This window comes from Dendrobates tinctorius, unplaced genomic scaffold (assembly GCF_039654945.1).
Source record: "Dendrobates tinctorius isolate UK_male_01 unplaced genomic scaffold, ASM3965494v1 ptg000183l, whole genome shotgun sequence".
Taxonomy (NCBI): domain Eukaryota; kingdom Metazoa; phylum Chordata; class Amphibia; order Anura; family Dendrobatidae; genus Dendrobates; species Dendrobates tinctorius.
The window spans coordinates 7,297,957-7,442,135 of record NW_027361850.1 but is presented as its reverse complement, the minus strand read 5'-3'; the positions used below and the strand labels follow the sequence as shown (position 1 = coordinate 7,442,135).

At 44.7% G+C, this 144,179-nt stretch overlaps 2 protein-coding genes across 9 annotated transcripts in view; both read left to right on the top strand.

Moving 5' to 3' along the window:
• LOC141055012 (oligodendrocyte transcription factor 3-like) overlaps nucleotides 1-560 on the top strand; it is a 633-nt gene extending 73 nt beyond the window's left edge. The window contains exon 1 of the mRNA XM_073551943.1: nucleotides 1-560. This exon is cut by the window's left edge and continues 73 nt beyond it. Within this exon, the coding sequence (XP_073408044.1) occupies nucleotides 1-560 (560 nt within the window).
• A 41,806-nt stretch (nucleotides 561-42,366) lies between these two features.
• Nucleotides 42,367-110,366, top strand: BSDC1 (BSD domain containing 1). Of its 8 annotated transcripts, none has more exons than XM_073551986.1 (12): nucleotides 42,367-42,530; nucleotides 46,016-46,076; nucleotides 50,470-50,586; nucleotides 51,675-51,842; nucleotides 55,403-55,457; nucleotides 71,113-71,228; nucleotides 74,337-74,405; nucleotides 84,345-84,488; nucleotides 95,264-95,345; nucleotides 95,861-96,289; nucleotides 98,719-98,816; nucleotides 108,888-110,366. In XM_073551986.1, the coding sequence occupies exons 1-12, from the start codon at nucleotides 42,382-42,384 to the stop codon at nucleotides 108,918-108,920; spliced, it is 1,521 nt and encodes a 506-aa protein (XP_073408087.1). In that variant the 5' UTR covers nucleotides 42,367-42,381; the 3' UTR covers nucleotides 108,921-110,366. The 8 variants fall into 8 exon arrangements, with proteins under 8 accessions (XP_073408087.1, XP_073408088.1, XP_073408086.1 ...); XM_073551987.1 differs by having other exon boundaries at nucleotides 84,342-84,488; nucleotides 95,864-96,289; XM_073551985.1 differs by having other exon boundaries at nucleotides 84,342-84,488.
• Nucleotides 110,367-144,179: the final 33,813 nt, after the last annotated feature.

The window sequence follows — 144,179 nt, the reverse complement described above, 5'->3', positions numbered from 1 at the left end:
CTGGGCAAATGTTCCCAAAACTGTGCCAAGGACAAAAAAGGCCATCTCGAGGAAAAATAAGATCCTGCAGAAGAGAAAGTGAAGAAGATCCGCGTGTGCTTCGCTTAAAGGTGAATAGTCGTGAACGTCAACGAATGCACGACCTAAACCAAGCAATGGATGGCTTGCGTGAAGTCATGCCATATTCTCAAGGACCATCAGTGCGTAAGCTCTCTAAGATTTCAACTCTGCTCCTTGCTCGCAACTACATCCTTATGTTATCCAACTCTCTGGAGGAGATGAAAAAACTCATGACTGATGTTTATTGTGCCCACCGTCTACCCAGCTGTGCAAGTTCTTTGCATCCCCAGCATGTGACTCCACTACCCCATGTCTTACAAACTTTGCCATCCTCAAATGTTAGCAGTTTCATGGGATTATTGACCCAAGATGTCCATCACAACCCTGTTCTTGCTTCTCACCAAATTTCAGGACTTTTCTGCTTTTGTGCCACGTGTCGGCAATTTCCACAACTGTTGAGAACTGCTTCTACTCTGCCAGCCTCAAGACCTGGAAAATAAGGACCCATTAAATATCTGTATGTATATAACAGAAGTCATATCAAGTATGGTGAACTCAATGTCATGTGTTTTTAATGCTGAAGACCATTCACATTACAATTATGATCTATCTTTTCATTTTGAATAGCTCGTTCTGCGAAATGTGAAAATATTCATCATGCTGATCTGTTCTGCTGTACAAAAGCTTGTTGTATATTTTTCATAGATTTAGTCATTTTAAACTACAGAGAAATACAATTTGTGAAGCCTCTATTTTGGTCTCCTCGGTATTTCTGGCCATCCACTTTTGAAGTGTAACTCTCATTTTAGGTGAACTTGCAGCAGAATGTCTGAGTCTACCTCTAGTACCTCTTACTCCTTCCGAATAGGAATTTATGAACAGCAACTGTCATCTCATATCTCAGTAATGAGAAAATCAGTCTGCACTGAAGTCAAGTTTTGAGAATGAATGATCAGCCAAGAAAGAAAAAGAAGCGGATTTCTCTGATGAAATATTTTTACTGTAATATATCTTTTTATACCATGTTGGCCAGTAGAAAAATATTAAAATGTGAAACTTACTCTTTTAACATCAATATCTCCTAAATTCTAGGCCGATTTTATTTAGGCTCTGATAATGCTAATCTGCTAATATTCTAGCAGTATGTAATAACCACTATAGACAGTAGTAGATAGAAAGATTGGAAATCCAATGGCGCAGTCTGATTAATACCACTTTTATTGCTGGTGTATTAAAACCAGGCTAAAACTGTGATAAATTACAAAAACAATGAAAAATAATAAAAAAAAATGTTAACATAGCTTAGACTAACACGTTTTTGGCCCTGTACCAGGACAATCCTTAGGTTTAATATATTTAACTAGTTAATGAATATACTGTCGGCCTTCTGGGATAATTCAGCCGAGGGGGGCATTTTCAGCACAAAAAAAGTGCTGAAAAACTTGGCTTATACACAAGTATATACGGTAGTTCTTCATAGTTTGATGAACTATTAAACCTGAAGAAGTTCCTGATATGGATCCGAAAACAGATTTCTTTAACCTTTGTTAACATTTTTATTGTTTTTGTAATTTACCATATTTTTTTCCTGGTTTTAACACACCAGTAATAAAAGTGGTTTTAATCAGAAGGCACCATTAGACTAACTATTTACTACCTTTGTCTACAGACTCAGGAAGTGATCCGCATAGGGGTTGAGAAGCAGTTACTATGCTTGGTTTCACTGTGCCCAGGTAAGTGTTTAAAGGGTATTCTCATCTCCAAGATCCTATCCCAATATGTAGTAGGTGTAATAATAATGGCAAATACTTCCAATTAGAAATGTAGTATAGTTCTTCTGATTCACTATGTCATATACCCCATGTGCAGGGCATTTCAGTAGCTTAGGTATCCATGGTTACGACCACTAGCAACTAATTGTCACTATGAGTGGTCATAGCCATAGATACCTAAGCTACTGCAATGCCCTGCACATGGGGTATGCGACATAGCAAATCAGAATAACTATACTTCTTTTCTAATTAGAGGTATTTGTTTATATTATTACACATATTATTTCCACAGCAAACACTATGGGGAATAAAGTATATTGTATTTTGGGTTTATGTGGTCACTATTAGATGTAGCTTAGTGCATACAGTTCTAAATGGTCACCACTAGAAAAAGCTCAACGCACATGGGTTTACACAGCCACCACTAGGGGAAATGCAGCTATCCATCAAAATATATAAATTATGTAACCCATACAGTGTAAACGCCATTGGAAAAAACCATGTAAGATAAATGTCAGAATTGCTGTTTTTCAATCTCACCTCCTGAAAAAATGTATTACTGTCGAGATAGCTATTTAGGAAGGGCTAAATTAACCCTTCACGGTTGAGCCAGTGATATCCAAATTATTCTAGTGTTGCTAGCAACTCAAATGACCACACGGAGACGGGGGTCTCTGTACGGGAGGATCGAGGCAGATCACTAAGCCCCTTTATTTTAGTCACATCTTTTATAATCTTTTGCTTAATTATGCAAGGTTCTCAAGTACCAATAGCATCATTTCACTTTATAAGCCAATAATATTGCAAGAAAACCGGAAACTACATATATGTCCGTATCCAAATAGAAAGTAGTATAATGGTATATTCTTCAGAGTTTTACAACCCCCACATCCCTTATCTTATACAGATGGGAACAGTCTGGTTTCATGACAGCCCATGCCAATTATAAAAATTTATCTTACAGCAACAAAAACGGAGAAACGAAACCTTACATTGAATGGATAAAACGAAACTTCAACTCTGATTTTAGTATTAACCCTTCACATTACAAATGATATATACCCCAAAATGGTACCAATAAAAATTACCGCTCACTATGCAAAAAGCAAGTCCTCATACATCTCCAGGCATAGGTCTCAGAAAATGGTGACAATTTATTTTAAAAAATAATTTCACAATTTAAAAAAAAAACCTGTAAAATAATAACTTGGGGGGTAAAACAGTGGCAGAATTGCGTGTTTTATTTTTTTTCTCATTTCACCCCACTTGGAATTTTTTTTATCCTGTTTTTTAACTACATTGCAGAGTAAGTACTGGTCTTTTACATATAGCAAAGTTACTGCTGTATATAAACTACAGATCACAAAAACAAGCCGTCATACAGCTATGTCGACAGAATGCTAAAACAATTTATAGCTTATGGAAGGGTATTAAAAAAATATATTGAAAGGACAGAAATCAACCCTTTCATGCCCGATGATTTATAAATACATAATCGCTTGTGTCCTTGCCTTTGGCGCTGAGTCCGCATCTTTCCCTGCAAATGACAGCTGATTTGAACAGCTGTCATTTGCATCTAACATCTGCAGGTGGAATCGCGATCCACCCGCGGCTGTTAACATGTTAAATGCCACTGTCAATCTTTGACAGTGGCATTTAACTAGCACAAACAGGAATTGTGTTATAGGACTCCCCCATCAGCGCCCCTATCACGTGATCGCGGGGCGCCGATGGATTGTTATGACAGGAAGAGGTCTGAGGAAGACCCCCATACCTGTCATTGTGAAGCTCTTATGAACGCCAACCCGTAGCCGGTGTTCATAGGAGATCAGAATTTATGCTACACGTTGTAGGGCTGCAGCTTCAAGTCTCCAAAGGGGACTATTGAAGCATGAAAAATCTCCCCCCAAAATTTTGAAAAATATTAAACAAACAGAAAAGTTCAAATAACCCCTCTTTTACCCCAAAATAAATAAAATAAAAAATACACATATTTGGAAACTCTGCATTCAGAAATGTACGATCTATTAAAATATAAAGTAAATTAATCCAATAGGTAAACGGCGTAACGATAAAAAAATGACAGAATTACGTTCTTTTGGCTTCTGCAACATTGCAATAAAATGCAATAACGAGTGATCAAAACATCGTACCTACCCCAAAATAGTATCAATAAAAACATCAGGTCGGCGTGCAAAAAATGCATCCTCACCCAGCCTCAGATCATGAAAAATGGAAACATATTTTTTCCATACAATCTTTGGATTTTTTTCACCACTTAAAAAAAATATTACATGTTTGGTAGCTGGGTACCATAGCATGTAACTCATAATGGTAGGTCAGTTTTTAGCATTTGGTGAAAATCTAATATATAAAGCTCAACGTGTGTGTATGTCCGTGATTGGCATCCGTACCGTCGTAGCTACAGCCACAAAATTTGGCACAGTCACACGTCTGGACCCCGAGAGCGTCATATGCTATGTTGTGAGGCAAAATTTTAACCTTGCGCATTCCAATTCACCAAACAATTTTGCCCCTACATAATGGGGAAAAAGTTAAAGGAAAAGTGTTGGAGGCAAATTGACAGCTGCCAGATGTGAACAAGGGGGACTTAAAGAATGAGAGCGATGGCGCCAAAGAGTATATACCGTACAGTTGCTAAGGTGGGGCCCTTACATGGGATACTCACCACACACGGGGATATGAACACACACACAAAATGCGCCACACACTACCACGTGCTTCAACACATATACCACCCTCAGCACACATTTCACCACACATACACCAACCTCGCCACATAAAAGTCGAAACACAAAAGTCGCCACTCAAAACTCGCCACGCTGTCCCAGAGCTGTTTAAGAGATGAAAAATGAGCTGTGATTGGTTGCTATCAGCAACAGTTTTCTTTGTAGACAGTTGTGGTAACTGAGGCCTATTATTCTTATCATTTCTATGGTGTTATCGTCCTTCTGTAAAGCTGGAAATAACACAATTTATTACCGTGCCAACACAGACCACCCTCTGACACAGACTGCAGGGGGAGCCCAGTATCACACAGGATAGGATTAGATACATGGCTCAGCAGTCAGGATCACACAGGATAGGATTAGATACATGGCTCAGCAGTCAGTATCACACAGGAGAGGATTAGACACATGGCTCAGCAGGCAGTATCACACAGGAGAGGATTAGACACATGGCTCAGCAGTCAGTATCACACAGGATAGGATTAGATACACAGCTGAGCAGACTGTATCACACAGGATAGGATTAGATACACAGCTCAGCAGTCAGTATCACAGGATAGGATTAGATACACAGCTCAGCAGTCAGTATCACACGGGATAGGATTAGATACACGGCTCAGCAGTCAGGATCACACAGGATAGGATTAAATACATAGCTCAGCAGACAGTATCACACAGAATAGGATTAGATACACGGCTCAGCAGACGGTATCACACAGGATAGGATTAGATACACAGCTCAGCAGTCAGTATCACACAGGATAGGATTAGATACACAGCTTAGCAGTCAGTATCACACAGGATAGGATTAGATACACAGCTTAGCAGTCAGTATCACACAGGATAGGATTAGATACACGGCTCAGCAGTCAGTATCACACAGGATAGGATTATATACACGGCTCAGCAGTCAGTATCACACAGGATAGGATTAGATACACAGCTCAGCAGTCAGTATCACACAGGAGAGGATTAGATACACGGTTCAGCAGTCAGTAACAGGATAGGATAAGATACACAGCTCAGCAGTCAGTATCACACAGGAGAGGATTAGATACATGGCTCAACAGACAGTATCACACAGGATAGGATTAGATACACGGCTCAGCAGTCAGTATCACACAGGATAGGATTAGATACATGGCTCAACAGACAGTATCACACAGGATAGGATTAGATACATGGCTCAGCAGTCAGTATCACACAGGATAGGATTAGATACACGGCTCAGCAGTCAGTATCACACAGGATAGGATTAGATACACGGCTCAGCAGTCAGTATCACACAGGAGAGGATTAGATACACGGTTCAGCAGTCAGTAACAGGATAGGATAAGATACACAGCTCAGCAGTCAGTATCACACAGAATAGGATTAGATACACAGCTCAGCAGTCAGTATCACATAGGAGAGGATTAGATACACGGCTCAGCAGTCAGTATCACACAGGTTAGGATTAGATGCACGGTTTTTATGTGCAATATAATCATTATAATTTGTTATAGCTAACCACAGTTGGTTACTATGCCCAGGCAACGCCGAGCTCTTCAGCTAGTGGTAAATAAAAATTTTTTTTAAAAATTGTGAAATTGCACTTTTTTTTTGCAATTTCAGAGCACTTGGCATTTTTTCCCATTTTTCAGTATATGGTAAAACCAATTGTGCCGTTCAAAAGTACAACTCGTCCAGCAAAAAAAGCAAGTCATTATATGGCCATATTGGTGAAGGAGTTAATGTTGCTTTGGGCGGGAAGGAGGTAAAGGATCAGATTGGCTGTATCACTCTCTTACATGACTGAGTAACTATTTGTAGTGGACACTAAGCCCACTGAATATTATAATACATGCATATGTCCTCGCCTGAAGACCCATTATAGGAGAAACGCGTCGGAAGGCATGCAGAGCTAGCATAGGGCATGTCATTTCTATGGTAAGCTGTGGTAGTTATCTGGGTGGGAGTTATCTGGGTGCAAGGGTCACATAGTGTCTCCCAGGCCACAATAGGGTGAGCTCTAGACTCTGCCCTCTAACCAGATGGGGACCCACAGAAAGATGTAGAGGTGCAAGGATTCCCCTTTCTTAGGTGAAACCAATGGGTGACACTGTTCCAGTGTTTTCTCTACATTTATATATCCTGTGGTCTCTTCGGTCTGATTACATATGGAATTTCATGACCACTGTCATATGAGGGATCTGTTTATTATTATTATTATTATTATTATTATTATGTATTTATATAGCACCATTTATTCCATGGCGCTTTACATGTGAAAAGGGGAAATATAGACAAGTATAATAAAAATGTGTGAGACAAGGGACACACAAGTAGATAAGGAGAGGGGGCCCTGCCCGCGAGGGCTCACAGTCTACAGGGATGGGTGAGGATAGGAGAGGGTAGAGCAGGTCTTGCTGTGGTTCAGTAGACCGAGGATCATTGCAGGCTGTAGGCTTGTCGGAACAGGTGGGTCTTCAGCTTCTTCTTGAAGGTTTCCGTTGATGGTGAGAGTCTGATGTGTTGCGGCAGGTAGTTCCAGAGTATGGGGGAAGCACGGGAGAAGTCTTGTATGCGGTTGTGGGAAGAAGAGATAAGGGGGGAGTAGAGAAGGAGATCTTGAGATGATCGAAGGTTGCGTGCGGGTAGGTACCTAGAGACCATGTCACAGATGTATGGGGGAGACAGGTTGTGGATGGCTTTGTATGTCACGGTTAGGGTTTTGAATTGTAGCCTCTGGGCAATAGGAAGCCAGTGAAGGGCCTGGCATAGGGGGAGGCTGGGGAATAGCGGGGAGACAGGTGGATTAGTCGGGCAGCAGAGTGTAGGATGGACTGGAGCGGAGCCAGAGTGCTAGAGAGGAGGCCAGAGAGTAGGAGGTTGCAGTAGTCGAGGCGGGAGATGATAAGAGCATGCACAAGTGTTTTTGTGGTTTTGTGGTTGAGGAATGAGCGGATCCGGGAAATATTTTTGAGTTTGAGGCGGCAGGAGGAAACGAGGGCTTGGATATGTGGTTTGAAAGAGAGCGCAGAGTCGAGGATCACCCCAAGGCACCGAGCGTGCGGGACTGGGGAAAGAGAGCAGCCGCTGACATTGATGGATAGGTCTGGTGGAGGGGTAGAGTGAGATGGGGGAAAGATGATGAATTCTGTTTTGTCCATGTTCAGTTTGAGAAAGCGAGCAGAAAAGAAGGCTGAGATAGCAGACAGACATTGTGGGATTTCAGTCAGTAAGGAGGCGAGTTTATATTGATTCTGGTTTTGAGGGATAACAACTTCTTTTTGTATTGCCTTTATATCCACCACTGTGGACTCATCGGAGTCTGTGCTTGATAATTTGGAACACTGTTTTTTTATTGTTATATGTGTTATTTTTTTGAGGGCTCATATTGATCTGTGTATAAACTGGACAAGTGCAATCAGATAAAAAAAAATATTGGATTGTGCTCTCACTAAAGTTATTCACTGAGCCAGTGCTCATTTGCATTTTTATTCCTCAGTTGGACTCTAGATGGGAAAAAAATCTCAGCATGCTGCGAGTGGCCGCTCATATCGGGCAAAACTCATCAATGCAACTCAATGGGTGCGATAAAGAAAACGGTCGGCACACAGACCAGCCATATGCTGTCCAGTTTTTACAGATACAGTACATTACCATTATGTAGCACAGAACACTGCAAACCGTCCTGTAAATGATAGAATAATAGTTGCAGAGAAAAAAATGCAAGTCATATGGATGTAATGTAAGAAAAATAGCATTGTACTCCCATGACACTCACCACCCTAGTTTTGGCTTATAAATACGGAGGTAAAAAAACAACCAAATACTCCATGTGTGCACGTCGCCTAAGGAGGACGTTAGACTTATGCTACATTAACACATTCATTTCCACTTTTCCATTTGTAAAACATCCCATTTTTCTCATATGTGTCCTCTGTTTTGCCTCCATTTTTTCTAATCTGTCTTTAAAAATTGAAAGAAGTATACTGCCTGAAGTTTTAGCAATAAATCTGTGAAAATGAGATGAAACACGGATGGAACGCTTAAGTAGAAAGTGTATCAGTCATTCTCCATCTGTGTCCTCCATATTGGACATAAGGATCCGGTTTTAAAGCAGATGTGTGTGTGGATCAATGAAACTACGCGTCCATACACTTGGAAAATGGGCAGCACATGGAGGTGAACAGATGGGTGAATGTACCCTAAGGCTCTGATTTTAAAGCTGGTACTGTAAAAAAAAAAAAATGGTAGCCCTCCCCCGGAAAAAGAATATAAGGGGCCTCAAGGGAACACAAACCCTAAATAAATAATTTGCCATGGTGGTTTTGATAGTTCCTTTTGGTTATGGCGTTCAGGCCAGGGTCATAAAGTCAGCTCAGTAAGCTGTGGAAGGCACGAGCAGGCTTATACTGGTTCTGACCAGTTTTTCTTGGCGCACTTTTTGTGGGTTCTGATTGGTTACTTCAGAAAAAAAGGGAAGATTTTATCTATAAAAGCTCTCTTTCTTGCAAGTTATGCTATTCATCAAATAGGAAGAAAGAAGATCCCACCCTCCCCCGAATATTTATTGGTAGAGTTGAGCGAAACGGGTCGAAAAATTTCAAAAGTCGCCGACTTTTGGCAAAGTCGGGTTTCATGAAACGAAACCCGACCCTAGGATGAGGTCGGCCACGAGGTCGGCGACTTACGCGCCAAAGTCGCGTTTCAAAAGTTTGTTTTGCGCTCTTTTTCAGCCAATCAGGAACCACGGACACTGTGGGCAACGTGATGACATAGGCAGGGGTCACCACCATCTTTCAGAAGGGCATGCAAGTGATTGGCTTGCTTTGGTGGGCGTCACAGGGGTTATAAAAGGGCGTGCACGCCGACCGCCATCTTACTTCTGCCGATTTTAGCATAGGGAGAGGTTGCTGCTGCTGATTCTGTAGGGAGAGCGTTAGGCAGGGAAGAAGAAAAAAAAACTGCTTCTGCTGCTAGCGATTTTGCCTGTACAACACACCAGTCACTGTGTGTGCAGTGCAAGGGGAGGCTATATTGTGGTGGATCAGCGGTGTTGGTTGTTAGGCTGCCTTCTAAGGCTTCCTGACAGCTGCATTGCTGTTTACCCACTGCTCTGCAAACTGCTTTTTTAAAAGCAATCCCAATTTTTTTTTTTGTCCTGCTGAGGTACTGAGCGTGCATTTTTTCACACCATACAGCGGTGTACGCTCCTCACACAGTACCGTGTAACGGCTGTTATCACAGCCACAGTGAAGCTATCTGTGTGTCACTCTGTGAGAATAAGTCGAGGACTTACAGACCTGCACCTACTAGTTTTGTCTAGCTTTCAAACAGTTAAATATATTTGCTGTTTGATATAGAGAGACAGCGTGTGTCAGTCCGTATACTTAAAAAACACGGAGCTTGACAATTTTACGTACACCGGACAGCCGTGTACGTGCACGCTCCTCTCAGTACCGTGTAACGGCTGTTATCACGGCCACAGTGAAGCTATCTGTGTGTCACTGTGGAAGGATAAGTGGAGGACTTGTTCCGTTCTTACAGACCTACACTCTAGGGAGATTCCTATTCTGCCCAATTCTACATACACCTTGTAGTTTGTGATACACTAGCCAATTTCTGCCTGTGACATAGCGCTCTGATATTCAGTCGGCCTCACACAATCCAAAAGTGTCCAGTGTCCACTAGTGTGTGCAGAAATTCAAAATCTCCCTTATCCTGTATTCACTTTTTTCACACCTGTGCCATCGAGCCTGTGACATAGCGCTGTGATATTCAGTGGGCCTCACACAATCCATAAGTGTCCAGTGTCCACAAGTGTGTGCAGAAATTCAAAATCTCTGTGATCCTGTAGTCACTTTTTTCACACGTGTGCCATCGAGCCTGTGACATAGCGCTCTGATATTCAGTGGGCCTCACACAATCCAAAAGTGTCCAGTGTCCACTAGTGTGTGCAGAAATTCAAAATCTCCCTTATCCTGTAGTCACTTTTTTCACACCTGTGCCATCGAGCCTGTGACATAGCGCTGTGATATTCAGTGGGCCTCACACAATCCAAAAGTGTCCAGTGTCCACTAGTGTGTGCAGAAATTCAAAATCTCTGTGATCCTGTAGTCACTTTTTTCACACCTGTGCCATCGAGCCTGTGACATAGCGCTCTGATATTCAGTGGGCCTCACACAATCCAAAAGTGTCCAGTGTCCACAAGTGTGTGCAGAAATTCAAAATCTCTGTGATCCTGTTGTCACTTTTTTCACATCTGTGCCATCGAGCCTGTGACATAGCGCTCTGATATTCAGTGGGCCTCACACAATCCAAAAGTGTCCAGTGTCCACTAGTGTGTGCAGAAATTCAAAATCTCCCTTATCCTGTAGTCACTTTTTTCACACCTGTGCCATCGAGCCTGTGACATAGCGCTCTGATATTCAGTGGGCCTCACACATTCCAAAATTGTCCAGTGTCCACTAGTGTGTGCAGAAATTCAAAATCTCCCTTATCCTGTAGTCACTTTTTTCACACCTGTGCCATCGAGCCTATGACATAGCGCTCTGATATTCAGTGGGCCTCACACAATCCAAAAGTGTCCAGTGTCCACTAGTGTGTGCAGAAATTCAAAATCTCCCTTATCCTGTAGTCACTTTTTTCACACCTGTGCCATCGAGCCTGTGACATAGCGCTCTGATATTCAGTGGGCCTCACACAATCCAAAAGTGTCCAGTGTCCACAAGTGTGTGCAGAAATTCAAAATCTCCCTTATCCTGTAGTCACTTTTTTCACACCTGTGCCATCGAGCCTGTGACATAGCGCTCTGATATTCAGTGGGCCTCACACAATCCAAAAGTGTCCAGTGTCCACTAGTGTGTGCAGAAATTCAAAATCTCCCTTATCCTGTAGTCACTTTTTTCACACCTGTGCCATCGAGCCTGTGACATAGCGCTCTGATATTCAGTGGGCCTCACACAATCCAAAAGTGTCCAGTGTCCACTAGTGTGTGCAGAAATTCAAAATCTCCCTTATCCTGTAGTCACTTTTTTCACACCTGTGCCATCGAGCCTGTGACATAGCGCTCTGATATTCAGTGGGCTTCACACAATCCAAAAGTGTCCAGTGTCCACTAGTGTGTGCAGAAATTCAAAATCTCCCTTATCCTGTAGTCACTTTTTTCACACCTGTGCCATCGAGCCTGTGACATAGCGCTGTGATATTCAGTAGGCCTCACACAATCCATAAGTGTCCAGTGTCCACAAGTGTGTGCAGAAATTCAAAATCTCCCCTGTCCTATAGACACCTTGTACCTTGTTTTACATTACTATATAGTTTGTTGGATTTTGTCTACATTTCTACAAAAAATGAGGAAGGCTGGTGGAAGAGGCCGTGGAATTGGGCGGGGGGTTGGCAGCTGGTAATGATGGTGTTGGTGGTGGATCTGATGGTAGTGGCAAGAGCAAAATAGGACCGAATGCAGGAGGTGTTGAGCCTGCGTCATCGTCTGGCTCCATAAGGCTTCGAAGGCTTAGTTTTCTAGGAGTTGGCAAACCGCTTTTAAAGCCAGAGCATCAGGAAAAAGTTTTGTCTTACATTGCTGACTCAGCCTCCAGCTCTATCGCCTCCTCTTCTGAAGTTGTAAAAAGTAAAAGCACTGAGTCATCATTGGAGGCTCATGTTCATGAACCACACCTTTCCTTGTGTCCTTCACCCCAACCAAGATTGAAGGATGACGCAGGCCATACTACTGATTACTCCATGGAGCTGTTTTCACATACCATGCCTGGATTATCAAGTGAAATGGTGAATTACCCAGGCCAAGATGAATCTGACATGGAGTGCACTGATGCACAGCCGCTGATAGATGATTCTGCTGGTACATTCACTCAGAGCACTACATTGTCCTCGCAGTGTACAGAGCCAGATTCTGACCCTGATGAGACTCAGGTGCCCCTTCCCGCATACCACCATACACGGTGACACAGAGGAAGGTGCACATGACATTGAAGAGGAGGTGATGGATGACCCAGTTGTTGACCCAGATTGGCATCCATTGGGGGAAGAGGGTGCTGCTTCCAATAGCTCAGATGAGGAGCATCCACAGCAGACATCGACATCGCAACAGCTGTTATCTGGCAGGCCCGGAGCACTCCAAAGACAGGTTCCAAAAATCAAAAGAGTTGCTGGACAGCTTGTCCAGAGGGTCAAAAGATCACAGCGTGCTAGGCCGCAAAATGTCTGCCAAAGTAGGAAGAGTGCAGTGTGGCACTTTTTTGAACAAAATCCTCATGATCAGGCCAAGGTTATCTGTAAGAAGTGCGCAAAGACCTTTAGCCGAGGGAAAAATCTGAAAAATTTGAATACCAGTTGCATGCTTAGACATTTAACCACCATGCACTTGCAAGCGTGGACACAACACCAAACCTCAAGTGCCACATGTGCAACTGATCACAAAGAAGGTAGTCAGCAACGCCAAATTGTTTCCCCCACTGTAAGCCCACCGGTTAGCACAGCAGCAAATGTTGAGGTGTCGTTGCAAGGCCACAGCAGTCAGGGAATCCCACTGTTATATCAACGAAAGACTGAATCTAGGCCATCAGAAAGAACACCAACTCCATCACCATCATCAACCCTCTCTCAGTCCGCCCTGTCCACCGCTACTTCCACCATATGCAGCTCTCAAGTCCAGCTCACCCTCCCAGACACTATGAGTAGGTCAAGAAAGTACTCAGTCTCTCATCCGCATACACTGGGTTTGAACGCCCACATTGCCAAACTAATCTCGTTTGAGATGATGCCCTATCGGTTGGTGGAAAGCGCAGCTTTCCGCGAACTCATGGCCTATGCAGTACCACGCTATGACCTACCCAGTCGCCACTTCTTCTCTCGCAAAGCCATCCCAGCCCTCCACCATCATGTAAAAGACCGCATTGTCCATGCACTCAAGCAGTCAGTGAGTGGAAAGGTGCACCTCACAACTGATGCATGGTCCAGTCGGCATGGCCAGGGCCGTTACGTGTCCATCACTGCGCACTGGGTTAATGTGGTGGATGCAGGGTCCACAGGGGACAGCGGTGGTGGGACAGTGCTGCCTAGCCCACGGTATAGGAAACAGTTGGCTGTAGGCGTTCGACCCTCCTCCTCCTCCAGAAGCGAAAGCTCGTCCACAGAGCGCAGTCGTACGAGCACTCCATCTGCAGCTGCCACTGTTGCACACGAGGTGTCCCCCTATCGAGCAGCTAGTGGAAAGCGTCAGCAGGCTGTGTTGCAGATGATGTGTTTGGGCGACAGACACACCGCCGAGGTGCTGGCCGAGTACTTGAAGCGACAAACTGAGTCATGGCTGGGCAGTGTACATCTTGAGGCAGGCAAGGTAGTTAGTGATAACGGCCGTAATTTTGTGGCAGCCATAGCCCTTTCAAAACTCAGCCACATACCTTGCTTGGCTCACACCCTGAACCTGGTGGTGCAGTGCTTCCTCAAAAATTATCCGGAGTTAACAGCCCTGCTCCAGAAGGTACGAAGATTGTGCGCGCACATCCGCCGGTCGCCTGTACACTCCGTTCGTATGCAGAAGCTGCAGCGATTGCTCCACCTTCCCAACCACCGCCTCATTATCGACATTGCAACAAGGTGGAACTCCACCCTGCACATGGTGGAGCGGCTGTGCGAGCAGAGGCAGGCCATAATGCATTTGTGGGAGGATACACGGCCAGGCACTTTGAGAGCAGACATGGAGTTGACAGGTGTGCAGTGGTCGAAGCTGAAAGACCTCTGTAAAGTCCTTCAGTGTTTTGAGGAATGCACACGGCTGGTAAGCGCAGACGACGCCATCCTAAGCATGAGCATCCCACTTATGCATCTGCTCATGCAAACTTTGACGCACCTTAAGGAGCAGGCGTCAGCAGCCAATGTTGATGAGGAGGAAGAGGAGGAGGGAATCCTTGATGACATTCAGCCATTGTCTGCTCAGGGACCTCTCCTGGACGAGGTGGAGGAAGAAGAGGAGGAGGAGGATGATGATGGGGATGATTACTTAGGGGAGGAGGATGCATCTCGTGGGGCAAGTGAAAATGTTGGCGTGGCAAGGTCTGGTACAGGGTTTGCGCGTGACTGGAGGGATGTGGATTTGCCAGAAAGTGCTCCTCCAACCAGCACTCGCAGTGCATCATTGACACCGGGAACATTGGCCCAGATGTCAGATTATGCCTTGCAGATCCTAAAAAGGGACCCCCGCATTGTCAAAATGATGAACGATGACGACTACTGGTTGGCCAGCATCCTGGATCCACGCTATAAAGGCAAATTACAAAACATCATGCCACAGGAGAACCTTGACCTAATATTGGCTAATAAACAAGCAACTCTGGTAAATCGGTTGCTTGAGGCATTCCCAGCACACAGCAGCGGTGATGGTTCTCACACGAGCCGTACGGGCCGGGGGCAACTTGGCAGAGGTGTTCATGGTGCACGCAGCAGAAGTGGCGTTGGAGACAGGGGTTTCATGACAATGTTGTGGACTGATTTTTCAAGTACCGCTCACACAACTGGTAATACTGCACCGATGGAAAGTGACAGGAGACAGCAGTTGTCAACTATGGTTACAAACTACTTTTCCTCCCATATCGATGTTCTCCCACACAGGTCATTCCCCTTTGACTATTGGGCCGCTAAACTGGACACCTGGCCTGAATTGGCACAATATGCCTTACAGGAGCTCGCTTGCCCAGCTGCAAGTGTGCTATCGGAAAGAGTCTTCAGTGCAGCTGGGTCAATCCTGACAGAAAAAAGGACCCGTCTGTCAACCCAAAATATGGATGATCTAACCTTCATTAAAATGAACCATGCATGGGTTTCCAAGGATTTTGTCCCACCTTCCCCTGATGACACATAGGGTGACAGAAAAATGGCTTGCTTTGGTCCACCTCTTCCTGGGACTTGACCTATTTCGCCTTTTGCATCAGCTGAATGTCCAACATCAACATATGCCACTTTCTAAAACTCCCTAACTGTGCTGCCTCCCCCCCCCATGGCCGGGGTCACCACCTAGCGCACGACACCGTGCGAGTGCCGTTGCCCTGGACAGGTGGGTAGGCTGACTCTTGGGCGCGGGCTCTGGCACAGGGTCCCTCATAGTGCAATCAAGTGTCTCTGACGGTGGTGGTGCACACCCGCCGTCAGACACACCGCCGTACTATGAGGGGCCCAGTGCCAGTACCGACGCCCACGAGTGGGCCCCCCTTGCTTGGGCAGGGCCCCAGCATTTGCAATCTTTACCTCTCCCTGCTCCTCCGCTGTGTAGTCTGGGCCGTCAAATCCATACTGTGCCTGACACCATCTGAGCCTGCCTCCTGATGTATAGACATATATTTTGAATGTGTACGCTATCCATACATGTTATCCGGGGATACGGTACCCTTTCTCATCTTTGTGCAATCCATACTGGGCCTAACACCGTCTGAGCCTGCCTCCTGATGTATAGACATATATTTTGAATGTGTACGCTATCCATACATGTTATCCGGGGATACGGTACCCTTTCTCACCTTTGTGCAATCACGTGCAATCCATACTGGGCCTAACACCATCTGAGCCTGCCTCCTGATGTATAGACATATATTTTGAATGTGTACGCTATCCATACATGTTATCTGGGGATACGGTACCCTTTCTCACCTTTGTGCAATCACGTGCAAGCCATACTGGGCCTAACACCGTCTGAGCCTGCCTCCTGATGTATAGACATATATTTTGAATGTGTACGCTATCCATACATGTTATCCGGGGATACGGTACCCTTTCTCACCTTTGTGCAATCACGTGCAAGCCATACTGGGCCTAACACCGTCTGAGCCTGCCTCCTGATGTATTGACATATATTTTGAATGTGTACGCTATCCATACATGTTATCCGGGGATACGGTACCCTTTCTCACCTTTGTGCAATCACGTGTAATCCATACTGGGCGTGAGAACGGCTGGCGAGCTGTTAAGCAAGCTACAGCACCTGTGGTTTGCACACGTAAGTTTTTCATTTTTTCAGGAATGACGGTTAGGCCTAATTCCGGAACTGCGGTTGACCTGCACTTACTGGGAAATCATCGTTCGCGGGTAATAATTGTAATCAGTGATCCCCATCACTAACGTTGTTCAGCGGGTTATCTGCACCTGTAAGCGACAAACGCTGGCCTTTTCAGTGTAGCGCACATGCAGCCACGGACATGTAAGGGCATGACACACCAGTTATTGGCCAATCTCATGTGCCAGAGCCTCACGTGTCCCTCTAGTAAGCCGGACTCGGACCGCGGGGCATGACGGAGTCTCGTTCGTTAACGGAATTAAGCTTGCAATGTGTGCATCTGTTCTGTAGCTGGCATGGTTGAGGTTTCCCAGGTGGAGTCGAATTTAACCGTAGGCTCCACTCCTGGTGGTGCCCTTCTGGACATTCCTTTAAGGTTCAGCTTTGCAACCATACTGCCCACGTAAAACAAACACTTTGCCTTCATGAACGCTGTTTGGAGGGTCATGACTCGTGGGAATAACGCCGCCCAATCAGTTAACCTGCTAGAGAGATCCTTCGTTGCTCCCAAGCATGACATCACACTCCCTAGGAGGAAGGTAATGCCACTGTGGCGACCGTACTCCTGGGGGCGACACAAGTGCACTGATGCCCAGCCACTGCTCGATGAATCTGCTGGTACATTGACCCAGACCACTACATTCCCCTCGCACGCTACACGGCCTGAATCTGACCCTGATGAAACTCAGGTTACCCTTCCCATATACAGTTCCATCTTACACGGTGACAAAGAGGAAGCTGCAGATGAAAGTGCAGGTTCGGCCCACCCGCCATCAGACACACCACCGTACTATCAGGGGCCCTGTGCCAGTGCCGTCGCCAACGAGTGGGCCCCCCCTGCTTGCTCAGGATCACAGCACTTGCAAGGTTGAAATACTGTGCAGTGAGATGGAAGATGGGGACGACAAGGAGTCCAGACTAGTACAGGGATTCCCTAGCGAGACTTATTTGATTGTTTTCAATGTTGGGACAGCAATTTTTGGGGAGCACTATACTCTGGAGAATGATAGATGGGGCCCACCATACACTGGAACATTCCAAAGGTGGACATCAGACACTGGAGCAGCATTTACAGGGCCCATTATACACTAGAGCATTAGAAATGGGGCCCATTATGTTTGGAGCATTATTTGGGCCCATAAGACAGTGGAGCATCATCCATGGGGACCAACATATACTGTAGCATTATGTGGAGCTCATCATATACTGTTTCAAACATTATATGGGACCAATGATTCTGTATGGAGAAATAGATGGGCCTCGTCATGAGATGTAAAAAGTGAAGTATTTTTCATTGTACTATACCGCTATTTCTCTGCCGTATCGGAGCATGATGAGTTGTGGTATGTGTTAAAGGGGCGCTCTTTCGCCCAGGGCACATGAAAACCTGGAGCCAGCCCTACCCCCCACAACTTTAATAATAATAAATAAATAAATAATAATCTTTATTTTTATATAGCGCTAACATATTCCGCAGCGCTTTACAGTTTACACACATTATCATCACTGTCCCCGATGAGGCTCACAATCTAAATTCCCTATCAGTATGTCTTTTGGATGTGGGAGGAAACCGGAGTACCCGGAGGAAACCCACGCAAACACGGGGAGAACATACAAACTCCTTGCAGATGTTGTCCTTGGTGGGATTCGAACCCAGGACCCCAGCGCTGCAAAGCTGCAGCGCTAACCACTGAGCCACCGTGCTGCCCAAAACTTTAGCCAAATAACCCCCATTTTTCAGTGCGTAACTTGTATTATGAAGTTAATTAAGGTTGACAAGCTTAAGTAAGAAGAATTGATGCTTTTGGCATTCAAATGGACACTGTAGGTGTGTTTCCTGTCCTCCTCTCACTGCCGACTTTTATTCCCCATTGACTTACATTGGGTTTCGTGTTTCGGGACGACCCCGACTTTTCCCTATAATCGGCCGATCTTGCTCGACCCGACTTTTGGAAAAGTCGGGTTTCACGAAACGAAACTCGACCCTAAAAAACCAAAAGTCGCTCAACTCTATTTATTGGTATTCATTGGTGTGATGTTTTATTTGAGGGAAAATCGCCCAGCTCTCTGGGTGGATTAGTTTAATGGCGGTTTATTTATTGATATTTTTATCTTTTAATTTATCAATTTATTATAAAAAGTCTATTTGGTTACCCTAAATAAACATCACGGCCATTTTCTTCCATTATTTTGGACTCTTGTGTTTTTATTCTAATATTGTATGGGTTTGCTGTTACCATGAGATTTCATAAACCTCGTTTGCGATGCTGGAACTGTTCTACACATCAAATTATTATTTGTCCAGAAAATCCACTGCCTTTACAGCCCTTATAAAGATTTTCTCACGCCCAATACAGTAGGAGTCTGTCTGTGATTCCTGCTGCCTGTGGTTAGAGCAAAGTTCATCACCACAGGTTCCCTTTAAAGGGGTCTATTTGTTTAAAGGGAACTTGTCAAGAGCAAAAACATTACTTATTTATCTACAGATGAATAGCACTGTAGTGCTGCCTTACTGAAAGCATGGCTACTGGGAGTTAATGAATATAATCCCGGAAGCCACTAGCTGTTACTTATAGAGGCAAGCATGGAAATGCAGCTGTAATAACAGTAACTGCTCCATGCACAGCTGTGAGACTGGGGGCAAGGGGCTGCCAGCAGAAGAAACATTCATTAAAGGGAATCTGTCAGGTCCCCCATGCCCTCCAACCCAGCAGCATTAACCCCTTTACTCCCAAGGGTGGTTTGCATGTTATTGACCGGGCCAATTTTTACAATTCTGACCACTGTCCCTTTATGAGGTTATAACTCTGGAACGCTTCAACGGATCTTGGCGATTCTGAGATTGTTTTTTCGTGACATATTGTACTTCATGATAGTGCTAATACCACTGCTGTGCTCTACAATTGGTGCGATCAATGCGATTGCACCAATCTGGGGGGTTTTCACAGGTCCCTGGCGTTGCCAGGCACCGGCCTAGGATCGAGTACATCGGTACTCGATCCTAGCCTGAGACTTCATTGGTCCAACCAATCTGAATGATTGAAACAATGAGAAAGGCTGCGATTGGCTGTTCAGAATTAAACAGCCAATCACAACGCTCGGGAGGCCGGGATGCCGACACCATCTTCCCATTGATGCTGCCAAAATGAGTGGCTCACATGCGGTAGATTTGCATGAGCTGGCGATGATGACGCCGCTCATGCAAATTATGTTATCACACCCACAGGGGCCAGATAACATGGAAAGAGGGCTGACATATCTGGGGAATTAACGTCCCATTGACTAGTCAAAGCCCTCGCTAGCATAGGAAAAGCGGTTATAAATGCTTTTATAAACCATTAGCTGAAGAGCCCGGCGCTGCCCGGGCATAGTAACTAACTACGGCTAGTTATAACAAATAATATTGATTATATCTATATAAAGCTGAGTGTAGAGCCCCGCCCACTCCGCATAGCCACATTCACTATAATATTCCACATCATCCCGTCAGCCAGAGCTACCGGACTACTACCCCTAATATCCCACGTCATCCCGTCAGCCAGAGCCACCAGACAACTACCACTAATATCCCACATCATCCCGTCAGCCAAAGCCACCGGACTACTTCCCCTAATATCCCACATCATCCCGTCAGCCAGAGACACTGGACTGCTACCCCTAATATCCCATATCGTCCCATCAGCCTGGGGTCAGAACCAGAGCACTGAGTGGAATGGTCCTAATTTCCATACCGGGGATCCCTTTAAGAGAGGCCTGGCTTCAGAGTCAAAGTGCTGAGTGGATTAGCCCTGACTTCCATACCAATGATCCTTTTAATAGAAGCCTGGGGTGAGAATCAGAGCGCTGAGGGATTTACCCTAACTTCCATGCAGGAGGTCCCTTTAAGAGAGCCTTGGGTCAGTACCAGAGCGCAGAGTGGATTTGCCCTAACTTCCATACCAATGATCCCTTTAAGAGACCCTGGGGTCAGAACCACAGAGCTGAGTGGAACGGTCCTAACTTCCATACCAGGGATCCCTTTAAGAGAGGCCTGGGGTCAAAACCAAAGCGCTGGATGGATTTGCTCTGACTTCCATACCAATGATCCCTTTAAGAGGGAAGCTGTGCCTATAGGATGGAGGATGTGTATATGGGCACGTGAGGGGGGATTCATTTCTGTCATGTGCTCTCTGCTTCTTTTTGGGGGGGCAGACAATGGCTGGGAGCTTATGTTCCCAGGGATGCTAGATTTCTCCCAACATGTCAGTGTCTGCTGAGGTGTTGTCAAGTGGGAAAACTTGCTCATAGCAACCAATCACAGCTCAGCTCCTTTTAACCAGCTCTGGTAAAATGAGAGATGCTTAGTGATTGGTTGCAAGGCAAACTGTTGCTCATAGCAACCAATCACAGCGCAGCTTCTTTTGAACAGCTCTGGTGAAATGAAAGATGCTTCGTGATTGGTTGGTGATACACACATACATACATTCAGTTTTATATATATAGATAACAAAACACAGGTATTACATACCTGGTAATGTGTTTTTTCATGAGACATGATAGCACCACGAGAGAGGGGATCCGCCCAATGAGGACAGGAAACCTTCAAGATAAAAGGGGCGGCTCCTCTCTCCGCATCAGTTGTTTTACAGAGCACGAGAGGAACTCCGCAGGTTAGTGTACATATAAATAATACATCCTTTACACTAAATTTCCGACACCCAAGGGAGTGTATATTGCTAATAATGCACCCAACTAATGATGTGATCAATAGGGAGGGAATATAAGGGTGCCGTCATGTCTCATGAAAAAACACATTACCAGGTATGTAATACCCGTGTTTTTCCATTCTATATGACGGCACCACGAGAGAGTTACAGAGATTTGTATTCTCTTGTAACACTCTTCTCCCAAATATGAGATCAGAGTTAGCAAATAGGTCTAACCTATAATGTCTGACAAAGGTAGACGGAGTGGACCAAGTGGCCGCTTTACTGAATTGGTAAATGGGAGCATCTGCTCTCTCCGTCCAGGAAGTCGTCACGGCCCTCGTGGAGTGGGCTTTTAGGCCTTCTGGAATAGCCCTGCCTGCACTGTTATCTGCTGGCATAATGACCTTTCTCACTCATCTAGCTATAGTCTAGAGGCTTTTAAGGCCCCTCCTTGCCCCTTTGGAATGAGACAAATAATGCCCCGTTTTCTCCAAGGTCTCGTTACCTCCAAATACTGCAGGAGACATCTCCTCATTGTAATATCCACACGTTATGAAGAATTCAAGGTATTAAACTTTAGATATGTTTTATTCTTCGTCCTCCAGCACACAGCATAACAGTTGCATTCCCATGCTACACAGAAGTGAAACTGAAACTTCCCTTCTCATCCCTCTTGTCTCCACCCCCCAAGTCCCATAAGTCTGGCTTGCTTAAAGAGACAGATCTAATTATTATACATTACATCATCCCCCTTTTTTTTTTTTCTATAAATAACCCATATTACTGATAAATGCAACAACATGAAAACGTCCAAAGAAATCATATGTCTGTTTTGTCTTATTTGTTCAATTCCAAAACCAGAGAAAACAAACAAAAAAACAAAAACAAAACAAAACTGTAATTACACTTCTTCAATAAGCCTCGATGGAGCTCTTCTCTCTCGTGTAGGATAACGTCTGGGCTCATTGAGAGGGTTCATTATTGATGGACCAGCTACCTCTTGTTGGTCCTCTCCACCATCGGATACCAAATCTTCCACCAAAGAGAGTTCATTGTCATCATTCTGCGGTATGACTTTAAAATATGAAGAATTTCGCGTTATGGAGTGTCCATCTCTTTCAGCTGTGATCATGCTGCCTTTCCTTTTAGTAACATAATATTTTGCAGGACCATATACAGGTGAGGTCTTGTTGGTTGGTCTTTGACGTACCACCACGACATCCCCTATTTCGATGGCACTTGACTGTGTCCTTCGCCTTCTGTCTGCATAACGTTTCATGGCTTGTTTGTTGGAGAAATCTGTGGATCTCACTGAGGAGTCTCTCGGTCGGGGATGGCTGGTCACATCAGGGAGACGTATACGCAGGGTTCTGCTGAACATTAAATGAGCTGGAGCAGCATTAGTAGTGGAGTGTGGCGTATTGCGGTAATTACGCATGAATTTGTATAATGACTGTTTCAGTGGGATGTGCTCCAGACTCGCTGCCTTGATACGTTTCCCCAGAGTGCGCATAAAACGTTCCACAATTCCATTGGCTTGCGGCCAGCAAGGTGTGATTTTCCTGTGATTGAATCCCAAGTATTCAGAAAATTGTGTAAACACATGTCCATTGAATGGAGGTCCATTGTCTGTTTTGACCACTCTTGGAATACCATATGCCGAGAAAATGTCGTCCAGCTCTGGTATAACATTATTAGCAGATGTTGAAGAGATAAATGAAATGACAGGGTATCGAGAATATTCATCAATTGTTACGAGAATGTATTGGCCATTTGGCAATGGTCCATATATATCGACTGCCACTTCCTCCCAGACAGCAGTGGGTAACGGAGAAATTTGTAATGGCTCTAAGGTTGATGATGGAGTGATTAATTGACAAGTAGAACAGCGTCTAATCTTTTCTTCCACCAAGTGATCCATATTTGGGAACCACACCTTTTCTCTGAGTAACTTCTTTGTGCCAACAATTCCTAAATGACCTTCATGTGCTATCTGTATGACTAAGTTACGCAAAGTCTTAGGTACAACTAGTTTGGTACCTCGAAGAATGAGGTGTTCTTCAGTGACTGATAATTCCTCACGTACGTTTGAGAATAGTTTTAACTCTTTCAGATCAATCTCAGAATCAGGAAATTTTTCCTTTTGAATTTCATGCCACCTTCGATTTTGGATGATTTGTATTAGGGCACAGAGTGTCTTGTCTTTTGTTGTTTCATTTATAAATTGATCAAGAGAAAGTGCTTTTGGCACGGCATGATCTGTAACAAAACGTAGATATTCTTCAATGGAGGAATGCACAGGTATACAGTGGGGAAAAAAAGTATTTAGTCAGTCAGCAATAGTGCAAGTTCCACCACTTAAAAAGATGAGAGGCGTCTGTAATTTACATCATAGGTAGACCTCAACTATGGGAGACAAACTGAGAAAAAAAAATCCAGAAAATCACATTGTCTGTTTTTTTTCATTTTATTTGCATATTATGGTGGAAAATAAGTATTTGGTCAGAAACAAGCAATCAAGATTTCTGGCTCTCACAGACCTGTAACTTCTTCTTTAAGAGTCTCCTCTTTCCTCCACTCATTACCTGTAGTAATGGCACCTGTTTAAACTTGTTATCAGTATAAAAAGACACCTGTGCACACCCTCAAACAGTCTGACTCCAAACTCCACTATGGTGAAGACCAAAGAGCTGTCAAAGGACACCAGAAACAAAATTGTAGCCCTGCACCAGGCTGGGAAGACTGAATCTGCAATAGCCAACCAGCTTGGAGTGAAGAAATCAACTGTGGGAGCAATAATTAGAAAATGGAAGACATACAAGACCACTGATAATCTCCCTCGATCTGGTGCTCCACGCAAAATCCCACCCCGTGGGGTCAGAATGATCACAAGAACGGTGAGCAAAAATCCCAGAACCATGCGGGGGGACCTAGTGAATGAACTGCAGAGAGCTGGGACCAATGTAACAAGGCCTACCATAAGTAACACACTACGCCACCATGGACTCAGATCCTGCAGTGCCAGACGTGTCCCACTGCTTAAGCCTGTACATGTCCGGGCCCGTCTGAAGTTTGCTAGAGAGCATTTGGATGATCCAGAGGAGTTTTGGGAGAATGTCCTATGGTCTGATGAAACCAAACTGGAACTGTTTGGTAGAAACACAACTTGTCGTGTTTGGAGGAAAAAGAATACTGAGTTGCATCCATCAAACACCATACCTACTGTAAAGCATGGTGGTGGAAACATCATGCTTTGGGGCTGTTTCTCTGCAAAGGGGCCAGGACGACTGATCCGGGTACATGAAAGAATGAATGGGGCCATGTATCGTGAGATTTTGAGTGCAAACCTCCTTCCATCAGCAACGGCATTGAAGATGAAACGTGGCTGGGTCTTTCAACATGACAATGATCCAAAGCACACCGCCAGGGCAACGAAGGAGTGGCTTCGTAAGAAGCATTTCAAGGTCCTGGAGTGGCCTAGCCAGTCTCCAGATCTCAACCCTATAGAAAACCTTTGGAGGGAGTTGAAAGTCCGTGTTGCCAAGCGAAAAGCCAAAAACATCACTGCTCTAGAGGAGATCTGCATGGAGGAATGGGCCAACATACCAACAACAGTGTGTGGCAACCTTGTGAAGACTTACAGAAAACGTTTGACCTCTGTCATTGCCAACAAAGGATATATCACAAAGTATTGAGATGAAATTTTGTTTCTGACCAAATACTTATTTTCCAACATAATATGCAAATAAAATGAAAAAAAAACAGACAATGTGATTTTCTGGATTTTTTTTTCTCAGTTTGTCTCCCATAGTTGAGGTCTACCTATGATGTAAATTACAGACGCCTCTCATCTTTTTAAGTGGTGGAACTTGCACTATTGCTGACTGACTAAATACTTTTTTTCCCCACTGTATCATCATTAGTAGGATGTCTTGAAAGATAATCAGCCGGATTGCTGTATTTTCCAGGTTTGTGAACAATGTTATAGTTGTAGTCCTGTAGACGTAGGCCCCATCGTTCAATTCGTGCAGGCATTTTAGCTCTGGGATTTCCAAAAATTGTAAGAAGTGCTTGATGATCTGTGACAATGGTGAAGGGAGCTCCATAGAGAAATAAGTGAAAGTGTTCACATCCCCAGACAACTGCCAAGCTTTCTTTTTCAGGTTGAGAATATTTTCTTTCAGTGTTTGTTAAACTCTTACTTGCATAAGAAATGATGTGAGGATTTTGATTGTTATCCTTGTACTGCGCTTGAATAGCACCCAGTCCCACGGGACTGGCGTCCACAATCAGTTCAGTTCGAAGAGCTGGATCAAAATAAGCCATAGTAGTTGTCGAGCAGAGTTCATTTTTAATTGTTTCAAAAGAGGTCTGACAGTCTTGGGACCATTGAAAAATACAACTTTGTTTTGTAAGTTCCCGTAGTGGATTGCTGATTGTTGAAAAATTCGGAATATATCTAGCACAGTAACTTGCCATTCCAAGGAAAGAACGCACTTCGCTGGCATCCTGTGGAATTGAGGCTGTTCTGATAGCTTCCACTTTCTTGGGGTCTGGTTGTACTCCTTTTGCCGAGAAGATGTGACCATAGAATTCTAATGAACCCTTGTCAAACTCGCACTTCTCTTTGTTTAAAGTGAGTCCAGCAGAAAGCAGACATTCGAAGATAGCATATAGAGCACGATTATGCTCAGCTTGAGTTTTACCAAAAACCAATATGTCATCACTGTAATTAAAGGCATTTGGGATGTGTTGAATGACACTCCTTATTGCATCCTGAAAAATTTCTGCTGCTGAGCAGACTCCAAAAGTCAATCTTTTGTATCTTCTGAGGCCCACATGGGTGGAAAATGTGGTCAAGTATCGGGACTCTGGACTCAGTTCTAATTGATGATATCCCTTATTGAGGTCGAGCTTTGAGAAGACGGTGGCTCCATTTAATAAATGAATGATGTCATCAATCGTAGGTGAGATATGTCTTTCCCTCTGGATAGCGGTGTTGGGCAGGCGCATGTCAACACACAGTCTCACTTGATCAGGAGTCTTTGGTTTTGGAACTACCATAAGTGGAGAGACCCACGGAGTGGGACCAGTAACAGTTTCAATAACGTCCTCATCCATGAGCAATTGGAGTTCCTTTTCTACCTTCTGTCTCAGGTGAAATGGAATACGCCTGTGAGGCTGGGCTACTGGACGAACATTGTCATCCACATGAAGGTGTACTTGAGAGTCCTTTAGTTTTCCCAAACCACTAAATAGGGAGGGAAAGCTGTTCACCATAGTTTGTACATCCATATCCGCAGGGTCAGTTATGGTATGAATAATCTGGATGAGCCCTAGCTCCAAGGCAGTGTGATAGCTGAGAAGACAGCCTCCCGATCCTTGTAATGTGTGGAAAGTGGTTTTCTGCCTGTTTTCTTTATATCTAATTTCAGCATCAAATTGTCCCATTATAGCTAGAGGTGTTTTAGATCCATAAGGAAAGATTTTAGTCTGCACTTGTTGTAAGACTGGCCTTGTTTTCAATTGTTCATATGTAGTGCCATCTATGATATCCACTGAAGCTCCTGTATCTATTGTAAAGGTAATGTCAGTGTTGAAGATTGAGAGTGTAACACAGGGAGACTGTACTGAACCAGTGACAGAGGTAGTGAACACATAGTTCTCAGTCGCAGACATTTCTTCTGTGTCCTGATTTATTACTTTTACATCTGCAGATTTTGTCATAGGCAGCGGAGGCTTGTAGTGCGCTGATTTGCAAACAGCTGCAAAATGATTCCCTTTTCCACATTTACTGCAGGTTTGTCCCATAGCTGGACATTTGTTCTGGTGGTGAGGGAAATCCTGTCCACATCTATAACATTTCTTCTGTTTCTGGGCTTGTTTGTCTGGTAAATTTTTCTGTTTGAGATTATGCACATGTAATTTATCCCCATTCTCCATTACAGTAGCCTGATGATCTGCTATTTCTATAGCACGGGCCATTTTGAGCAAATCATGTAGAGAGATATCCTGCTGCAGAGCCTTACGCCTTAGGTTATTAGACGAGCAGGTGACAATTATTTGAGTTAGGATTTCATCATCTACATCTGTAAAGGCACATCCATGTGCTAACTCTTTTAGCCGTGTGACATAAGTGTCTATGGACTCTTCTGGAAGCTGCTTGGCAATCCTGAATTTATATCTTTCATATCTGATGTTCTGTTTGGGGTTGAAGTAGTCAGTGAGAGCTTTAGTGCAGTTGCTGTATGTGTCTGTTTCTGCTGCAGGTAACGTACTGTATATGTCATAGACTCCTGTGCCTGCACAATGCAGGAGCAAAGCTCTTTCTTTTCTCCTCCTTTATGTCCATGGCTTCTAGGAAATTCTCAAATCTGTTTAGCCATTTTCTCCAGTTATGGGAGAGATTAATGACATCAGTCATATCAAATTGTGGGAATGTGTGCAAGTAGTCAGCCATGATAGAGTCTCTCAGTGGTGCTGGCGTGTGAAGCGGTAAAATAGAGTCCGTACTCACAGCAGTAGGTGATTATATCCCATCCTCGTCGCCAGTTGTAATATCCACACGTTATGAAGAATTCAAGGTATTAAACTTTAGATATGTTTTATTCTTCGTCCTCCAGCACACAGCATAACAGTTGCATTCCCATGCTACACAGAAGTGAAACTGAAACTTCCCTTCTCATCCCTCTTGTCTCCACCCCCCAAGTCCCATAAGTCTGGCTTGCTTAAAGAGACAGATCTAATTATTATACATTACACTCATATCTAGGCCATGAAGCCTCTCCTCCTTCTGGTCGTTAGGGTCAGGACAAAAGAGATGCTAAGGTTATCTCCTGAGCCCTATGGAATTTTGATATCACCTTGAGAAGGTATGCTGGATCTAATTTTTAACACAACTCTATCATCTATGGCCTGAGTGTAGGGAGGGTCTTGTTGATAATGCGAGTAAAGGGCCCGTTACACAAAGCGATATCGCTAGCAATATTGCTGTAATGTCACTGGTTTTGTGACGTAGAAGCGATATTGCTAGCGATATCGCTATGTGTGATACCTCCGACCGGCTCCCCCGCTGATTATCGCTGATCGCGCGAGAATGTCCTGGACCATTTCTCGTCGGGTGCTTCCTGCTGTGCTTCCTGTGGCACCGACGAACGACGTGTGGACGCGGGCGGGAGGACGTCAGGATCGCCTTGTCTGACAGGTAGGTAGCGACCCCCGACCGCTGCTATGTCGCTGGTGAGATTTGCCTGTTTGGCAGCTCACTAGCGACCACTTAGCAATGCACCAGCGATCCATATCGTTGTCAGGATCGCTGGTGCATCGCTAAGTGTAACGGTACCCTAACTCCTCAACCTACTGGCCGACGTGAGCGCCTTTAATAAGGCTGTTTAATGTTAGAATCCCTATCTAATGTTGTGTTTTTAAATGGTTCCCATGGACTCTGTCATAGATGACAGGACTAAATTTAGATCCCAAGGAGGAGGAGTAGAGGATGGACAAAGTCAGCTCTAGTACAGGCCTGGATAAACCTGGCCACCCACCTATTGTTTGTCAGGTCGCAGCTGAATAAGGCTGCCAGGGCTGAGACGTGTACTTTGAGGGTACTGACAGCTAACCCCAATCCTAAACCTTTCTGCAGAAAATTCCAGTATTGCCATTATCGGAACTCTCCTTTACCGTATTAGGTCTGAGGTAGATAAGAATTTTCACATATCCTCCTACAAAAATTTTTTGTAGTCACTGGTTTTCAGCTACTGAGTAAGGTGGATATTAACACTACTGAGAATCCCTTTTCCTCTAGTAGTGACCTTTTAAATTTCAGGCTGTCAACTGCAGCCCAGATCTCTGAGGGACGCTGTGTTAGCGGGTCCTAGACCTCTGTCACTGACATTACTCTCAGCCAATAGAACCATGGCCTTATCGGCCAAAAAAAGGGCTATCAAAATCGCTCTGGCTCTGTCCTCCCTAATCTTCCTCAGAACCGCTGGTATGAGGCATATTGGAGGGAAGGCATACAGGAGACCTGATGTCCACTCTATCCTGAAGGCGTCTACTGCCAATGGTCTGTCTGCTGGACTTAGGGAGCAGAATTTCTGAACCTTCCTGTTGGCTTTTTTGAGGCAGAGAGATCTATACTGGGATTTTCCCACATGTGTCTTTTTGGTACTATTTTCCTTGCCTCAAGTGGTTCCTGCTCAGACAGTCTGCCTTCGGGTTGTCTATACCTCGGATTTGCAGGGCCGATAATGAGAGGGACTGGTGTTCTGCCAAAGTCATGATCCGGCCTCAAGCTGTTTAGCGGAGGTCCTTTGACAAGAGCAGTCACGTTCAGTCTGAAAGGGCCGGTGATTATCTGCCTCAAGGACTGAGAACGGGTGTCTCCCTGGTGGTTTACCCATGCAACCACTGCTTGGCTGTCCTGATAGGACTCTCACGTGGTGTCCACTTTAAGTGTGGTAACAATTCCTATGACGTTTTTTAGATTGTTAGAAGTTCTTAATCGTTCGAGGATAGATTCTTTTCCTCCTAGGCCCAGGGATTCTGGAGCCATAATGTGTCTAGGTGGGCTCCCCACCGCCAAGGACTAGTGTCCGTTGTGACCACCTTGGAGGCAGTGTCTGTGTGTGTGTGCCGGGTACTCCCCTTGGAGAGGACTATCTGTAACCACCACCTGAGTGACTGGAGTACAGAGTCTGGAAGGGTGCGCTTTTGCTCTAACCTTCCCTGCAGCACACACCTTTACAGTTCCTTTTTGTGGAACTGGGCCCATTTCACTGTTGGTATGCAGGAGGTGAGGGACCCCAGCATGGTCCTCCCCAGAGCTATCTCTGGCTTTTTTATCTCCCTTGTCTTCCTCTGGGAAGTGATGCTCCTGCTCCACTGAGTTCATGGTTAACCTCAAAAATTTCTAGATCATTGCTGGTTCCAGTTTGGATTTTTTTTTTTTTTTAGGTCCAGCTGCCATCCTAACATCTATAGTGTTTTCATCACTATTCTGACTTGATCTTGACAGTGAGATTTCTTCCCTATTATCAAGAAGTTGTAACGATAGGGTATCATCAGAGCATCTTTCCTTCTGAGGTGCGCTGTGATTTCTGCGATTAGCCTTGTGAAAACTTGAGGGCTATCACTACTGCACAGGGCAGGGCCCTGTATTGGAAGTGACACTACTGAGACCCATCCGGACTGTCACTCTGAGACGTATATGGCTTTATTGCCGGATCTGGTGATAGGTGTTCATGAGATCTCGGAACTGTTATATAACATTCGAGGAAGCAGGAATTCTACTGATGGCCTTATCATCTCCACCGGGATTATCAGATACCTATTGAGGTCTTTTCAGAATTATAATTGACCTCCAAGAACTTATCTGGGGCTTCTATCGAAATCTTTGTCTAGGAGTGAGGTTGTTTCCCCTTCCAGACCGTCTTTCATTGAGAGGATTGCATATGTCCTCTTGGAAAACAGTGGTGGAACCTTAACTCCAGACCTGATCCCACAATTTGCCGGATCCAGGTGTTGGACGAGAACCTCTCCCAAGCTGGGAGGACATGCACCTGAGAATGCCTGTCACTGGAAGGGTTTTTTGGCGTCTTTGGAGGGTTTACTACAATAGAAGCCTCTCCCACCTATGGATCGTTTGTCAGAGCTGTTTCTGTCTCGATCCTTATATTGCCATCTCCTGGATTTCCTGCCCTTCCGAAAGGAGCGCCGAAAGAGGCCTGAAGATGGCTGTCTTTTGGGAAAATTTTCTTTTTTGTTGTCGGTTTTCCCTCATACTTCATCCAATTTCTGACCAAAATAGGAAATTTCCTTCACACGGTAAAGGGCAGAGTTACATCTTTGCCTGTGTGTCCCCCAGCCAGTATTTAAGCCATCCTGCACAGCGTCCTATATTAGCTAAAGTTCTTTGCGCTTGCGGGCTGGTCTCCCCTTCCTGTGCCAGCCCAGCCTCAAGCTGCATTGTGGACGCCACCTGACGTATGCAGTCACACTCAGCCTAGAATGGCCGGTGGCCTAATTTGCTGTATAGCCTTGCTGAATCCTGCTGAAGTTTCAGCTAGGAATACTACCGCTGCTCTTATGGCTGGTATTGCCTCTAGGATAGTCTCCCTGGGGATTCTTTGCTCTAGCTGATCCTCTAGGTTATTGATCCATATCTTAAGGGATCTAACCACACCAGTGGCCGCCATGGCCGGTCTAAAGCTGGAGTCACACATAGCAATCTCGCTAGCGAGATCGCTGCTGAGTCACAACTTTTGTGACGTAACAGCGATCTCACCAGCGAGATCGCTGTGTGTGACAGCGATCAGCCCCCCTGCCGGTATCGCTGATCGCTGTAAGAAACCTCCGGACATTTTTTTGGTCGCTGGGCTCCCGCTGGCCAGCACGCATCGCTGCGTGTGACAGGTGGGAGACCAGCGATCAGCTCTAAAAAATAGAATTAAAATAAAAAATATTGTTATTCTCACCTTCCGACGTCCCGCGCAGCCTTCCTCTCTCCATGCTCCGGTCCCAGTGATCCTTTGCATGAATGACCGCGAGACCGTGACGTCTCGCGGTCATTCTCGCAAAGGATTACTGGGACCGGAGCGTGGAGAGAGGAAGGCTGCGCGGGACGTCGGAAGGTGAGAATAACAATATTTTTTATTTTAATTCTATTTTTTACAGGGATGGCAAGCGATGCCAGGCGCTCGGCATCGCTGTGCTGATCGCTGGTGAAGCTGTCTGTGTGACAGCTCACCAGCAATCACATAGTGACTTACCAGCGATCCTGACACCTTGATATCGGTGTCGGTATCGCTGGTAAGTCGCTATGTGTGACTCCAGCTTAAGTGTTTCAGCTGAGGTCTCCCAGGCTGTTTTAAGACAATTATCTGTCTTTCTATCAGAGGTTCTTTCAGGGAACCTAAATCCTTTAAGAAGCAGGGAGGACTTTCTGGCGACCTTTGATATCGCTACATCAATTTCGAAGCCTCATCCCAGGATGACGATGCCTCTTCATCAAAAGGGTACCTCCTTTACAGGGAATTGATTATGGGACTTCCTCTCTGTTTTTTCCCATTCCCTTTTAATGAGTCATTGCCAAAAATCGGGAAGACTTTACATTTTTCCTCATAGCAAGCTTGTCGAACATAAGTTCTATGGCTTTTGCATCTACCAGCCCCATGGTAGGTCAGACTGCTTTACGTTTTTGTGCACTTTTTATCTTTTCAGGGTGCAGTTGGGCCCAAATGGTTCTGTAAACTCTGGCCTCTGTTCACACGGGATGCATTATAGTTAGCACTGGGCAGCCCCCCAATATGGTGTTACTAAGAGGCTGGGAACCATATGATCTGCATTCCCTGTGTGAACATTGCCAGATACGGATTATTTTTTTGCACTGGTGTGCCACACGGCCAATCCCTGATTGTAGGCTGGCTGTTCAGTAGGTATTATTGCACCTGTGCAGTTGCCATTTTACTTGGGTCCGCTGCACCTTGGTTAGTGCATTTGTATTGAGGCCTGTCTATAGAAGTAAGCATCTCTGCCTGTTTTGGTTTTTTCACAAATATTGGAGGATTCTTTCCTCTTTCTGTGGTTTTCATGTTAGAGTAGGACTGGCAAGTGTAAGGAACTTTGCTTTAATAAGCTTGTCCGTACTGTATCCTCTACTAGGAACGTATCTTTCTCATCTGAGCTACCTTCTCAGTAGCGAGATTTAACAAAGTCCTCCTCTGTTCCCTATGGTCTTCCTGAGAGATCAATGAGGGGCTGGTCTATCCCTTGCTTTGCTATCCATGTTTGATGACTGCAAAGCCCTTCCTGATTGTAGACTTCTGACAATCAGGGATCTCCAGCTCTCAGCAGAGCGGGTGTCCCTTCCGCTACTGTTCTAACAGTACAGGTCTGACACAACCCCTTATTCCTAAGGGACTTTTTTTTTTTTACATAAGGAATATTCCTTATTCCTAGCTTTTAATTTACCCCTTTTTAGGGACCGCCAATGCTCTACCCCACCAATGTATGTAAGAGGGGAGAGAGGAGACAAGAGAGAGAGAGAACAGACATTATCGTACTGGACTTTCTCGAAGCTCACTCACCACTCGGACGCTTCACAAGATGGGTACCGGATCTGGAGGCTGACTGGTCTGTACACGACTCCCATCGGGACTGTGGACCCCTCCTTGTTAACACCATGACGATCCTCCCGTACCCTGTCCGAGCGACTTCCACTGTAGTTATGGAGCGTCTGGCTCCTCTCATCTGAGCGAGACCACCACTCCTGCACCTCCTGGCGCAGCTGTAAGTGCTCTGGCAAAAAAGGCTCTCAATCTTAACCCCTTCACCCCCAAGGGTGGTTTGCACGTTCATGACCGGGCCAATTTTTACAATTCTGACCACTGTACCTTTATGAGGTCATAACTCTGGAACGCTTCTATGGATCCCGGTGATTCTGACATTGTTTTCTCGTGACATATTGTACTTCATGTTAGTGGTAAAATTTCATTCAAATAACTTGCGTTTATTTGTGAAAAAAACGGAAATGTGGCAAAAATTTTGAAAATTTCGCAATTTTCCAACTTTGAATTTTTATGCCCTTAAATCACAGAGATACGGCACACAAAAAACTTGATAGCTAACATTTCCCACATGTTTACTTTACATCAGCACAATTTTGGAACCAAAATTTTTTTTTGTTAGGAAGTTATAAGGGTTAAAAGTTGACCAGCGATTTCTCATTTTTACAACACCATTTTATTTTTAGGACCACATCACATTTGAAGCCACTTTGAGGGGTCTATATGATAGAAAATACCCAAAAGTGACACCATTCTAAAAACTGCACCCCTTAAGGTGCTCAAAACCACATTCAAGAAGTTTATTAACCCTTTAGGTGCGTCACAGGAATTTTTTTGAATATTTAAAAAAAAATGAACATCTAACTTTTTTCACAAAAAAAATACTTCAGGTTCAATTTTTTTATTTTACCAAGGGTAACAGGAGAAATTGGACTGCAAAAGTTATTGTGCAATTTGTCCTGAGTACGCTGATACCTGACTTGTGGGGGGGAACGACTGTTTCGGCGCATGGCAGAGCTCAGAATGGAAGGAGCGCCGTTTGACTTTTTCAATGCAAAATTGGCTGGAATTCAGATCGGACGCCATGTCACGTTTGGAGAGTCCCTGATGTACCTAAACAGTGGAAACCCCCTACAAGTGACCCCATTTTGGAAACTAGACCCCCCAAGGAACTTATCTAGATATGTGGTGAGAACTTTGAACCCACAAGGGCTTTACAGAAGTTTATAACGTACAGCGGTACAATTAAAAAATCATATTTTTTCCACAAAAATGATCTTTTCACCCCAATTTTTATTTTCCCAAGGGTAACAGGACCCTAAAAGTTATTGTGCAATTTGTCCTGAGTATGCTGATACCCCACATGTGGGGGTAAACCACTATTTGGGCGCATGGCAGAGCTCGGAAGGGAAGCAGCGCCATTTGACGTTTTTGGCTGGAATTGAGATCGGACACCATGTCGCGATTGGAAAACCCCTGATGTACCAAAACAGTGGAAACCCCCCACAAATGACACCATTTTGGAAACTAGACCCCCTAAGGAACTTATCTAGATGTGTGGTGAGAACTTTGAACCCCCAAGGGCTTCACAGAAGTTTATAACATAAAGCCATACAATTAAAAAATCATATTTTTTCCACAAAAATGATCTTTTCACCCTCAATTCTTATTTTTCCAAGGGTAACAGCACCCTAAAAGTTATTGTGCAATTTGTCCTGAGTACGCTGATACCCCACATGTGGGGGTAAACCACTATTTGGGCGCATGGCAGAGCTCGGAAGGGAAGCAGCGCCATTTGACGTTTTTGGCTGGAATTGAGATCGGACACCATGTCGCGATTGGAAAACCCCTGATGTACCTAAACAGTGGAAACCCCCCACAAATGACACCATTTTGGAAACTAGACCCCCTAAGGAACTTATCTAGATGTGTGGTGAGAACTTTGAACCCCCAAGGGCTTCACAGAAGTTTATAACATAAAGCCGTACAATTAAATAATCATATTTTTTCCACAAAAATGATCTTTTCACCCTCAATTCTTATTTTTCCAAGGGTAACAGCACCCTAAAAGTTATTGTGCAATTTGTCCTGAGTACGCTGATACCCCACATGTGGGGGTAAACCACTATTTGGGCACATGGCAGAGCTCGGAAGGGAAGCAGCGCCATTTGACGTTTTTGGCTGGAATTGAGATCGGACACCATGTCGCGATTGGAAAACCCCTGATGTACCTAAACAGTGGAAACCCCCCACAAATGACACCATTTTGGAAACTAGACCCCCTAAGGAACTTATCTAGATGTGTGGTGAGAACTTTGAACCCCCAAGGGCTTCACAGAAGTTTATAACATAAAGCCGTACAATTAAATAATCATATTTTTTCCACAAAAATGATCTTTTCACCCTCAATTCTTATTTTTCCAAGGGTAACAGCACGCTAAAAGTTATTGTGCAATTTGTCCTGAGTACGCTGATACCCCACATGTGGGGGTAAACCACTATTTGGGCACATGGCAGAGCTCGGAAGGGAAGCAGCGCCATTTGACGTTTTTGGCTGGAATTGAGATCGGACACCATGTCGCGATTGGAAAACCCCTGATGTACCTAAACAGTGGAAACCCCCCACAAATGACACCATTTTGGAAACTAGACCCCCTAAGGAACTTATCTAGATGTGTGGTGAGAACTTTGAACCCCCAAGGGCTTCACAGAAGTTTATAACATAAAGCCGTACAATTAAATAATCATATTTTTTCCACAAAAATGATCTTTTCACCCTCAATTCTTATTTTTCCAAGGGTAACAGCACCCTAAAAGTTATTGTGCAATTTGTCCTGAGTACGATGATACCCCACATGTGGGGGTAAACCACTATTTGGGCACATGGCAGAGCTCGGAAGGGAAGCAGCGCCATTTGACGTTTTTGGCTGGAATTGAGATCGGACACCATGTCGCGATTGGAAAACCCCTGATGTACCTAAACAGTGGAAACCCCCCACAAATGACACCATTTTGGAAACTAGTCCCCCCAAGGAACTTATCTAGATGTGTGGTGAGCACTTTGAACCCCCCAGTGCTTCACAGAAGTTTATAACGCCCGGGCGTGAAAATAAAAAATTCGTATTTTTTCCACAAACATGATCTTTTAGTCACCATTTTTTTTATTTTCCCAAGGGTAACAGGAGAAATTGGACCCCAAAAGTTGTTGTCCAATTTGTCCTGAGTATGCTGATACCCCATATGTGGGAGAAAACTACTGTATGGGCACACGTCGGGGATCGGAAGGGAAGTAGTGACGTTTTGGAATGCAGACATTGATGGAATGGTCTGTGGGTGTCATGTTGCCTTTGGAGAGCCCCTAATGTACCTAAACAGTGGAAACTCCCCACAAATGACCCCATTTTGAAAACTAGACCCCCTAAGGAACTTATCTAGATGTGAGGTGAGCACTTTGAACCCCCAAGGGCTTCACAGAAGTTTATAATGCCAGGGCATGAAAATAAAAAAATCGTATTTTTTCCACAAACATGATCAATTATTCCCCAATTTTTTTATTTTCCCAAGGGTAACAGGAGAAATTGAACCCCAAAAGTTGTTGTCCAATTTGTCCTGAGTAAGCTGACACCCCATATGTGGGAGAAAACTACTGTATGGACACACGTCAGGGCTCGGAAGGGTAGTGACGTTTTGGAATGCAGACTTTGATGGAATGGTCTGCGGGTGTCATGTTGCCTTTGGAGAGCCCCTAATGTACCTAAACAGTGGAAACCCCCCACAAATGACCCCATTTTGAAAACTAGACCCCCTAAGGAACTTATCTAGATGTGAGGTGAGCACTTTGAACCCCCAAGGGCTTCACAGAAGTTTATAATGCCAGGGCATGAAAATAAAAAAATCGTATTTTTTCCACAAACATGATCAATTATTCCCCAATTTTTTTATTTTCCCAAGGGTAACAGGAGAAATTGAACCCCAAAAGTTGTTGTCCAATTTGTCCTGAGTAAGCTGACACCCCATATGTGGGAGAAAACTACTCTATGGACACACGTCAGGGCTCGGAAGGGAAGTAGTGACGTTTTGGAATGCAGACTTTGATGGAATGGTCTGCGGGTGTCATGTTGCCTTTGGAGAGCCCCTAATGTACCTAAACAGTGGAAACCCCCCACAAATGACCCCATTTTGAAAACTAGACCCCCTAAGGAACTTATCTAGATGTGATGTGAGCACTTTGAACCCCCAAGGGCTTCACAGAAGTTTATAATGCCAGGGCATGAAAATAAAAAAATTGTTTTTTTTCCACAAACATGATCAATTAGTCCCCAATTTTTTTATTTTCCCAAGGGTAACAGGAGAAATTGAACCCCAAAAGTTGTTGTCCAATTTGTCCTGAGTAAGCTGACACCCCATATGTGGGAGAAAACTACTGTATGTACACACGTCAGGGCTCGGAAGGGAAGTAGTGACGTTTTGGAATGCAGACTTTGATGGAATGGTCTGCGGGTGTCATGTTGCCTTTGGAGAGCCCCTAATGTACCTAAACAGTGGAAACACCCATAAATGACCCCATTTTGGAAACGAGAACCCCTAAGGAACTTATCTAGATGTGTGGTGAGCACTTTGAACCCCCAAGGGCTTCACAGAAGTTTATAATGCCCGGGCATGAAAATAAAAAAATCGTATTTTTTCCACAAACACGATCAATTAGTCCCCAATTTTTTCATTTTCCCAAGGGTAACAGGAGAAATTGGACTGCAAAAGTTGTTGTCCAATTTGTCCTGAGTACGCTGACACCCCATATGTGGGAGAAAACTACTGTATGGGCACACGTCGGGTCTCGGAAGGGAAGTAGTGACGTTTTGGAATGCAGACTTTGATGGAATGGTCTGCTGGTGTCATGTGCGTTTGGAGAGCCCCTGATGTACCTAAACTATTGAAACTCCCAACAAGTGACCCCATTTTGGACACTAGACCCCCCCACGGGACTTATCTAGATGTGGGGTGAGCACTTTGAACCCCCAAGTGCTTCACAGAAGTTTATAACGCTCGGATGTGAAAATAAAAAAATCATTTTTTTCCACAAAAATGATATTTTTGCCCCCAATTTTTTATTTTCCTAAGGGTAACAGGAGAAATTGGACCCCAAAAATTGTTTTGCAATTTGTCCTGAGTAGGCTGATACCCTACATGTGGGGGTAAAACACTGTTTGGGCGCATGGCAGAGCTTGGAAGGGAAGGAGCACCATAGGACTTTTTCAACTCAGAACTGGCTGGAATTGAGATCAGACGCAATGTTGCATTTGGAGAGCCCCTGATGTGCCCAAACAGTGGAAACCCCCAATTCTAACTCCATCCCGAACCCCAACACACCCCTAACCCTAATCTCAGCCCTAACCCAAGCCCTAATGGAAAAATGGAAATAAATACATTTTTTTTAATTTTATTATTTTTCCCTAACTAAGGGGGTGATAACGGGGGGTTTGATTTACTATTTATGGCGGTTTTTATTTTTGGCAGCTGTCGCACGCTAAGACGCTTTTTATTGTAAAAATAGTTTTTGCATCACCACATATTGAGAGCTATAATTTTTCCGTATTTTGACCCACCGAGTCATGTGAGGTCTTATTTTTTGCTGGACGAGTTGACGTTTTTATTGGTACCATTTTCGTGCATGTGACATTTTTTGATCGCTTTTTATTCCGATTTTTGGGATGCAGAATGAACAAAAACCAGCGTTTCATGAATTTCTTTTGGGGGGAGTGCGTTTACACCGTTCCGCGTGCGGTAAAATTGATAAAGCGGTTTTATTCTTCAGGTCAGTACGGTTACAGCGATACCTCATTTAGGTCTTTTTTATGTTTTGGCGCTTTTATGCAATGAAAACTCTTTTATATAAAAAATTATTTTTGCATCGCTTTATTCTGCGAGCTATAACTTTTTTATTTTTTCGCTGATGATGCTGTGTGGCGGCTCATTTTTTGCGGGACAAGATGACGTTTTCAGCGGTACCATGGATATTTATATGCGTCTTTTTGATCGCGCGTTATTACACTTTTTGTTTGGCGGTATGATAATAAATCATTATTTTTTGCTTCGTTTTTTATTTTTAATTTTTTAGGGGTTCGCTAAAGGGGTTAACTAATGGGACAGTTTTATAGGGCGGGTCGTTACGGACGCGGCGATACCTAATATGTGTACTTTTATTGTTTTGGGGTTTTTTTATTTTCAAAAAATGAATTTATTGGGGAATATTTTTTTTTTTTTTTTACTAATTTATTTGGCGATTTTTTTTTTATTATTTTTACACTTTTTTTAATTTTTTTTTTACTTTATTACATAGTGCCAGGTGGGACATCACTGTCCTGTGACAGATCGCTGATCTGTCACATCACAGATCACTGTGACAGATCAGCAATCTGTCACAGGCAGTGCACAAGGCTTCCTCATGCCTGCGCTTTGCAGGCACTGAGGAAGCCAGCTTCCTCCAGGCCCCCGTCGCCATCTTGGATCTGGGGGCCTGGAGGAAAGGAGTCCCCCGCAGCAGCGCTGCACATTGCGCTGCCGTGGGGGGCTCAGGGAAGCACGGAGGGAGCCCCCTCCCTGCCGATGCTTCCCTTTAACTCCCGGACACCGCGATCATGTTTGATTGCGGTGTGCAAGGGGTTAACGTGTCGGGGGCGGTCCATGACCGTCCCTGACACATAGTGCCGGGTGTCAGCTGTGATAATCAGCTGACACCCGGCCGCGATCAGCGGCGCTCACCACGTGGGCGCCGCTGATCGCGCTAGACGTACTATCCCGTCCATGGGCGGGATAGTACGTCTGATGTCAGGAAGGGGTTAACAAGTTAGCTGCTGCCACTTTCAGATGAGAACAGTCACATTCAACCTAGAATGGTTGGTGACCCCTGCCAGCACTTCTGACAGTATTACTCCATTTTTTTAATTAACTGATCACCTGGTTGATCATGCACCTGCCGGTCACCTGCGCTTCCTGGGTGTTATCCACACGCGCACTACATTCGACTTGTTTGCACCCCCAGTAACCACTACTTGTGTGCGCTGATCTCCTCCCCGTGCATGCCCCGGAGCGTGCCAGCCTTTCCCCCGGGTGCGTGCTCCCTTTCTACGCTCGAGGAGTCTTTCTGGCCAGTTCCTGGTGCGCGTCTCTGTCCTGCCACTATTGGGCGCGTCACTTCCGATGCGTGCCCGGCTCCCGCTGTTCTTCTGATGCCCGGCCGCCATGACACCCGGCACCACCGACCCCTCCCTACCTGGACCTGCCCGGAGGGGGCGATAACACTGCACCACCCCTGGCTACCAAGACGCCCGGTCACCTCCACCTCCTCCATACCTGTGCTGGATTTTACCTGGAGGGAGCGATCACGCCGCTGGCCACCACTGTTCTGCAGGTACTGCTTCTTCTTTATGGCCCAAACAGTGACTGGCATCCTGGGCTCAACAGGGAGGGATTCCGAGAGGGTCCGCCAAGGAGTGTTACCTCTGCCCGGGAACGGATGCTTCACGGGCTGCATGGCCACCACATGTCAACAGGGAGGGGAGCACAAAAGTGGCCTCCGTGGACTTCTATGGGGTATGTCGGCATCTGGGAGGGTATACCCAATGTGGTCTCCGAGGCATCAAACTTCACCCTGGCAATTGCCTCGCGGGCTGTGGCCATGCACTCGCTTAGGGGGGGCATAGGAATATATGGCCCCCCGAGGCGACTACCGATACCTGGCGAGGGGTGTAGCAGACCGGTGCCTGCCAGTAATCACACGACCCAGGCATCCTCTTCTTTCTTCCAGAATCTTCAAGAGGTTTTCATCTTGAGGTTCCCCATCGAGGACAGGAAACCAAATGATGCGGAGGAGCAGCCCCTTTTATCTTGAAGGTTTCCTGTCCTCATTGGGCGGATCCCCTCTCTTGTGGTGCCGTCATGTAGAATGGAAAAACAGTGGTATTAATGCCTAATTCCACCAAAACCAGTCTTCTGTAATAAAACAAAAATGAAAAACAACCATATCCCCCCTCACCTCTCCGACGTTCCATCCCACGCCGTAATCCATGTCTGGGGATTACTAGTTTTCAAATTGGACGATGCCAAGATGCGACTGTTGAGGCTGAGAACCACTGCAGCCTCAGTGACTAGAGGTAACGTCATCGGGGTTACCGCGGGTCACTAAGATTGTGTTCGCAGCTGGACCGATGAACTGCGGTGACCTCTGGTGACATCATGCAGATGTCAGTTTTGCGTGGCTGGTTATCAAAAATACAAGGGAACCCACAAGTTTTTATTTGAATTATTTATTTAGAGCGCAGACCGAAGAATAATCCCATCAGCCAACGGCTGCTGCCGCTACTCCTACTCCCGTCAGCCGACACCAATGACCAGAGGTAGATCATAGCTGCTGGCTCATGCTCTGATTTGACAGCGTGGGAACGTCGCTGTCTAACCAGCAGTAATGATTTTATCGCCGATCAGAGGCAGTGTTTGCCGTGTTGTCATGCTCATGACGGTGCCAGAAACACCTGGTGTTTGGGGACCAAACTCACACAGCAAGGCCAGGGTCACACTTGCGAGTGCAGCACGAATCTCTCGCATCAATACCCAGCACTGCCGCCGGCACTCAGGACCTGAGGATTCAGCTGCATAGAAATACGTGCAGCCGCACACTCCAGCGGCGTTATGCTATACCGCTAGCACAGATGATTCATCAGCGCTAGCGGTGACGGAGCCTCAGATGCTGCAGCCCGCGTCAGAGACTCCGTCTGTGAATGACGGCACATGGCGGACGCGTGCTGCTTTACGGCATACGTCGCGATGCGCCACATAATAGGGGTCTATGGCAGCGTTAACGGACTGCCTCAACGCCGTGTGACCCCAGCCTTATACACACCTGTGCCCTCATGCCCAGGCGGCGGCACGCCCCAGTGTGCCCAGCTCCTTTAGTATGGAGCCCCATGCCCAGACGAGCACAGCCAGTGTGTTCTCATGCCCAGCTCCTTCAGTATGCAGCCCCAGGTGACTGTGCCCTCATGCCCCGGTGTGCCCAGCTCCTGCACTACGGAGCCCCGGTGCCCAGGCTGCGGACACATACGCACTTCCGCCGTGCTGTGCCGGAACTACGGGGTCAGAGTTCGGTAAATATTGGTGATGTCACGCAGCCGACATGGCGGAAGGGTGAGAGAGGTGTTTTGTGTCCCGACGTCCCCGCACAGCTTGTGTCCCCCTCCCTGTCAGGGCCCCCGGCTTTCCTGTGCTTAACCCGGTCCCTGTGCACTCGGTGCTGTGCTGCCAGCTGTCCGGCGCCTGCACTGTCTCCCCAGCGCACATATGTCGCACAAGCCGGAGCCTCCTGCCAGTGTCAGGGGAGAGGTCGCTACTTGTGGCTGCTCTATCCCGTCCTGTCCGGTCTCCTGGCCGTGTACACAGCCTGTCATGTCCCACAGTCCTCGGTGTGCGATGTGGCCATCGTGTATGTGTAGCTACATCTGCTGCATCTGCCCCCTCTGCTCTATGTGGTACCAGCTCTGCTCCCTCTGCTCTATGTGGTGCTAGATCTGCTACATCTGCCCCCTCTGCTCTATGTGGTGCCAGCTCTGCTACATCTGCCCCCTCTGCTCTATGTGGTGCTAGATCTGCCCCCTCTGCTCTGTGTGGTGCCAGCTCTGCTACATCTGCACCCTCTGCTCTATGTGGTGCTAGATCTGCTCCCTCTGCTCTATGTGGTGCCAGCTCTGCTACATATGCTCCCTCTGCTCTATGTGGTGCCAGCTCTGCTACATCTGCTCCCTCTGCTCTATGTGGTGCCAGCTCTGCTACATCTGCCCCCTCTGCTCTATGTGGTGCTAGATCTGCTCTATGTGGTACCAGCTCTGCTCCCTCTGCTCTATGTGGTGCCAGCCCTGCTACATCTGCCCCCTCTGCTCTATGTGGTTCTAGATCTGCTCCCACTGCTCTATGTGGTGCCAGCTCTGCTACATCTGCCCCCTCTGCTCTATGTGGTGCTAGATCTGCTCCCTCTGCTCTATGTGGTGCCAGCTCTGCTACATCTGCCCCCTCTGCTCTATGTGGTGCTAGATCTGCTCCCACTGCTCTATGTGGTGCCAGCTCTGCTACATCTACCCCCTCTGCTCTATGTGGTGCTAGATCTGCTCCCTCTGCTCTATGTGGTGCCAGCTCTGCTACATATGCTCCCTCTGCTCTATGTGGTGCCAGCTCTGCTACATCTGCCCCCTCTGCTCTATGTGGTGCTAGATCTGCTCCCTCTGCTCTATGTGGTACCAGCTCTGCTCCCTCTGCTCTATGTGGTGCCAGCCCTGCTACATCTGCCCCCTCTGCTCTATGTGTTGCTAGATCTGCTCTATGTGGTGCTAGATCTGCTCCCTCTGCTCTATGTGGTGCTAGATCTGCTCCCTCTGCTCTATGTGGTGCCAGCTCTGCTACATCTGCCCCCTCTGCTCTATGTGGTGCTAGATCTGCCCCCTCTGCTCTATGTGGTGCCAGCTCTGCTACATCTGCCCCCTCTGCTCTATGTGGTGCTAGATCTGCCCCCTCTGCTCTATGTGGTGCCAGCTCTGCTACATCTGCCCCCTCTGCTCTATGTGTTGCTAGATCTGCCCCCTCTGCTCTATGTGTTGCTACATCTGCCCCCTCTGCTCTGTGGTGCTAGATCTGCCCCCTCTGCTCTGTGTGGTGCCAGCTCTGCTACATCTGCCCCCTCTGCTCTATGTGTTGCTAGATCTGCCCCCTCTGCTCTATGTGTTGCTACATCTGCCCCCTCTGCTCTATGTGGTGCTAGAGCTACCCCCTCTGCTCTATGTGGTGCCAGCTCTGCTACATCTGCCCCCTCTGCTCTATGTGGTGCTAGATCTGCTCCCTCTGCTCTATGTGGTGCCAGCTCTGCTACATGTGCTCCCTCTGCTCTATGTGGTGCCAGCTCTGCTACATCTGCCCCCTCTGCTCTATGTGGTGCTAGATCTGCCCCCTCTGCTCTATGTGGTGCCAGCTCTGCTACATCTGCCCCCTCTGCTCTATGTGGTGCTAGATCTGCTCCCTCTGCTCTATGTGGTGCCAGCTCTGCTACATCTGCCCTATGTGGTGCTAGATCTGCTCCCTCTGCTCTATGTGGTGCTAGCTCTGCTCCCTCTGCTCTATGTGGTGCCAGCCCTGCTACATCTGCCCCCTCTGCTCTGTGGTTCTAGATCTGCTCCCACTGCTCTATGTGGTGCCAGCTCTGCTACATCTTCCCCCTCTGCTCTATGTGGTGCTAGATCTGCTCCCTCTGCTCTATGTGGTGCCAGCTCTGCTACATCTGCCCCCTCTGCTCTATGTGGTGCTAGATCTGCTCCCTCTGCTCTATGTGGTACCAGCTCTGCTCCCTCTGCTCTATGTGGTGCTAGATCTGCTCCCTCTGCTCTATGTGGTACCAGCTCTGCTCCCTCTGCTCTATGTGGTGCCAGCCCTGCTACATCTGCCCCCTCTGCTCTATGTGTTGCTAGATCTGCCCCCTCTGCTCTATGTGGTGCTAGATCTGCTCCCTCTGCTCTATGTGGTGCTAGATCTGCTCCCTCTGCTCTATGTGGTGCCAGCTCTGCTACATCTGCCCCCTCTGCTCTATGTGGTGCTAGATCTGCCCCCTCTGCTCTATGTGGTGCCAGCTCTGCTACATCTGCCCCCTCTGCTCTATGTGGTGCTAGATCTGCCCCCTCTGCTCTATGTGGTGCCAGCTCTGCTACATCTGCCCCCTCTGCTCTATGTGTTGCTAGATCTGCCCCCTCTGCTCTATGTGTTGCTAGATCTGCCCCCTCTGCTCTATGTGTTGCTAGATCTGCCCCCTCTGCTCTATGTGTTTCTACATCTGCCCCCTCTGCTCTATGTGGTGCTAGATCTGCCCCCTCTGCTCTGTGTGGTGCCAGCTCTGCTACATCTGCCCCCTCTGCTCTATGTGTTGCTAGATCTGCTCCCTCTGCTCTATGTGTTGCTAGATCTGCTCCCTCTGCTCTATGTGTTGCTAGATCTGCTCCCTCTGCTCTATGTGTTGCTAGATCTGCTCCCTCTGCTCTATGTGTTGCTAGATCTGCCCCCTCTGCTCTATGTGGTGCTAGATCTGCCCCCTCTGCTCTGTGTGGTGCCAGCTCTGCTACATCTGCCCCCTCTGCTCTATGTGTTGCTAGATCTGCTCCCTCTGCTCTATGTGTTGCTAGATCTGCTCCCTCTGCTCTATGTGTTGCTAGATCTGCTCCCTCTGCTCTATGTGTTGCTAGATCTGCCCCCTCTGCTCTATGTGTTGCTAGATCTGCCCCCTCTGCTCTATGTGGTGCTAGATCTGCCCCCTCTGCTCTGTGTGGTGCCAGCTCTGCTACATCTGTCCCCTCTGCTCTATGTGTTGCTAGATCTGCTCCCTCTGCTCTATGTGTTGCTAGATCTGCTCCCTCTGCTCTGTGTGGTGCCAGCTCTGCTACATCTGCCCCCTCTGCTCTATGTGTTGCTAGATCTGCTCCCTCTGCTCTATGTGTTGCTAGATCTGCTCCCTCTGCTCTATGTGTTGCTACATCTGCCCCCTCTGCTCCATGTGGCCTTGCTGTATATTGACCTCTCTGTCTTCTCCTCTGGTTTGTGGCAGGGAGGATGGCGGCTGGTGGAGAAGCTGGATACACCACAGCTACAGCAGCGTCCGGGAGAAGGTAGGTAGCCATTGTTTCATGTGACACCCTGGCTATGCCCTACAAGAACAGTATGACCAGTGCACTCTCATTGTGGTGGACAACTCCTCTCATTGTGACAGACTACTACTCTCATTGTGGTGGACTACTTCTCTCAGGCTTGGGTCTTTTGCAAGGAATTCTGTCTCTGTGCCTGTCCTCGCCACCAGCCAGGAGCAAGGTTCATGCTAATACTTCTGTCCACAGGTGGCCATATTGGGAGAGGATACATTGTGGCCGATCCATCCCATAATTACCTGACGGCACACAAGCAGTTCCCACGTCCTGTCTGAGGTCTCACAGGAGGCGCCGGCGAGTCTTGGGCTCTGTTCACACGTCTGTTTTTGGGAGAATAAAAATGGAAATAAACTGTGCGGTTACAAGCCACGTTCATCTGAATGGGGTTTTGCATCCGTTCTGTTTCTCTGTTTTTAGTCTGTTAATGGAAAAAAAAAAAAAGTGCAAAGCATTTATCTTTCCAAAACGACAGATGGCAAATGGATCTGTTCTTTTATCTTTTGGACATTACATTATAATCTTCTTCTGATTGTTCTACTTCTCATTTTGGCTTACAAATACTGACCAATACTGATCGTGTGAACCTGGCCTAAATATATAACTTCTAGTTTTGGCTTTATATCCTTATTTTTATTATTTTATAAAACACATATTCACACAGACTGACACCCATTCATATACTGACATATGACAATCACACTGGGGTGCTCCTGACTTTGTGCCTCCTGCCCTGTACTCCCCTTTCCTGGTCTCTCCCCTTGGATTGCACTGCTGCTTGTTATGCTTACTGCCATCTGCTGGTAAAAGGTGCACATGTAATGCTCTCCTCTCACCACTAGATGGCAAATACACCACATAGCTGTAGGGGATGAGCCAGTGTAGTATAGAGGGCATAGAGGGGAAAGTTGAACTCTGACCTTGTGTCCATCCCTGATCTCCTGGTACACTAATCAACTAGAAAAGTTATGTTAGATTAGGTGTGTGGCACTCTACCAGCGTTATGGATAGTTTTCACTCGCATGATGAGTTTGGCGAAGTTGACTCTACCGATACAGGACAGTAAAATCTGCCTGGCAGTGCAGTAGAGGCGTCATTGTTGGGAGTCTTATATTTGGAGATCTAGCCCATATGTCAGAAACCTGTATGAAATGGAAAAATAAATAAAACTGTCTCCAAACCTGCTGTGGAGAAGCTCAGGATGGGCTGAAACGTTCCGTTGGATCAGTGTGATATAATAAAGATAGAAGGTTACGCTTTCCATGAATGCTGGGACTTCTCTGATTCTACCCCATAACTTACCACTGGTCAATGTCGGAGCATTATCGATGGTGGGGGGGTCAGCAACTGGGTGAGCCACGTGATGCTACTTCACTGTGCACCCTATTAAAACTGCCCAATGTAAATGGAGTGTAAACTTGTCAGTCTTCTGATGCTACGTCATTTTCACTCCCCTTGGTACATGGCTTTACCTGGCAGTAATATGTTCCAAAATATTGGTGCAGTTTTGGCACATGGCTTGCACTTCAGACCATAGCCTCTTCCACAGTAAGCCGCGGGCCTTGTTGGGCCAGTCTAAGGCTATGTGCACACGGAGTTTTTTGGTGGTGCGGATTTTGTAGTAAAATCCACAGATAAATCCGCAGGACTAAAGTCCTGCGGTTTATCTGTGGATTTGCCTGCGGTTTTGCTCTGCGGTTTCACACCTCATAATGGATGAGGTGTGAAACCGCAGCGTTTCTGCACTAAAGAATTGACATGCTGCGGATTGTAAACCGCAGCAAAACCATGCGGAAAAATCCGCAGCATGTGCACAGCATTTTCCAGTTTACCATTGAAAACAATGGTACTGTACAACACATCTAAATCTGCTGCGGACCCGCAGCAGAATCCGCACCGTGTGCATATACCCTAAGGCTGTGTGCACACGCTGCGGATTTTGCTGCGGTGTACAGTACCATGATTCCCTATGGGAATCAAAAACCGCAATGCAGATGGTGCGGAATTTTCCGCGCGGATTATCTGCGGTTTTCAATCTGCAGAAAGAATTGACATGTCAATTCTTTCTGCGGATTCTGCTGCGGTTTGCCATCTCCTCCATTGAGGAGATGAAAAACCGCAGGGCAAAACCGCAGAGCAATCCGCAGGTAAAACCGCAGGTATTTTGACCTGCGGATTTTACAAAATCCGCGCGGATGAATCCGCATCTAATCCGCAGCGTGTGCACACACCCTAAGTATCTACAGCACATAATAAATCTGGTATCAGGCGTGGAGGCCCTTTTTGGGGATAATTTATATTAGAAGTCTGGCACATTTAGTAAGACTCATCCAATATCTTTGAGACCTTGATAATATTATGGCCGGCCCGAGGGTATAGCTGACATTGGTGGTATGGGATAGGAAGATAATTTTACAGGTAGGCATATTATATATTTTTTCTTTTATTGGGGGGGGGGGGGAGCTGGGAATTGGTGACTGACTACTAATTCACAGCACTGTTACAATTTGTTTTTTTTTCTTAACCAAATATGTGCGTATGCCTTTTATACTGATACCTAGTCACCATTTCAAAAAATATATATTCAGCTTTGGTGACATGTCTGTTTATAGTGGTATTATAATAATGCCTATACAGTGCAGCTTATCTGTTATTAGAGAATTATGCAGGGGCTCTTTTACTTTTAGCTGATTTGCTGATTCAATGTTGTTTGCCATTTTGGCTCCTTCTTCCCCTCTAATATAGTTTTCCTAACAGTCATGCGTTTAATATTTGGTCAGTATTTTACCTCAGTATTTGTAAGCCAAAACCAAGAGTGGGTGATAAATACAGAAGTGACGTGTTTCTATTATATTTTTCCTCTGATTGGTCAGTATTTGTAAGCCAAAACCAGGAGTGGAACAAAGACTGAACGAGAGAACGTAGCTTAATGCAGATGCAGACCTTTGGCTTTGCAGAAGGGGCACTGTCCTCACGTGATTGATCAATGACATACAACTTCTGTCCCCTGACTCACACTGTAGTCTATGTATCCTATGTGATTTTAGTTTCATACTGTGCAGTCTTAAGGTACTGTCACACTTAGCGATGTACCAGCGATCCCGACCAGCGATATGACGCGTCAGGATCGCTGGTGCATCGCTAAGTGGTCGCTAGTGAGCTGCCACACAGGCAGATATCACCAGCGACATCGCTGGGGACGGGGGTCGCTACTTACCTGTCACACTAGGCGATCCTGACGTCCTCCCGCCCGGCTCCACGCTCGTCGCTCGTCTCTCCACAGGAAGCGCCGCAGGAAGCTGACGACGAGAAGTGGCCCAGGACGTTCTTGCACGATCAGCGATAACCAGCGGGGGAGCGAGTCGTAGGTAAGTATCAGTCACAGCGATGTCGCTAGCAGTATCGCTAACTCGTCACAAGTTATAGCGATATTGCTAGAGATATCGCTTAGTGTGACAGGCCCTTTAGTCTTTATTCTTATGTTATGCTGTGTATTATATGTGATATAGCGTCATCCTGTCTCCCCTTCCTCCTGCTTGTGATGGGTATGACCTTTTTAGCTCTTTACAAGCAGAAGGCAGGGTAAAACGGTGAAGCTGGCTCTCAGATGCACTGGGAATTCTGTCCAAAGCACATACAGAAAGTATAGCCGGTGAAGTATAGGTGTGAGTTGGGGAGCTGTATACGTTAATGATTGTAGGGACTCCACTAACAAGTTATTGCACTCCTGATGCTATGAGAAAGTAGTGCTTTTAGTTGAACTCAGAGGGCAGAGCTTGGTGTCAAGTAGAAGTTTCTGAGAGCAGCCAGGAGGTATTATATACTGTAGTTCATAGAGTAGCCTCCTGCCCACAAGAGAGACCGAGTACTGGACTGGTGGTCACACTGAGATCACATGAGATGGCTGTCTATAATAAATGGGGTGGGGGTGTACGATGCAGCAGAGCTGGGACTAAGCACATTGCGTAGCTAGAAGATTCCTGATGTGTTGGCATTGTATGAGTAATCCAAAAGCTGAAGTGCTTCCCTAAGTAAATGCGTGAATTTCCTATGACCTATCAATGCCGTAACGTGTTTAGTTATAACTGTTCGTTGTATTGTCCCTCTATTATTCTTCCTGTAAACGTATGATTGAATGGACTGTGATCCTACAAACCTTGCCAGCACTGATGACCGTTCCAGACCCTGCAGACACACATCCTACCTTGAGGGAAAATGATAATGCCTAGTTGTCCATTTATCCCACATATCCGCGAGGAATGGCATAATGCAGACTTATAAATTACTGGGTGCCTGTATGGGTTTATTTAGTATGTCACATTAAATTTTTTCTGAATCTTCGTTTATATAATTTGTCCAGTCTGCAGAGGCTTTGGAGTTTATGAAGAGGGACCTATCCGAATTCTCGCGAGTTGTGCAGCATGATACAGCATGCACTATTGCAGCTACCGCTACTGTTGTCAAGGAGAAGCTGGCGGTGAGTTTTACATGGACAGAGGCTTTGGTGATTTGGGCGACTGATGAAAAATTGGCAAAGATTGTTCGTTGTTAAATGGATAGACATGACCCTTTTTAATAAAAAATGAAAAAGACAAAAAACTAACATGCTGCATAGGAAATGTTTGTGAAGGACCGTACACCACAATTGTAAAATTTAATAACAAATCGCATATTTTTGTTTGACTTTTTGCCCTTTTTTTTGCTGCTGATGACACTTTTCTAAACAGTGTTTGGACTGGCAATAAAAGACCAAATAGATGCTTTTGTGGCGTCCTTTGACTGGTGTTTGGCTGCCACAGAAAACCACCAGACCCCACAATTGTGTTGTAGTGGCTGATCAGTGGACAGAGAAGACCTTCCACATTTAACTTTCTGATACCTCTACAGAGAAGGAGACCATCAAATCTTCTATTTACTAGGGTCTAAGAAGTAAGGTTTCTCCTTGCGGAGAGTGACATGCCAGCTGTGGCTTGTCAAGGTAAGGAGGCTTATTCGCCGTGCAATGCTCCTCTGGGAAAATAATATGCAAATTGCCTCTTCTGAAGAGGCAATTTGCATATTATTTTCCCAGAGGAGCATTGCACGGCGAATAAGCCTCCTTACCTTGACAAGCCACAGCTGGCATGTCACTCTCCGCAAGGAGAAACCTTACTTCTTAGACCCTAGTCCAGAGCCTCTCACCTAGCCAAATCAGATCTCATACTTTGCACTGACGAGAGCCAACAGCTCGAAACACCGTGTCTGCAAATTGAGATTCTGATTTGGCTTGTATCCTAAGTCACACTACAAGACTCGTTAAAGGGTTGATTGTGACTTGTAGGATCGCTACTACCAATAGGTGCCTCTATTTACTAGTTATTTTTGGTTTTGGGTGGTAGATGGGGTCATGGTTTGAGCATTCTTTAAGTAAAGAAAAGGAGTATAATCCTGTATACAGGATACATTAATATATATGTAAAAATGACCTGGTGCGTTCCTCAATAATGGCCATTATTGAAAGTTTGGGAAACTATTGAAAATAACATTTCCTCCTTTCTTCGATGTTTGTGCTATCTGTCCTGGCAGGTGGAAGGTTCCTCAGGGACTACAGAAAAGGTGAAGAAAAGTATTTCAGATTTTCTAGGAGTGATCTCCGACACTTTTGCTCCATCTCCCGACAAGACAATTGATTGTGACGTTATCACGTTGATGGCCACACCTTCTGGGACTACAGAACTTTATGACAGCACTAAGGTACTAGATCCTGATTTTCCTGGTGTGATAAGCCAATCCTGGTTAACTGCTTTCGTCTTTTACTTTTTTTTTCTTGTGCTAATAGAACGTACTAAGTTCCAATAGGACCTGAAAATACAATCCATCTTCCCTTTAATATAGCTTATCCCCACTGTTAGCACAGACAGCGCAAGTAATAGCTGTATGCAGCAACTCAGTTAGCCCCTTAGATGCTACGGTAAGTAGCAAACGCTGCATGTAAGGGGATAGGCAGAGGGAGATCACTACCTCTGTCTCTCCTTCGGAATCCTGCAGTAAGTTCGCAGGAAGCAAATGGCCACTATGGCAATGAGTGTTGTAGCAATGGCCTGCGAGTCTGCCATAAATCAAAGCGTAATAGATTGTACCGGAGGTCAGTGTATATCATAAATAGTGGAGTGTGTTTTCTATGCAGTTAAAGGATCGTATGTTCAAGTTTCCTAAAAAATATTGTGAAACAAATAATTAACACCTGTTTTTAAGTGTTTAAATAATAACTTCACCTTTTATAAGCTTACTGACCGAGCAGTCCGCCCTTCACCAGGTGGTGATTTTAATTACTGCAGGTCCCTACTTACCCATAAATGCAGGCATTGCTGACAGGAGTCCACATTCACCTAGGAATTCAGACATCCAGCCTTAGAGAGGTATTCACACAGGTTGGGGACCCATCAGACTTTGAGACCACCTTGACGATGGTTAATGGGCAGATATAATTTGGCCAAGTTATATGCTAAGCGTCTCATATTTTTTCCTAATACTCCATAGCCATATTGCTATTCAAATTTCACATATTCCACATTGACATGCCTTAGCATGATAGAGTGCAACTTTATTTTGTATAAACCTTTTATAAGGTTTTTTTCATATTTCAGTGGCTTATTAATTGCAAGGTCTTCAAGAAGCGCTGTGTCTTATGGTATGTTTCCACGTTCAGCATTACATCCAGATTTACTGCGGATTGAACGCTGCGTACAGCCGCCGCAGAGTTCAATCCGCAGCGTCCAGATGTTACAGCATAGTGGAGGGGATTTTATGAAATCCCGTCTCCACTATGCATCCTAATACGCGGGTGACACACCTGCGAAACCGGACGTGCGGCGCGTCTTTTTAGACCGCAGCATGCCTGTTTACCTTGCGGAGAAGCTCAGTCTCCGCAAGATAAATAGCCTACCCTATGAATACGATGTGGCGATTCCGAATGTGTTCAATGAGCACATCCAGAATCACCGCGCGTACAGAAGGGGGCGCCAATCCGGACCGTGGAGACTCACCCTTACAGTTCTAGCAAAGTGGATGAGATTTATCAAAATCTCGTGCTCTTTGCTTTTTCTTTTAAACAGTGATGTGTTTTTTAAATCATCAACAGTACGCTGAGTTTTGTGTTCAAATTTTCCCTGTAGAATTGCATTAGATGCAGAAAATCTGCAGGTAAAAAATGCATGTGCATTTCCGCTACAGAAACGCACTAAAACACATGTAATTCAAAAGACTATATCAGTAAAGTTTTGTCAAATCCAAATACCAGGAAGTGTAAAAACAAAGCAGCTTTATTTAAAGGGAAGCTGTCAGCAGGTTTTTGCTACCTCATCTGAAAGCTGCATGATGTAGGCAAAGAGAAGCTGAATCCAACAAGGTATTATTTAGATTACTGGGTGCAGCCGTTCTCACACAATCAGCTTTTAGATTTAGCATGATGCAGAGCTGAGAAAGCTAACTCCGCCCACACCAGGCTCTCTGTGTGCATAGTCCATAGACAGTGAGGTGCCTGTCACAGGAGGGGGCGTTGCTAGACCAGGATGCAGGTGACCAGCTAGTCATAGCAATGATCAGCTCCTATGCTAAAATAGTCATTGCAGGCCAACAAAACCACCAGCTTGATAAGGGAGGCATTGATGAAATCTGTGTTTTATCCCCTACAGCATGCTGTCTTCAGATTACTTAGCAAAAACCTGGTTAACAGATTCCATTTAGAACATGACACACCAAAAAGAGAGAAAACTACAGCATCAAAAACGCTGTAGAAACGCATGTAAAATATTGCTCTCAATAAACGCAATGAAAAAATGCAAACAGCCTAATTTAGCTAAAAGGTGCAGAAGTCTGCCTCATCAAAATTTCACTTAATAGTCATCATGTGAACTAGGGTTTTCCCATCTCAGTGAATGATGGCGTTTTTTAGAAAATTCTATTATATGGATTATACCAAAATTCTGAAGGAAAATTAAACAGCAACTCTGAGGTTTTGCATACCCATTATTTACCATTTTAATGCAAAAACACCACTCCCCAGTAAGTTTACCCCTTTTATTATACATTTTTATATACATGTGAAAAGAGGTAAGTATAGACAAGTACAATAAACATGAGCAATACAAGACACACACAAGTACAGAAGGAGAGAGGACCCTGCCCGCAAGGGCTCACAGTCTACAGAGCCTTTTTACTCAATACTCTACAGCTCTGGTCTCTTCGTTTTTTGCGGGAGGTCACCAGCTCATCCCATCTGACCAGGAAATAGCAGAATCTCCCAGGAATGTATCTCATTCAGCTTCTGCTAACTCCTGACCTCCTCTCTTCTTCCCGAACTGCAAGAAAATAATCCGTCCCTCAGCCCGACTAATAGACAGATAAATAGAGAAGCTATTTATCTATGGATTATCATTCCAGCCACATAAGAAACAGCAGAGGGCACGACAACAGATGGAAATTTAATGTATATACAAACCCAAACACTCTTTTTAATGGATATTTATTACAGGTGCACTTTTCACACAAATTCTATTGCTTTTTGAACAATATTTTTTTTTGTGGGAATACCCCTTTAAAGGAAATCGGTCTTCAGGTTTTTGCTATTTGATCTGAGGGAAGTATGAAGTAGGGACTGAGGCACAGATTTCAGGGATGTGTCACTTATTAGGCTGTGTGCTGTTTCAATACAATGAGTGTTTTATCACCGGGAGGTTATCACTGCCTGGACTACAGCTCAAGTGAGTCTTGGTCTGACCCCGCCCACTTTTCTGATAAGCGTTGACAATATAAACAGAAAGCTGTGGTGTGGGCGGGGTTAGCTTTCTGAGCTCTGCCACATGTTACATCTAGAAACTCTTGATTGTGTCACAACTGCTGCACCCAGTAAACTAAGTGATACATCGTTGGAACCAGGATCTCTTTCCCTACATTATGCTGCTGTCAGATGAGGTAGCAAAAACCTGGAGACAGATTCCATTTAATATAATAATCACTGGTGCTCTGACCTCTGAACCAGCATTGATCCTGAGAATGAAGGGGTCAGAGAGCTGCTTCAGCATTGTGTCCCCTTCATATTTCCTGGCCATCGAGTTGTGCAGGGTAGTAGTCAACCTCATTCACTGAAACTCCCTATGCGTATTCATATTCCATGATGGGTCCTTTATAATGTTTAGCTATAAAGTGGAGCTGGGCAATGGGAATCTCGTTCATCCATTCATGTACTCCACCTGACTCTGATTTTAATTTCATGAGGATACGCTCTTACAAATCTGTTTTTCTTCTTCTCACAGGCACGATTATACAGTTTGCAGTCTGATCCAGCTACATACTGCAATGAACCTGATGGTAATTTATTTTTAATCCATAATATGGCTGGCGTGTACATATAATTCTGGCTACAAATCTACTGTTATCAGGATATTCCATGCCTTAATGCAAAGTGACATGATTGCTGTCTGCTGTGCTTGTCCAATCAGAGTGGGAATCTGGCCTTAGCCGAAACTGATTTTTGGGGTGCCGATGGTTTGCTAATGAAGCAGGGGGCCTAGCAATGGCCTAGCGTCCACCATCTTAGAAAACCCATTAGGCCTGGACAGAGGCAAGGGTTAAAAGGGTGGTCCGAAACGATATTTGAATTTCAACCTAAATGTCTATGTAATTTATTATAATGTTTCTAATATACTTGAATTAAACGTTCCCTACCATTCCCACTCTATCTTCTTGCTTATTTATTTTTTTTTAAACTTCCGTTCAAATGACGTTTTGTCTTAGAATCCCTAGTGCATGTGGGAGCTGAGGCTGCAGTTACTGACTCTGTGACAAAGTGTCTTCAGTGACGTCCTTAAATTTATTTAATCACATGAAAGATATCAACAAAGGATGCTGAATATACTATCCATTGCTACATGGTTGCAAACCATTGGCAACATCAAATTTAATGAAACAGCATTCATACAAGTAGCCATAACATACAGTGAGTACGGAAAGTATTCAGACCCCTTTTACATTTTTCACGCTTTGTTTCATTACAACCATTTGGTAAAGTCAAAAAAGTTCATTTTTTTCTCATTAATGTACACTCTGCCCCCAATCTTGACTGGAAAAAAAACAAATGTAGAAATTTTTGCAAATATATTAATGAAAAACTGAAATATCACATGGTCATAAGTATTCAGGCCCTTTGCTCAGACACTCATATTTAAGTCACATGCTGTCCATTTCCTTGTGATCCTCCTTGAGACGGTTCTACTCCTTCATTGGAGTCCAGCTGTGTTTAATTAAACTGAAAGGACTTGATATATGCTGATACCGGGGGGGGGGGGGGGGGGTGGCTCCGGTCCCCGTGCTCTGAGGGGGCCCACCCAGATTTACGCTACTGTAAACTGTATCTGCTGCAGAGCAGGGAGAATCGATCATCTCTCTGCCGCTATGTTCTCTTCTCAGCCACAGGACCTGTGATGAGGTCACAGGAGGGGAGGAGTTGAGGTCACATGATCAGGGGCCTCACTGACTGTATGCACTATGCAGGACTCTGCTGTGCTGGTTGTCATGGTACACTGGATGAGGAGAAGTTTGTGTGGGGTAAGGAGGGGTTTACCGGGTGCATGTAGCAGAGCCGCGGGTGTACAAGGTGCACGGAGCAGAGCCGCGGGTGTACAAGGTGCACGGAGCGGAGCCGCGTGTGTACGAGGTGCGCGGAGCGGAGCCGCGTGTGTACGAGGTGCGCGGAGCGGAGCCGCGTGTGTACGAGGTGCGCGGAGCGGCGCCGCGTGTGTACGAGGTGTGCGGAGCCGCGTGTGTACGAGGTTATTTCTCTCTCTCTATAATGTAGCCCCCTTCATATGGTATAATACAGCCCCCCCAAAGAATACAATGTAGCCTCTTCAGAATATAATGCTGCCCTCCCTTATATGGGGTATCCTGCTGCCCCCCCTCATGAAGGGTATTATGCTGCCCCCCCCCATCATACGGGGTTTCATGATGCCCCCTCCTCATGCGGGGTATATCATGCTGCCCCCTCATACGGGTATCATGCGGCCGCCCCCCCTATACGGGGTATCATAACCATGCAACCAGGACTCACAATATAAATTAAAAAGAAAACTATACTCTCCTCCTCACTCCCACGCTGATTTCGGCGGCGGCTCTGCTCTGATGTCAGGAGCTGTGCTGCAGTCAGACCGACACACAGCGGGGACGCGATGAAGTGACGTCATCGCGCACCGCTGTGAGGGTAATGATGGGAGAGGGAGCGTCACGTGTCCCCCACTTCTGGGGGGCCGTGCTGACGCCGCAATAATGGAACATATATATATGCAGCACGGTGGCTCAGTGGATAGCATTGCAGCCTTGCAGCGCTGGAGTCCTGGGTTCGAATCCCACCAAGGACAACATCTGCAAGGAGTTTTTGCGTGGGTTTCCTCCGGGTACTCCGGTTTCCTCCCACATTCCAAAGACATACTGATAGGGTATTTAGATTGTGAGCCCCATCAGGGACAGTGATGGTAATGTGTGCAAACTGTAAAGCGCTGCGGAATGTTAGCGCTATTTAAAAATAAAGATTATTATTATTTTTGGCGACAGCACGGTCATCTGCTGAGGTTCTCTGTTTAGGGGCCCACTCAGAAGTTTCCCCCCCCCCTGAACCAAAACCCTAGCTACGCCTCTGCCACAAGGCAATAATTCCTGGCCAAATACTCATTTTGATATCACAATACTGAAATAGCTTTGCGGTACCAAATTAATTTATATATAATATTTTATCTTCTAAAAATTCCTAAATCATATACAATAAACAAAGTTCAAAAACACAAAAGAGATTGGTGAAAAGGACCCTGCCAGCAGCGTAAACATAAGTATGTAAAGGGGTATTCCAATCTCCCAAGATCCTATCCCAATATCTAGTAGGTGTAATAATATTAGCAAATGCCTCCAATTAGAATATAATTGTAATATAGTTCTGGTAACCTATGTCCCTTTCTCCTTCGCCTCATTGGGGGACACAGATACTGTGGGTGTATGCTTCTGCCGATAGGAGGCTGACACTAAGTGAAAAAAAGAGGTTAGCTCCTCCTCCGCCATATACACCCTCGCCCCTATTGCGGGCGGAAATCAGTTTTTTGCTTAGTGTCCATGGAGGCACACGTCTGTTTTTTTTTCTCCAGACTTTTTTCATTTTCTTCCATGAAGATGTGGCAGGGGCAACGGATCCTATTGAAAGGGTCCGATTTCCCTAAACCAACAACGGGCAAGCACGTGCGAGTGTCCCTCCACGTATCCTCTCCCGCTTCGTGGGACACAATACCGGACTTAGCTCTCACCACCCCTAGGTATTGAAACCATGGGCTGTACAGAGGCACAAGACTAGACCGTGCGGCCCCCACTGCTCCACCATTGCTTAGACTGCGGTGCTGCAAGGTGGCGGATGGTCCCTCTCCTCACCCCCTGAAGGGGTTAGATGGAGCTAGGGTGCCTGCACCGTCCTATTTTATTAAGGCCCCCCTCACATACCTGCGCTCAGGCTGAAGAGGATCATCGGTGAGGAGAGGGTCTGGGAGGGCTCCTGCAAAGATCTCCGGCGGAAGCCACCGACCATGCAAGGCTGAGAGTGGCTGGATCCGTCAGGCGGCGCTGCTCAGTTAGTGGCGCCATGTTTTTTTGTGTACCGCGCCCCCCCCCGGGTCGGGTAAGGGAAAAATGGAGGCCGCGGCTTCAGCCGGAGCTAGGCCGCGGCTGGAAGTCCCGCCCCTGGGGCTGCGCGTCACTTCCGGCGGCCCGTCCCGCACTGGGCGGCGGCGAAGAAATTCAGGCCCCGGCTTCGGAGCGCGGCTAGGCCTCAGAAAGGAAGCACCGCCCCTAGAGCGGTTTTTACATGCTGGCTCACTCCCACAGCTGGTGGAGCGCGATTTGAAGGAAGCAGCCAGGATGGGGGGGTGCAGGACTGGGGTAAGTGCTGCCCGAGAGGCCACGCTACAGGGAAAACGAGGTGCTACCTCCTCCCCACATCCCCAGCAACGGACAGATACGGCATGTCCGAAAAAGCAAAGATGCACACGTTCTTTTACGCTGCATGCATCTCTTGTCGGGCTGCGTTTCCGTGGGCGCAGAGCAAGCTATTATGTGAAGCCTGCGAATCCGAACGTGCCAAGGAGCCCTCCCCTGCGACCGTGACCAATGTGTCAAATCCCCCAGAGTGGGCCCTATCACTGTCACAGTCCATGGCGTCGCTTACGAGAGCAATAGAGTCCCTTCAAGCCCCAGATAGGGGCAGGGACAATGGCTCGCCGGCCTTAGAGGGAACCTCCACCTCACAAAAGCTGGCCTGCAGGGGCCGCTCTCACTCCAGGCAGACCCGGAGGAAACGAATCCACACGGTGTCGCCCAGTCCATCCGGTGCCTTGGCATCCGTAAGCTCTGCTTCTCGCTCCCCGTCACCAGTGGTTGATAGCAAGCAGACCTCAGATTGCGGCTCAGACGAGCCCTTGACCTGGACACTCCAGGGTCACGTGAAACAGTGGACAGCCTCATAGAAGCAGTCAATCAGACCCTGGGGATTGAGGATGATCCCGCAGCGGCTACGTGGCATTTAAGTGAGTGAAGCGCCCGCACAGAATTTTTTCCTCGCACCCGGAGTTTGAGGACATAGTGCAGCGGCACAGAGAACATCCAGACAAGCGTTTCTCGGGTCAAAAGGCGCTCGAAACAAGGTATCCGTTTGCTTCGGACTTCCGTAAAAGATGGATGGAATCCCCGATGGCGGATCCTCCGGTTTCGCGCCTAGCCACTAAGACCCTGCTATCCGTCCCTAGTGTTTCCTCGATTAAGGATCCCACGGATCGCCTTATAGAGAGCTTAGCTCGCTCAGTATATGAGGCGTCAGGGTCAGCACTCGCTCCCTCGTTCGCAGCAATTTGGGTAGCCAAGGCTATGATATCATGGTCAGAAACATTAAACAAGGTTGCGCAGGAGCAGGCTCTACGTGCAGAGATTTCGGAGGTCACAGGTCAGATGGCGATGGCCAGAGACTATGTAATCAATGCGTCTTTGGATGCGGCCAATTGCTCGGCACTTGCTGCCACTAATGCAATTTCTATCAGAAGAGCCCTATGGTTAAGGACATGGCGAGCCGATTCTTCTTCTAAGAAGTCCTTGACTTCCCTGCCTTATCAGTGCGGCCGCCTATTTGGGGAGAAGTTGGATCAACCTATCTCCGACTCCACAGGAGGAAAGAGCGGGTTTCTCCCTCAACAAAAGGTCAAACCACTTTTTCATGACCCGTTTCAGGCACGTTTTCGAGCCTTTCGCAACACCGGGTGGACTACAGCGGCCAATTCCGCCGTCTCAGGCCGCCCCAACCAGGATAGGGAGCGGCAGGTCTCATATAGAGCCAACCCATTGGGGAGAATACGTACTCAGCAGCCTAGATCGAGGGGATCCAGATCCCAAAGATCGTCGGCCAAATGACTCGAGGCCTTTACCAGACGACACCAGCAAGGTGGGCTGCCGCCTACTCTGTTTTTTCCACGTCTGGGTCAATGTCGCTCATGACGCATGGGTAAAGGAATTGGTGGCCTCAGGTTACAAAATAGAATTTGTCAGATGCCCTCCAAGACGGTTTTTTCTTTCCTGGCTTCCCAGGGTGGATGCCCAGGCAAGGGCTCTATTGGGAGCCATCAAATCGCTCCAGCGCAATGGAGTCATTGTTCCAGTGCCGGAACACGAAAAGAATCAGGGGTTCTATTCCAAACTGTTTGCGGTTCCCAAAAAGGACGGGTCTGTCAGGCCTGTTTTGGACCTGAAGCTTCTGAACAAATTCATCAGGATCAGACATTTCCGGATGGAGTCTCTCCGGTCAGTTATATCGGCCATGGAGCAGGGAGATTACTTGGCCTCAATAGATATCCAGGACGCATATCTGCATATTCCCGTTTTTCCTCCTCATCAGAGGTTTCTGCGCTTTGCCATCAGCGATCTACATTTTCAGTTCGTAGCGCTACCCTTCGGGCTAGCCACAGCTCCCGGTGTGTTCACAAAGGTTATGGCAGTTGTCATGGCCATACTGCATTCTCGAGGCATAGTAGTCTTGCCTTATCTGGACGACCTCTTGGTCAAAGGCCCCTCAATACGGGCAGGCGAGGAAAATGTCAACATCACGCTAGATACTCTTGCTCGCTTAGGGTGGTTGGTCAATGCGAAGAAGTCATCCCTTGTGCCAACTCAAAAGATCTCCTTCCTAGGAATGATTTTCGACACTCGCCGAGGGTTGGTAATTCTCCCTCAGGAAAAGGTGCTAGCACTCCGGCAGGGAGTCCGGACACTTCGTCAACCAGTCCCTCATACCATCTGATCCGGAGTCTAGGGAAAATGGTGGCAGCGATGGAAGCGGTACCGTTCGCCCAGTTCCATCTTCGCCCCCTGCAGCACGCCCTTTTGTCAGCATGGGCCAAGAATCCCTTCATGCTCGATCGGCAGTGCCGACTGTCCTTTCAAGTCAGGCAGTCGCTCGGATGGTGGTTAACCAGTTCCTCTCTGACCCAGGGGAAACCTTTCCCCCCCAGACCATTGGTTGGTGATGACAACCGACGCCAGTCTCCTCGGCTGGGGAGCGGTGTTTCGCCACCACACGACCCAGGGACGGTGGTCGCCACAGGAGGCTCGCCTCCCGATCAACTTATTGGAGATATGAGCAATTCGGCTGGCGCTGCAAAAGTTTCATCACTTTCTAGCAGGCCGCCCTGTCCGGATTCAATTGGACAACGCCACGGCAGTGGCTTACATAAATCACCAAGGGGGCACCCACAGCAGAGCAACCATGCGCGAGGTGGGGCACGTTCTGCAGTGGGCCGAAGCAAACCACTCGGTGATTTCGGCTGTCCACATCCCGGGCATGGAAAATTGGGCGGCAGACTTTCTCAGCCGGCAGGGCCTTGCATCTAGAGAGTGGTCTCTACATCCCGAAGTCTTCCGGCAGATTTGTCAGCGGTGAGGAACTCCTGATGTGGACCTGATGGCGTCCACATATGTCGCTCGGGCCAGGGACCCGCAGGCAATCGTTGTGGACGCGTTGGTTCTGCCATGGAACCAGTTTCGCCTCCCATATCTATTTCCCCCGCTGCCACTACTTCCAAGGGTCATCAAGAAGATCAAGATGGAAGGGGTTCCGGCGATTCTGCTGGCCCGAGACTGGCCCCGTCGAGCGTGGTACGCAGATCTAATACAGCTGCTCGCAGACGTACCTTGACGCCTACCAGAGCGCCCAGATTTACTTTCTCAAGGGCCGATTTGCCACCCGAACTCAGGGGCTCTGTGCTTGACGGCATGGCCGTTGAATCTTGGATTCTTACCCAGGCAGGGTTCGGGAGCAAGGTGGTCGCTACAATGATTAGCGCCCGGAAGCCTGCTTCAGCACAAATTTACCACCACACCTGGAAGGTGTTCTTTGCTTGGTGTCAAGGCCGCGTTGTTTCTCCGCAGAGATTCTCGATCCCCAACATCTTGACTTTTCTCCAGTCGGGCCTAGACTCGGGCTTAGCCCCAAGTTCCCTCAGGAGACAAATATCGGCCTTATCCGTCCTGTTCCAGCGCAGAATTGCTACCAATCTGCAGGTGAAGACTTTCATCCAGGGAGTCTCCTACTTGGTACCTTCCTATAAGGCGCCTATGGATGCTTGGGACCTTAACCTGGTCCTAAGTGTTCTGCAGGAAGCTCCATTTGAACCGCTTCAGGATATCTCCTTGAGGTACCTTTCCTTAGAAGTGATGGCCACTAGGAACACCACTTTGATCAGGCGGGTTTCAGAACTGGCAGCCCTATCCTGCCAAGCTCCGTTCCTCACTTTCCATAAGGATAAGGTGGTGCTCAGACCAGTCCCTCCTTTTCTGCCAAAAGTCGTGTCCTCTTTTCACATTAATGAAGATGTTGTCTTGCCTTCATTTTGTCCAGCACCGGTGCACCGTGTGGAAAAGGCTCTTCACACGGTAGACCTGGTAAGAGCCCTCCGGAGGTACGTGTCGAGGACGGCTCCCTTTCGTCAGACGGACACGCTGTTCGTGCTCCCCGAAGGGCGCAGGAAGGGACTCGCTGCCTCAAAATCGACCATAGCCAGATGGATTCGGTTGACTATTCAGGAGTCCTACCGCATTAGAGGCACGCCGATTCCAGCAGGGATCAGAGCGCACTCTACTCCAGCAGTGGGATCCTCTTAGGCGCTTCGACGGAACAGGTTTGCAAGGCAGCAACCTGGTCAAGCCTGCACACATTTGCCAAACATTATAATATCCATGCTCAGGCCTCGGCGGATGCGAGCCTGGGTAGAGGGTAGAAGGATTCTCCAAGCAGCGGTGGCGCACCTTTAAATGAGGTGCATGTAGCTTGGATCGGTGAGTCAATCTCCCACCAAGGACTGCTTTAGGACGTCCCACAGTATCTTTGTCCCCCAATGAGGCGAAGGAGAAACATGGATCTTTGTGATAACTCACCGTAAAATCCTTTTCTCCGAGACGATCATTGGGGGACACAGCACCCACCCTATTAGCCAGTTGGCTCTTGTTTTGCTTAAATTTATATGCATTTACTAATTTGATATAAGGGTGGTGTTTTTGGACATGTTGTACGTGTATTAAGGCTGATTTTGTTGTCCTCCTACTGCTTTAGCACCAAACTGATTTCTGCCCGCAATAGGGGTGAGGGTGTATACGGCGGAGGAGGAGCTAACCTCTTTTTTTCACTAAGTGTCAGCCTCCTTGCGGCAGAAGCATACACCTACAGTATCTGTGTCCCCCAATGAGCGTCTTGAAGAAAAGGATTTTACGGTGAGTTATCACAAAGATCCATGTTTCTTCATGTGCAAGTTATTGCAGTAGCTTAGGTAACCATGGTTATGACCACTAACAGCTAATTGTCACTAAATGAGTGGTCGGCTGCTATAACCGTACGTGACACAACTCCCCTGAGCAGCAGCTCTATTCAGTAGAGGAACTGTGAGCTAAAGATGCAGTTTTCTGAAACCTATTGATTTGACGCAGATTGGGACTGCAGGGAGGAAACTTTTTAATCCAAAGCTAAGATTGTTGAATACAGCAGCAGACAAACGCCCAGCTCTACTTGTATTCAAAATTCCTACAAGTGCTGCTTTAGAGTACCTAATTGTTAATATAGAACTGCCCCCTTAAAAATAAGGGCTATTGAGAATTTTTCAATATGTCACTTGTACTCCAAAATGGTGCCGTTCAAAAATACAACTTATCCCACACAAAAAAACAATCCCACAAGCACATACTTTGCAGAAAATATAAAAAGCTACAGCTGTCAGAATGCCACAACCATTGGGTAAAAAATGTGCGGTCCTTAAAGGGGTTCTCCAAAAATGTAATAAAATGGGGTTCCGTCGCATAGTTCAAATGGGCAGCCCGTCAAAGGAGCTGCATCATAAGCACATGTGGAAATATTTCTTCTCCTTGGCTATCTGAGGCTGGAGAAAAATAATCATTTGTCCTCAGTCATCCCAGGAAATGTATTTCTTCTGTTAAATACCTTTCCAGCAGTTGCTGTATTTGTGCTTATTATACAGCTCTTTTGACAGTTAAGACACAGGTCTTGTGAGCTGTTTGTTCAAATTGTAGCCTCTCTTGACATTTGACTATGATGACCTTCCATTTGAGTTTTGTGTTGAAGGACATTTTATTACATTTTTTGAGAACCTTTTAAAGGGTCAAACAGACTAGTCAACAACCCCTTTTTAATATGACAACCAAATGGGCTGAATAAAATAAGTGATTGCTGACCACGGGTCATTATTATTAATTGTTTGTTACACTAGATGGAGGCCTGATGCTATCGCATCAGGAAGGCGGTAATGTCACGATGGCGGCAGACTTCGCAGCGTTGAGAATCTTTGCCCACCATGTGCTCACCCACCTATCCACTCTCTCTTTCCCCATGTGCTGACTTCTCCCGTCTGTGCTATCTTCTTTGACTTGTCTACCTCATGTGCTATCCCCCTTGTCTGCTGTCTCTCTCCTTCCTGTGCTGTGTTCTCCCCTCATGTGCTGTCCCGTTTGAGCTTATGTGCGTGTGGCAGACCGCGCTTTTGAAACTCGATGACATGGACGGCTGTGGTGACCTCTCCAAATAAGTCATTGTTGTTGTCTGCTAATAGAGAATCAGGTTTAATTTTAAAAACGTGCCACCAAGTCTCCCCTATGTTCCACACGTTGCCACAGTTCTAAATTTTGTGTAATCTCAGCCCACTTGGGATTGCATGTCATGGTGACAAACAGATCTGGTCGTCCATACTTTGTTACTGTACACATAGCATCCTGGTAGCGCTGTTGCATGTTTCTTGGACTTCCTTCAGAAGATGATGGTAAAATTATTGTCTTTCCAATTGGGATGCCCTTTTCAATAGATTTTTTATGTTCTTGTAGGAGGCAGTAATCTTCCACTTTTAAATCCTTCTGGTGCATTCTGATGTAATGTAGACGAGTTGCCTCGATTTTAACATATGCATCAACCAAATTTTGCTGTGTGAGTTTGCCACCATTGAATAGTGGATTAAATCCCTTCCTGACCGATAATACAAAGCTATAGTACAGAAGTTGAGTTATTCTTCGGGAACTATGTCCCTGTTGTTTTAGTCCGTCATGCCAACCTTGGTCTCCATACAGCTGATCGCGGTGGCGGCGTGTTTGCGACGGTGTTCCACAGGTGGTACCACGCAAGAGGTGGCGTATACAGTGTGTGTGTGTGGTGCGTACGACATATACAGTGTGTGTATGTGGTGCGACGGTGCTCTGCTGGTGGTACCACGCAAGAGGTGGCGTATACAGTGTGTGTGTATGTTGCGTACGGCGTATACAGTGTATGTGTGCGTGGTGCGTACGGCATATAAAGTGTGTGTGGTGCGTACGATGTATACAGTGTTCCGCTGGTGGTGCCGCGCAAGAGGCTGGTACCATCAGCAGTTTTCATATTGAGACACCCATCACTTGAGTGTCCCACTATGGCGGTCGTTGAACTTCTGCCGCTTGGAATTCTGGGATTCTGACACATTTGGACGGAACAGGATGTGAAGACATTACAAGGTAAGTATATATTAAGATGAGTGCTGCCTTTCTGGGTCCGTCTGATAGAACTGTAAGGCTGCAGCGCTCGCATGACATAACATTCCAAGATCACTGAGGGAAATTGCACCAATGGTCAGAAAACAATGTATACTTTTTAATTTCTGCTCTTTGGGGCCTTTAAAGGAGGTTGCTCAGTAGTAGATAACTCCTTTAAGTTGTTAAATAGGACTTATCGTGATGATATTAATGTTTTTGTTTTTTTTAATCAATAGCATTTATATTGTTAAGATCCAAATATTATCAAAATATAAGAGAAAAAAGTCCTATGGAACACCACTAAATACGTGATTAACCAGTCTTGCTGCGGAAATCGGGTCCAAACCTCCAGTGGCTCAGCCCCCGTCCACCCAGGCTTGATAGGAGCTTCTCTACCTGCAGTTCTAACCCAACTCCAACATCAGTGTGGTTGGTCATTCACACTTTTTAATTGATCATTAGAAAACTCATTTTTATGGGCTATTGCTTTTTCTACTAAAATGCATACTCATGCCATAATGACAGGTCTTCTTTAACCCCTTAAGAACGACCACCATACTTGTACTGCTCTCATTGGGAGTTGGGTGTATGGAGCAGTTGCAGGAGATGAACCCTCACCATTCCCGGCAGATGATGGCTGTGTTATTAAGCCATCATCTGCCTTAAACAGCAGCAAATGGAGATAACCGTTGCCCTCTCCTGTTAACTTGTTAAATGCCATTGTCAATCTCTGACCGTGACCTTTAGGCTGTGTTCCCACTTTGCGTTTTCTAAGCGTTTCTGCCGCGTTTTTCCCACAGCGGAAACGCTTACAAAAAATGCATTCCCATGCAAGCCTATGGGATTCCGCAGTTGCTGTGCCCATTCTGCGGATTTTACCGCTGCAGAATCGCAAAGCGGTAAAATCCGCAGCATGCTCATTATTTCGGTGGAATTTTTCGCCCACTACGCGCTTCATGTGCGGATGGTACCCAGGGTCTGAAGGAGAGGATACTCTCCTCCAGGCCTTGGGTACCATAATCCTGTTAAAAATAGATTTAAAATAAAAAATAGTGATATACTCACCTTCTGGCGGCCCCCGGAGCCTTCCCGCCTCTCAGCCACGCTGCCAGCATCTTCCCTTCCCAGGGATGCATTGTGTGAATCACCTGAGATGACGTCACGGTCTTGCGAGCGTGACGTCACAAAGGTCCTTCGCGCAATGCATCCCTGGGAACGGAACGTACCGGGAGCGCAGCTGAGGAGATCGGGGGCCGTCAGAAGGTGAGAATAATCATATTTTTTATTTTTATCATCCTATCTTTTACTACTGATGCTGCATAGGCAGCATCAGTAGTAAAAAGTTGGTCACACTTGGCAAGCATAGTGCTTGACAAGTGTGACCAATTTGTCAATCACTTTTCCAAGCAATGCTTCAAATCGCTTGGAAAGCGCAAGCATTCTGCAAGCTAAAAACGCTTGTGTTTTGCGGGAATTTACCTGCGGCAGGGAGTTGCAGAAATGCTGCGGACATTTCCGCAGCATTTTTGCAACATGGGCACTTAGCCTTAGGCCGGGGTCACACTTACGAATGTGATGCGAGAAACTCACATCAATACCCAGCACTGCCGCCGGCACTTGGGAATGGAGTGTTCGGCTGCATGTATTTCTATGCAGCCGCACACGTCGGTCCGAGTGCCGGCGGCAGTGCTGGGTATTGATGCAAGAGACTCGCGCGAGTTTCTCGCATCCCACTCGCAAGTGTGACCCCGGCCTTACAGTTCACTTCACGGTGGTTTGCCGTTTCTCCCAATGGCTGTGAGGTGTATCATGGCTGGTGGAGGTGTGCTAGCAAGACCTGTTCCTACCATGACCACCCTGTGACTGGGCTTCATAGGAGACATTGGTTTTAACTATATACTGCAATGTTAATGTAGTATATAGTATAAGCGATCAGACGCTTGATCCCTATTTGATATAAGCCGTAAAGAGAAAAGATAAGAGAAAAGATAACAGAATTGTGTTTTCGGTGAATGCAACTCTGTAAATAAGTTGAATAAAAAGCTATCAAAATGTCCTTTATACCAAAATGGTAGTGATGAAACCATCAGTTCAGGCTGCAAAAAAGAAGCCCTCCCCCAGCCCATTCAATAAAGAAAATTAAAATGTTGGAGATCTCGGAAAATAGTGACACAAGCTTTTTTTAATGAATTTCTGATATATTTTTTTTCACCTCCTAAATAAAAAAAAAATGCATGTTTGGTATCACTGTAATTGTACTGCCCTGGAGCATCATATTGCTGGGTCATTTTTAATGCACAAAGAATGAGATTAAAAAAATTGCAGAATTGATTTCTTTTTTTTTCTGCAATTTTACCATACTTGGAATTTTTCATTTCTTTTCCAGTACATCACATGGTAAAATGGATTGTGCCATTGGATCACACAACTTGTCCTGCAAAAAGCAAGGCATCATATGGCTATGTCCTCAGAAAAATAAAAATAGTTATGGCTCTTGGAAGAAGTTGAGAAGATAAATTAAAAGCGCAAAACTTGTCGCCCGGTCCTTAAGGGGTTAAGGAGGAGCTCCCTACCCCAAATCTCTTTAATGGATTTCTGCTGTACAAAATTAAAAACAGCCACAGAACATTGCCCAAACTCTAACAAAATAAAGTCTTATGCATGTTTTATATTTTACAAGGCATTAAAGTTTATAGACAACTTTGAACCCACTTTTTATTGCATGTACTTTTTACAAATAAAACAGGTTTGCTATAGGTTTTCATTAAATTGTCTACCTTTTGGCTTTTGGAGAATGACTATGTATACATTACATTGCAAGCTGCTTGCTATTGTGCTGCCGTAGTTCTGTTCGACAGCTCTCTGACAGCTCAGTCAACTCTCTTGAGTAGTAATGGGCGAACACTTGGATGTTCATGTCCAGCGGGTTCGGCCGAACAGTTACAAAAAGTTCGGGTACTACAACAGTACCCGGACCCCATTCACTTGAATAGAAGACCCAAACATCCCACTGTCATGTACATGTCCTGATCAGCGGTGAAATCGTCCCCGCCGGTCAGAGAGCCGTGGTTCCCACGCTGTCAAAAGACAGCGGGAGCACTCCGCTGTGATCGGAGGTATAAAGTGTACCTCAGGTCACTAATGTCAGCTGATGGGACTACAGCTCCCGTCATCCGACACCTGCTGCCACTGATAACAGTGAGAGCAGGAGCGGCGTATGTTTGTATTCATCAGTTGCTCCTGCGCTGTAAATAATTAAAAAAAAAAAAAAAAACGGTGTGGGTTCCCCTGTATTTTTGATAATAAGCCTGGCAAAACTCACAGCCGGGGGCTGCAACTGTCAGCTTCAGCAGGGCTAGTTATCAAGAATAGAGGGGTCCCCATGCTGTTTTTTTTTTTTTTCTTTCCTTTTTTTAGTTATTTAAATAAATAATTTAAAAAAATGGCATGGGGTCCCCCCATTTTTGACAACCAGCCTTGCAGACAACTGGGGGCTGGTATTCTCCAGATGGTAAGGGGCCATGGATATTGGGCCCCTCCCTAGCCTAAAAATAGCAACCCGCAGCCGCCCAGAAAAGGCACATCTATTGAATGCGCCAATTCTGGTGCTTTGTCCAGTTCTTCCCACATGCCCTGTAGCGTTGGCATGTGGGGTTCATATTTGTGGGGTTGATTTCACCTTTTTATTGTCAGGTGCCATCAAGCCCACGGCTTAGTAATGGAGAGGCGTCTGAGACGCCTCTCCATTACTAATCCTATAGTTATATGGTAAATAAAGATACAGCCAGAATAAAGTCCTTTATTAGAAATAAAACAAAACACACTTTTACTTTTGTTAATTTAAAAATAACAAACACAGTTGTACTCACCAGCACCTAATTCCACCAAAGCACTCGTTCTTCTGTAATAAAACTAAAATAAAAAACAACAATATCTCTCACCTCTCCGTCGTTCTGTCCCACACCATAATCCATGTCTGGGAGGAAAAACAGTTTTCAACCTGGACGGTGCCAAGATGCGACCGTCCAGGTTGAGAACCACTGGTGACTGAACTACTGTGAGCGCAGCCTCAGAGACCGGTGGTGACGTCATCGAAGTTAACTCCAGTCACTCCAGTGCAGCAGGGAGAAGCCACTAGGGACCCTTTTGTCTAAGGCCTCTTTCACACTTCAGTTTTTTAGCATCAGTTCAAATCCGCCAAAAAGTCAGAGAAGCGGATCCGTTCTGAACTGATGCGAACGGATGGCACAGGATCTGTTTTCAGACAGATCCTGAAAATGAGGAGATAAAAAGGAAGAGAGAGAGAGATATTAATTTTGGCCGGCACCCAGAAAGAATTTCGGGTTAAATCAGTGTCTGGAGGATCCGCCACAGAAAAAGACGTTGCAAGCTCCGTTTTGAAATCTTTGAGGATGGTGACAGACAGCAACTTTTGGCGGATCCTCACAAAAAACGGATGCAACGGACAGCAATCCGTCACAATCCGCCAATAATGGAAGTCAATGGGGAAAAAAACGGATCCTCAAAAGAAAATTGAGGATCTGTTTTTTTCAAAACCTGGCGGATTGTGACTGATTGTAAAAAACGGAAGTGTGAAAGAGGCCTAAACTAGTCTCCCTGCCAGCTATTAAATTATTATTTTCTGAAACGCTATAGTGTTTTAGGGTCAAACATGCATGACTGAGATCGTACAGCCAGCATCTGGTATATGCTGCCCGTGGATCAGCTGTCAGGTTCCCTTTTAATGAAAATCCGTAGAAAATACATTTGTTCAGTCAAAGTGCATGAAATAAGAGGGTTTGGAAGGTGTCTGTAGCCTTTACTTATTAACATAGATAATTATATCTGTTCCTTGCTTTTTAATAACTCTCTCTATTTTAACGTGTCTTATGAACGAAAGGTCCCTTGACACAGTTTGATGAATGGGTGACGTCCTGGGAATCAGAAGAAAGGAAAGCAGACATCTCAGAATTACTGGTTTCCAGCCCCTCCATCCGTGCACTCTACACAAAAATGGTAATTCTGTATGAATTTCTCCAGTACTATAGCTGTGTACAGTGGCTTGCAATATTATTCACCCCGTGGTATTTTTCATGTTTTGCCAACTCACAACCTGGAATTTCACAGGGTTTTTGAGGGTTTTCAACAGTTAATGTAAAGAACATGCTTACAACTGTGAACATTTGGTTTACTTTTTATTGTGAAGCAGGTAAGAATATTAAAAATATACAAAATAACTGAAAACTTCAGCGTGCATAACTCTTCACCACCCCCCCAAAGTTAGTACTTTGTAGAGCCTCCTTTTGCGTCAATTACAGTTGCAAGTCAATTTGGATGTCTCCATGAGCTTTCCACATCTTGCCACTGGTATTTTTGCCCATTCCCCCCACTCCTTCAAGTTAGATGGTTTCCTCTGGTGAACAGCAATCTTTAAAGGGAATCTGTCACACATTTTTTGAGATATCATGTGAATTGTGTGTTACCTAAGTATTGTAGTCGTATTTTTGATCCCCCCTCTCCCCGCACCTTTGATGCATAAATACCTTTTTTATCACTCTTCCGATTTATGGAAATCGCCGCGGTCTGGTCCAATGGGCATGGCTTATTCCCCCCCTCCCCTTGGCTTGCTGGACGCAATTTCTTCTGTGAAATATCACAGATGCCGTTGTTTATTCGCGCCTGCGCATTGATAAGGCCGTTCGCGCTTGCGCAGTATGCTTTGCCCAACTGTGGGCAAAGCATATAATCGCTACTGCGCATGCGCCGGTATTTTTCCCTTGCGTCTATGACCCGGAGGTCTTCATATGCATATGTAACAAAATAGATGAAAAGCCAAGGGGGTGAACACTTTTGTAAGCCGCTGTATACTGGGCATGTACCTAGAAGTGTTAAAAGTGAGACCTATATATTCTTCCCTGGACAGTTTCTTAGCTTCTAATATAATCTTCTTGGTTGTTGGTTTAGACTTTTGATTTGGCGCATTGAGTTGTCGTAATGGAGCAAATGTATTTGACCCCTTACCGACATCTTGCCTGCATAGGCAGTTTGCGGACCACAATGACCTTTTATCTGGCCCCAGGGCAGATTCCCGGGACAACAGTGCTTGTGCACGCAATGTTCACTAAGGAACGCTTAGGCTCATGTAATGAAATATTACGTCCTAACACCAGTGTTGGCATCAAGATGTATTTTGTGAGTGAAGTTAGTACACAATTTGTATTACCCCCGAAGGATGGTATGAATATCCAATTGGCCCTTGGCAGACAAAAGATTCCTCACCCCTGCCCTAAAGCAACTTGGTAAAACAAAAAAAATGTTTCAAATGTAAAAGTTCAAATCGGCCCCCCTTTGATTAAAAATAAAGAATTAAAAAGTATGCATATATGATATCATTACGTCCATAAATGTCGAATTTATCAAAATATAACATAAATTAACCCAATTGGTAAATGGCGTAAAGAGAAAAAAATCAAAATGGCAGAATTAATTTTGTTTCTCCTGCCTTAGCATAAAATGTAATAGGAGGTGATTAGTGATGAGCGAGTATATTCGTTGCTCGGGTGGTCTCCCGAGTATTTTGGCGTGCTCGGAGACTTCGTTTTCGTCGCCCCAGCTGCATGATTTGCGACTGCTAGACAGAATTAAAAACGTTACGGATCTTGGAATATGGTGACAAAATATATATATTTTTTTTTTTTTTTGCGAATTTTTAATTTTTTCTTTTCCGCTATCTACTGTAAATTGTTTTAAAAAAATGTGTGTATTATCTCCGTAATCATACTAGCCTGGAGAATAATATTGCCAGGTCGTGAAGGGAACATGGCAAACTAAAACAACTACGGAATTTTTCACAATTCCTCCACCCTTGTAATTTTTTTCCCCCACTTTCTTGTACATCAAGTGATAAAATGATTGGAGTCATTCAAACGTTCAAATCGTCCTGAAAATAAAAGCCATCATGTGACTATGAAAAATAAATCCGTTATGGCTCTTGGATGAAGAGAAAAACAGAAAATCGCTTGGTTGGGAAGGGGTTAAAGACTAATGTCATCCAAAATACAAAGTCTGGTTAATTGATTAGTTCATCCCAGATGTATTTATCGTACCTAAGGTATGAGCATCACCGTGCTCATGCTTTATTTCATACTAAGGAACCATCTATCAGTATTTTCTGGACGTAGTTTTCATGGCTGAGTTTCTGCACCGCATAGAGCTTTGGAGGCCTGTCCGCAATGTAAATCTATTATCAATGATGATCGATAATGCAACAGCCATTAACCCCTTCTGGCTGTAGGATGTAACTACCCATAGTTGCCATCTTAGGCCTCCTGTGAAGCGCAACTATTACTGAAATGCTAGGAGGAAAAAAAAAATAACTATTTGGCATCGCCATGTCTGATCTATCAAAATATAAAATATATAAAATTAACCCTTATGGTAGAAGTATGACAGAGAGCTCATCACTGATGCACCATAGAGCCGTCTTGTCGGTCAGTGCCGGGCCGTGCTTACCGCTGCCGCTCACTATCTACTGAGTGGTGACTGAAGCCATGCCGACCGCGCCTCTTAGACTGAAAGCCGAAGCTGAATGAATAAATTTCCTCCCGGTACCCGGGCTTTCAGTGCAGCAGCCGAACAGCTTTAGAATCCTATTAATCTATCTGCAGATTAATTAACGCCATATCTGCAGGATAAGTGTTTTTGACATGACAGGTTTCCTTTTAAGGGTTAGAGTAGCCCTTTTCTATGTGTTCATGAAACAGCATGCTGCTTTCCTACCACCGATTCAGATTTTTTCATGGACAGTAATCTGGAGAAACGGTCAATCAGAGGCTAGAAGAACGGGGAAACCCAATTATGAATATATCAGTCATCAACTGTGTATGGCCAGATTATAGAACCTGGGTACCTGAGCTATTGACTGTGATTCTTTCCTGCTGGCTTGTTCTTGAACTTTTAGTGCATTTAGTGCATTTTTCAAAGATTGTTTTTAGCAACGAGAAATTCTTCTGAAGGCTTGTGGGACCGCAATCATGTGTTCTTTTGGGAAACCCAACTCTCAGTGCCAATATTCGTTGTAACTATCTTTTCAGAACTCTCAATTGGTGAATATATATGTTACAGGTCCCCGCGGCTGTGTCACACTCCGAATTCTGGCAACGATATTTCTACAAAGTGCACCAGTTGGAACAGGTACATTGAAATGCATATTCTTGTTTATTCTTTTTTATGTATGGTAATTGTGCTTTTCACTGCTAGTCATGTTACTAGATAGAATGTTTGTTTTTTTTTTTTAATATGGCAGCATGCGTGCAGGTTAATAGATAAGGATTACAAGTTGCTGTTACATCCAATGTACATTGTACCATTTTGACTGCTGTTTCTCTTCTGTAGATTCTAGTATTTATAAGATTAACTCAGCACAGGAACATTTAGGTTAAACACATCTAATTGTGGAAGTTATTATTCCAAGATCTGTGGATGCAAATCAACTTTAAAATTAACTTTGTGGAATACACCCTTTAAGTCTGCACCGTCCCTTATACAATGTGGACAACAGTCATGAGGCCTAAGGTCCATTCTATATAATACTTTTGGAGTCCTGTAGACTCTGTGTATAAGAAACAATTGGGACCTTCTCTGTGCCGTAGTTACGGAGACCAATGCTGTCGATTCTAGGATGTCCTCCCACTCTTCAGTTGAAATGCTGCCCACGTCCCTCTCCCACTTAGCCCTGACCAATGCCATTGGATCACCCAGAATTTTTAACAGCAAGGTGTTGTATAAAAAGAAATAATTCCCTTAGATTTTGTGGTACATGATAAAAATACAACTCATTAGAGGAAATGGTAAGATCATGGGTGGTTTCCTTAAGCCTTATTCCATGTCTTAGTTGCAAGTCAGAATTATGCAAGGTAAACTTTTGCTTCAGGTGATCAAATGAACAAAAATGGCCATCGAAGAACAACTGATAGACATATTTAAGCACCTGATTTCTCCATTCCCTAAATCCCTACAGATGCTGCAGTTCCCTCAAGTTAGAATTATTCCACAGGGGAGTATACTTCAAGGTATCCTGCATCCCCATCCATTTTTACATGTTCGCTAAATTTCATGAGATTGGGAGAGGGTGGGGTGGCATCTTGAGTTACCCTTGAATTTGTGAACTTCTAATAAATCTAGTAAATTGTCCCGCTCCCAAAATGTTTTGGTATTATCTACCCTGCCTCCTGAGTCTCCTCCAGAGCCCATCTCCTAAAATTCTGAAATTGGGAAGACAAGTAATACCTGTAGATATGAGGCAAAGCTATCCTCCCCCCCTTTATTTTTTCTTTTTTAATCAGATATTTTTATTGAATTTTTCCGAATACAATGTAAACAAACATTAACACAAATTCTTATACAAACACCCCCCCCCCCCCCCGTCCCATCCCCCCTGCAACTTTTCCAACATTATTCTGGGGACCCCTCTGTTCCACACTAGATCTCTGAATATATTATGCATTTTTCTGAAACCAGTGCTTAGGAATCCAGGTGGGGGAGTTATGCAGCACATACATGATGCATGGCATAAGGCTCATAAAGTTCATTCTCCCCAAAGCTGACAGAGGTGACTAGCGCTTACTTTACTCATCTTGGTTACCAGAGGGCTGAGATTTAAAGGGATATAAACCTGTGGCTTTCTGGTAATGTAAATACCCAGGTATTTACATTTTTGTACTAAGGAATATTTGATAGACCCTCCCAGAGAGAAGTGTCCATAGTATCTAAAGGAAGCAGAGCGAACTTTGACCAGTTTATAGTCAGGCCGAAAAGGTCCCAAATCTTTCAATTGTATCCATTATATTTGGAAGAGAGATGTTCAAATTATTAACACATAATAACAAGTCTTTGGCATATAAGACAATTGTTTCCTCTTTGGTCCCTCTGTCCCGGTATGTCCTCTAATGATTCATGCTAACTGTTCAATTGCAAGACCAAAGAGTAATGGCAATAAAGGGCAGCCCTGTCTTGTACCCCTAAAAGGTTCAAATCTATCAGACATCTCATAATCAATTTGATAACGTTGAGACCAAACCCTTATAGCTCCTCTCTACACTGTCAAAGGCCTTAGTGGCATCTAGGGAGACATTTGATTTATTACTCAGGTCAAATTTAGGAATACCCTACGTAAATTAATGGCCATTGATTTTGAGAGCATGAACCCAGCCTGGTCAGAATGAATAACCAAGGAGATAATCATACTCAGTCGTGTTGCCAGGATTTTCGTGAGGATCTTGATGTCAGATGTCAATAATAATATAGGTCTAGCTGAAACCGGTAATTCCTTCTCCTACCCCTCTTTAGAAATAACCACAATTATTGCCTCACACAGGGAATTCGAAAGTCCTCCCGATAACGCATTATTAATCATTTTCAAGTATTGTTGCCCCAATACCTCCTTAAACAGCTTGTGTATTTCTATTGGAAGGCCATCCGACCCGGGTCCCTTGTCGTTGGGTATCTTCCCCACTGCCTGCTGCGCTTCCTCCAATGAAATTGACCTTTCTAGAAATTTCCAACCATTGTCCCCCAGCACAGGGAGGTCAATCCCCACTAAATTATTCCAAGAGATCCTCCTGCAAGTAATTGACCCTGTAGGAATATAAACTAGAATAAAAACTGTGTAGAATATCCAGTATTTTGTCAGTTTGGATTCTGACGTTCCCCTCACTATCTTTTAAATGTAGGTGTTTTCCCTCTACGCCTTTGTCAAATTTTCTCTCCCTTCTCATAAAACTTCTACTTTAAGAACATGCGCTTATTTTCTGCTTCTTCCAGCTGAAATGACTGCAACTGCTTTTGGGCACCTTTCTATTGTACCAGATTCTCAGGGCAGTTATTTTGTATATACTGTAGGTCCGTTGTCCTTGCTCCACCTCCTTTTTCCAGAAATCGTCTTTTTGCTATCTTTATTGCAGTTATGAGAGCCCCCCTCAGAAAGGCTGGTACACATGTTTGGCATTGCCGCAACCGGAACAAACCTAGCTATAAAACTGTGACATTAGTTAACCCCTTCAGTGAACGTTACTCTATTACTATGATATTTCATCATACCGCTGGAAAAAAGTGGAATGAAATGCTTTCAAAAAGACAAAAGTACCGTAAATAAAAAAGATATCACTGACAACCTCATCTTGTCTTGCAAAAAAACAAGCCGCCATACAGCTCCATCAGTGGAAAAATTAAAAACTTATAGCTCTCAGAATATAGCAATGCAAAAATAGTTACACACGTGGTCAAAATTGTTGGTACCCCTCGTTTAATGACAGAAAAACCCACAGTGGTCACAGAAATAACTTGAATCTGACAAAAGTAATAATAAATAAAAAAATCTATGAAAATGAACAAATGAAAGTCCGACATTGGTTTTCAACCATGCTTCCACAGAATTTAAAAAAAATAAATAAATAAAACTCAAGGAATAGGCCTGGACAGAAATGATGGTACCCCTGAAAATAATGTGACAAAGGGATATGTTAAATCAAGGTGTGTCCACTATTTAGCATCACAGTTTGAGGAGACGTGGACATCTGACCTTCAGAGATTGGGAGGTACCTTCTCTCTCCCCTCCAACCCCCTGGCCAGACCCTCAAGGTGGCTGGAATCGCCGCCAAAGGAAGAACAAGAAAAAAAAATTTCTCGGGGTATGCTCTCTTTATTTCCTGCTCCGGGCTTACCTCTTTCTGCGGAATTTTGGGGACAGCACCGCTCCAGGGGGCACAAGATGGTTCCATGGAGAGATTTGAGCTTTACTGTACACTGGGGCTTCTTTGCTGGGGGCTTTTGTGCAGCCTGTTCCTGGCCCTTTGTTTGCACCGCTGTGGGTACTCTTTTTTTTGCGCCGTTATAGAGACCTTCGTGCTCCTCCCCCGCTCTGGCAGTCGCTGCCTGTAATTTAGGTCCCGGCTTCTCTCGGGCCTAGTTACAGTGCTGGCTCCGCCCCCTTCCTCTCAGCCTTTCTGAGCGTGCTTTTCTCCCGCCTGTCTCTCTCCCTCTCCTCTTCCTGCGGCGGCGAGGCTCCGCCCACTACTCTCAGCCTCCACAATCGGCTGGAGCCGCCGCCATCTTGCTTCCCCCCTGGACCCTGCGCTTAGTTCTGCCTCTCTTCCGGCTGCTGTGGGCGGTATTATTCTCAAAAATCACTATCAAAAATATATAAAGGGTCTCAAACCAAAAATCATATGAAAAACCCTAAAAACAATACTTTACTATTAAAAGACCAAAGGTCACACCACAAAGTGAACAAGACTAAACAGCAACGTGTCCAATGACATCCAATTACATAAAACATGTAATGGGGATTAACTGAGAGTCCCTAATGCAGTCTAACGCTCGATCCTTCCTAGCCGCGGAGGTTGGCACCCTAGGGGGAACGTTGTGGCGCCCCCGCTCAACGGTGGCTGTCCCTAGGGACCCTGATAAACCCTGCAGCCACTAGGGATCCCTTCCCCGATGCTAGAGGGACCCCTATCATTAGACAGAGATCAACTATAATAAGGAGGACCCTAATCCCCAAAAGGATTAAAAACAAAAGGAACACATTAATATAATGGCATTATAGTGATGGCATCGTAGTGACACGAATCAAATAAATACAGGGGATCCACAGCATATAGTGTATCAAATTTCATTTACAATGGCACCAAAATGCAAACTCCACAAATAGTAATAATTATATGATAAGTCACTAGATAACCCAAAATTTGCATGAAAGGTGACAATGATCATGCCACTAGATTAAAAGTCAGGTACCATTAAAGACATAATTCAGACACTCAATAATCAATGCTGCAAATACTCATCATGTCACACGCCATCTGCCATATATGTGAAGCGCCTCAACGCGTTTCGCCCCATCTGGGCTCATCAGGAGGGCCGATCTCAATAACAATTGTGTCCTGATGTGGTATAGTAGATGTGCTGGCATGATAGCCCTTATTTTATAGTTACCGCCACAGCGTTCGCCAGCTCCGGACGCTGTGTAGGGACACACCCCCTTAACCCTACTGCGCATGTCCCAACTCGAAAGGACTCACCCATTGGTTATACGGAGTGTCTCATTTACTTCCTCTCATCGAGTACGCATATCATGCTTTGATTGACGCCCCTGTCACGGATGTATAAACAATCCCACCCTACCCCCGTCATTATGCTGCGTTTGATGATAAACGCGCCAGTTACCGGGGGATGCATATGTATTAACCGGAACATGTATTGGTGTTTCCGGGTCAGTTTGACCTAGTTCTTACTGCGCATGTCGCTCACCAATATACCAATGTATGGGGCTTGCGTATGTACAACCCGGAACTGATTGTATTATTTCCGGGTAAGACAAAGATGGATCTCACCGTGCAAACTCACGGCCTCTCGAACGCGCACTCACTGCATCTATGACACACAAGTGTCTAACGTGCAGGCTCCAGCTGGAAGGCACCACCATTACAGATCCCTATTACTACGCATGTCCACCACCGGCCATTCAATGCCCGTATTCAGAGCGGGTGCATAGCACTCAATAAAAACCGGCAGGATTCATCCATGACCAAGCACAATTTCAATAGGTGAACCCAATCTTTTATTTTAGTTAGCAGAGCAAGGGCAATAAAAACTGCCAGCCCCATAAATGACATACATTTGATGCCCGTGTTCGTCTCTTATATACAGTACCAAATAGGACACATACAGTATAAATCCATGATCAAAGCATCATATTAGTAGATGCTTTATGTCCTTTATTTATGTATATTGGCTAATGTATACATCTATGATTGGCCATTAGCAGACCTCAAACTAACTTGATCATCTTATCCTCTTCATCCTCTTTTTTGGAGCGGGGTGCGAGGGCAGGTTATCATCTAAGAACCCGGTTCAACTAATTAAGGGTCAAATTATAAATCTATCCTCGCACACCGTAAGTAAAGAAGAATTTATTGTGCTATCAAGAGGACTGAATTTTGTCCCCACTAACAGTTACAACTGTTTTGAGTGGGTTAAGGACCTCAATCTGTTCTGCAGAAAACTTAAATGGAAAAAATTCTTTAGACATAATGACCGGGAGGAGTGCCATAGACAAGGCCTTAGTGATGAGGACATTGAGAGTTATCAAGCACTCATGGGTCTCCTCAGAGAGAATGAGAATCTCCCAGAGGATGGAAAAGGTCCCTTTACTAAACTTAAAAATAAGAGTGAAAAGATGCCACCCCAAGGGGATACTAAGAACATTGACATTTTTGCATCATTAGTTGAGAGAGATCTCAAAATGATTATGAAAAGAACCAACTGGGATGATGAGGAGAATCTGGCAATGGGGGAACGAGATGCCCTCATGGGTCTGAAGAGAAATGACCATTTGATTATTAAATCATCTGATAAAGGTGGTAACCTTGTGATTATGAATCATCTAGAATATCGCAAGATGTGCCTAAATATTCTGCAGGACACCTTTACCTATGAGGTCCTGAAGGTGAGTCCATTAATGGACTATAAGGTAGAACTTAGAACTCTAGTTGATGAGGCTCTCTTGAATGAATTAATCTCTAAAACTGAATCTGATTTCCTTGTACCTAAGTTTCCAATGATGGCGACCTTTTATGCACTTCCAAAAGTGCATAAAGGTATAGATCCGTTGAAAGGACGCCCAATTGTCTCAGGGGTGGATTCCCTGATACAAAATTGTGGGATCTATATAGATCAAATCCTGCGTCCATTTGTGACCTCTCTTCCCTCCTATTTGAGGGATACGTCGGACCTATTACTAAAATTGGAAGGTATCCATCTTGAGGAAGGTACTTGGCTGGGGTCTATTGATATAGAAGCATTATACAGTAGTATCCCACACCAGGAAGGGATCAGCAGTGTTGAACATTATTTACAGCAAAGGTCAATTGCTTGTAGAAAGCACAATAGCTTCGTATCATCTCTTCTCAATTTCACTCTTACACGTAATGTTTTCACCTTCGACGGTAGGTTTTTCCACCAGCTCAGGGGCACCGCGATGGGGAGCCCCTGTGCACCATCGTATGCTAATCTGTTCCTGGGCTGGTGGGAGGAGACTATTGTGTTCGGAGGTGACACTAAATGGTGGCAGCAACACATCTCTATGTGGTATCGCTATATAGATGATGTTTTTGTTGTATGGTCAGGATCTAAAGAACAATTTGAAATGTTTGTCAATGAGCTTAACCACAATGTTATCAATCTCAGATTTAATTTTGAAATTGAGAAGCAAGAATTGGCCTTTCTGGATATTAAAATCAGGAGAGAATCTTTTGGGAATATTTCAACGAGAATTCATCGTAAACCTACTAGTACTAACAGTCTACTTCATTGGCAGAGTCACCACCCTGTCCCTCTCAAGAGAGGAATCCCTAAAGGCCAGTTCCTTAGATTGAGGAGAAATTGCTCGAGGAATGACCTCTTTTATAGTCAGGCTGGGGATATGTACAATAGATTCAGGGAAAAGGGATATCCGATACATGTCTTGGATACAGCATTAAACTTTGCTGAAAGAGCGGATAGGCAGAAACTCCTACAGAAACGTACTGAACGGGATACATCTGAAATAGTGAGAATTATAGGCACATTTGATGATAAACATCAAGAAGTTAGGAGAATTATTGCAAGACATTGGGATATTCTGAGATTAGATCCGGATATTGGAAGTCTGATAGGCGAACGCCCCAATATCACATTCAGGAAAGGGAAGTCCATTAGAGACATGTTAGTGCATAGTCAATACAAGAGACCGGAACCGAAGGGTACTTGGCTTGAGAGGAAACCTATTGGCTTTTTCAAGTGTGGGGATTGTAGCCTTTGTAGATGGATGAAGCCCAATAAGTTCTTTTGTAGTGCTGCCACTGGGAAGACCTTCTACCAACGCAATTTCTCAAACTGTAAGACCACTGGAGTGGTCTATCTGGCCACTTGCTCTTGCCCTAAAGATTATATTGGGAAGACGAAGAGGGAATTCAGACGTAGAGTAGGCGAGCACATGGGGGACATCAGGAATGGGAGGGACACCCCCTTGGCTAAGCACATGCAATTATTCCACAATAATTCCCTTGCTGAGGTCAGGTTCACGATTATTGAGGTAGTGAATATTAATCCCAGAGGAGGCAACACGGATAAAACCATCCTGAAAAGAGAGTGTGAATGGATCTTTAGGATGGAGAGTCTTGAACCAATGGGATTAAATGAACAACTGTCCTTTGCCTGTTTTTTGTGATTTTTCATCCTTTTTCAAGGGTTTTCTGTATATTATTTTTATACTAAATCCAGATATAGTTCCTATGAGGACCAATATGTAAGACTGGACTGTTTTCCAAATTCTTGTTAAGGTCTAGGATAAAGACCTACATGGATCTACCATGACAAATTCTTTTGAGGATTATTTTCTCCCTTATATCATTAGGGACTTGACACCCCGCTCTGAGACTACCCAGATGATCAAGTTAGTTTGAGGTCTGCTAATGGCCAATCATAGATGTATACATTAGCCAATATACATAAATAAAGGACATAATGCATCTACTAATATGATGCTTTGATCATGGATTTATACTGTATGTGTCCTATTTGGTACTGTATATAAGAGACGAACACGGGCATCAAATGTATGTCATTTATGGGGCTGGCAGTTTTTATTGCCCTTGCTCTGCTAAGTAAAATAAAAGATTGGGTTCACCTATTGAAATTGTGCTTGGTTATGGATGAATCCTGCCGGTTTTTATTGAGTGCTATGCACCCGCTCTGAATACGGGCATTGAATGGCCGGTGGTGGACATGCGTAGTAATAGGGATCTGTAATGGTGGTGCCTTCCAGCTGGAGCCTGCACGTTAGACACTTGTGTGTCATAGATGCAGTGAGTGCGCGTTCGAGAGGCCGTGAGTTTGCACGGTGAGATCCATCTTTGTCTTACCCGGAAATAATACAATCAGTTCCGGGTTGTACATACGCAAGCCCCATACATTGGTATATTGGTGAGCGACATGCGCAGTAAGAACTAGGTCAAACTGACCCGGAAACACCAATACATGTTCCGGTTAATACATATGCATCCCCCGGTAACTGGCGCGTTTATCATCAAACGCAGCATAATGACGGGGGTAGGGTGGGATTGTTTATACATCCGTGACAGGGGCGTCAATCAAAGCATGATATGCGTACTCGATGAGAGGAAGTAAATGAGACACTCCGTATAACCAATGGGTGAGTCCTTTCGAGTTGGGACATGCGCAGTAGGGTTAAGGGGGTGTGTCCCTACACAGCGTCCGGAGCTGGCGAACGCTGTGGCGGTAACTATAAAATAAGGGCTATCATGCCAGCACATCTACTATACCACATCAGGACACAATTGTTATTGAGATCGGCCCTCCTGATGAGCCCAGATGGGGCGAAACGCGTTGAGGCGCTTCACATATATGGCAGATGGCGTGTGACATGATGAGTATTTGCAGCATTGATTATTGAGTGTCTGAATTATGTCTTTAATGGTACCTGACTTTTAATCTAGTGGCATGATCATTGTCACCTTTCATGCAAATTTTGGGTTATCTAGTGACTTATCATATAATTATTACTATTTGTGGAGTTTGCATTTTGGTGCCATTGTAAATGAAATTTGATACACTATATGCTGTGGATCCCCTGTATTTATTTGATTCGTGTCACTACGATGCCATCACTATAATGCCATTATATTAATGTGTTCCTTTTGTTTTCAATCCTTTTGGGGATTAGGGTCCTCCTTATTATGGTTGATCTCTGTCTAATGATAGGGGTCCCTCTAGCATCGGGGAAGGGATCCCTAGTGGCTGCAGGGTTTATCAGGGTCCCTAGGGACAGCCACCGTTGAGCGGGGGCGCCACAACGTTCCCCCTAGGGTGCCAACCTCCGCGGCTAGGAAGGATCGAGCGTTAGACTGCATTAGGGACTCTCAGTTAATCCCCATTACATGTTTTATGTAATTGGATGTCATTGGACACGTTGCTGTTTAGTCTTGTTCACTTTGTGGTGTGACCTTTGGTCTTTTAATAATAAAGTATTGTTTTTAGGGTTTTTCATATGATTTTCGGTATTATTCTCAGCAGCACGTGTTTTCACCGGCCGGGTCCCCTGCTAGACACCATCTTCCGTCTCGTGCATGCCAGACGGCTCTTTCTCTCAGAAGATCTGCATGTCTGCCTGGTCCTGCGCTCGACTCATCACCTCCTAGGAGCAGACGACAGGATACCGTGAGTAGCTCTGCCCTGCAGACTGACACTCTCCTCTGCATCTTTTCTGTCCCCTAACCTTCTGGCATTAGTTAGTGGTCTGCTCACTATGCCGAAGTACAAAGGAGAGCCTGCTCGTCATCTAGCTTCCTCCTCTTCCTCTGCTCACTGCCTGCTCTTTTTGCAACAGCAGACTCCATTCAGGTCAGTCTTCTTCCCTCTTTCAGGCCTGCAGCAACCCCACAGTACACACTACCCAGGAGTCCCTTTCTACCCCAGGCAAGACCGAAACCCCTATCCCGGGGTGGGCTTCCTCTCTGTCGCAGTCTGTGGCGGACCTCACTAGGGTGTCGCAGACCCTTGTGTCCGTGCTAGACAGATTGCCTCTTCCTGCTCCCGCAGTCGCCAGTGGGTCACAGGATCCTCCGTCCGGCTCTTCCAACTCAGACCGCAAGAGACCCAGACAGGAGCACCGTTTTAGGTCCTCTTCCTGCTCCATCTCACCATCCGGTCCTTCACGGCGAGATCCCTCTTCCGCATCCACCTCCCCCGAATCAGGCGAGGCGTCTCCGGATGCGATTTCAGAAGATGAGTCGGACCTAGATTCACAACAGGCCTCCAGCATGACAGATATGGTCCAGAGCCTGATTGTAGCGGTCAACCAGACCTTAGGCTTCAAGGATACCTCTATGGAACCCGCAGATCAGGAGATTTCGTTTAGACGGTCAAAGCTACCTTCTAAGGTCTTTGCCCCACACAGTGAATTTGTGGAGATACTCAAGAGGGAAAAGGAGAATCCTAACAGACGTTTTCAAAGAGGGAAGCGCCTCGGCATCCTATACCCCTTCTCCCCTGAGCTCACCTCTAACTGGACAGCTTCCCCTGCTGTGAACCACCAGTCTCCAGACTGTCCACCAACACGGTCCTCCTGATTTCTAATGCAGCGTCCCTCAAGGATTCCAATGATAGAATTATAAAATCGCTAGCAAAATCGGCCTTTGAAGTGGCGGCTTCTACGTTATGCCTGGCCTTTGCCTCTACCTGGGTCTCAAAGGCCATAGCCAGATGGGCCAAGCAGCTTCGTAAGGGCATCGTTGCGGTAGCTCCTCCGAGGGAACTAGCCGACCTTGCAGATCAGATTTCCTATGCAGGGAAATATTTGATATCTGCCTCCCTGGATGCCGCGTCCTGCGCTGCTCAGGCATCCAGCAGTTTGGTGGCCATCCGGAGGAACATTTGGCTCAAAGCTTGGCAGGCGGACCTTTCGTCAAAGAAGTCGCTTACCTGACTCCACTTTCAGGGAGACCGCTTGTTTGGCTCCATGTTGGACCAGATTATTAAGGAGGCTACTGGGGGCACAAGTTCAGACCTCACAGGCCTTCCCTAAAGCGGCAGTTCCGCTCCTTTCGGCCCTTTTGTCGTTTCGCAGCGACGGAGGATTCCTCTAGTCAGCGTAGGCCGCAGACCTACCAGGTCAGGAAAAAGGCTTACTTCAAGCCCACTCCTTCCTGGCATCCTCATAGCTCCCACGGTTCGTCCACCAGGCCCAGACCTGACAGATCTTCCTCGTCATTTCTCTGGTCCAGAGGCCAGCGTATTTCCCAGGCTTGGCGGTCACCTCCTGTTTTTTCAGGGACGTTTGGCTCGCCTCGGTGGAGGAAGCATGCTTCAGGTAGAGCACCTCAAGTCCCCGTGATCCGTTCTTCGAATCCTGTCCTCCAAAGGATCCTGCCTTGGTTCCGGGTTTCTTTGCATCCATCGCCTCCCTTATCAGTTCAGGGGTTATCGTCTCCTTCCCAAAACTAGAACGCTTCACAGGTTTCTATTCAAACCTGTTTGTTGTGCCAAAAAAGGGCAGCCTGGTTCTGTCCATTCTGGACCTGAAGTTACTGAACAAAAGGGTCCGCCTGCGACATTTCAGGATGGAGTCCCTCTTGCTCAGTAATTGCTTCCATGGACACAGGGCTGTGGAGTCGGAGTCGGTGCTCATTTTGGTGGAGTCGGTATAAAATGGACCGACTCCGACTCTTAAAATGTATAATAAATTGGGTACAGTAATTCAATGCAGAATGTGCTGAATATTTTTTCATAGGAATTTGGGAAAGTTATGAAATGTCCTATAAATGGCTGTTCTATTCCTGGTCTAAGGCTACATTCACACACAGCATTTTTCCTGCGTTTTTTGAGGATACATTTTTCAGCTGCAAAAGTAGATCAGCTTTTTAAAAAACCGCATCACCTGAAAGGTTTTTGAGCTCATAGATAATGTTTTCATTAGCAAAAGCAGATTAGAAATCTGCTCTAACTATCCATTTATTGATATCTATCTATCCATATCTTATCTGTACCAAAAAGAATGAAAGCCGGGTAGCACACAGACTAAAGCCCCCATCACGCTGCTGAGTCACACGTTTTGTGGCGCAACAGCGATCTCGCCAGCGAGATCGCTGTGTGTGACACTGGCCAGCGACCGGCCCCCCTGCCGGTTATCGCTGATCGTCCTGAAATGGCCAGGACATTTTTTTTGATCGCATCGCTGCGTGTGACAGGCGTGAGACCAGTGATCAGCGCGCTGGTTACTAAGGTAAACGCAGGGTTTCTAAGCAGCGTGCGGTGCTTAGAAACCCGATGTGTACCTTTAGTTACCAGTGCGCTGATGCAGGGAGCTGGTAACCAAGGTACACATCGGCGTTCTAAGTGGCGCGCAGTGCTTAGAAACCCGATGTGTACCTTAGTTATCAGCTCCCTGCATCGGCGCGCTGGTAACTAACGTACACAGCAACGCGCCCGCTCGGCGTCGCTGGTGCTGATCGCTGGTGAAGCTGCCTGTTTGACAGCTCACCAGTGATCATGTAGCGACTCACCAGCGATCCTGACAAGTTGATATCTTTCTCGGGATCGCTGGTGAGTCGCTATGTGTGAAGGGGCCCCAACACTCCTTTTTTTTTTTTTTTTTTTTTTTAGCACCAGTCAGGTACACCTCATAACTGCTCAAAAGGATGCCCAGTAACACCTCAACATCAATTGATAGTTGGAATAAATAGACTGCATTCATCACCACATCTTATTAAGGTGCAGGCTTTATTTTCAAGTGTAGGGGTGTGCAGTATGAGGATCTGTGCACACGTAGTTTTTTTGGGTGTGCGGATTTTGTAGAGAAAACCGCAGGTAAATCCGCAGGACAAAAGTCCTGCGGTTTATCTGCGGTTTTGCACCTCATAATGGATGAGGTGTAAAACTGCAGCGCTTCTGCACCAAACAATTGACATGCTGCGGTCTGTAAACCGCAACAAAAACGCGCAGAAAAAACCGCAGCATGTGCACAGCTTTTTTTTTATTTCCATAGGAAATAAAGGTACTGTACAACGCAGCAGAAACGCTGCGGAACCGCAGCAGAATCCGCACTGTGTGCACATACCCTGAGGCTCTGCAGCAGCTGAGGTGTGCAAGTATGAGGCTCTGCCCCCCCAGGTTTGATCCTGGCTACACCCATGGTGTGAATGTAGCCTGAGGATCTAGGCTTTGTCTTAGCTGAGATAAGTCATAGTGATATATAATAAATAATATATATATATATATATATATATATATATATATATATATATATATATATATATATATATATATATATTTTATTATATATATTATATACACACACACACACACACACACACACAAAATATATATAGAGAGTTTTATTTATTTTCATGACTATGAAAATTGTAGATTCACTCTGAAGGCATCAAAACTGTGAATTAACACATGTGGAATTATATAATTACCAAAAAAGTGTGAAACAGCTGAAAGTACTGTATGTCTTATATTCTAGGTTCTTCAAATTCTACCAGTCTATTCAGTAGGACTATCATCTGTGTATCCACCAGACTTCTGCATAACACACCTGATGGTCCCAACCCCATTTATAAGGCAAGAAATCCCACTTATTATTAAACCTGACGGGCACACCTGTGAAGTGAAAACCATTTCCTGTGACTACCTCTTGAAGCTCAAGAGAATGCCAAGAGTATGCAAAGCCGTAATCAAAGCAAAAGGTGGCTACTTTGAAGAACCTAGAATATAAGACATATTTTCAGTTGTTTCACACTTTTTTGTTAATTATATAATTCCACATGTGTTAATTCATAGTTTTGATGCCTTCAGAGTGAATCTACAATTTTTATAGTCAGGAAAATAAAGAAAACTCTTTGAATGAGGTATGTCCAAACTTTTGGTCTGTACTGTATATATGTAATCAATATTATATAGTGTATTACATATTTACAATTTAGTACAGTTTTTTTGTGTTCTAAAGTTGTATTCCAATAAATATATATTATGTTCTATCTAAATATCTTGATTATTGTATCATAAAAATGATTCAAAGTCTGATGTTCACATTGTACTACAATAAATTTTTCACTTAAATATAAGCAATATATGTGGGAGTTGGAGTCGTGGAGGGAAATTGAGGAGTCGGAGTCGCAGGTTTGGCTTACCGACTCCACAGCCCTGCATGGAGACGCAGGAATTCCTGTGCTCCATAGACATCCAAGACGCCTACCTCCACGTTCCGATTTGCCCAGCTCATCAGAGGTTCCTGAGTTTCTCAGTACAGCGGAACCACTTCCAGTTTGTCGCCCTGCCGTTCGGACTCACGACCGCTCCCAGGGTCTTCACAAAGATCATGGCGGCATTGATGGCCATTTTGAGGATCAGGGGCCTAGTGCTTATCCCGTACCTCGACGACATCCTCATCAAGGCTCTATCTCTCTCTCAGGCCCAGGAAAGTCTGTCCATCGTCCTCGACTCCCTGGCCCTGTTCCTGTGGCTAGTCCACAGGAAGAAGTCCTGCCTTGTTCCGACTCAGCGTTTTGTCTTCCTAGGCATGCTGTTCGACACCCGACAGGCGAGAGTTTTTCTCCCCAATGAGAAGAGGGCAATCCTCCAGCAGGGAGTTCATTTTCTTCAAGGCCCTCAGTTCCCTTCCTTCTTTTCAGCAATGAAGGTCCTGGGCAGAATGTTGGCAGCCTCGGATGCAATCCCCTTTGCGCAATTCCAATCTCGACTGCTTCATACTTTTGCAGTGGGCAAGTCTGTCCTATCGCTGAATCGTCCGCTTTGTCTCCCTTCCCGAGTCTAGCAGTCTCAACTGGTGGATGTCATCCCCCCTCATCCTCCAGGGCCGGTCCTTCCTTCCCGTCCATTAGCAGGTTGTAACGATTGGCGCCAGCCTTCTCGGCTGGGGGGCGGTTTTTCGCCATCTGACGGTTCTGGGGCATTGGTCGGCACAAGAGTCCTCTCTACCGTTCAACATCCTTGAAATCAGGGCCATCCTTCTGTCCCTCCGTCACTGGGAAAGGCTTCTCAGGGATCTGCCAGTCAGAATTCAGACAGACATTGCCACAGCAGAGGCATACGTCAATCACCAGAGAGGCACCAGGAGTCCCCTGTTGATGGCAGAGGTATCCTGGACCCTCCTCTGGGCAGAGGCGACGGTGCCAGCAATATCCGCAGTGCATATTCCCGGTGTGGACAACTGGGCCGCCGATTTCCTCAGCCGGGTGGGTCTCGCGGCAGGAGAGTGGTCCCTACATCAGGAGGTCTTCCGTCAGATTTGCCTTTGTTGGGGAACTCTGGATGTGGACGTCATGGTGTCCCGGCTGAACAGGAAGATCCCACGGTTCGTCTCCAGATCCCGCGCCCCTCTCGTGGTGGGCGCCGATGCTCTAGCTATTCCCTGGTCGCAACTCGTGCTTACCTACCTGTTTCCTCCTCTTCCCCTTCTTACCAGGCTGTTGAAGTTCAAAGCGGAAGGGGTGCTGGTCATTCTGATCGCATCGGATTGGCCCTGAAGGTCTTGGAAGCTCCCAGAGAGGCCAGATCTTCTGTCACAAGGACCGATCTGCCACCAGAGTTCTCAGTCACTCAATTTGATGGCGTGGCTGTTGAAACCACGATTCTGAGAGCATCAGGTTTTTCCGATCGGGTGATACGTACCATGATCCAGACTAAAAAGCCGCCGTCGTCCAGGGTCTATTATCGGACTTGGAAACCCTATTTCCGCTGGTGCGAGTCCAATGACATTCCGCTGATTACTTTGTCGCTCCCTTCCATTTTGGCCTTTCTACAGGCGGGACTTGATGCTGGCCTTGCCCTTAGCTCTCTAAACGGTCAGGTGTCTGCCCTCTCCATCCTCTTTCAAAAGTCCTTAACCTCCTGTTCTCAAGTTAGAACTCTCCTTCAAGGAGTGGCGCATACAGTTCCCGTGTACCAGAATCCCGTGGAACCCTGGGACCTCAATCTTGTTCTGGAGGTCATGAGGGGTTCTCCCTCTGACCCCTCAGAGAGGTCTCACTATCCATTCTGTCCTGGAACGTGGTGTTTCTTGTAGCTGTCACCTCCATCAGACGCGTCTCAGAGTTGGCGGCTCTTTCCTGTCGCCCCCCCTTCTTGGTTCTTCACCAGCATAAGGTGGTGTTGCGGCCCCCGCCTTCTTTCCTTCCCAAAGTGGTATCCACTTTTCACTTGAATGAGGATATTGTACTGCCTTCCTTCTGTCCTGCTCCGACTCATTCTCTGGAGCGTTCATTAAACAGGCTAGATCTGGTCAGGGCGGTGAGAATCTATCTGGCTAGGACTGCTTCCTTTAGGAAGATGGATCTCCTATTCATCATTCCAGATGGTGTGCGAAGAGGCCTGTCGGCCTCCAAGGCTACGATTGCCCGCTGGATTAGAACTATAATTTTGGAGGCTTACCGGGTTGAGGACAGAGTACCCCCCCCTGGGATTAAGGCTCACTCTACTTGGGCAGTGGGAGCTTCCTGGGCGGTACACCATGGGGCATCCGCCCTACAACTTTTGCAAAGCAGCAACCTGGTCTTCCATCCACACGTTTGGCAAATTTTACAAGGTCCACACTTATGCTTTGGTGGACGTCAGCCTAGGCACAAGGATCTTGCAGGCGGCAGTGATGAGTTCTCTGACCTGAACAGAGTTTTTTCTGCTGTTTTCCCTCCCCAGGGACTGCTTTGGGACGTCCCATGGTTCCTGTGTCCCCCAATGAAGCGATAGAGAAAGCAGGATTTTTGGTTGCTCACCATAAAATCTGTTTCTTGGAGCCTTCATTGGGGGACACAGCACCCTCCCATGTTTTTTGACTTCCAGGCTGAGGGTCATATCGCCAGACCACAGAACAACCCCTGTGACCACTCCTCCACCTGTGCCGATTCCCCCCCCCCCCCCCGGTAAGCTGAATTAAGACGGACCCCCATTTGACACATTTTAACTCCCATCCCAGGCTGGTGCGGTGGCCTCCGGGAAATCCCATCCCAGGCTGGTGCGGCGGAGCTCCGCCGGCATTTTGTGACAAGTGCTCTGTGGTGCGGAGGGGCTCCGCTGAGATCTCAATCTGAGCATGCGCCGGCCCTGGCGGCCATTTTCCCGGAGGCCTCCGCATCGCAGCAATGGATCTACAGGGGCCTCCGGGCTTTCACAAAATGCCGGCGGAGCCCCCCGCACCACCACCGCACCAGCCTGAGAAGGGAGGCTGCATCACCCTGCAGTGTCCGACCGGGACCGCCGCCACAGTATTTGTAAATATATTCCGACTATAAGATGCACCCCCATTTTCCACCAAAATTTTTTGGGAAAAAAAGTTGGTCTTATAGCCCGAAAAATACGGTATATAGCAGGATCTAAAAGAATGCAAGGCGTCCTCACAGCAAAGAAACTACAAGCGTATGACTACGAGGTAAAAAACAAAACAAACATCCAGCAGAAGTTAACACAGATTATGATAGAATCATGAAACTGACTAAACACAGACGGGCACAAAGGTTCTGAGTGGTTAAGCGAATAGTAGCACTTACTAGTCATGTAATTACTAAGTAATACACATGATTGGTAATTAATCAAAAGTGTCACAAGTAAGTTACAAATCGCCCACCATACAACATAACGGTTAAAAAATCTCTCCCACCAACGTTTTCCTCCTCTTAATATACTGAAATCAACATTATATACCACTGTGTACTTACAATTGCTCATTTTCCCTTTCTACTCAGCTAATTCTTCTCTTCTCTATTAGGTCTATGACATCACATGATTAAAAAATGATGAGCTGAATCCTTCTAAGTTCTGTGTGGAAACTAGAGGTCAATTTTCCCTGTATGACTAATCAGTCTCTGCTAATGTCTCTGGCAGCGGGAGGAGTGGAGTAGTTGGGTCAGGAGTTGAAAACGGGACTGATAAATGCAGGGACAAAAGACTTTGTTTCTACATAGAGCAGAGAAATGAGAAGAATTAGTTGGGTAGAAAGGCAAAAGGACCATTTGTAAGTGCACAGGGCTGTGTAATATGATGCCCACAATATATTTAGAGGATTACAATTTTGATGGGAGAGCTTGTTTAAAGACGTATCTAACACCACTGGCATTGCAGAACAAGAAGGGAACAAATGTCATTAAAAAGCATGTCACCGACATCAGCTGAGTATGGCTGCCTCAAATGTAATGACTGAGCTCAACCAATGTCTGCACAACATGATTATGGATTCCAAATGGAATGCACTAAAAAATATCTAAATCGCCCTCCTAGCTATTGAACTTTTTATGGCAGATTGAAATAATCTAATCTAATCTAATATAAAAAGAGATGTTGCCTAGCACATAAGTGGCAACATACCGCATATAAAGAACATACAGTACCAATGAACATCCCAAGATTTACCATTTGATTTTTTAGTAAAAAATATAATACAAAAACAACAGATGTTTATAGATTATCAAATTAGCATAACCACCTCCTGTGGGCCACTACCCGCTTATATGAGCAGTACTTGGCACAATAGAGTTGAATCACTGTGTACAGACAAAGGCAGCATCCTATTCATGTAACAATCTACCCAGGTCACTGCTATAGAATTGAGGATAATGTCTCATTTGCATGTAGCTGAAAAGTGGGGCTCTGGAGTTGGTTACTCGTGGGCCCTTGGCAGTCCAGTCCAACACTTGTCTTACTAAGTTATAAAATTAAAGCGCTCGTATAAGCAGATACTCAGGGGTCCAGGTCAGCCTCTTTGCTTCTCAAAAATTAAAAAAAAAAAAAAAAGTGGAGGTTGGGGAGGTTTTGGTCAACCCTCAACCTGCACCCACACCAATTGTATGGCTTTAGCTTTGGTGACAGCTAGATGTAACGTTTGAATGGGACTGCAAAGCTCCGTTCAATATGTAGTGGCCGACCGGGTGCTACAGATGATCCCCATTATTTGGAACAGGAGCTGAAGTGCAGTAATCGGCAGTGCCCACTGCACATGAAACACAGTTGCACAGTGCACCTCTATTCAGTCTTAACATTCAACTGCTACTGAAATTGCTGATTGGTGGAGGTGCCTGTTATTGGAGCCCCATCGATCTGATATTAATAACCTATTTTAACCCCTTCACCCCCGGTGAGGTTTTTTTCCCCTCCCCTTCTCCCAAGAGCTAAAACTTTTTATAATTCCAAAATAACACGTGCATAGCCACAACAGCCGGACCCTGAACCTGTGATTTGTATTGAAGTGTCTAGTGAGCGGGTGCAAAGATCTTAAAGAAAGGGGAGCAGGGTCGGTTGTGTCATTGCCTATGATAGGTGGATCCTGTGTTATCAGCTGTGTATAGAGGTGTTACCTATCATTGTAAACCTGCCTCTGATGATAAAAAGCCTTACTGAATATTTTGCAACGGGACAGAATTGGTGGATATAAAACCCACCAGTGACCACTGTAAAAATTTCAAGATTACTAATTTATTTTTTGTTAAGATTGTGATCTGGAAAAGAAAAATACATTTAACACAAAAACCTGATTTAAACACTAGGTAATTTTCTGATTATATTTTCCCTTTAACTAAAGCTGGAGTCACACATAGCAACTTACCAGCGATCCCGACAACGATACCAACGTGTCAAGATCGCTGGTAAGTCACTATGTGATCGCTGGTGAGCTGTCAGACAGACCGCTTCACCAGCGATCAGCACAGCGATGCCGAGCGCCCGGCATCTCTGTGTTCGTTAGCGCTGATGCCATGTTCATGTCAAAAATAGAATTAAAATAAAAAATATTGTTATTCTCACCTTTCAGCGTCCCGCGCAGCCTTCCTGCCTCTCTCCACGCTCTGGTCCCAGTAATACTTTGCGAGAATTACCGCGATGACGTCCGTTCTCACGGGATCGCAAAGTCTCGCGGTCATTCTTGCAAAGGATTACTGGGACTGGGAGCGTGGAGAGAGGCGGGAAGACTGTGCGGGACGCCGGAAGGTGAGAATAACAATATATTTTTTTTTTTTTTTTTTATTATTATTATTTTACAGCTGATCGCTGGTCTCCCGCCTGTCACACGCAGCGATGCGTACTGGCCAGCGGGAGATCAGCGACGAAAGAAATGTCCAGAGGTTTCTTGCAGCGATCAGCAATACCGGCAGGGGGGCCGCTCGCTAATCGCTGTCACACACAGCGATCTCGCTGTTGTGTCACAAAAGTTGTGACTCAGCAGTGATCTCGCTAGCGAGATTGCTATGTGTGACGGGGCCTTAACAGTTATTTGAAGCAGACTACTCAGAGATCACAAAGACCAGACCACATCTGCATAGTTTTCATTCAGATTTGATGAACCCATGATATTTCATTCTTTAGTTGATTCAATACTCTTCCACTAACTTAAGAACTATGTCTTGTGGACGTTGTAATAGGCTAGGATCTTGTTTCACTGTATCGCCTTCATTTGTATGTATCAGACTTGACAATGGGTTTGTTTTTAGGAAGAAGCTCGGAGAGATGCTCTGAAACAGAGAGCAGAGCAGAGTGTTCATTTGGAAGATCCAAGATGGGAAGAGGAAGAAGGTGAGCACATTTCTCATCTACCCTATTAATCAATTTGGTAATTTATCGAAAGCCCGCTGTGTTGGCCTTTTTACTCAATTTGAGTTGATACCCCAAAAGAAGAAACCATGCAAGCCATATAAAATCAGCCTCCAATTTTAATTTTAATATGTACAGGCAAAACAGTTTAAGAACATATAAAAAGATTGAAACACCACAGGTAGTGAAAAATCGGAGGTCAACTGCCAAGGAGTTAAACCATAATAAGTATAGGACATGGGTAACAAAGACCAATGTTTTTTTTAATCTATAATAGTAGGAATAGTATAGAAATTGATTTAACCGAGGGCTGTGGCCTCTTCATGGTCATGATTGGTAGGAGTCTTAGCATTATGGTCATCAATAGTCCTAAAATTAAGGCACATGTCATCACAGGATAGGAATAACTCTTTAACGATATTGTTAAACAAATGGACTGACTGTGAATATTCGCTTTAAGCATATGAAAGCTTAAATATATTTTGAATTTATCCCAGAAGAATTTGTTGGAGCAGGCTCACCTCGTAGCGCTAGCTATGAAAAGAATTTAAGGATATTGCCTTCTGCAATTCCAACTCTAAATGTGGAAACCAGTTCTGAGGAGCCAGAACAACATGGCAAAGAAACTGTCTGCATCACAAGTCCTTCAGAGAGCAGTGAAAGTATCTCCCCCATCACTCAGATTGACAATCCAGCTTACCACGATCTCACAACTCAAGATGAAGACTCGGCCTGTCCATCTGCAGTCATTGAAGAGTTACTGGAAGACAAACCAAATAAGCAATATCCTCCAAACTCTGACGATCAAGGGGCCAAAGCAAACACACAGAATGCAGTTCGTAAGGATGAACCCGCTTCGGATCTTCGTGTGTTTGAGCTTAACAGTGACAGTGGAAAATCCACACCTTCTAACAATGGCCAGAAAGGTATGAACCCTACCGGAATCTGCCATAGTTTTTGTATACATTGAAAATTAGTGTGTTATGCTGGTGTCACTTATTAACTGAATGAACTATCCAGTCAGATAAAATAATACCTAAAGTTTTTTCCTCCACATACATCTTCCTGTCCACCTTTGTAGAATTGAGTGGGTTGGCAAAATCTGGTGACCCAACCTCTGCATGTTTGCCTCATGACTGTGCTGACTTATGATAAAGGGGGTTTTCCCACAAAGTACATTTTAATTACTAGATCTTATAATAAAAATAATTTCCACAATTGGATGTGTTAAAAAAAAAAAAAAAGTTCCTGTTTTGATATAATCTTATAAATTTGTCCCTGCATACTGTGTAATGACCGTGTCTGCCCGTGCATGGAACATTGTCTGATCATACCGCAGCTCCTGGGCAGGGGGGGGAGCGAGAGAGACTATACAGACAGGACACTATGAGATCGGTGTTGAGTCTTTCTGTGAAGTAAAACATCAGAAAATGTTTTACCTCACAGAAATCAGCAGCTATGATCCCATATTGTCCTGTTGGTATATTCTCTTTTGTGTCCTCCCCTGCCCAAGATCTGTGGTATGATTAGAACATTGTCCTGCACAGTTGGGACACAGCCATTACACAGTACATACATTATAAAATAATCTCAGCACAGAAACATTTTATTTAGGCTGTGTGCCCACGTAGCGTTTTTGTAAGCGTTTCCACAGCGTGTGTGCCCAGAAAACGCGTGTCAAAAAACGCGTCAAAAACGCGCGGCTTTTTTGCCAAAAATGCGCAAGAATCGCGCGTAAAAAAAGACACGTGTTTTCTGGGAAGGGGATGCTTTTCCTGAGCGTTTTAAAACGCTACCGTGGGCACATAGCCTTAAACACATTCAATTGTGGGACTTATTTTTATTCCAAGATCTGTTGAGTAATGTGTACTTTGCTGGAAAAACCCTTTAGGCTATGTGCCCACATAGCGATTTTTAAGCGTTTTTGCCGCGATTTTCGGCGCGAAAACGTTTAAAAATCGTGTACAGAAAGCCCCCCATGCATTCCTATGGCATTCCGCACATGCTGTGATAATGCTGCGCTTTTTTACGCGGCGGAATCGCATCGCGGAAAAAATCGCAGCATGGTCATTCTTTTGTGCGGAATCACAAAGAATTGCCGCGATTCCGCACCCATAGGAATGCATGAGAATCGCTTACTTCCCGCATGTGGCTATGCCCACCATGCGGGAAGTTAAGCGTCTCATGTGCGGTTGGTACCCACGGTGTGGAGGAGAGGAGACTGTCCTCCAGGCCCTGGGTACCATACCCCTGTAAAAAAAAGAATAAAAAAAATAAAAAATCGGGGTATATTTAGCTTCCGGCGTCCCGCGCTGCATTCCCGGCCTCAGCGTTCCCAGTAATGCCTTGCGGCAAGGTCCTGTGATGACGTAGTCTCGCGTGACTCTAGCGGTCTCGTGAGATTGCTATAGCAACGCGAGACTACGTCATCACAGGTCTCGCAAGGCATTACTGGGAACGCTGAGGCCGGGAATGCAGCGCGGGACGCCGGAAGGTAAATATACCCCGATTTTTTTATTTTTTTTTAGCATTTTAACATTCTATCTTTTACTATTGATGCCGCATAGGCGGCCTCAATAGTAAAAACCTGGTCACACTTGTCAAACACTGTTTGACGAGTGTGACCAACCTGTCAATCACATTCCAAGCGATGCTTCAAATCGCTTGGAAAGTACTTGAATATCGCACGCGAAAATCGCGGTAAAATCGCAGTGAAATCGCGCGGAAAAAAACGCGATTTCTGGGAAGGAGTCCGGTTTTTGGTGTGCATTTTAACACGCACTGTGGGCACACATAGCCTTAAGGCTGTGTGCCCATGTTGCCTTTTTTAAGCATTTCCGCAGCGCTTTTAGACAAGCGTTTCTGCTGCGGAAATGCTTAAGAAAAGCATCTAATGTAATAGAATGGAAAACGCACATGTTGTGCTAATGATGCGTTTTTTTCCGCTGTGGAAACAGCGGAAAAAAACGCAGCATGTTCATTAATTGTGCAGAATCGCATGCGATTCCGCATACATTCAATTGTATTGCAAAAAAGCATAGGAAAAGGCATGTCAAAACGCTTGACAATCACGTCAAAAGTGCGTGTCAAAAAGCGCATGCGTTTTCCCTGGCAAGGGCATGCGTTTCTGCTCAGGAAAAAAAACGCTTGAAAAACGCTACGTGGGCACATAGCCTAAGTGTCAGCACTGTCAAGAGGAAGTTCTCAGACTAGTCACTTACAATATATTACCACTGACACCATACGAATGCAAAAAATGGTGGTGCAGGCCTGATTGATTAGAAAGTGCCAGTTCAACTATACAGTTGCCCTAATGGTTCTATGGTTGATGTAATTTGGAATTTTCTTTTTGCAGGGTCAAGTACAGATGTCAGTGAAGACTGGGAGAAAGACTTCGACATGACAGAAGAGGAAGTACAGCTGGCCTTATCCCGCGTGGAGGTATCGGGAGAGGTGAGCTTTTGAAGTCAGGCTGACTTTATTTGAATAACAAGAAGAACCCTGAAATAGAATAATTAAAGCATCAAGGGAACCATAAACATTAATTTTATTGAAATAAACACACTATTACAACATGTACAAGCAGAGTATCGCTACCAAGAGCAGGGAAAAAATGAGGGGTCCACAGTTAATTATACAGCCATAAGATGTGTGTACACACCAAAAAGAATTTGGTTTTGCAACGTATTTAGCCCTGTATAGTATGCATGAGCTGAACTGGTCTAGATTAATGGGATTTTAATCAAACCTATTTTGTGGTATGTGTATATTGGGCGAGTGAAGAAAGCTCTAGCCTGAATTGAATCAGGACCTGATTAACAACCCATATAGCGCAGTGCAGGGTGGTGTCCTCATGTGAGGGAGTTAATGTCAGGGCATAAAGTGCATATGGCCGAGCATATTGCTCCAGCTTGTTTTTGTTATCATGGCCACATTTATGCATTTGACATTTTTATTTTACCATACTCGTCTCACTGCATATACACTCACCCAATCTCCCCTCCCCTTTCCTCATTCACGGCCCCTCACCTTTTCATGCTCTTTCCGATATACATTGATATATATACAATTATTCAATAGACCCCATTCTATTACACATTCAGCTGTTCACACAGGCATCTTATTGACTTATTTACTCCTGGTCTTTTTAGAGTTGGGCACCCACATACCGTATGTCTTTGACACATAAGTACAACTATGCACTAGGCATCAATATTTCATTTGCCTTGTAGGCACAACAGTGTACACCCATTTTGCATACTTTTAGCACATGAATTATGTTTTTTATTTTTATTTCATTCTTGCTATTATGTTTTTTTTATTAGTTTCCATTTTTTTATTCCTACGTAACACATAATACATTTGATCCTTTTTTTATCATTTACATCCTTGTTTATCCTTATAATAAGTAAATCTCTCTTCTCTAGCCATGACTACTGGTAGGTGGTACATGTAGTAATTCTCTGTTTCATTAATGGAATTCTGTATGTATACACTATCTTAATACACAATAGCCAGCGCAGCCACTCACAAATTCATTAAATTCTTAAAAGTCATGATTAGGAGTACACACATAACTTCGCCAGCTCCTGAGTTTCAAATGCATCACCTTAGGTAATGTGCACACGCTCATTCCTAAACCTTCCCGATGCACTCAGCTGGGTTCGTAGACGATTCCAGCTGCATAGCAGCAGCGAGTCGCTTGCATTCCACAGGAGCAGGAGGAAGTATCCCCTATAGGGGTGAGCCCAAGTCTACACATGCGCTGACCTTACCTCACGAACAGACAGCACATGTACAGCACCATGGAATCAGTGGTGCTATATAAATAATAATATACACATGCATGCATACATACCGTACATACACACCACCCTGCACTTCGCTACATGGGTTGTTGATCAGGTCTGCTCCTGATTCACTTCAGGCTGCAGCTTTCTTCACTCACCCATTTGAACGTTTCAGTTCTGACCTATTACAAATCTTCATTTGGGAAATTTTGTGCTTGACTTTTAACTGAACGTTGTTTTATACCTGCTAAGTATTCTGATGTTTATGTGTATACATATCCTTACATTAATTTAATGAAATGTGGTTTTTGTAATTATCCAGAAAAATTGCATGAACCCCCTCATACACACCTTTTTTTTACAGGTTACTATTTTTTTAAATGGCTTTATTTTCCGTTTTTTAATCAGAATGAAAGTATTATTGATAGCAACTGTTAGTCTAAGGGCCCCGTCACACATAGCGACTCACCAGCGATCCCGACAACGATATGAACTTGTCAGAATCGCTGGTGTGTCGCTACATGATCGCTGGTGAGCTGCCAAACAGGCAGATCTGACCAGCGATCAGCACCAGCGACGACGAGCGCGCGCGTCGCTGTGTACCTTAGATACCAGCGCGCTGGTGCAGGGAGCTGGTAACCAAGGTAAACAGCGGGTTTCTAAGCGCCACTCGGCACTTAGAAACCTGCTGTTTACCTTGGTTACCAGCTCCCTGCACCAGCGCGCTGGTATCCAAGGTACACAGAGGGTTTCTAAGCGGCGCTTAGAAACCCGCTGTTTACCTTGGATACGAGCTGGGAGCTCGCTTATCGCTGGTCTCCCGCCTACCACATGCAGCGATGCGTGCTGGCCAGCGGGAGACCAACAATTAAAAAAAAGTCCAGGGCATTCGAGCACGGTCAGTGATACCGGCAGGGGGGCCGGTCGCTGATAGGTGTCACACACAGCGATCTTGCTGGTGAGATCGCTGTTGCGTCACAAAACTTGTGTGACTCAGCAGCGTTCTCGCTAGCGAGATCGCTGTGTGTGACGGGGGCTTAAGTATCATCGATGTCCAGTGAAGCCAGTTCAATATCTGACTTTAGATCAATATAATCTAGTTGTATAGAATGAATTAACTATGGAATCCTATCCATAGATAGAATCATACCGGTCCCCATGTACATCGCCTCTCACCCGAAATATCACCTTATGTCAACATATGTTACTCAATATACAGAAGTCTTTGCTGGGAATTCTGTTTGGCAGTGTCTGCTATTACTAACCACCATACCCATACCTTATCAGATTTATACGCACATCTCCTATTCATATAGAGGTCTTTTATATACTGTAGTATTATTGATTAATTGCAGCCAGTTGAGCATACAGGGAACTTTTATGGATTTCCATGCCATTATAATTATTTTTCTAGTACAGAAAAACAAACCTAAAGAGTCTATTATCGGATGCTTCACTAAGTTCATCTATAATACCCAGCAGGCACACTTGGCACATTTTAGGGTCCAACACCCTGGGGAATTCAAAGTGTTCCTGAAGAAACAGAAATACCGTAGTTCAGACCAGAATGGAAGAATATATGGACAGGACCACATTGAGTGAAGAAAAGAGCCCACCTCTGCTATACAATGAAAACATCAATTATCCAGATCCACCTCTAACCTTCTCAACCTTTCCAGGGTATACTAAACTGTGTTTAGTAATTTTGTCTGGATCAAACAGTCCCTAGCACTCACACAGATTACCATTTAAATGCTCTTTCATCAAGGCAGTCCCATTTATCCCCTTCCCGACCAATGACGCCACATAGGCGTCATGAAAGTCGGTGCCAATCCGACCAGTGACGCCTGTTTTGCGTCATGAATTAATTGTCCTCCTGCGGGTCGGGTGACCAGGGTCACGGAAAGGTCACCTGACCCGCAGTGACAGAAGGCATTGTACTTCACCACGGGGGGGGGTGGCTTAGCCCCCCCATGGCTACGATCGCTCTGATTGGCTGTTTCACTTTCAACAGCCAATCAGAGCGATAGTAATATTTCACCAATGATTTTTGGTGAAATATTACAATCCAGCCATGGCCGATGCTGGAGACCGTGATCCGACCCCCCCCCACCTACTGACAGCGGCGATCGGCCATCGCCACTGACTAACGGCGGCCATCGGCCTCCGCCATCAGTATTTGCTCCCCCTCTGCTTCCCCCTGCTTCCTCCTGTGTTCCGACACCCCCCCCCCCCCCAGAGCCCGCCCCCCCCTCCCGGTGTCCCGCTACCTCCCGGTGTCCCAACGTCTTCTGTCCATGGGCGCCGCCATCTTTAAAATGGCGGGCGCATGTGCAGTGCGTCCGCGGATCTGCCAGCCGGCAGATTCCTTCATTTTACAGGTACATTTTGATCACTGTGATAAACTATCACAGTGATCAAAATAAAACAAAAAAGTAAATAAAGCCCCCCTTTATCACCCCCATAGGTAGGAACACATAATAAAATAAAGAAAATATATTTTATTTTTCCTTTAGGGTTAGAATTAGGGTTAGGGTTAGGGCTAGTGTTGCAATTAGGGTTAGGGCTAGGGTTGCAATTAGGGTTATGGATAGGGTTGCAGTTAGGGATGCAGTTAGGGTTGCAATTAGGGTTAGGGTTGCAATTAGGGTTAGAATTAGGTTTAGGGTTGTAATTAGGGGTTATGGTTGGAATTAGGGTTAGGGTTGGAATTAGGGTTAAGATTAGGGTTAGGCTTGTGGTTAGGGTTAGGGATGTGTTTGTTTTAGGGTTAAGTTAGAATTGAGAGGCATTCCACTATTTAGGCACACCAGGGGGGTCTCCAAACGCGACCTGGCGCCACCATTGATACCAGCCAATTTTGAGTGCAAAAAAGTCAAACAGTGTTCCCTCCGTTCCGAGCCCCAACATGTATCCAAACAGTGGTTTACTGTAACATATGTGGTATCAGCGTACTCAGGAAAAATTGCACAACAACTTTGGGGGTCTAATTTCTCCTGTCGCCCTTGGGGAAAATAAAAAATTGGAGGCTAAAAAAATATTTGTGGAAAAAAAAAATGATTTTTTATTTTCACGGCTCTGCTTTATAAACTTCTGTGAAGCACTTGGGGGTTCAAAGAGCTCACCACACATCTAGATAAGCTCCTTAGGGGGTCTAGTTTCCCAAACTGTGTCACTTGTGGGAGGTTTCCACTGTTTAGGCACATCAGGGGCTCTGCAAACGCAACATGGTGTCCGATCTTAACTCCAGCCAATTCTGCGTTGAAAAAGTCAAACGGCGCTCTTTCCCTTCCGAGCTCTACCGTGCACACAAACAGGTTTACCCCCACATATGGGGTATCAGCCTACTCAGGACAAATTTCACAACAACTTTTGGGGTCCAATTCCTTTTGCTGCCCTTGGTAAAATAAAAAATTGAGGGCAAAAAGATCATTTTTGTGAAAAAAAAATGATTTTTTATTTTTACGGCTCTACGTTATAAACTTCTGTGAAGCACTTGGGGGTTCAAAGTGCTCACCACATATCTAGATAAGCTCCTTGGGGGGTCTAGTTTCCTAAATGGTGTCACTTGTGGGGGGTTTCCACTGTTTAGGCACATCAGGGGTTCTGCAAACGTAACATGGTGTCCGATCTCAATTCCAGCCAATTCTGCGTTGAAAAGTCAAACGGTGCTCTTTCCCTTCCAAGCTCTACCGTGCACCCAAATGGAGGTTTACCCCCACATATGGGGTATCAGCCTACTCCGGACAAATTGCACAACAACTTTTGGGGTCCAATTCCTCTTGCTGCCCTTGGTAAAATAAAAAAAGGGGCAAAATGTTAATTTTTGTGAAAAAAAAATATGATTTTTTTATTTTTACGGCTCTACGTTATAAACTTCTGTGAAGCACTTGGGGGTTCAAAATGCTTACCACACATCTAGAGAAGTTCCTTGGGGGGGCCTAGTTTCCAAAATGGGGTCACTTGTGGGGGGTTTCTACTGTTTAGGCACATCAGGGGCTCTGCAAACGTAACATGACGCCCGCAGTCCATTCCATTAAGTCAACATTTCAAAACGTCACTACTTCCCTTCCGAGCCCCAATGTGTTCCCAAACAGTGATTCATCCCCACATATGGGGTACCAGCGTACTCATGACAAACTGGACAACAATTTTTAGGGTCCAATTTTTCCTGTTACCCTTGTGAAAATAAAAAATTGCGGGCTAAAAAAATCATTTCTTGAGGAAAAAAATTATTTTTTATTTTCACGGCTAGGCGTTCTAAACTTCTGTGAAGTCCTTGGGGGTTGAAAGTGCTCACCACACATCTAGATAAGTTCCTTGGGGGGTCTTGTTTCCAAAATGGGGTCACTTGTGGGGGTACTCTTTCGTTTAGGCACACAGGGCCTCTCCAAACACGACATGGTGTCCGCTAACTATTGGAGCTAATTTTCCATTCAAAAGTCAAATGGCGCTCCTTCCCTTCTGGGCCCTGCCGTGCGCCCACACAGTGGTTTATGACCACATATGAGGTATCTGTGTACTCAGGAGAAATTACCCAACAAATTTTAGGATCCATTTTATCCTGTTACCCATGTGAAAATGAAGAAATTGAGGCTAAAAGAAAATTTTTGTTAAAAAAAAAGTACTTTTTTTTTACGGATCAATTTGTGAAGCACCTGAGGGCTCAAAGTGATAACTATGCATCTAGATAAGTTCCTTGGGGGGTCTAGTTTCCAAAATGGGGACACTTGTGGGGGAGCTCCAATGTTTAGGCTCACAGGGGCTCTCCAAATGCGACATGGCAACCGCTAACGATTGGAGCTAATTTTCCATTCAAAAAGTCAAATGGTGCTCCTTCTCTTCTGAGCCCTGCCGTGGTTTATGACCACATATGAGGTATCGGTGTACTCAGGAGAAATTGCCCAACAAATTTTATGATCCTTTTTATCCTGTTGCCCACGTGAAAATGAATAAATTGATGCTAAAAAAAATTTTTGCTGGAAAAATTAAAATGTCCATTTTTTCCTTCCACGTTCGTTGCTTTAGTTCCTGTGAAGCACCTGAAGGGTTAATAATCTTCTTGATTGTAGTTTTGAGTAGCTTGAGGGGTGCAGTTTTTAGAATTGTGTCACTTTTGGGTATTTTCTGCCATATAGACCCCTCAAAGTGACTTCAAATGTGAGGTGGTCCCTAAAAAAAAAATGATTTTGTAAATTTTGTTGTAAAAATGAGAAATCGCTGGTCAACTTTTAACCCTTATAACTTCCTAACAAAAAAAAAATGTTTCCAAAATTGTGTTGATGTAAAGTAGACATGTGAGAAATGTTATTTATTAACTATTTTGTGTCACTTAACTCTCTGGTTTAACAGAATAAAAATTCAAAATTTGAAAATTACGAAATTTGCAAAATTTTCGCCAAATTTCCATTTTTTTCACAAATAAACGCAAAAATTATCGACCTAAATTTACCACTATCATGAAGCCCAATATGTCATGAAAAAACAGTCTCGGAATCGCTAGGATGCGTTGAAGCGTTCCTGAGTTATTACCTCATAAAAGGGACACTGGTCAGAATTGCAAAAAATGGCCAGGTCATTAAGGTCAAAATAGGCTTGGTCATGAAGGGGTTAAAAAAAAAAAAGTGATACATTTTTAGACATGGGTCTGGTTTCTCCAACCCTAAACGATTGTCTGTTATTCCTGTGGAATCTTAATTTCCCCTGCAGCGGTTTCTATCCAAACGAATAGCCAGTCATGTAATGCATTACAAAGCGGCCCCCTGTACTGCCTCATAAAGGGGGATCCCTAGAGGTGGTGGCTTCTGAGTGGCAATAGGACCTAATGCTGCATTTGTAAAGGACTTAAAAAATGTGCACATTTGTACTTATATTTTGTTGTTTTTCAGCAAATGGAAATATTCTTATTTATGTCCAAATGTTTAGAGTTTGCTACAAATGTATCTTGTGCATGCAAACTTCTGTGAGCTAAATCTAGTGGAGTCTTAGGCGGTTATATTTTCTGTAAATGTTCCACTGACCGCGAGCAAAAATCTTTAACAATTCACCATTTAAGTATCAGAGGAGTAAAGACCCTAAAACTGTGGTTACACGTTGGGGCCAGTATGCGTTGCGGCAAAAAACTGCACATTGGACACAATGTGAACAATGCCAAATAGAGGTATACCAATTAGCAAAAGGAGGAGAGAGACCAGAGTTTTTGGGCTAAAAATTACATATTTATTAATTACACTTAATAGTAAACCATTGAAGTATATCAGAAGAAAAAAAAGACAGACTTGTGACAAGGTAACAAAGCAGTATATACACCTAAAGCAGCAATTAAACAGGTGTGTAGGGGTGAGTACATACTGTATATTACATATAACACAGTGGTCATAAACCCAAATGCAAGCATCTAGCCCGGAATAACCACAATGAAAGCAGAGCTCATAACCCTAGTGCTGGTGTATACTGCAAGCGTTACCACAGAAAACTGACGTGCCCAACACGCGTCTCATGTGTTTTAGTACATTGCTTTTTCAAGGGGTTCCATGTAATTAATAAGTGCTTTTCAGCCTAGAAACTTTGGTCTTTCTCCTCCTTTTGCTATGGTATTGGTAGCGGCTAATTTATTGTTTTCTGTGAATTTTTAGATCCAGCTATCTACGCGTATATGGCTAAATTCACACTATAAACAATGTACATGGTAAATTTGATTGTTCTAAGTATACTGATTAGGACTGCCATTCCCACTAAACAGCCCCCAATGTGTCAACCATTGCATATTTGGGGTCATTTCTCACATCCTGTGACTTCTGTCTCTGAATTGTAGGGATCACAAAAAATTTTTTTTTTATTTTTTAAGAGTATCCACCATTTCAATTATTTTCCCTAAGAGTAGTACAAGCGTGATGAGAAACATTATACCTTATTACAGTAAGATGCGTCTTTATTCATTCATCAGACTGTCTTCCTCCTATAATCCCCCTCACTATTCTGGACCTTTTAGTAGCTTTTTTTTTCTGTTGGACACTTTTTTTTTTTTTTCTTTTCATGATGACTAGTTTTATGACAGTTTACTATATTATAATGATTAGTGATTTAAGAGTGTGCATATATTTGTCATTATTTTTTTGCAAATAGTCTTTATTAAAAGTCTGTTAGTCTTTTGTGCCTACAGCCACAATTAAATCTTTGTATCTTCATTGTAGCAGGCTACCAACAAACCCTGTGTGCTTTGTTCTTGCAGCAATACTCTCTGACGTGTCCTTAATTCTTACAGGGGTTACCCAGTCTTCTAAAGATAGTCTTCAGTCACTCAGAGAGTGAGAACGGGTGCTCTTCTGCCCGCAACTATGCAATTTTTATACTTCCGGACATGTTCTGACTATACTTGCTCGGCCTCATTCAGTACACTTGTATTGAGTAAGGCCGAGCACGTCTAGTCAGCATGTGACCACGTGTATGCAGACCACATACTGACTGCCTGCGCTCACTGACAATACTGGAGAATCCTGACCTCGAGCGGTGCGCACCCTGTAAGGATTCAATCTCATAGTGACTGCTTTCTTCAGAAGACCAGACAAGCCCTTTATAGGAGCACTCCCATGTTTATATTTTTTTTATTAAATGTGTATGTAATGTAGTGTGAGTGTATTAGTATACTCGCCTACCGCCACTCTTTCCGGAATCCAGCGCCATTTTGATCTGCTTCTCAGTGCCGTCACCACAATTCAGACTATCGGTCTCACTTTATACTCTATTATGTCAGAGTCTCCCTTACAATGAAAACATATGGGGTCTCCTTCTGACACTTCATATGCTTACACTGTAAAAGCCATTTCCGGGTCACACAGAGTGTAGGGTGACCCAAGGCAATCGGCAGAGTGGTGACCTTGCACAGAAGAGGAGAGCGGACACCGGTGACGGCATCAGTAGGCGAGTATATTAATACACTCACCACTACACTACATACATATACACATTTGATTACACAATATATATATGGGAGTGCTTATACCAATGAAGTAGAGGATAGATGAAAGGAGGTATGACACAGGAACATACACTACATCAGGGTTTGCAACCAGAAATTTTAACAAGCCCATAAAACCAAAATACCAGTCAGTCTGTAAGAAATAGGGGACTTTTTCCAGTTCTTGTGCTTTCACATTTTTCTCTTAAAGGCTGGTGGTGCTTATTCAGGTTTTTGGGAATGAAATGATCATAATTTTCCATCTCGGTGAATGCTGATATTTAGTTTACATTGCTATACTGAGCTATAGACCACTATTTCTTATCTTAATCATTCACTATTGTTTTCCAACTTATCTGAAAATCATGGACAGCCAACAATTTATACAGACAAGTTCTTCGCAGAAAAAAAAAAAAAGAAAATTGTATTTTCACTTGAGTATTTAATAAAATGTTTTCAAATGTGGATATTTGATTTGGTATAAATATATAAAACTTATTGTCTGTTAATTTCTAGCCAATGTAACATGGCCGTAAAATAGACTGTGATCATTTTCATGTTACACTAATTTTGATATATCCCTTTAGCATAATTATAGAAACCTCCCTAATCTCACTATTTTCCTGTGGTCATGTGATTTATGTGATCACTAGGACTAATAAAGGCTTAGTTATTGCCTCAATTTTATATACAGTGCCCATTGAGGGATGCTCACGTTCATGCCAGATTTATTATTCTGTATCAGTGTGGTTAATTTTCTCTTGTCCATATTTTCAGCTTGAGGATGAAGACTGGGAAAACTGGGAATAACTAATAGAAAAGAGATCTCTGCTTCTTCACCTGGACACTACATGACGAGCTGACAGCTTTCTCCTCCATCTGCCAGACATCCATCATGCTCCTCTAATCTGTACTGGGCGACCCATCGTGTATACAGGAGAGATGAATGCATTTGTGTGCATCGGTGGCAGGGTTTTAAGGAATAGTTGAATATCTTGTCTTAAGCGTGCCCTTTCTCTGCAGGACCTTTGCCTTTACGTTTGATTAAAAGGCAGTGTCTCAATCCTGTTGACATTTCTTGCTATCTGGAGGCAATGCATGTGGATGTGATGTTCCTTGGCAGGACTGCTTAGTAGTTGCTTTTTTTGTGTTGTTAAATGCCTGAATAGATTTGCATTCTGATTTGGGAACATGACATTGGAATAAAATGAACTGATCAATATAGTAAAAAAAAAAAAACACCTAATTTGCTCATTTTTGGGCAAAGTGGATAAATTGCTTATGCAAAGCATAAAGCTGAATTCACCGTACAGAATGCTTGATTCATATAAGACTAGGTTACCTAACCTGCCAGCCTTTACACCTTCTACGGTACCTAATGTGAGGCTTTTCCTATATATTAATATTTCAGACAACTATCGACTCACATTGTTTCTAGGTTCGAATGAAACTATCAAAACACAATCTGACATTGCCAAAAGGATCGGAAGACTCTCCTCTACACTGCTAAATGGCCATTACTGTGTGGTTAAAGTGGCTGTCCAATAGTGGCCAATCCCTTGTTTAATCGCTGCAGGGACCCAATTAAAGCAAACAGGATACTCCCCTCCCACAGTTCCATATCGGCACCATTATTCCTTACTGGTCATGTGACATTGTTGCGTCACGTGATCGTCACAGCCAATTAGTGGCTGCAGCCTTTACTATTCCGTCAGTGAGAACATCAGCTCAGAATATTTGTTGAGCTGAAACCAATCGGTGGCCACTGATTGGCTGCAGCGGTTATGTGACATCACAGCAACCGTGGGGGAAGTACATATCCATTGTTTTTAAATAGGACTCTGAAGTGATAAAGCAAGGGTTGTCCAGCATCGGGCAAGCCCAATTATGCAGTAATATGTTTGGGTTCATATTTTTCTGTGGGGACCAGATTCTAATTTGTACAGGCCCTTGTTATATTAGCCTTTCTTATCCTTTCATCCTGCTATCCAGTCGTTTGTGCAATATATATTTCCTATTTATTACAGCAGAAAGGTGGAGGAGGGCAACATTTTAGGGGAAAATCTCACAAAGAAATTTCACATCTGCTTTTTGGTCTTTTTTTTTTTTTTTTTCCACTGAAACTTCTACCAGACTTTAATTTAGAGGTTAAGACTGAAATGGGTGGATGAGTTACTCTTTACACTTACTGCATAGAAATCCAACAAAAAAGCTCCTTTATTTTATAGTAAATAAAGTACGTTAAGCAACCCTCTACTTCTTCTGATTGTATTTTTTTTTTAGGAAATGTTGCATCAAATTTACTTTTGGAGTCAGACCTCAATGGGCTTTTTGCTTCTGATGGGTTAGAACGAAATGACTGAACACCCCTCTTAGCAGAGAGTAGGAGACGTATCTCAGGATACTGTATCACAAAGAAATTAATATTAAATCAGGGTTTGTTTTTTAAGAAAAATGTGTTAAACCTTAAAAAACACCTTTCACACTGATCATAAGGGGAATTACCACAATATGCTGATACTTTCTATTGATATAGTTTCCTTGTCAGCTTTGCTGTATATCCTGGGATAGTATGAGCAGAGTCATTTAATTACTGAGAGATAATGTGTGAGGATGTATAAAAAGGGGGATTTTTTTTTCTTTTACAGACTTAAATCTAATTAATTGAAAACAAAAAAAATCAATGAATTGTTTTTTAATGTATACCTTTTCCCACTTTTCCAAAATTTTCCAAAATTAACTCTGGGATGCTAGAACACTTCTTTATGCAGCATGGTAATTTATCCCTAAATTGACATTCACAATTTCAACAAAACAGGCTAATTTTCTAGGGTGCAAAGAAATGATGTCTTATTTCTCCTATTTCTTGATCTCAGTTATTCCCTTCTGGATCCGGCACATGCCTTACTGAGCCCAGCAAATGCCTGCTGAGTGAGGTCTAACCTGTAAACTAGGATGACGGTGTTAGTGGGTGTTGCATGTCAAACAGCTAGCTCTAGCACCAGAGTTTTTCCTCTCCATTTTTAAATAGCTATAACTTTTTTTTTTTTTTTCTCCGACATAGCAGTATGAGGGCTCATTTTCGGTTGGAGGTGTTGTATCTTTTTAGTGACACCTTTCATTTTACCATATAAAGTATGGGAGAATGGTAAAAAAATGGCAATACTGAGGATATCTTGAAAGCATGGTTTGCATTGAGCACTGGAGTTGAGCAACACTGCGTTAGGGGACATGAACCTGTAATCATTTCATTGCTTTTACTATATACAGTCATGGCCAAAAGTTTTGAGAATGACACAAATATTAATTTTTACAAAGTCTACTGCTTCATTTTTTCTAATGGCAATTTGCATATACTCCAGAATGTTATAAAGAGTGATCAGCTTAACAGCAATTACTTGCAAAGACAATATTTGCCTATAAAATGAACTTTATCCCCCAAAACACATTTCAACATCATTGCAGCCCTGTTTAAAGGACCAGCTAACATCGTTTCAGTGATTGCTCCATTAACACAGGTGTGGGTGTTGATGAGGACAGGGCTGGAGATCAATCTATCATGATTAAGTAAGAATGACACCACTGGACACTTTAAAAGGAGGCTGGTGCTTGGCATCATTGTTTCTCTTCTGTTAACCATGGTTATCTCTAAAGACACACGCAGTCATCATTGCACTGCACAAAAATGGCCTAACAGGGAAGAGTATCACAGCTAGAAAGATTGCACCTCAGTCAACAATCTATCGCATCATCAAGAACTTCGAGGAGAGATATTCCCTTGTTGCCAAAAAGGCTCCAGGGCGCCCAAGAAAGACCAGCAAGCGCCAGGACAGTCTCTTAAAAGTGTTTCAGCTGCAGGATCGGGCTACCAGCAGTGCAGAGCTTGCTCAGGAATGGCAGCAGGCAGGTGTGAGTGCATCTGCACGCACTGTAAGGCGAGACTCTTGGAGCAAGGCCTCTGGTCTCAAGGAGGGCAGCAAAGAAGCCACTTCTCTCCAGGAAAAACATCATGGACAGACTGATATTCTGCAAGAGGTACAGGGAGTGGACTGCTGAGGACTGGGGTAAAGTCATTTTCTCTGATGAATCCCCTTTTCGATTGTTTGGGACATCTGGAAAACGGCTTATTCGGAGAAGACCAGGTGAGCGCTACCATCAGTCTTGTCTCATGCCAACTGTCAAGCATCCTGAAACCATTCATGTGTGGAGTTGCTTCTCAGCCAAGGGAATGGGCTCTCTCTCAGTCTTGCCTAAAAACACAGCCATGAATAAAGAATGGTACCAGAATGTCCTCCAAGAGCAACTTCTCCCAACCGTCCAAGAGCAGTTTGGCGATCAACAATGCCTTTTTCAACATGATGGAGCACCTTGCCATAAAGCAAAGGTGATAACTAAATGGCTCAGGGAACAAAACATAGAGATTTTGGGACCATGGCCTGGAAACTCCCCAGATCTTAATCCCATTGAGAACTTGTGGTCAATCATCAAGAGACGGGTGGACAAACAAAAACCTTCAAATTCAGACAAAATAAAAGCATTGATTTTGCAAGAATGGACTGCTATCAGTCAGGATTTGATCCAGAAGTTGATTGAGAGCATGCCAGGGAGAATTGCTGAGGTCCTGAAGAAGAAGGGTCAACACTGCAAATATTGACTTGCTGCATTAACTCATTCTGTCAATATAACCTTTTGCTACTCATAATATGATTGCAATTATATTTCTGTATGTGATAAAAACATCTGACAAACACACATAAAAACCAGAGGCCAGCAGATCATGTGAAAATATAATATTTGTGTCATTCTCAAAACTTTTGGCCATGACTGTACATCAATACCAGCAGTATTGTTGTAAATGGTGAAGATGACAGTCTCCTATGATGCCCAGCCACAGGCTGGATGTCAAAGGAGATATCGCATGACGGGCAATGGAGCCTTCTGCTAGCCCCTGACTATCATAGCAACTTATCGGCTCCCCGTGATCGCCTCACGGGGGGCCAATGGGCTCCCGAACAGATGTCTTGGTCATACAGCAGCAATTAAATGCCGGTGTCAATGATTGACTTCTATCATTGGTGGTAGCACTGATGACTGCAGGTAAAGGCAGATGCTGGGTGTGTACAGTAGCTTGCACTTACCCTGTTTGGATCGGTCTCTGCTTCTAAGCCCTCTCCAAATTCCTTTACACACTCCATGACTTAATTGCATGTTGTGGAACGTTAAGGGGTTAAAGTTGACCTCACGTGCATCCTTTTTTTTCTTTTTTTTTTGTGTATCATCATGTCAAAGATGATCACTGATTGGTTTAACCAATCTGACATTGATGGTCTTTGTGCAAACTAAGATGTCTGATCCGGCAGCTGGTTTCCTGACCCACGCTCCACAGCTGTTTATATGTCTATGAGGTTCTGTTAAGTTTATATCGGGAGACCATGTGCTGACCAAGCATGCTGGATCTGTGAAACCAGCCTAAGGCCTCATTCACATGTCCAGTTTTAAACATGTATGTGGATACTGTGTACGGGACCCCATAGACTTATATTGACGCTTTGTATTCTCAATACTGGAAAAAAAACTGAAATGTCTGAGTTTTGCACAGGTACACAGTCCGTTAAAAGACATGGACATGTGAATAGCACCATAGATTAGATTATAATAGGTTTGTATTATAGCCATGAGAAAAACATCTGCAACATTTAAGTATTTATACAACACTAATATACATTTGAGACTTTTTGCTATGAGTCTGTTTATATCGGGCTTTTTATTTAACTGGGATTTTTCGTTTTGTTTTTTATTTTTGCAAAGTTTTTTTTTTCTCTAACAATTAAGGCCTGTTTCACCCTTCAGTTTTTCCTGTCAGTCCAGATCCGCCAAAATAGAGGAAAACGGATCCGCAGGTGGACTGACAGGAACGTGTGTGAGCGGATCGGCGGATGAACGGATCCGCCGATGGTTAAAATTTAAAGAAACCGCGCCTGGGAAAAAAAATGAATACCGTGGGAAGTAGGGGTATCCGTGTGCGGGCATCTGCGGTGAGTAGCGATCTCGGGAAGAGAGCGGGCATCATCACGTGATGAGATCCGAGATGTCGCGCGAGGAATGGAGGTGATCGGGCGAGGTGATCGCAGGCGGGCAGGAGATCGCGCGGGGATTGGAGGCTATCGGGAGGGAAGTCGGGTAAGGAGAGAGAGAATGAATTTCATTCGGCACCCAAAGAGAATTGTGGGTTAAATCAGTGAATGGCGGATCCGCGGCCAAAAAAAAGTTGCATGGTCCGTCCGGTGATGTCAGCGGACGCCAAAATCTTGGCGGATCCGCTGACATGCGGATGCAACGGACGACCATCAGTCAAAATCCGCCAATAATGCTAGTCAATGGGGGAAAAAAACGGATCCGCCAAGAAAAATGGCGGATCCGTTTTTTCTCCAAAACGGCGGATTTTGACTGATGGTCAAAAACGGATGTGTGAAACAGGCCTGAGATGTTTCCACAGCAAGATTGAAGAATTCTGCAGTAAATTGACTTGACATAGGTCTGCATTTACAAATCATCTCTGTGTATATTAGGAATTGTCTGAAGAACTTTTCACACGTCTGAAGACGGGTACAAAAAGTGCTCCAGCATTAAAAGCATTGAAGGAAAAGGACCTTTGTTAGAAAAGTTGAAAAAGAACATGACAGTCCATTTTCCCGCCTTCCACCGTGGAGATTGAATGTTTCAGAAGTACAATACTCTACCAATCAAGCCCCTTTTTTTTTTTTAAAGAAAAGAGCCATTTAAAGGAATGTGGCATCAAAAAAATTATTTTTTTTCCATATCACTATGTGCATTAAAATACGTCAATATCGGACTACAATCTGTCACGAGAAGGATGAAAGTAGCAAAGTACAGAACAATCCTTGATTAAGGGTACCGTTACACTTAGCGATGCACCAGCGATCCCGACAGCGATATGGATCGCTGGTGCATCGCTAAGTGGTCGCTAGTGAGCTGCCACACAGGCTGGGGTCGGGGGTCGCTACTTACCTGTCAGACGCGGCGATCCTGACGTCCTGCCCGCGTCCACGCGTCGCTCGTCGGCGCCGCAGGAAGCGCCCGACGAGAAATGATCCAGGACGTTCTCGCGCGACCAGCGGGGGAGCCGGTCGGAGGCAAGTATCAGACAGCGATATCACTAGCAATATCGCTGCTACGTCACAAAATCGGTGACGTTACAGCGATATTGCTAGCGATATCGCTGTGTGTAACGGGGGCTTAAGACCTGTAGATGTCTGAGTGGCTGAGCTTCACCAATCACATGTTCTTAAGAGATTTGAGAAAACGGCTGTGTATCACTACCTCACATTCAACCGCTCAGAACACAAGAGGACTTGCAAAGATAAGGAAAAAAAAATCCCAAAGTAAGGTGTGACAAAGTTGTAGCATATATCCAAGAAAACTTGACAGTAATCACTTTAACCCCTTCACCCCCTGGCCAGTTTCCGTTTTCTCCTCCCCTTCTTCCAAGAGCCATAACTTTTCTTTTAATATTTCCGTCAATAACGCCATATGAGGGCTTGTTTTTTGCGAAACAAGTTGTACTTTTCAATAGCACCATTGATTTTATCACATAGTGCAATGTAAAATGGGACAAACATTCCAAGTGCAGTGAAATTTCAAAAAAAATGTGCAATTCCACAATTGTTTTGGGGGTTTTCACTATATGATTTAACTGACCATCCATTAGGATTCTCCAGGTCAGGACAAGTACGCCAATACCAAACATGTATAGGTTCTTTTTATTTTAAGAGGTGAAAAAAATTCCAGAAATTTGTTTGAAAAAAAGTTTTTGCGTCTGTCGCCATTTTCCGAGATGCGTAGCGGTTTAATTTTTTGGGATCTTGGGCTGGGTGAGGGCTTATTTTTTGCACTTTGAGCTGACATTTTTAGTGACATCACTTTGAGGTACATACAATATTTTGATCTCCTCTTACTGTATTTTATTGCAAATGTTGCAGCGGCCCAAAAAAAAAGTAATTCTGGCATTTTTTTTTTTTATTGTTACGCCTTTTACCTATTTGATTAGTTTATTTTATATTTTGATAGATCGGACATTTTTGAATGCAGCGATACCAAATATTTGTATTTTTTATTGTTTTATTTTCAATAAAGCAAGTGAGGGGTGTTTAACTTTTTTTTCATATTTTTAAAAACCTTTTTTTTCACTTTTTATTTTATTTTATAGTCACCTTTAAGACTTGAAGTTGTGATTGTCTGAATGCCTGAGCACACATAGCAGAGCTTCAGCTCTGCTATGTAGAGCAGAAATGACAATCCACAACCACAAGCCGGCGTTCACAGGAGTATCATATTTTTAAAAAAAAAAACAGATACATTTTTATTGCATAACAAAGTACAAAACAACAAGCATATTCAGTCTGTCAACAGTAGACAAGTTATATAATTTTCCAATATATTCCCCAAACCTTTCCCCACCCTGCATCCCTCTGTAAAGCACAAGTACAAATATTTAAATAAGAGGTCTTCTGAGGTCAGCACCTCTCTGCCCAGGGATTCCAAATTGTTTCAAAGGTACCAGCCCTTTTCCGTTTAGCATAAATACTCTTTTCTATACCCATAATATAGTCCGACTGTCTATAGAACTCTTGCATTGTTGGTGGTTCTTCATTAATCCATGGCAATTCGATACCCCAACCTCCTCTACATACCCCAAGATACACACCAGAGGCTCCCTTTCAATTGTACAATTATATGCCCTTGCAATTGTGGCCGTCACCTCCACCCAAAACATTTAACTTTGGACATTGCCATAGCATGTGAACAATCCCAGCCCCTTCAGTCCGACACCTCTGGCATTCGGAGGTCTGTCTCAACACGGCCTTATACATCCTATCTGGAGTCCTATACACTCTATGGAGCACATACAACTGAGAAAGTCTGGCCAGTTCGCTCAATGATAACTTAGGTATATATTCCATTATTGTTTCACATTTATCGTCTTCTATGTCCCCTACCTCTTTCTCCCATTTCTCTTTTGCTTTAATTGGATATCTTTGTAGGAAGGCAAAGAGTAGGTCTCTATATATACCTGAAACAACTCCTCTCGTTCCCCCTTTTGCACAAACATAATTTACAAGAATATCCGCCTGAACCTTCATATTAACTGTTTTACATTGGGTCCTGTAAGCATGGTGAAATTGCCTGTACTGAAATCTACAGCTCTCCGGCAGCCCATAAACCTCCTGTAGTTTTTCAAACGGTAACAACTCCTGCCCGTCCTGTACCTAGCCAATGTAACATGTGCCCAAACTCTTCCAAATTTTAAAGTCTCCCATTTTAACAAACTCCGGTAGATAATAATTTTGCCATATTGGAGAAAAATCAGTTAGGTATTCCACCCCTCTAATCTTCTTAATTTCCTCCCACATCTTATGAATCAATAAACAAGTGTGGTAGATCGGTCCGAATTTCCCAAAGCTTCCTGCTTCTAGGCCCTGGATCAGTGGACTCCTATCTAAAACATGGGCTAAGACCCTTTGTGATGAACCCAAATTGTCAATTTCTCTCCAGCCCCTTATATGTTGACCCTTCGCAGCTAAATAGTAAATCCAGGGGTTCGGAAGGGCCAAGCCCCCCTCATCCTTAAGTCTCTGCAGAATTTCCAGTCTAAGCCTTGCCTGTTTTTTTTCCCCATACCAGATCTCTGAACATGGAACTAATGGCACGGAACCACCTTTTGGGAATCCAGATAGGAGCATTATGTAACATGTATAATAGCTGAGGCATCAAAATCATCTTGATCAAATTGATTCTCCCCACTATTGAGATATGCAATCTGCTCCATGTCCCTATTTTGTTTCTAAATTTCCCTAACAGGAACCAGATTGAGATCAATATAACTAGAAAGTGGAAGCGATACCTGAACCCCTAAATATTTAAATCTCTGAACCACCACTAATTTCGTTCCCTCACCCTCCAATATGAATTCATCCTCCCCGCCATCAACTGCCATAATATTGGACTTCTCCCAGTTAATGACTAGGCCCGACACCCCCACGAATGTTTTCAGAATGTTCATCGCACCCAATAATGAATCTCCAGAATCCTCCAAGAAGAGCAGTACATCATCTGCATATAAAGCTATTTTCTCTTCTATCTTCCCATATTTAAATCCCCTAACCGAGGCCTCATTTCTAATTGTGCCAAAGGCTCCACTGCCAATGCAAAAAGTAGCGGGGACAGTGGACACCCCTGCCTGGTCCCTCTGTGAAGGCCGAAGCTGTCTGACAGTTGCCCATTAACTTTAATCTTAGCAGTCGGAGATGTATATAATAACTGTAAAAATTGGCCCAAACCCCAAACTCTTCAACACTTTCCATAGATATCCCCATTCGACACTATCAAACGCTTTACGCGCGTCCAGCGACACCACCACCCTTCGACCCCCATTGTCCGACGGCAGCTGTAAATTCAAAAACAGTCTACGTAGATAATTGCTGTGGACTTATTTGGCATAAAACCAGATTCATCCGGATGGACAATGTCCTGGATCACACTCGTCAATCGGTTAGCCAGGACCTTGGCTAACCGATGAGATGGGCCGATATGACTGGGCTGATTCCGAATCCTTACCCTCCTTTGGAATAACCACCACCACCGCCTCTCTCATGGACGTCGGCAACTCCCCTTCCTTCAGTGCCTCCTCAAAAACTGCCTTCAACTTAGTAGTTGTCACTCCCTTTAACTGCTTATAGACTTCTCCCGGCAGGCCGTCCGTCCCAGGGGCCCTATTGTTTGTCATTGACATAATGGCAGATTCAATCTCCTCCTCCGTTATGGACTCTCCCAACCTGTCTGTCACAATCTTTAATATTAGGGAGTCTTGCTCTCTCAAGAAAGTCTTTAATATCCCCAACAGCAGCCTCCAGTCCAGATGTATACAACCTTTTTATAAAACTTCCCAAATTCTCCCAAAATATCCCCAGTTGCCCATCATCCATCCTTAATTTGTACACATATGAAGAGTCTCTCTGTGCCGCCGACACCACCGAAAGTAAGTGACCCACCTTTTCTCCCTCTTCATAAAATTGCGTTTTCTGAAAAGCTCTTCGTCTCTCCGCCTTCTCCAAGTATAACTTATTAACTGCTTCCTGGGCCCCCCTAAGCCTTCTCTGATTTTCCTCCGATGGGTCCGCCACCATTCCCATCTCCGCCCTCTCTAATGACTCCACAAACGCCTTATCCCTTAATCTAGTTTTAGATTTACACTTAGATATTTCCTGAAAGATCAAACCTCTCAGAAAGGCTTTCATGGCATCCCAAACCACTCGTTTACTAGCACTACCCTCATTAAGCTGCCATTACTCTTTCATCTCCCTCTCTATGATATCCATATTTATATGTTCGAACTATAAGGGGTGCATTCTCCATCCACCCCCTCGCCCAATCCTTCCCATTGTCTTTTTGCTAGATAATTCTATAGGCTTATGATCCGAAATTACTCTCGGGAGATATTCCACCCCACAGACTGTCCAAGTCATCAACTCATTGCCCAGCACTAAATCTATCCTTGAGACGGACCCATGAGTCGCAGAGTAACAGGAGTAGCAAACCTCATTTTCATTCCTTACTCTCCAAAGATCTATCATTCCCAGTTCCTTCATGAACATATCAAATGGCGATAGTTTCTTTGCCCCTTTATCCACTCCTTTTTATGTCTGTCCCATCTTTCATCCATTACATTATTAAAATCTCCAATAAGTAGCAGTGGTAATCCCATTCCCTTCTTAAGTAAGCCAAATATTTCCCGTGTCTTAGTCCTCGAGAATGGGGGTGGTATATACATCGCCGCCACACACATCGGCTGCCCATAAATTCGACAAATTCAAAAAACATATTGTCCCTCACTGTCCACATGGCTCCCCACTTCCTCAAATGGCGCAGATTTCCCTATGAGCAGGGAGACCCCTCTGGCGTATGAAGAATATGTGGAATGATATGCCCTCCCAATCCACCTTCTTTGTAATATCTCCATTTTTTCCCTCAGTAAATGCGTCTCCTGAAGGCACATCACATCCGGCCCCCTCTTTCTAATATATTCCAGAATTGCTGCCCTCTGTGTCCCTTCAGACAATCCTCTTATATTCCAACTGAGTATTTTAATTTTATCCCCCATCGTATATATTCAGGTGAACAATTTCCCAGACCCCATGAAATAGACCAACGCTGCATGTGCTTTTTGTAACTTGTTCCAGAACAGCAAACCTCTATTCCCCCCTCCCTCCACCCCTCACCCCCACATTTTACACTACAATAGCCCATCAACATAACTTTGATATATATTCAACCTCTCCTCTCCAAGAGTGGGTAAACCTTCTACTGATTATACTCCTAACGTTATCTCTAGGTTGCTATCAATCCAGCCCACCCCAGCATCTCCTCTGCATATACAGAACTATAATAATATAGTTTTTTAAACCTAAAACAATCCCCCCAAGTCTGCATCCTATATTTAAACACAGGAACTATCAGACTCCACCAAGATGTAGTTGTCCAAATTTATCAAATAAATCTTCATCTTCTTCTCAATTCCCTCTTTCCTTTCCCGCCTTAATCTTCTTAGTATTTGAGTCCAACCATTTGGTAGCCTCCTCTGGTATTGAGAAAAAATGAACCGTAACCAGGGCCACAACCCTGAGCTTTGCTGGGTATAGTGTGGAGTAGCTCAATGCCAAGTCTCTCAGCCTCTGCTTCACTGCTCCGTACTTAATCATCTGTTTTTGCACTTCAGCCGAGTAGTCAGCATAGAGATCTTTTGACCATTGATACACATATCCTCAGCCTCTCTGGCTTTCCTCAGTATAATGTCTCTGTCTCTGTAATTAAGGATTTTAGCAATGATGGGACAAGGGGGAGATCCAGGGGGAAGGGGTCTCATGGGGACACGATGCGCCCTTTCCACTGCAAACAGTTTAGACAAATTGGTAGCACCAATCTTACTTTGAAGCCATTCATCAATAAACTTCGTAGGATCAGTCCCTTCAGCCTTTTCAGGGATGCCCACAAGTCTCACATTATTCCTTCTGGACCGATTTTTCAAGTCATTTTTATCAGCCAAGGCAGCACATTTCTGCAGGCATTGAGTGTGAGTCTTTTGCATCTTAGCAAGCTGATCTTCCAGCACACTCACTCTTTCCTCCACTGCACCTATTCTGGTATCAACTTTATTCATGGCTGCTTTCAGGTTAGACACCTCACTTTTAACCCCATCCACTCTGTGTGTAAGGGACTTTAATGTGGTATTGCAGAATTTAACCAGGTCATAAATATCACGCAGCGTGGGCTCCCCCACTTCATGCTCCACCACAGCTTCCTGCTCCATGTTCTCCCGCTCATGGCCTTCTTCCTCCCCCTCTGACTCCCCCTGCACCACGTCTTCTTCTGAGTCTTCATCTTTATCTCTTTCATTCTCTCCATCCTTCCTCCTCTCCTCAGCCATCCCTTTCGCAGCTCCCTCCACCCAGGCATACTTTTCCAGCTTGCCTGCTACCTCTAGTCTCCTTGCATAGGAGGCATTGGCAGCGTCTGCTCTCTCCCTTGCCTCAGTGCTGCCGGTGCCATCTTGGGCCTGATTCTCCGCTCCAGACTTGGCGTCCTGCTGTCTTTTCTTGCCCATCGCGGCCATTCCTGGTGAAGCTGCACGTCGGGGCCAGACTCCGCTCCGTTCCCCCACCAGCACCGACTGACACCAGGACTCAAGAGGGATTTCACGACAGGATAACAGGCTCTGCACAACAGAGGAACGCCAGCAATCGTCCGCTCACATCAGGTGCTAGGCCACGCCCCACAGGAGTATTATATTGACAGGCAAGAGGGTCTTCTGCTAACTCCTGGCTGTCATGACATCCCATTGGCGCCCTCACCCCGATCGCGTGATGGAGTGCTGATGGCCGGTATTTCTGAGGCGCTTCTGTTCGGAGCTTGTTAAATCTCAGGGACATGATGTAAATATATGTACAGGTGCTTCTCACAAAATTAGAATATCATCAAAAAGTTAATTTATTTTGCTGCTTCAATACAAAAAGTGAAACTCATATATTCTATAGAGTCATTACAAACAGTGTGATCTATTTCAAGTGTTTATTTCTGTTAATGTTAATGATTATAGTTTACAGCCAATGAAAACCCAAAAGTCATTATCTCAGTAAATTAGAATACTTTATAACGCCAGCTTGAAAAATGATTTTAAAATCTGAAATGTTGGCCTATAATAATAATAATCTTTATTTTTTATATAGCGCTAACATATTCCGCAGTGCTTTACAGTTTGCACACATTTTCATCACTGTCCCTGATGGGGCTCACAATCTACATTCCCTATCAGTATGTCTTTGGAGTGTGGGAGGAAACCGGAGCGCCCGGAGGAAACCCACGCAAACACGGGGAGAACATACAAACTCCTTGCAGATGTTGTCCTTGGTGGGATTCGAACCCTGGCTAACCACTGAGCCACCATGCTGCCCCGCTGAAATGTATGTTCAGTAAATGCACTCACTACTTGGTCGGGGCTCCTTTTGCATTAATTACTGCATCAATGTGGCGTGGCATGGAGGCGATCAGCCTGTGGCACTGTTGAGGTGTTATGGAAGCCCAGGTTGCCTTGATAGTAGCTTTTAGCTTGTCTGCATTGTTGGGTCTGGTGTCTCTCATCTTCCTCTTGACGATACCCCATAGAGTCTCTATGGGGTTAAGGTCAGGCGAGTTTGCTGGCCAATGAAGCACAGTGATACTGTTGTTTTTAAACCAGGTATTGGTACTTTTGGCAGTGTGGACAGGTGCCAAGTTCTGCTGGAGAATGAAATTTCCATTTCCAAAAAGCTTTTCGGCAGAGGAAAACATGAAGTGCTCTAAAATTTCCTGGTAGATGGCTGCGCTGACTTTGGACTTGATAAAATACAGTGGACCTACTCCAGCAGATGACATGGCTCCTCTAACCATCACTGATTGTGGAAACTTCACATTAGACCTCAAGCAGCTTGGGTTGTTTGCCTCTCCACTCTTCCTCCAGACTCTATGACCTTGATTTCTAAATGAAATGCAAAATTAACTTTCATCTGAAAACAACACCTTGCACCACTGAGCAACAGTCCAGTTCTTTTTCTCTTTGGCCCAGGCAAGACACTTCTGGCGTTGTTTATTGGTCACGAGTGGCTTGACACAAGGAAAGCGACACTTGTAGCCCATGTCCTGGATATGTCTGTGTGTGGTGGCTCTTGAAGCAATGACTCAAGCTTGTGCACCTTTTTCTACCACTCTTTTTCCTTCCACTCAACTTTCCATTAATATGCTTGGATACAGCACTCTGTGAACAGCCAGGTTCTTTAGTAATGACCTTTTGTGGCTTTCCCTCCTTGTGGAGTGTGTTAATGACTGCCTTCTGGACATCTGTAAAGTCAGCAGTCTTCCCCATGATTGTGGAGACTACTGAAACAGGCTAAGAGACCCTTTTAAACGCTTAGGAAGCCTTTGCAAGTGTTTTTGTTAATTATTCTAATTTACGGAGATAATGACTTTTGGGTTTTCATTGGCTTTAAGCCATAATCATCAACATTAACAGAAATAAACACTTGAAATAGATCAATCTGTAATGACGCTATATAATGAGTTTCACTTTTTGTATTGAAGAACTGAAATAAATTAACTTTTTGATATTCTAATTTTGTGGGAAGCACCTGTATGTCAGGTCTTGAAGGGGTTAAAGGTGCCTCAAAAATATCGGATAAGAAACTAATAAATTTGCACAAATTTTGCCAAAACTGATTTTACATTTTCATTATGCTGTATTGTGTGCAGAATGCCCATTTTAGAATAATACTGCAACATAAAATGTTAAAACTTAAAAGGGACTGAAATTTCACAGAATAAAGGATCTATTGACTCCACAAGTCTATACGTCATTTGCCTTTAATTTATCACTTCCCTTTTCCACTTCTCTTCCCTTCATCCAGCTTATATGTTCATAAGTGCAACACTCATACTATTGCTATCCTCCAAAACATCAACATAAAGCTGTCATTAGAGTATGGTCATACTGTAATGCATGATATTTGCTTCCGGCTATAATCATCTTTCGCAGAAGGTTATCTATGTAACCTGGGGAAAAAATAATGATTTTTCTGTGCTTACATCATTTCCTCCTGTGCAGCTGTACGTGACCATGTCTGATAGAGCTCTGATCATGATACTATGGTAAGCTAGATGCAAGTCTACAAGAGCAAAGTCTGGAATAAATAGACTACATAAACCGAAAATATACAAACCTGACTACACCCAAACGTACAGTCCGAGACCAGATCCAATTAGACACAGATTTCAGGGCTTACCCCATAATTACTACAGACTTCTAGATACATTCAGGTTTGCACTAGGATCCCTCAAAAACTAATATTCCATTTTTGGACAGAATAAATCCCTACAAGGGGCTGCACATTGTATTTAGCCCCAGCAAAATGTAAAGTATGGACATACTGTATATACTGTAGGTGAGGCCGTAACAACGACAACTCAAAACCTCTCCTGTAATGGAGAGTCGGAGGAGATGGCTGACATCTGAACGACTGTACAGGCAACACCTTTCTAATGTTTATGGGGGCTGCCTAAAATACCCCAAAATAAAGACAAATTTCAGATAGACCCTTTGGTGTCATAGCTCCTTTTGTCTTTATGCCAGACCTGCATGATTTTCACTTATATTATTTATTTTACACGCTTATATAGTTCCATCATATTCCACAGCACTTTACAGACATCACCATTGGGGCTCACAATCTATATTCCCTATTAGTATGTCTTTGGAGTAAGGGAGGAAACCGGAGAACCCAGAGGAAGCCCACACAAACACGGGGAGAAACTCCTTGCAGATGTTATTCTTGGTGGGATTTGAACCCAGAACTGCAGTGCTACCAAGCAACCGTGCTAACCACTGACCCATCGCGCTTTATTTTTCTATTCTTGTGTTTCAGGAGCTATGACTTACGGTATTATTTTTGGCAATATAGTCATACAGTATAAGGACTTGCATTTTTGGGGATAAGTTGTATTTCTCAGTGGCATCATTTTGGGGTTTGTAGTAGTCAAGATTTTTTATGAATTCTTAATGGGAAGGAATATACGGTAAACAAAAAAGCAGTTCTGCCACTTTTTTTATTTGCGTTATAAAATGTACAATATTTGCCGTACTGCATAAATAAAGGGTTAACTTTATTTCGTGGGTCATTACATATATGGCCATACCAAAATTATATTGTTTTAATTTTTTGTTTGTTTGTTTTTGTACAATGAATACACACTCTGAAAAAAAAAAAAAAAACGTGTTTTGGGGTCGCCATATTTTGAGAGCCATAAGTCACAATTTTCCATGGGGGAGATTTTTTTTTGCGCTGTAGTTTTCATTTGTAGTAATTTTTATTAACGTTTTGGAAGGCAAAAAATGATCAATTTTGTTATCTTTACTCTGCTGTTTGATGCTATCATGGCAATACCAAATTTATAAGGTTTTTTTTATGTTTTGCTACTTTTGCACAAGCCATGGCTTTATAAATTAAATCTTTTTTTTTTTGGTCACCATATTCTGTTACCCACAATTTTTTTATTTCTCCAAAGATAAAGCTGTATGAGGGCTTGTTTTTTCCGAGACAAGCTGCAGAGTTTTTTGTGTCAAGATAAACAAAAATGGCAACTAGGGCAAAGTTTTTCATAATTTGTTTTACAGCATTCACCACATGGGATGAAAATGTATAGTTTTATATATATTTATAAAGTATAGTACAGTACAGGTCGTTACAAGCGTACTGATACCAAATAAGTGACTTTTTGAGTGGGATCTCGGGGGGGGGGGGATATAGATGATCAGCTTTAATGATAAAAAATTTTAAGAATTATGCTTTTAATTTCTTTTTACTAGTCTCCTAAGGTGACTTATCTGCGATCCTCTGATGACTGATAATACACTGTACTACTTCTACTACTTCTGTATTACAGTGCATTAGCTTCCCTGTTATTTTTTGACTGACCATTTGCCAATCAGGCCCCACTCTCCAGAAATGGAGGAAAAATATACCAAATTAATAAAATTAAAATATTAAAATTTGAGCGTCCTCCGGGGTTGATACCTTTTAATGGCTAACTGAAAGATGGTAACAAATAATGAGTTTTCAAGACTACTGAGGTCTCTTCATAAGGCATAGTGTACAGTGGGTACAGAAATTATTCAGACCCCTTTAAATTTTTCACTCTTTCATTGCAGCCATTTGGTAAATTCAAAAAAGTTCTTTTTTTCTCATTAATATACATTCTGCACCCCATCTTGACTGAAAAAGAACAAATGTAGAAATTTTTGCAAATTTATAAAAAAAAGAAAAACTGAAATATCACATGGTCATAAGTATTCAGACCCTTTGCTCAGTATTGAGTAGAAGCACCCTTTTGAGCTAGTACAGCCATGAGTCTTCATGGGAATGATGCAACAAGTTTTTGACACCTGGATTTGGGGATCCTCTACCATTCTTCCTTGCAGATCCTCTCCAATTCGGTCAGGTTGGATGGTGAACGTTGATGGACAGCCATTTTCAGGTCTCTCCAGAGATGCTCAATTGGGTTTAGGTCAGGGTTCTGGCTGGGCCAGTCAAGAATGATCAGAGTTGTTCTGAAGCCACTCCTTTGTTATTTTAGCTGTGTGCTTAGGGTCATTGTCTTGTTGGAAGGTGAACCTTCGGCCAAGTCTGAGGTCCAGAGCACTCTGGAAGAGATTTTCAGCCAGGATGTCTCTGTACTTGGCCGCATTCATGTTTCCTTCAATTGAAACCAGTCGTCCTGTCCCTGCAGCTGCAAAACACCCCAATAACATGATACTGCCTCCACCATGTTTCACTGTTGGGATTGTATTGGGCAGGTGATGAGCAGTGCCTGGTTTTCTCCACACATACCACTTAGAAATATCACCAAAAAGTTCTATCTTTGTCTCATCAGGCCAGAGAATCTTATTTCTTATAGTCTGGCAATCCTTCATGTGTTTTTTAGCAAACTGTATGCGGGTTTTCATATGTCACATGTCTTGCACTGAGGAGAGGCTTCTGTCTGGCCACTCTGCCATAAAGGCCCGACTGGTTGAGGGCTGCAGTGATAGTTGACTTTGTTGAACTTTTTCCCCATCTCCCTACTGCATGTCTGGAGCTCAGCCACAGTGATCTTGGGGTTCTTCTTTACCTGTCTCACCTGGCGGGATGGCCAGGTCTAGGAAGACTTCTGGTGGTCCAAACTTGTTCCATTTAAGGATTATGGAGGCCACTGTGCTCTTAGGAACCTTGAGTACTGCAGAAATTCTTTTGTAACCTTGGCCAGATCTGTACCTTGCCACAATTCTGTCTCTGAGCTCCTTGGCCAGTTCCTTTGACCTCATGATTCTAATTTGGTCTGACATGCACTGTGAGCTGTGAGGTCTTATATAGACAGGTGTGTGCCTTTACAAATCAAGTCCTATCAGTTTAATTAAACACAGCTGGACTCCAATGAAGGAGTAGAACCATTGCAAGGAGGATCACAAGGAAATGGACGGCATGTGACTTAAATATGAGTGTCTGAGCAAAGGGTATGAATACTTATGACCATGTGATATTTCAGTTTTTCTTTAACAAATTTGCAAAAATTTCTACCTTTGTACATTCGACCTGAAGAAGAGGTCACTGAATGGACCTCGAAACGCGTTGTCTCTGTATGTACCATAAATAAAGTACTGATATTGGAACCAATTTCTACAATCTACTGGATTTCCTCTATTTGATGGTTGAAATATAGCAGCGCGGGAATCTGGTGTTTTTTTTCCCTTTTGGGATCTCCTCCTTGAGTAATGGAAGCAGACGCTGTCTGTCTACACCGTCCTGCTTCAGCTTCATTGCATGTGACTAAGCGCATGCAGTAGTTGTGGCTTTACACAACTATTGAGGGTCAGTACCCTGCACAATTTTAATTTATATTCATTATATCTGCACTGGTAAGGCCCTATGGGTGCGCTTTTGTGGTTTCTTTTATCTTTATAGATTGTAGGAATATTGCACTAAATAAGACAAATGACACCTGTCAATATGGGAAGAGGAGAAAGTTGTGACAGTAAATGTTGGAGCAGTTCAGAGAAAAGGTGTGTGAAAGTCAACGGTAGTTTTTCCTATCTAATATATAAAGCTCAATGTGGATGTGTGTGTGTGTGTGTGTGTGTGTGTGTGTGTGTCCGGGATTGGCATCCGCACCGTCGCAGCTACAGCCACAAAATTTGGCACAGTCACACGTCTGGACCCAGAGAACGTCATAGGCTATGTTGTGAGGCAAAATTTTAACCCTGCGCGTTCCAGTTCACCAAACAATTTTGCACCTATCTACATAATGTGGAAAAAGTAATAAAAAACAAATAAAAAACAAATCTGAACTGAGAAAAGTAAGTTAATGTGTATGCACAATGTAAGTGCATTTTAACACATGACCATTAACCAGAGAAAACAAAAAGCAAAAAACACAAATATCCTGAACTAAAAAATATACTGCAAATAATGCATAAAGGTAATAATAATAAGGGTATTTAGTAAACATAATTTTGATCAAAATAATGTAGAAGCCATCCCGCCATGTCACGGCAACCCTTGTGGGACAGTCCCTACTCTAGTATTTAAAACCTTTTCACTTGCCAAGTGGCGTGAATGTGAATAAGGGTCAAGCGGCTGAACCACTAGTAACAGCTTAGGCCAGACTGGATGGCTTTCCCAGCTCAGAAAGAGGGCGGTCACACCCTGTTTTTTATTCATTTCATTGTGCTTCAGTGCATATAGGGGTGTGACCGCCCTCTTTCTGAGCTGGGAAAGCCATCAAGTCTGGCCTAAGCTGTTACTAGTGGTTCAGCCGCTCGACCCTTATTCACATTCACGCCACTTGGCAAGTGAAAAGGTTTTAAATACTAGAGTAGGGACTGTCCCACAAGGGTTGCCGTGACGTAGCGAATCGGCTGAAGCATCCGCTATATATGCCGCTGCGCCATGAATTAGTGGTATAGCAGCTCATAGCTTGTCTCTGGAGATCTTTTGCTCTATTTGCTGGTCTAGTTGATCAATCCAGACCAGCATAGAGCGAGCTGTGCACGTACTGGCTATTGCAGGTTTAAATGTGCCCGTAGCTGCCTCCCATGCCCTCTTTAGTGAGGCATCCGCTTTCCGGTCCAGTGGGTCTTTTAGAATCCCTGCGTCTTCCACTGGTAAGGCCGACTGTTTTGATGTTGAGGCGACTGCCGCGTTGACTTTCGGGACCTTAGACCATGATGACAACTCCTCGTCGCTGAAGGGGTACCTTCTTTTTGACGCTGAGGGAAGATAATCTCCCTGGTCCTGCTTCTCCCATTCCTTTTTCACCAAGGCCTTTATAGCTGGTATAACGGGAATAGCTCTCCTCTTCCTATCTGTTAGCCCTGCAAACATAATTTCCTGTGTCGTTTGCGGCTCCTTACCCTCTGTGCATCCCATGGTGTTCCTCACCGATTTAACCAAGTTGTCCATGTTATCTAATGGAAAACATGAACGCCCCTCAATATCAGAGGAAGATGATGATGTGGATGTGTTGGAACTGTCCGAGACTATTGCCTCGTCCTCATCCGTATCTAAGCTTACTGCAGTCGGCTTGTTAGTCTTAGATTTTTTAGGTATGCTGCTAGACTGGGTTACGGCTTGTAATTCCTCCCTTATTATAGCCCTTATATCTGTGGCTGATGTTGAAGCCTGCTTTGCGGTTTCGTTAATGCATTTTTTGCATCGCCTCTTTGTATAAGAATCCGGTAGAGGACGTGTACAGAGGGCACATTCCTTATTTTTGGATTTTTCTTTCCTCTTAGCCTATGGTGGACATGGCGGAGGAGAGAGAGACATAGATATTTAACAGCTTGATAGGCAGAGAGTCGTCCACTCACCCAGAGAAGCTGTAGGTACCGACTCAGGAGGCTGAGAAGGAGGCTTGTTGGCATGGCTTCTATCCGAGGAGCCTCGACTTGAGTGATCCTTGGCTGTATCACCTGCCTGGGGATGCGTGTCCTGTCTTGGGGAAGACATGCTTGCACGCTCTATCCAAATCCCCATTATCTTCTTATAGCCCCCTTCATTACCGGGTACCTCCCCCCCCAGGTGCACCTGCCTGCGGGCGCGGCTAATTATCCTGCGACCGGCCTGGATTACAGCCGCCGGCGCAGCAAACATTAAATCAACTTTTTTTTTTCTCTTCTCCTGGAGGGGGCGGGGAGTGCTTCTCCATGCCTAGTCTCGCGCGGCTCTGCGAGACCGCGCCTGCGCTGTGCACTGAGGAACCTCCGGTAACCCGGAAGTTCCTCCTTGCCTCCTGTCAGCGCTGCATGTGCGTCCTCCTAGACGCTGAAGCCCCAGGACACCGGAGATTTACCGCCCTCAGTTCTGCAATCCCACACGGACCGGGATGGCTCTTTTCCCCAAAATCCCGGTGGCGTGTGTCTGATTAGAAAACGCCCGGTCAGCCTCACCCGGTACCGGCGTTTCTTTATTACGCTGCCGCTGACCCACTCGAGGAGGGAGCCGGATTCCAGCACTCCCCCGTCGCTGCTTCTTGACCGGTACCCCTGCCGTTTGCACAGACACTGCACAGGCGGTTCCCTGGCCCAGGTATGTCTTCTGTAGAAAATCCTGCGGTTCCTATAGGAAACCAACTGAGGTGAGGCGGACCGCCCTCTTTTATCTCTGTAGGTTTCCTCTTCCTATGGGCGGATCCCTCTCTCCAAGTGGGTGCTGTTGTGGCGATGAGTAAAAAACAGAATATTTGGTGCAGAAACCTTTGCTTGCAATTACCGGGGTCAATTGTTTCAAGTAGTTCTTGACCAAGTTTGCACACTGTAGTAGCGATTTTGGCTCACTCCACCATACAGATCTCCAGATCTTTCACATCTGTATACTTTTTAGCCTGGGGGGGTAGTATCCATGGCCCCTTCCTAGGCTATTAATATCAGCCCACAGCTGTCTGCATAGCGTTTGCTGGTTATTAATTTTAGGGGGACCCCCCCATTTTAATTGCCAGTAAAGGCTAAGTATACAGCTATGAGCTCATGAAAATACTGGACATGGATTACACAGCAAGAAAATAACAAATAAAAAAATATTCAGTAAATAAATAAAAAAGAAGAGGGACGCTGGTATAAATAATATAAAATGGCTTTATTGCAAATGGATTGGCAAAAAATTGGCACTATGCCCAAGAGTGCCCGCACAAGTAAATTGTAAAATAGAAAAACAATTAACCCCTTCCTGACATGAGACATACTATCCCGTTCATGGGACCCGGGCCCCTATGCCCATGGACGGGATAGTGCGTCTACCGCGATCAGCGGCGCCCACGTGGTGAGCGCCGCTGATCGCGGCCGGGTGTCAGCTGATTATCACAGCTGACACCCGGCACAATGTGTCAGGAGCGGTCACGGACCGCCCCGACACGTTAACCCCTTGCACACCGAGATCAATCATGATCGCGGTGTATCGGGGGTTAAAGGGAAGCATCGGCAGGGAGGGGGCTCCCTCCTTGCTTCCCTGAGCCCCCCACGGCAGTGCAATGTGCAGCGCTGCTGCGGGGGGCTCCTTTCCTGCAGGCCCCCGAATCCAAGATGGCGACGGGGCCTACGGGGGCCTGCAGGAAGCTGGCTTCCTCAGTGCCTGCAAAGCGCAGGCATGAGGAAGCCTTCTGCAGTGCCTGTGACAGATTGCTGATCTGTCACAGTGATCTGTGATGTGACAGATCAGCGATCTGTCACAGGACAGTGATGTCCCACCTGGGACTATTTAATAAAGTAAAAAAAAAAAAAAAAAAAAAATATTCCCCCAAATAAATCCATTTTTTAGAAATAAAAAAAAAATAAAAGTATACATATTAGGTATCGCCGCGTCTGTAACGACCCGCCCTATAAAACTGTCCCATTAGTTAACCCCTTTAGTGAACCCCTTAAAAAATAAAAAATGAAGCAAAAAATAATGATTTATTATCATACCGCCAAACAAAAAGTGTAATAACGCGCGATCAAAAAGATGCATATAAATATCCATGGTACCGATGAAAACGTCATCTTGTCCTGCAAAAAACGAGCCACCATACAGCATCATCAGCGAAAAAATAAAAAAAGTTATAGCTCGCAGAATAAAGCGATGCAAAAATAATTATTTTTTACATAAAATTGTTTTTATTGCAAAAAAATGACAAAACATAAAAAAACAACCTAAATGAGGTATCGCTGTAACTGTACTGACCCGAAGAATAATACTGCTTTATCAATTTTATCGCACACGGAACGGTGTAAACGCACCCCCCCAAAAGAAATTCATGAAACGCTGGTTTTTGTTCATTCTGCATCCCAAAGATCGGAATAAAAAGTGATCAAAAAATGTCACGTGCCCGAAAATGGTACCAATAAAAACGTCAACTCGTCCCGCAAAAAATAAGGCCTCACATGACTCAGTGGGTCAAAATACGGAAAAATTATAGCTCTCAATATGTGGTGATGCAAAAACTATTTTTACAATAAAAAGCGTGTTTTAGCGTGTGACAGCTGCCAAACATAAAAACCGCCATAAATAGTAAATCAAACCCCCCGTTATCACCCTCTTAGTTAGGGAAAAATAATAAAATAAAAAAAAATGTATTTATTTCCATTTTTCCATTAGGGTTAGGGCTAGGGTTAGGGCTGAGATTAGGGTTAGGGGTGTGTTGGGGTTCGGGTTGGAGTTAGAATTGGGGGTTTCCACTGTTTGGGCACATCAGGGGCTCTCCAAATGCAACATGGCGTCTGATCTCAATTCCAGCCAATTCTGAGCTGAAAAAGTCAAATGGTGCTCCTTCCCTTCCAAGCTCTGCCATGCGCCTAAACAGTGTTTTACCCCCACATGTAGGGTATCAGCCTACTCAGGTCAAATTGCAAAACAATTTTTGGGGTCCAATTTCTCCTGTTACCCTTAGGAATATAAAAAATTGGGGGCAAAAATATCATTTTTGTGGAAAAAAATGATTTTTTTATTTTCACGTCCGAGCGTTATAAACTTCTGTGAAGCACTTGGGGGTTCAAAGTGCTCACCACACATCTAGCTAAGTTCCGTGGGGGGCCTAGTGTCCAAAATGGGGTCACTTGTGGGGAGTTTCAATAGTTTAGGTACATCAGGGGCTCTCCAAACGCACATGACACCCGCAGACCATTCCATCAAAGTCTGCATTCCAAAATGTCACTGCTTCCCTTCCGAGCCCCGACGTGTGTCCATACAGTAGTTTTCTCCCACATATAGGGTATCAGCATACTCAGGACAAATTGGACAACAACTTTTGCGGCCCAATTTCTCCTGGTACCCTTGGGAAAATAAAAAAAAATGGTGACTAAAAGATCATGTTTGTGGAAAAAATGCGAATTTTTTATTTTCACGCCCGGGCGTTATAAACTTCTGTGAAGCACTGGGGGGTTCAAAGTTCTCACCACACATCTAGATAAGTTCCTTAGGGGGTCTAGTTTCCAAAATGGTGTCATTTGTGGGGGGTTTCCACTGTTTTGGTACATCAGGGGTTTTCCAATCGCGACATGATGTCCGATCTCAATTCCAGCCAAAAAGTCAAATGGCGCTGCTTCCCTTCCGAGCTCTGCCATGCGCCCAAATAGTGGTTTCAGCGTACTCAGGACAAATTGCACAATAACTTTTAGGGTCCTGTTACCCTTGGAAAAATAAGAATTGAGGGTGAAAAGATCATTTTTGTGGAAAAAATATGATTTTTTAATTGTACGTTATAAACTTCTGTAAAGCCCTTGTGGGTTCAAAGTTCTCACCACATAATTAGATAAGTTCCTTGGGGGGTCTAGTTTCCAAAATGGGGTCACTTGTAGGGGGGTTCCACTGTTTAGGTACATCAGGGACTCTCCAAACGTGACATGGCATCCGATCTGAATTCCAGCCAATTTTGCATTGAAAAAGTCACACGGCGCTCCTTCCATTCTGAGCTCTGCCATGCGCCGAAACAGTCATTCCCCCCCACATATCAGGTATCAGCGTACTCAGGACAAATTGCACAATAACTTTTGCAGTCCAATTTCTCCTGCTACCCTTGGTAAAATAAAAAAAAATTGAACCTGAAGTATTTTTTTTGTGAAAAAAAGTTAGATGTTCATTTTTTTTTTTAAATATTCAAAAAAATTCCTGTGATGCACCTAAAGGGTTAATAAACTTCTTGAATGTGGTTTTGAGCACCTTAAGGGGGTGCAGTTTTTAGAATGGTGTCACTTTTGGGTATTTTCTATCATATAGACCCCTCAAAGTGACCTCAAATGTGAAGTGGTCCTAAAAATAAAATGGTGTTGTAAAAATGAGAAATCGCTGGTCAACTTTTAACCCTTATAACTTCCTAACAAAAAAAAATTTTGGTTCCAAAATTGTGCTGATGTAAAGTAAACATGTGGGAAATGTTAGTTATAAAGTTTTTTGTGTGTTGTATCTCTGTGATTTAAGGGCATAAAAATTCAAAGTTGTAAAATTGCGAAATTTTCGCCAAATTTCTGTTTTTCCCACAAATAAACGCAAGTTATTTGAATGAAATTTTACCACTAACATGAAGTACAATATGTCACAAGAAAACAATGTCAGAATCACCGGGATCCATGGAAGCGTTCCAGAGTTATGACCTCATAAAGGTACAGTGGTCAGAATTGTAAAAATTGGCCCGGTCATGAACGTGCAAACCACCCTTGGGGGTGAAGGGGTTAAAAAAGAAAAACACTGTGTACAACATACAATTAGTACAAATGAAGCGGGGACCACAAAGAAAGTATTGTGGAATGCATACTGATTTTAAGGTGCAAGGGGACTCAATTCACATAACAAATAGATCCAACTATAATGAAAATAGACAAAAATTGTATGGACTAAAGGCCCTTTTACATTTAGCGATGCACCAGCGATCCAACCAGCGATCCGACCCGGTCAGGATCGCTGGTGCATCGCTAGTGAGCTTTCATACAGAAAGATCTCACAGCGATGCAGCAGCGATGCAGCGCACGATACTTACCATTCACACACAGCGATCCTGCGTCCTCCCGCCCGCCTCCACACGTCGCTGGACGTCACAGCAGGAAGTCTCAGCAGGAAGCGCCCGACGAGAAATGGAGCCGGACATTCTCGCGCGATCAGCGATGGACAGCGGGGGAGCCGGTCGCTGGTAAGTATCACACATAGCGATATCGCTAGCAATATCGCTATAACGTCACAAAACCAGTGACGTTTTAGCGATATTGCTAGCGATATCGCTTAGTGTAAAACCCCCTTAAGCCCCTGATGATACCAGATCAATCACCAAAATGAATTAAAGGAATGGTCAAGAAAAGAAATACCTAGAGCAGACATGTAGTTAAAGGTATATATAACAATATGCCCAACATAATCTGCATATCAACCAGTCATAGCAAATAATAATGCTGCTCCACAATGATATCCATGTCCCAAAAGAAACTCACTTTGATAAAGAGAGAGCATGATAGAATACTACGAATCTATGTCAAAATGAGAAAGAAGTAAAAGGATAATATACTGTATATAGCGCTACAGACTTGAATAAAGGTGGTATATATAGTGAAAATATGTATTACCTGTAGTGGTCCCTGGTTCGAGGTGTGGAGCACACCCCGATGCACATTTCGGAACAAAGTCCTTCATCAGGGTACAACGCACCTCTGAACTGGAGGGGTATAAATAGGGAGAGGAGACCAATGAGCAGAGACCTGGCAGAGAATGGCACATGCGCGGCCAGGAGAATGCCGGACATCCCCACAGCAATGCGTTATACCACGTCAGAGTCATGTGACCCGGTGTGTCAAAGACATAGAGACACCAGTGGCGGACAGCTCCCGGAACACAAGTCACGCATGCGCTGTTAGGCATCAGGTTCCTGTCGCTGCACAGCAGGAATCGCGAGCCTTGCCTTCGGCAGTCTCCCATTCCTCTCCGGCCACAGAGGAGCCTGCTCATCAGACTCGTTGATCCTTGTGCTCTGCTCAGATTAGCACTGTGTATTTGCTGCTGCCACCTCTGGTCCAGCTATAGCAATGCATGCTGGTCAGCAGCGAGCTACTCCAGGGACTAAGTCCTACTTTCGGTCTACTGAGCATGCCCGTGGGACGATCTATCATTGGAGATTGGAGGTCACATGCTCAGGTCCTTCTGCAGCTTGGATTGGACCATCAGGAAGGTCCCGAAAGGACGCTGCTATAAAAGGTTCGCATGGCCCCTCGGCCATGCGCTAGTATACACAGTATTTGGTAGAGGTGTGTGTGTTGATGGATGCTTGTGAAACGCTGACTGACTTATTATGAAACCACTTCCATTTGATACGCATGTTGGTAGGGTTAGAGGTTACAGTCAGCGCTGAGTTGTGACACTGCCTAGCGCCGCAGTGCTCCCTGCTCCTCACACAAGCTAGCACCAGTGTGCGCCAAGCTATAAGGCACCACTGTACCGCATCTACTGCAGCGCCTGTCAGAGCGGCACCGTGCGCACTTCTGTGCCATTAGAGTGCGCTTTCCAGCCTTGAGTCTGGGCTGGTTAGTGGCGTCCGCCAGTATGGCACTGTATACACTTCAGTGCGGTTTCTGTTAAGTTGAGCTTCTACCTGGCACAGCAGTTGTGGCGCTGAGTGCTAGTGGTCTAGAAGGACTCTAACCCAGCAGCTTTGGAGCTGTGTCCTGAGACTGTATTCTATCGCTCACTCCACCGGGTCCTTTGACATTAACAGGCTTCGGCATTTATTACAGCGGCTCTATGAAGTAACAGAGTTCGCTCCCATACACACCGGGTCAGCGGTTAACCTGCCGGTGTTTTGTTGGTACTCCGCCATTACAGAGCAGCAGTTTTCCATCTCTGCACAGTGGACCGCGGGTTGCGATCGCACTTCCTTATATTTTATATTTAGTGCGATCCGCAACCCTATCATGCGCACCTAGTCGGACTAAGTGCATGGATCGTAATCGTAAATAATAGATTTATGGGCCAGATCAAGGTGGGTATGGATTAAAGACAGGTACACCAAAAGAATCTAACACGGACACAAGTCCAATGGATACAAATAAGAAACATAATAAGATAAACCCATAACTGAAACGGCAACATTATTAAATCTATGGTGTGTATAATGTATACATATAATGTGAGATTTGAGAAAAATATTTATGATAAAGAACCAAGATAATCACATATAGTAATTAAATAAAGGGGGAGGGAAAAGGAAGTAATGAAATATTAGTGGAAAGTTCAATATGGGAAGGAAAAATGCATAAACAATATTAAAAAATATAAAGTATTATATTATTAGTATAAAAAGTGAAAAAGTGAGAAATAGTGAGGATGTCGCAAAGTGTGAGACAGAAACTAAAAATAAAAAAGCAGAAACATCACATTGTATGATTTTTAAATAATTATATTGCATAAAATATTTTAAGTATTTGAACACCTACCAACCAGCAAGTATCCTGGATCTCACGGACCTGTTAGTTTTTCTTTAAGAAGCCCTCCTACTCTGCACTCATTACCTGTATTAAGGCCCAGTCACACACAGTGAGATCGCTAGCGAGATCGCCGATTTTGGGACGCCACAGCAATCTCGCCAGAGATCTCGCTGTGTGTGACACACATCAGCGACCGTCCCCCCTGCCGGGTATCGCTGATGGTGCAGGATTGTCCTGGGCCATTTTTTGATTGTTGCTCTCCCGCTGGCCAGCGCGCATCGCTGCGTGTGGCAGCAGGAGCCAACGATCAGCGACGCTCCCAGCGCTCTAAGCAGGCGCTGTCAGCTGGTATCTAAGGTAAATATTGGGTTACTAAGCGGCGCGCGTCACTTAGTTACCCGATGTGTACCTTAGAAACCTGCGTGCTCGCCGGTGCTGATCGCTGGTGAAGCTGCCTGTTTGGCAGCTCACCAGCGATCATGTAGTGATGTACCAGCGATCCTGACAAGGTCGAATCGTTGTCGGGATCGCTGGTGCATCTTTAAGTGTAACGGTACCCTAAGTTTCACCTGTTTGAACTCATTACCTGTATAAAAGACACCTGTCCACACACTCAATCACACTCCAACATCTCCACCATGGCCAAGACCAAAGAGCTGTCTAAAGACACTAGGGACAAAATGGTAGACCTGCACAAGGCTAGGATGGGCTACAGGACTATAGGCAATCAGCTTGGTGAGAAGGTAACAATTGTTGGTACAATTAGAAAATGGAAGAAACACAAGGTTCAGTTCTCCTTGGTTTGGGACTCCATGCAAGATCTCTCCTTGTGGGGTAAGGATGATTAGCAGGAATCAGCCCAAAACTACACAGGAAGACATGGTTAATGACCAGAAGAGCGCTGTAACCACAGTCTCAAACATTATCATTAGTAGCACACTACACCGTCATAGATTAAAATCCTGCAGGGCACACAAGGCCCGCCTGCTCATGCTAGCACATGTTCATGCCTGTTTGAAGTTTACCAATGACCATCTAATGACCCAGAGAGGGTATGGGAGAAGGTCATGTGCTCAGATGAGACCAAAATCTTTTTTGTATCATTTCAACTCACCGTGTTTGGAGGAAAAATTAGGAAGCGTACAACCCCAAGAACACTGTCCCAACTGTGAAGCATGGAGGGGAAAACCTCATACTTTGGGGGTGCTTTTCTGCAAAGGGTACAGGACGACTGCTCCGTATTGAAGGATGGTTGGATGGCAGGGGCAGGCTGGGCCGCGTGCAGGGCCGTATCTAGGGGCAGCCGGGGCAGTTGCCCCGGGCGCAGCCAGCAGGGGGGCGCAGTCGGGCCGCCTAATGCAGCGGTCCGCAGTGTCTCTCCCCTGGCGGCTGCGTTCTGCCGCCCCCCCGGCCTGGGAGTCGGCGGTTCTCTGTGTCAGCTGTCAAGCTGACAGCCGGCGCAGAGAAGGAGCGCGTGCCGGCTCCCAGGGAACAATTGTAATGGCGTCTATACAGACGCCAGTACAAATGAAGCTCTGACCGCCGGGCCAGAGCGACGTCAGCAGCGTGACAGGTCATGTGATCACGCTGCTGACGTCACTCCCCGGCGCCCAAAGCAAACGTTGGTGGTAAGTGTGCTCCACTGTGGAGCTGAAGAACCACCGAAGATGGGCGATGAGGGGGAGTTAATGAGTGGAGATGGGGGGGATTTGTAGAGGGGATGGTGGTTAATGTGTGGGGGTATTTAGAGTGGGGATGGGGGTTAATGTGTGTGGGGGTTAATGAGTGGGGATGCCATGGGGTTAATGTGTGGGGGGATTTGGAGTGGAGATGGGGGTTATTTAATGTGATGGGGGTTAATGAGTGGGGATTGGGTTAATGTGTGCGGGGGTTAATGTGTGGGGGCGTTAATGAGTGGGGATGGGGGTCAATGTGTGGGGGCGTTAATGAGTGGGGATGGGGTCAATGTGTGTGGGGGTTAATGTGTGGGGATGGGGGTTAACGTGTGTGGGGGTTAATGAATGGGGATGGGGGGATTTGGAGTGCTGATGGGGGTTAATGAGCGGGGATTGGGTTAATGTGTGGGGGGATTTGGAGTGGGGATGGGGGGTTATTTAATGTGTGGCGGGATTTGGAGTGGGGATGGGGGGTACTTAATGTGTGTGTGGGATTGAGGATGGGGGGATATTTGAGAACACAAAATAAAGAGTATGTATGAGGAAACAGTATGGGGGATTGGTGCAGACAGTATGGGGAGCGAATGGGTTAATGTAAGTGGACACAGTATGGGCAGTCAGGGATATGTGTGAGCAGACAGTATAGAGAGTGAGGGGGTAAATATATGAGGAGACAGTATGGTGAACAGGTGGGATGCTAGAGGGGAATAGTGTGAGGCGACAGTATATTGCAGATATTTTTATTTAGGGGCATTATAATGACACTTCTATCTTTAAGGGCATCGTGTGGAGATTTGCTGCAGAAGACCGGAGAAGATGGAAGTCTGCAGAGACGGCTGTGGATGAGAAAACTCATCATGGGGTCTGGACAAGAAGAAGAAGAAAAGGAGAACGACTCCAGAGACTAAGTCATCTATAAGGTACCTGGATGTAAATGTTATTTGTGATACTGACTAATTCTCATGTTTTTATTTGTTAGGAACATTACAGGGGTTGTCCAGGTTTGTGCTGAGTCTGCAGTCATTCTATGTGACTGCAGACTTCTGAATTCTCACAGTGCTCACTGAACGCTGTCAGGATTCTCTCATGCCGGTAATTTACATACATGTGGTCACATGCTGACTAGACATGTGTGGCCTCACTCAATGAAAATGAACAGAGCGAGGCCGGGCACGTCTAGTCGGAATGTGGCCAGAAGTATGTAAATCACATGTTTGTGCTGACATGACTGTACATCGGCAAGGGAGAATCCTAAATGTGTGCAGTGCATTCATTGTGAGAATTCAGAAGCTGCAATGTCAGGATTCAGCTCTGCAGGTTGCCGTAGTCATCACACGGACACTTCACTCATATGCGATTTTCATAGGTATGGTCCTGTGACAACGAGCTTCTCTTCCTGCTTCTCTCAGTTTTTTACTGAACATTGAGAGCATTAGGAGGAGCAGCTCGTGGGTACATGGCTAAGTGTTCAAGTCGCATATGTACTTGGGCGGGGCGGGGGGGGGGGGGGGGGGCGCCGAACCGAATTCTTGCCCCGGGTGCCAGAAAGCCTAGATACGCCTCTGGCCGCGTGGCAGAGGGGCAAGTGCCCCCCAGGCTGGTCCCCCCAGCAGCAGTTGCGTTACGCCCGACGCTTTGCTGCCTAGAAGACGGCTAGAGGCACTGTGCTTCAGCCCTACACAAGTGCCTCCCGGCCATCTCTGACTTATAGACACTGCACACTGTGCGGCCATGTCTTCTGCTCTCACCTCAGCAGCGCGCTGGTCTGGATGCTTTGGTAAGCCTGAGAGCAGCTTCAGAGAATAGGTCAACAAGGGCTGGGGCAGGAGGTCAGGGACAGGGCCGGATCCTATGTCCTCGGAGGCTGTGAGGATTTATTGCACCACTATGAACTTTCATGCAGCTCAGGTCGTGCTGTCAGTGGGAGTCATAGGCTCCAGCATCACCCGATCTGCAGGAAAGTTCAAGCTGCAGCAATAACTCACAGTCAGGGTCAGACACCCAGTATTCAGAGTCATCCTGCACTGACTGCTCCTGAGCCTGGCTCCAGGACATTGGAATTATATATGATATGTAATGTGAGGTCCTGAAGCCAGGTGTGATCAGTCCAGTACATATAACGCCATGTCCACATAGTATAGTACATTAGTACACAGTTTAGTGTATGACTGGTATGTACTATACTGTGTTACAGACATCATCTCATGCCTATATAACCTTTATACCTAAACCATATAGAGAAAAGATGCACATGGAGAGACCAAGAGTTTAATAAAATGTCATTTTTTTATTAGAAAAATGTATTAAAATTGTACAATAATAGTGAAGGAGGGATAGGGAGACGGTGAGGACTACCAATATGGTGGGACAGCAGACAAGAGGACCATGAAATATAAGTTCAAGATGCCTATAAATAATAGGGTATATTATACACTTATATGGAACAGGTAGGTGCCGGATTGTAAGTACAAAATATAAGGCCACCGGAGAGAATATCAACGGACAGTAAGAGAATATAAGGGCAAAAAGAACAAGATGGTAATAGATGGTTACCTCAGACCTGCGGTACCACCACTCCTTCACGTTTTGGCTTGTGGGCCTTCTTCAGGGTGAGGTTTGAGGTAACCATCTATTACCGTCTTGTCCTTTTTGCCCTTATATTCTCTAACTGTCCGTAGATATTCCCACCGGTGGCCTTATATTTTGTACTTACAATCCGGCACCTACCTGTTCCATATAGGTGTATATACCCCATTATTTATAGGCATCTTGAACTAAGGCTATGTGCACACGGTGCGGAATCTGCTGTGGAATTTTCCGCGCAGATTTTGCTAAATCCGCAGGTAAAATGACCTACATTTTACCTGCGGATTCAGTGCAGATTTGCTGTGGATTTTCTGCAGTTTTTGTGCGGTTTTCCACTGTGTTTTGACACCTGTGGATTCCTATAATGGGGCAGGTGTAAAAACGCAGCGGAGCTGCACAAAAGAAGTGACATGCTGCAGTTTTGAATCCGCAGAAAAAACGCAGCATGTGCACAGCAGTTTTTTTTTTTTTTTTTTTTTTCTTTTTACACATAGCCTAAAATGGTACTGTACATCAATTGCAGATCTGCTGCAGATCCGCAGCAGAATCCGCACCGTGTTATACTTCATGTTCCTCTTTCCTGCGGTCCCACAATATTGGTTGTCCTCACTGTCTCCCTATTCCCCCCTTTACTATTATTGTACAATTTTAATAAATTTTTCTAATAAAAAAAAAAAAAAAGACATTTTATTAAACTCTTGGTCTCTCCATGTGCATCTTTTCTCTATATGGTCTATGTATTGTCATCCACTGAACTTAATCCCCTCTGTGGACACAAGTGGCTATATTCTTATCAACACTGTGGCATTGTTATCTACATCTGATTTAACCTTTATACCTACAGCACCAATTGGATACTGGTATAAAATAGAAGTGACAAAACCTTGTATTAAAGATATTAAAAGCAAAATGTACTGAAAGAAAACAGGCAAATAAACGTATATAATTTAGAATTTTAGCAACATAGGTATAATAGCAGCATGAGTATAATATAGCATCTATTGCACAAAATCTTGGCTAAAAAACATTAATATGTAGGATGTATGCCTATATATAGGGGGCTATGTGAGGGCTCGTACTATATATAGAAGACTATATGAGGGCTCATACTGTATATAGGGGCTCATACTGTATATAAGGGACTATGTGGGGCTCATACTGTATATAGAGAGGCTATGTGAGGGCTCATACTGAATATAGAGGGAAACGTGGAGCTCACACTGTTTTTAAGTGGCTATGAGGCGACTCATAGTGTACATAAAGAGGTTATGTGGAGGCTCATACTGTGTCTAGGGGGCTATGTGGGGATCATACTGTATATGGAGGCTATGCAAGGATTCACACTGTATATAAGGGGCTATGTGACAGCTCATATTGTAGATAGAGAAGTTATTTGGAGGCTCATACCTCATATGGGGGGCTGTGTGTGGACTCATGCAAAATAGGTTTTATTATACTCACCTACTGGGCAGTCCGGTCCGATGGGCGCCGCAGTTCTTGTTCCAGTGCCTTCCTTCTTTTTGCAATGACGTTCTCCTTCCCTTATTTGTTTGGATGATGCATCCTACTTCATCCACACAGTGTTCCCCATCATGCTCCTGGGCAGGCGCGATTCGGTCTGCTCTGCTGAGGGCAGAGCGCAGTACTGCAATATACATGCGCCGGCGCTCTTTGGCCTTTCCCCGCACATGCACAGCACTTGGCTCTGCCCTCAGCAAGGCAGATAGAAGTGCGCCTGCACAGGAGCGCGATAGGGAGCTCTGTGTGGATGATATAGGACGCCTCATCCACACGAAGCAGAGCCCCCACACGACGTTTAATATTATATATTATATGATATTGTTATTTTATTTTAATATGTTAATAAGAAAACTGAGCAGAATTAATTTCAGCCTATTGCTTTGGCCTCCACGACAGTCATGGTCTGTCACGTGGCCCCTCTGAGAAATTATTTGGCCATAGTATGTGCACAGACATCAAATGTTATATGCAGGATAATATGTGACTGGTGTAACATCTGGTGTCTGTTTTACAGTACATACCATCTGATGCCTATAGTCACAGTATATCATACTAGCTATTGAACCTGTTCTACTCCCGGGTGGCGAGCATTTATATTGGTATATGGTCTCCATCCTGGTATGTGCTGCTTCCATCCTGTGCCCTAATCTTGTCATGTGCTGCTACCATCTTGCACCCTCATCCTGTCATATGCTGCTCCCATCCTGCACCCCCTTCCTGTCATGT

What these genes read in the sequence shown, in the direction of transcription:
- BSDC1 (XM_073551985.1), top strand. Translation starts at nt 42,382, where the DNA reads ATGCCCAGCTCCTTCAGTATGCAGCCCCAGGTGACTGTGCCCTCATGC. An exon ending in ATACTGCAATGAACCTGATG is followed by an intron (nt 55,458 to 71,112) that starts GTAATTTATTTT and finishes TATGAACGAAAG; the next exon opens with GTCCCTTGACACAGTTTGAT. An exon ending in AAGATGGGAAGAGGAAGAAG is followed by an intron (nt 95,346 to 95,860) that starts GTGAGCACATTT and finishes AATTTATCCCAG; the next exon opens with AAGAATTTGTTGGAGCAGGC.